At 41.7% G+C, this 144179-nt stretch overlaps 3 protein-coding genes and 2 long non-coding RNA genes across 14 annotated transcripts; 2 read left to right on the forward strand and 3 right to left on the reverse strand.

Annotated features, from left to right (window-relative positions):
* Positions 1-3477: 3477 nt before the first annotated feature.
* On the reverse strand, positions 3478-61062 carry SH3BP5 (SH3 domain binding protein 5). Of its 2 annotated transcripts, none has more exons than XM_067561803.1 (9): positions 60378-61062; positions 57769-57831; positions 44594-44722; positions 23143-23307; positions 16193-16323; positions 13190-13232; positions 9695-9914; positions 6637-6897; positions 3478-5694 (listed from the first exon to the last, which is right to left on the reverse strand). In XM_067561803.1, exons 1-9 carry the CDS (start codon positions 60876-60878, stop codon positions 5516-5518), a joined length of 1692 nt encoding a protein of 563 aa, XP_067417904.1. In that variant the 5' UTR covers positions 60879-61062; the 3' UTR covers positions 3478-5515. The 2 variants fall into 2 exon arrangements, with proteins under 2 accessions (XP_067417904.1, XP_067417905.1); XM_067561804.1 differs by having other exon boundaries at positions 6637-6894; positions 60378-61061.
* Positions 61063-67143: 6081 nt separating this feature from the next.
* Positions 67144-69884, reverse strand: LOC137162216 (uncharacterized). Its single transcript, XR_010922324.1, has 3 exons — positions 69809-69884; positions 67930-68031; positions 67144-67317 (listed from the first exon to the last, which is right to left on the reverse strand). It is a non-coding gene; the product is annotated as an uncharacterized lncRNA (long non-coding RNA).
* Positions 69885-99104: 29220 nt separating this feature from the next.
* METTL6 (methyltransferase 6, tRNA N3-cytidine) lies at positions 99105-107114 on the reverse strand. 8 transcript variants are annotated; one of them, XM_067561807.1, is made up of 6 exons: positions 106855-107110; positions 106372-106752; positions 105458-105592; positions 103961-104131; positions 102435-102576; positions 99105-99764 (listed from the first exon to the last, which is right to left on the reverse strand). In XM_067561807.1, exons 2-6 carry the CDS (start codon positions 106666-106668, stop codon positions 99616-99618), a joined length of 894 nt encoding a protein of 297 aa, XP_067417908.1. In that variant the 5' UTR covers positions 106669-106752; positions 106855-107110; the 3' UTR covers positions 99105-99615. The 8 variants fall into 8 exon arrangements, 5 of the variants coding, with proteins under 5 accessions (XP_067417908.1, XP_067417907.1, XP_067417906.1 ...); XM_067561806.1 differs by having other exon boundaries at positions 106846-107110; XR_010922327.1 differs by adding an exon at positions 101941-102027 and having other exon boundaries at positions 99635-99764; positions 102435-102544; positions 106372-107114.
* Positions 107115-107475: 361 nt separating this feature from the next.
* Positions 107476-129372, forward strand: EAF1 (ELL associated factor 1). Of its 2 annotated transcripts, none has more exons than XM_067561810.1 (6): positions 107476-107693; positions 110342-110436; positions 113766-113902; positions 115712-115878; positions 123178-123408; positions 127108-129372. In XM_067561810.1, exons 1-6 carry the CDS (start codon positions 107591-107593, stop codon positions 127161-127163), a joined length of 789 nt encoding a protein of 262 aa, XP_067417911.1. In that variant the 5' UTR covers positions 107476-107590; the 3' UTR covers positions 127164-129372. The 2 variants fall into 2 exon arrangements, with proteins under 2 accessions (XP_067417911.1, XP_067417912.1); XM_067561811.1 differs by having other exon boundaries at positions 107479-107693; positions 126760-129372.
* A 7915-nt stretch (positions 129373-137287) lies between these two features.
* On the forward strand, positions 137288-142457 carry LOC137162221 (uncharacterized). Its single transcript, XR_010922328.1, has 3 exons — positions 137288-137497; positions 140428-140536; positions 141850-142457. It is a non-coding gene; the product is annotated as an uncharacterized lncRNA (long non-coding RNA).
* The last annotated feature ends 1722 nt before the right edge of the window (positions 142458-144179 follow it).

Below are 144179 nucleotides of genomic sequence, written 5' to 3' on the forward strand. Positions count from 1 at the left end.
TGGCTCTTTGTATGCAAAGCTTTGTCTAGTTTAAAACATTCTGTTAGTGTGAGTACTTCATGAGGTAAGTTTTCAGCTTTGGCTAAATCAGCCCTCAGGGTGGACATACAACTTTGCAAAGGACTGCAGGTACAGTGCAGGTCACCTCCATACTCCATTTACAGGCAAGGAACAGTTAAGTGACTGAACTGTGTGTTGCTCCACCAGCTATTTGCACTTTCAAAATATATTGGCCAATTTTTTTTTTAAAACTACCAGTCCTATCCCTTCAAAGCTCTGTACAACACACCCTGACAGGTTGTGAAATTATACTATTTTGTTGACGGAATTAAGCAAGTTGACTTGCCCAAAATTGGTGTAACATCATCCTCTCATGGCAGCTACTGTACAGGAAATCTTATCATTTCTCTCTAATCACCAGCAAGCTAGTTCAGTGGCTTTTATATCAGTAAATTCACTTGAAATTAAACAAGTTTGAGTTTCAGCTCCCATGCAGTATAGCATAGACTGGTCCTTTATTTAATCTTAATCTTCACACCGATTACATATTTGTAACTATCCCTGATGCTAGGGCAAAAGGTGCTTCTCAGAGAATACAGAGGGTAGATACTGTAAATGCCTGCAGTGGGCCAGTGCTGCAAAACACAGCATTATGATTTGACTATGCTAGTCTCAATATTTGAGGCCAGGTATGCAGAGTATGAAAATCAATTCTATTCTAAACGTCTTAAAATACTGCAACCTTGGTGTTCTCTGACACTTTAGAACCATTTTACATCACCTTACTTATGTGGGAATTGGTACACCCCAGCACATGAATGTGAAATTTTCAATCGCAGACCATCAGCCAGTAGCATACAGAGATACACATGATGGCTTTGTGCATGCTAATCTTAGCTTTATGCCAGAATGACTTCCTCTTTTAAAGAAATTTTTTACACTTTCTTTGAGTAAAAGCCGATTACCTAACACAACAAATAATAAAAGCAATCAAACAGACTATTGCATATTGTAATCTAGTTCTAGAGATCTTTATCAGATATAAAAAGGTTATTGGAAAGTGACCCCAGTGCACAGCCAGGAAAACAAAACTAAGCTAAAAATTTGCCCCTTCCCCAATGAAATTCAGAGATTCTGATCATTAAGATTAAAAATATTAGTAGATGTTGAGCTAATCCTCCTGGAGTGCTCCATTGTAACACTTATACAAGAGATGAGACACTGATTTAAAGGGATATACAGATGTCTGTAAAATGTTGCATGCAGTCCAAGTTTCTCACTACACAATGATGGATCACAGTCTGGGCTGGAAGTTGCATATTGTAATTAGTCATTTTGCTGTACTTCCACTAAGTGTCATTTGTCAAATATGACACTCCCACTTCCCTTCTGCATGCTTCAACTGTAAAACAAGTTTGAGTTGATGAACTACAAGATCCACATTACACTTAATTGTAGCATCTTTGTCATGTACTAGCTAGCTGGTGACTGAAACCACGCTAAGGAGCAGTGTGTACAAGGAGCATAAGTCACCAGCTGCAAACCAGTTGAACATCTTTTTAAAGAAAAGGAATGATCCTGTAAGAGGAGGAATATTAAGGAGAAGTAACTTCACTGGATTCCACATAGTGGAAAGGATAGTTACAAAGAGCAGTTTTCAGTATCCTTCAAAAGGATTTTTTGGCATATCCTGCATTTTCTCCTACAATTTATGTACGGTAGCCTCTACATAGTTCTTTAGTGCAGTGGTTCTCAACCAGGGGTATGGGTACCACTGGGGGTACACAGAGGTCTTCCAGGGTGTACATCAACTCATCTAGATATTTGCTGAGTTTTACAACAGGCTACATAAAGAGCACTAGAGAAGTCAGTACAAACTAAAATTTCATACAGACAATGACTTTATATTGCTCTATAAACTGTATGCTGAAATGTAAGCACAATATTTATATTCCAATTGATTTATTTTATAATTATATGCTAAGAATGAGCAATTTTTCAGTAGGATACTGTGACACTTTTGTATTTTTATGTCTGATTTTGTAAGCAAGTAGTTTAAGTGAGGTGAAACCTGGGGTACGCAAGATAAGTCAGACTCCTGAAAGGGGTACAGTAGTCTGGAAAGGTTGAGAACCCCTGCTTTAGTGAATCATACCTTAGAGTTGCTGAGAACATCATGCTTTACCTCCTTAGACTTGGGCTTTCTCTTTTTTAAAAAGGCATTGGGTTAATCATCCTTCTTGCTTTATCTGTCGGAGTTCAGAAAGAAGGACTTAATCCACCTTTCAGTGAAAGTACTAGCAGCATCCATCCCATCTGCCATGTGGTCCTAAAACACAGAAAAGCTGAGAGGCTCCATTAGAAGCGAGACTTCCCACACAGCAAAACGTTTGAAGTTGTCAGACCTAGCATAAGAATGTTGAGATTGTAAATGCGTATTTTGTACAGCAAAAATACCAGAGGGTTCTACACTTAAAGATGAACCTGCCACATGCAGAGGAGTTTCAGAAACATTAGAATAGCCTCTGACAAAATGTAAAATTAAAAAAATATACTGAGAACCAGTTTTCAGGGCATATTACAGAAAGCATGATAAAGCTTAAAGGGTGATAAGCCATCAATTCACCACTCTTTGGTAAAGCCGTGTTTACATTGCATCTCATTTCAAGGCTGATAACTTGTTACCACACATGCTTTAAATGTCAGAGGCTTATTTTTATACTGTCATATTAAATTCAAGGATGTTTTGAGCAGCCTAATGTAAAGGTAACTGGAGAGCGCTTGCTCCTTTGGTATTCCATGGTAATGACGACAAATGGATATGAACAGATCATGTATTGGATATAAAGAATGGGCATTTATAAAAAGTTTAAAATAAAAGGGTAAGAGTTATTATTTTTCATGAAACTGCATTTTCATTTCTACTTCGGTGTCTGGGTGCTCTCCAAAGCCTACCTGAATATGGTAAAGCAAGCTATGCACACATACTTCAATTGTAGAGTTAGCTGCTGAATTCTGAGGTAGTCAGAGGAAGAGGCCAATTCACATATTTACTCTTTAAAACTTAGTTTGCCCTTCTGCTGTTGGTTTGCAGAGTACTAGCTGCTAGTTTCTTGAGCCGTGTGACAACATACTTTCTACTAGTGACATCTCATCCTATTGCAACCTTCCTAGAGATGTCACAAATGTACACTGTGTAATAAGGAAAACTTAAGTTTTGGTGTCCTGTGGGGCACAAATGACTAAACTTCCCAGGAGTGCAGGTGTTTTGTATCTTTAAGTAGTAACTTACCTTTTTACTAGTAGGTACAATCTAGTAGGAAGAATATGATGCCAAGGGAAGTAGGAAACAAGGCAGTGCATGGAGAGTTGGTGTGCCTTCAAAAGTAGTACTCAGAACTTAATTGCTTGGTTGGTTTACCTGACTAGAGGCAGAATGGACAAATGGTTTAGCTACAAAGATTAGGTGAAAGCATGAAAATTTGGCAGTTTTATTAAGAGACACTTCTGATTTTTTTTAAAACTACAGTCTATCCATCTTTCCCAAAGTATGTTACTTCATAAACAATAGATATAAACACTTCCTTCCTAAGTATTTGTCTAGCTGGAAGATGCTAGTGATCTAAGGGTTAAACATTTGTTTTGCAAGTTCCAAATCACTGAATGACCATCTCTGTTCAAATTATCAGTAGCTGTAACATTCTGAATCTCCATTAATTCTGAGACCAGGCTCCCTCCCCCATGACTTGCCTTGCTTTGTTACAGCTTTCCTTAGTGATATGAAACTCAGAAGTGTTAGTATGCAGCAGAGGAAGATAGACAATGTATAAGTGATCTTTCAAAAAGGTGACACTGTATACAAAGTTGGTTAATCTTTGGTCATATGAAATACCCAATGACTCATGAGTATAAATCCAGGTGCAAAGTTGTAATGAGACAAAACCACCTGTCCACATACTGCAGTGTATTCCTAGTGTTAGGTCTTGTCTGAAAATTTACTGTACCAGATTTGGGTATTCTCCAATAAACAAATCCTAGAACTGCATTAAGCCTCTGTTTTCACTTCACTAATTACCTGTGCCTTTGGCATTAGAATTGCAAGAGATTATGTTGATTTCATTGAGTGAATGTGAACCACATACACATTTTAGTTGTAAAGAGAAGTTTAAATATCAGACTATGGAACTATATTTAGAATAGCTACTGAAATATTTAGTACTTCAAATACACTGAATACTGTACAAGACAAGATAAAATATGGAAAACCAAAATGTTTACTGTAGTGTTTAGAATTTACATTCACTTTGAGAATAGATACACAAGCCAAGGGGCAAGGACAAAATACACCAGGACTGCAAAACATGGAATAGAAAATACTTCAGGTGAGGCTAAATTCCCATCCAATTAACAACATAAAACTGAATATTTTAAATATAGTCTGGTGCTTTCAGAAATGTTCAGCGACCAAAACTGAGAAGTTCTAGGATTTTTGCTACCACTTACTAGCATAACTACCTGACACCACTACTGCCTAACAGCTGCTGCCAAAACATGCCCCCATTCCCTTTTTATTTTTAGTGAACAGTTTCTCTAGGGGATACTAAAATTGCAAGTCCTTAAACAGTTAAAACCCCACACTGTTACCACCTACAGAGAAATTAACACCAATCCACACTACCAACTCCTTTTCTTCATGCGTTTCTTAAGGACAAGCTTCTAATAATATTCAGTAGGTTGAGATCTATAACTACTCTCTGGCACACATCAATTATCCCATTTTACAGTAACAACACTTAAAGTGCTGTAAAATGATACTCAAATTCTTAACGAGTTAAATCTGTCATTTTAGTCACTGGATTCATCCTGGAAGAGTCGCAACCCCTGCCTGAAAAGTAGGGCTAGAAGGAGCACATAACTATTGAATAATAATGCCACATTTCTGTCACCCTCTCAGGCCAATATTTTGGGTCACGACTAGCTTCCTCATGAGCCTTGGAGGCACACCGAAGGTTTTTAGACCCAAACATGCAACAGTTTCCTTCTATACAAAATACTTTGTTTCAGCATCATACAGACAAATAAGGATGTTTAAAGGATATGCCAGTTATACTTCAGAGATCCACTGTATTTAAAGTGCATCTCATTCTACAAAACTGAAGCCAAACTGCTCAGCACAAGTGTTTGGCTTGGATTTCAGACCTCTACTGGCATGAGTTTATATAGGAACAATGCTAGTTATTGCTTCAGCCAGGCTGCTACGAAACAGTTTACAAAGGCTGTGAAATACAGCTAGCACAGCTTATACATTTGACAACTTGTCTGTCCTACAAAGATTTTACTGAAAAAAACTTCAGCCTTCGACATCAATTAAACTTCTTTAGTGCAGTTTTAAATTTGTAGAGTAAACGTTTAAGATTTGGCATATATTAAATAGTTATTGGCACAATGTTCTTCAGACATTTTGAAGTTCATGTATAAATATTTATACTCCCATTAACCAGAGTAGCAGGAGGACTCAGCCAATCTGCACAGCTTTTCTGTCTGCAGTGATCCCCTCTTTGACTTTCATGCACTGGAGTGAAAGCTGCTTCATTCGGTTATCCAAAGCCAGCCCTTCAGTGGAGTTGCCACTGCTGCTCCTATTCTTGTTTGCTTTGTTGCTTGTCTTGTTCTCAGCCCCTTCTGCCCTATCCCCTGCAACGACACAATTAAAACGTTAAACCTTACATCATAGAATGCTATACGGGTCAAGCTAGCACTCATACTGCTTCCCTTGCCTTAGTATCCAAGATCCTAGGACAAGGAGTAATACATTTAAATAATGGATGTTGGCCTTCTAAGCTGAGCTTTGTCTTGTGCACTGCATCGCCAAATGAAGTGACATGGGCTTGGTCTACACTTACCTCTGTGATTCAGCAGCAGTCGACAGGAATTACGCAAAGTACGCAGAGAGCTTGCGTAACTCCCGTCGACTGCTGTGCGCCGATGCAGCGCTATGCCACTTGCAGAGGAGGATTAATAGCTTTGACTTCTGGATCGATTGAGCAGGTCTTCACTGACCAGTCAGTCAATCCAGATTAAGTCGATCTGACAGCGGCGACTTTGCCACCACCAGTGTAGACATAACACTCCTACTTAAGTCTATCAGGCTATTAATCCTCTAATCTCAGTTTTTCAGCAGGGCTTGCAAAGCACCTACAAGAAGAGGTTACCCTTTTGGCACCTTATTTGATCAGAACTGGGGATCAGGATTTTCCCCAAGGAGGACATTGGTTTTTTCCTCCCAAAAGCAGCTCAGAGCCTATCCTTCCAATAATGTAGTATCAGCATTCAAATACAGGTAGGCAGCAACTGATGTATCAGCTAGTTACTGCTACACTTCTAACATCATTGCTGTATAGAATGTGGTCAGGCAAGAGTGAAACTGGGGAACCTCTCATTTCAGGAGATAGATAACTAAGTTTTTAAAGGTCAGTAATACTGTGGGAGGAAGAAAGCTCTGGCACTGCCCCCCCCCCCCCCCCCAGAGAGCAGATAACCTGTCTGAACCCAATCAGCACACCATCTCTGGAGGAGTTCTGCTCCTTTATAAAGCTGCACAATAAATTGGTCCTGGGCTACTCCAGTTCTGCTTACCTCTTTCAACTTCACATTCAGGTGATGACGCCCCACTGCATTCACTTCGAGGACCTAGCACAGGAAACATCATCCCAAATTCGGACAGGGAGATAGGACTGGGCAGATCCAGGCTTGCAGGTCGTGTTGCTGGAGGAAACTGAGTGGGCATCTCATAGGGACTTGTAGGACCAGAACTGAAACTGGACACCGACTGGGTCTCAGAATCTTCTTCAGACACGAAGCTGCTGCAGTTGTCATCCTCAAACACTTCAGAAGCTACTGTAATGTTTCAGGGGAATTCCAATTAGCCCATCCTTTCCCCAAAGCAGCTTTTACATACAATTTCAGGTATTTGCTTTTTCATCAGCAGGATGTACATTGCTATGCTAAGGGGCTGCCTTTACAAGTAGAGTTTAACTACTTCTCTATAGCATATTAACATTGCATCTCATCAGTGGGGGGAGAGGGGGAGATTCCCATTTCTTGAGAGAAGCTTTTGGGAGAAGCAGGCCAAAGTGACAAACCATCCAATACCAGATCAACTACTACTGCCCAGTAGTTTGACTTTCTTTAAAACTTGGCAGTGAACTGTTTAATATTATTGTTTATATTTAAATTTAAATGATTTTAATACATTATAACTGTAGGCCTAAACATAGATGGTTATAATTTCAAACTTAATTTTAAATAGATTTTTAAAAACAAATAAAAAAACCTTAATATAAATTGGATTTTTCAAATCTCAATATTTATTCACCCGGATATGGTTGTAAGATTGGTGTGAGATCAGAATCAGGTCAGATATATCTGTATCTAAACAGAACGAGTTGTGGAGTAGATGTCCTAGTGCAGGCAAGGGAAGAGCAACAAATGGGACATTGTGTGCATATTTCTAGCTACTTTACATCTCTGGCCACCATGAGCGTGCGCTCCATGAATGAGATATAAGCATCAAACAGACAATGCAGTATTGAAGAAACTAAATCTAATAAATACCCCAGGTAATAGGTGATGTGGCATATATCAGCTTGAATTTATATACAGGGAGGACTTTGAGAGATTCTAAAGAAACAAGCCCAGTAATACTTTCCTGCCTCAAAATTTCAAGAAGCCAACAAAGAGCTCTAACAGCTGGCTTATTAGTCTCCAGGAGAGCTCTAAAACCACTGAGTGCAGTGCATTAAGGCTGCCGGGAGAAGATACGATTGGGTTATGTAATTATGAACAACTCTTGTGATCATCAGCACTTTGACAGGGTTCTTTCCTGCAGCTGAGGTACAGACAGAAGGGAGCTGGGGAATCGGATTTACAGAAAGGATAGTTTTTGGAGCAGAAAAATATAGCTTGGGGTGACAGAAAAGGAAGCCTCTTTTGGGTCTCAAGCTATTTTAGTCTCTCCTTTTCATCAGCCCACTCTTCCTTGTAGAGAGGGGCCTGAATCAGAGTCCCAGATCCCAGGCTCCCCAGAACGTGGGGAACATTCCAGTCTTTGCAGCTCAAAATCATCTCCGCCCTCTACTAACAGAGCGACTAGCTAGCTGAGCTTGCAGCACAATCTTACTGCCATTTGTCTGCCTGTCAAAGATGCATCTCCAGTCCTGACATGCAGCTCACTGAGCTAATATGTTTCTATTTCTTTGCTTCCCTTATTCAAAGTCCCAGGTATAACTGCACTATTTACAGGGCAACGTCAAAGGATCCCACATCATGCAAACAGCTTGTGTGTAGACAAGGCCTAAAGACAAGAGGTGTATCACTTTAACTGTACCAGTATAGTTTACTGTTGGAGGCCCAGTGCAATTTGAGTTGCCTGACCACTGTCATACAGGCCTAGCATAGCTTCAGTTGCTTGCTTGGCTATTCTGATCCCTGTAGAATGACATCTTCCAGTTGGCAGAGATGAATAGGATTACTGAGTAACCTTGCAGATGTCTCAGTTTCTGCATACCATGGCACATAAGACGACATACACAACATGTATGCTTGCAGCTGCACACAGATACCGGTGATGGAAACAAGAAGTTATCCTTGAATATCTGGGGATACACTTTTTAATTGCCAAGGGGCATATTTTTACACCGCCCCTCCTATCACCAGTTGTTTTAACAATCCCAATTATCATGGTAAAAATAAAATATAGTCAAGGGTAAAAACCCAATGTAGGTAATTAGCATATATAATAATAAGTAAAAAGGTAATTAAGTAAAAGCTGTTTATAAAAAAATATATAAAGTCACCACTTAAACAAAGGGGCACACTCCATCAACACCTGACTCCACGGAAGGTGCTGCCAGTTGGACCAGAGGATCCACTGACTCCCTGGCAGGGCCCCTAAAAAAAGCCGTTCCTGTATACAGCCTTCTAAGTAACTGCTTAGCTCTCCAGGCTTAAAAAGTATAATATATTGTAGTTAATTTTAAGCTTTGTATTCAACCATTATATCTATAAAAAATTTTGCACATTAAACCTTATTAATCTGCAAATCGGGCCTACCATGTCTCACTGTACCCACATTGATCACTAAGCGTCCAGTATCAATATTTACCATATAGATTCACCAGTCTAGTTAAAGCAGCACAATGCCCCTGCCCAAGCATGAATGCAGTCATACCAGTACACCAGCATACTGCCATAACTGCATCCACGGTACGGGATGTACCGGTATATTTCAGTTTAAAAAAATTACCACAACACCAGAAAGTTATACTAGCACAAAACAGTGTGTAGACCAAGCCTTAGAGTTACTGCATAAATGCCGTTAAGTTGTGGGTATCTGATGTGTATTGATTCTGTTTCTTACATACGACACTGTGGTTTGCAACAGCTGCGATGCTAGAAGCAACTAGAGTGCTTCCATTTTTCTCTATTTCCCCTGAGAACTGAATTCTCAAGTTCATGGTAAGTTGTGAGGTTAACTGAAAGTACAAGGGAGTTAACTGAAGTTGTAAAGTATTCGACAAATCACAAGTCGCAGGATACAAACAAGGTCCTTCATTTCAATTTTCCCCTCTTGACTCCCCCCCCCCCATACAACACTTGCTCATGGGAATTTCTGAACACACAACTTTATACTTACTGGAGATGGTGTCCGACTCCAGTTTGCATGCTGAAAGATCTTCCACTGAGGTGTTACTGCCTTCGGAACCCACACCACATCCCCGGGGCCCCATAGCAGCAGACCGTCTCTTCTCATGGATCTCATCTGAGATCATCTCCAAGTTTTTCAAGGCCGTTTTGTACTCTCCTTTTGCTAGGGCCAGCTTTGCCTGCAGGTCATCCACAGTCTTCTTTAATTGCTGGCGAGGAAGGCAGATAAGGTGTCTTTAAAGCATGGTGGATGTCAAACAAATTTTCATTATGTAAGGAGGGAAAAGGAGGATTTATTTCCCCAGCTAAGCAGGCAACATGGCCTAGTTGATAGAGGACTGGACTGGGACACAGGAAACTTCTATTCCCGGCTCTGCCATTGGCCTGAGACCATTCATGTCATTGTTCTGCGCCTTGGCTCCTCATCTGTAAAATGGGGATAATGGGGATCCTTTGTAAAGTGCTTTGAGATCTACCAATGAAAAGTGGTATACTAGAGCTAAGTATTTATTAAGCCATTTAAATGTATAGGTTAAAATGGAATGAATCATTCTGGTGCACAAATGACGTGCGGGGTTTTTAGTTGGGAAGTACCCTGATTATGCAACCAGCCAGGGAAGTTGTGAGGGGATAAAGTGAAAAGAACCAAAACTGTTGTGGTGTTCAGGTTTGAATCAACACTCCCGTGGACTGGAAAGGGTTATTTTTGGTCACATACCCAGGAATGGTGCATAAACCTCTATTAACTGAGGGCAGGGTGACCCACTTTAAGATGAAGAGCTAATGAAAGTGCTTAATAATGGCCCATGTATATTCTGACCATGGATTGAAGAGAATGAACATTCACAAGGAGCAAAAAACTACTTGGACAGTTCTCCATCTAGTTACTGATCATCTAGACTGGGCTCTGGAGCAATTTGGGGCATTACTGCCATGTGTTGGAACAAATGCCTAAAGCTGAATGTGCCTGCATGAAGCGATCACAGACCCTCAGCAATTCACTAGCTGTTAACATGAACGCTAACAGTCCTTGCCTCTCCCCCCGTACGATAAGGGAGTAGGAAGAGTGAATTGCTTATCTGGCTCCCAACAGATGGAGGGAGCTTTGCAGGCAGAAACAAAATGAACCCATCACTTCCTGGTTACTAAACCTGCACAAATGATTCCAGACCCAGGATGCAACAAACTTAAAAGCCTTGAATATTGCAGTGTGCAATTTTAATTGCCCTTGCCCTTCCCCCTCCCATGCACATACCCCAGCCAGGAAAGAAGACTGGCGTTAAGGAACACAAACAGCAAACATGCCACACGGCCTGCAACAGGGTGTGATATGGCAAGATCAGAACATGAACGCCATTTTGTATTCCGTGTGGAACACGTCTCAGCTTGCCTGAGGGCAGCCTACTGTAGTGCATTTTCAACAGCTGCCCTGTGGCGTATTAAAAACCTGGGTAACAGTGACAAGCTGTCACTTTCATTTTCAGGGGGTTCCTGCTCCTGCTTGCAGGCTAGAGGGCTCTGTAGAGAAGCACGCGATCAGTCTGTGGACAGACGGCCTAGAGTCTAAGGCGAGGGGGAGTTGTGCCTCTGTTTTAGGGAGCCGCCCGGCTTGTCACACTCTGGCTTCAGCTCTTGTGCGTTACTGTTCTGAATTCTAAGAAATAAAGTAGAGTTTTGTTGCAACCTTCCTGTTGTGGCATTTTTGTTTTTAATCGAACGTCTCTGTGTGCACAACATGCCCTGTTGGGAAAGGCACTCGAAACTCCACTGAAGGGCTATTATCAAAGCACCATCCCGACAGCAATCTAGGGCCATCAACTTTGCTGTCTTTCAACCACTGGCCCCACCCCACTCTCTCTGCATAGGGGCTTCACCTTCAGTTTGAGTACATGGTACAGAGGCTCTGTGCGGCAGGGGGGTGGGGGGGCGTGGCACGGCCGCAATTATTGCCACACTTGAGGACATGCGGGAGAGAGCGAGGACAAAATTGATTCTGCCCAGCATGAACAGCAGATGAACCACAGACTTACAGGAAGGGTGAGCTCAGACTAGAGTAGGATGTATACTCAAGTACTTCTAGTCTGTGGTTAAAAAACTTCCTTTGCTAAGCCTGTGTCCCTTACTTTCCTGCCACCTTGTCTCAAAAGGGGTTAAATTAGGGGCCCAGATGGCTCACTGCCTAGATGGAGCTCTGGGCAAACATGTTTAAGTGATGAAGGCGAGAAGGGAGATGCATCCTGGAAAGCTCAGCCACTGATTTCAGGGTTTAGAGCAGCTGAATGGCTGTGTTCCACATCCCAAGGAAGGGCCCCCGACGAGATCCGAGTCTGGATCTATGCTCAAGGGTGCCAGAGCTAGAAAACAGAGACTAGACCAGTGATACTCAGACTGAGGCTCAGGAGCCACAAGTGACTCTTTAACGTGTCTCCTGCAGCTCTTTGCAGGACATGGTATCAAAACACTAATTTAATTACAACAAATCAGGATGCTTTTACTACGTTATAACCAATTGCACTAGATAAATAATACTTGGTCAGAATAACCAAGAAAAAAAAAACCACACATGCATGCACGCACAAAATAGTAAATGAAACGAATCCACACTACTGTGGCTCTTTTGATTGCTAATTTGGTTTGAGTATCACTAGACTAGACTCTACCCAGACTCAGCTGGCTTGGAATCACGTGGGACCCAAGGGTCCGTTTATAGCGGTTTGCTGGGCCAGGCAGAAACACTGTTTCTCTCTCCTGCTTGCCCTATAGGCACTCAACAATCCCTGCATTATCCTCCATGTCCTGCATACATGCACATGATACACTTCTGCCCTCCTTACTCCCACCAGTAGATATGAACGGCTACTCTATCCATGGATCGCGGCTCTAAGGACATTTCCTGGAGAACAGGTAGAGACGAGTGAATACTGTCCAAGTTTTTCTGTGAATTCTCTCTTTTCCAACCAATTCACTTTATACGGGTTTGCACCCTCTTCAGCTCATTTTCCTGGCACAAATTTCAAGCTTACATTTGAGCTCTGATAGAAAGCTTACTGAAATTTGCTTTCTGCAGTACTACCACCAGACACTTTACGGTAAGAATGCTCATCCAGTCACAGAGGAGAAATAGTACTTCTGTGACTTCAAACATTTAAGAAACAACTTAACTGTAAACCAGTGAGTAAATGAAATTCACAAACTTCAGATTCTGCAGAAAGAGGCGAAATTGGTTGAGTTATTTGCTCAGTTGTGCTCTAGCAATCAGCAGCAGGGCTCTAGTTGGGTTTTGGAACCCTCCTGCTTCACAAGTGGAAACAAATTCTTCTTTGGCCTTTTATTTTTAAAATATGCTTAATATATTCCTCGGTATGAAAGGTTTGGAATGGAATTTACTTTGTACAGAAATGCAGAGTGATTATAGCAGCATTTTGCATTGTATTTTAACATTTTACTACAAGCAGTCATTAATGGATCTGAATTAGATACATACCTCTAGCTGTACATAGTATTTTGCCTTCAGTTCAAAATAAGGCCTGTGGAAAAAAACAGAATAATTTGTTACAGTTGTTGGGATAACGCTAAGGATTGACATAGGAGAGGCTCTGACCCAAAGCATAGAAACAGTTAAGTCTTATGCCAGCAATTTAATCCTCAGGGGTTCCCTATCTAAAATGAAAACATCTGTGTTTGCTCTCTGGAATTTTTTGTTTTTAACAAAACCCTGGATCTAAAAGTTATATTCTTGAACAATAAAGATTACCTGAGTTGACTTAATACAACTCTTTTAGGCTTTGCTTCTGCTAAATACATACCCATCTGTAAGCACGGTGTGCTTTCAAGTTAGGCACATGCTTAAACACCTTGTAGAATCTGTGTCTTACCCCTCTTAAAGTGGTTAGAGGATTTTTTGTTTGTTTTACACAATTCTTTGAACACATACACAGATCTTTGTGGGTTTTTTAGATTGCTAGAAGTAAAATGCCTGTATGTATCCAGATTACAGGGAGGATTCAGAAGAAATCTGCACATTTTTCCTTCCAGCTGCAAGACACTCCAATGTTTTGTCTTTGCTCAGTCACAAAATAGAAAGGTGCTACACTGGAGCGGTTTCCTGCTTTATTTATAGCATCATGAGATAACAAGTGTACAAAAGGCACAGTTCAGAGCCAAGAAACCAAGTTCTATTCCAAAGCTTTAAAGACAGTCATCAATTTGATGTTACACAGGGCTATACTAAAACCATCTTACTCAACTGTGATAGATCTTCCAAGCTCTCTCACATTTCAGGAGCTATTATTGAATATGAGGGTTCCAGAATCTGGCTTTCAAATCCTAGACACGTGGATATGGTTAACCCTGGTCCATAATTCAAGCTTAACTAATAAAACCTGACCACGAAATAGTCAAATTCTAGATTTGTCACTAATTCATTGTGTGTGATGCATCACACACACATTGGGTTCCCGAAAATTCAGCATACACTACAGCTATTTGCAATTCAACAGCCCTCGCCGCATTACTGTAACGTATGAAAAACACTTCTCTGTTTACTGTATTATCAAAAACCTCTAGGGCCACACTGCAACTCTATGCCCTCAGGTAGGTCATTACTTCGACTGGTGGGCCCACTAAAAGACTGTTCATATGGGAATAACTCCCACCATGGGAAGCAGGGATTCACAGTCTGGTTCTAAAAATTAAGAATTCATTATCCTCCTTCCATTTAGCCTCCTCACATAATTTACCCTTACAAAGATTAACCTACTCTGAAAATTCAAACACATTATATGGGATCTATACACAATCCTGGTTCCATGTGAAGGTTTCTCCACAGGCCCTTGAGTCCATCCTAATACTAGGCGAACAAGGTAGGTTAATCAAGTCACAATGCTCTCTCTACTGTACGGGAGCATCCAAGTTTGGTTCCTGGTCTCATTCCTTGGGGTATCTCACCCTCTCTCAGTGTGTGGGAAAAGAAATCTCTTATAATATTTTATAGATAGGTTTTGGTTTTGGTTTTTTTTTGTTTTTGTTTTTTCTTTTTTTTTTTTTGTTTGTTTGTTTTTTTACAGTGTTTACCATTGCCATAGTATCAGAGCACTTCAAAGAATCATTACCTCAGCCTCAACATCCCTCAAGCTGTAGGAAAGTACTTTGGTTTCCATTTTTCAGATAAGGAATATGAGCAGCTTTTCCCTGGGGAGAAGTTTGTTTCTTACATCCCCTCTACCTGAACTCAGGGGAAGAGACTGGACAATAGACTCATATTCTCCTTAAAAGTTGGTAGGATTGTCTTCTGTTTACATTATGAAGCTCACATGAGAAATGAGAAGTTTGACGTTCTGAAAAGCTTGGCAGTGTGAACAAATTAAGCCTTGTAACTCCACTGTAAACAGGCAAGGAATGTAGAAGGGTCATTCCACTCACCACTGAAACAGACAGCTCTGAAGTGAAATGTTACAAGACATGGCATCCCTACGCACACAGTTTGGGGCAGGAAGTGAGTGACACTGCAAGGTGAATGAAGGGTAGCAGAATGTACCCAACACAACAGTTGGCCAAGGCACCAGGATGAACGCCCTTATTCTTATTAAATGGTCCAAAATACTTGGCTGGTAAGTTGTCAGGACCTTAGTTTTCCATCCCACTCAAATAAAGGCTCTTTTGTAACTTAATGCCCCTACTGCCACTCTGATCTAGGAAAGAGCGCCTTCTACTGAACTGCTGAATACTTTTTTCAGTACCTATGGACATTTCCCATCCAGTACTGGCCCGACAGCACCCTGCTTAGCTTATCATATCATAGAAACACACAGCACAAGCTGGAATGGCTGCAGATATCTGGCAACAACATTTAAGAGAGAACTTGTGCTCGGAATTTCCCTGGAAAGTACTAATCCTTTTCTTTGTATTGAGCAAAACAGTAACAGACATTGATAAAGTCGTTTTTAGACTGAGGGATTAAACACTAAATAAATGAACACTGTTTAGTCAAGCTGTAGAATCGGGAAATACAGAAAAGATTAAGCAATACAAAGAGGATTACAATTAGTTGGAGATAGTGAAAAAACTTTTGGCAGACAGTGAACAAATATTATAAAAGGCAGCTTTTCTAGACCACCACCACATTTGCAGACTTCTATGCAACAGAGGAGAACCACACACCAAACAAAGACCCATTTTGTCATTTATGCCACAAGCTTATTAGCTATTATGGCCTCTGAAATGTGCACCTTTCCATGAGACTAGCTCTCATATGGCTTGCCAAGGCTGCTCTGGAAACCGTACCAAACTGATGCGCAATATGCAGCTCTGATGTAGTCTCACACCTTTGAAGTTTGTGTCAGTGGCCTTGCTGCTTTCCATACCAAAGTAAGTTCTATGACCACCTGGGCTGCAAGTTCAGCACTGACAGAATCCTGTAAGCACATACAGGAAGCACACCGTTCAAGTAGTGTTAGCATGTAAACACACCACCTGCCAGAACACATACTTCGATTTATTGATGGCCCTTTTCAGTTTCTTCTCTAGTTGTTTCATCCTGCCCATGGCAGCGTTATATTTTGCTGCAGTTTCCTTGTGCACCAGCTCACTTCTTGTTTTAGTTTGTTCTGCCTCCATGACCTTCAAAAAAGGAAACAAATTATTTCAGTCATAGCAAGCATGTCACATGCTTATCTGTTTCACATAATTTTAATTAACAGTATTTCCATAACCTCTCAAACCAGAGTGCAGTGGGGTGGCAGAGAGATACAAAGAGAAGAAACATCTTTCAATTAACCTACTTAGAAAAATTGTTCTTGGAAGAAACAGCAGCATGTCTGGTTACCAAATAAAGTATTAATGGTGCAAGGAGCATACTGCTGCTAGCTAAGTGCATTCTGGAGGAGCTTTTGTAGAAGCACCCTCAAAACATGAGAGTTCAGTATACCTGCAACCTGAGTGAGATGTTCAACATCCACTAGCAATGCTCCATTCTGAGCTACCATATTATCCCTGTTATTTACCCCATTCTCTTCCACAAGTTAATTATTAGCTTTACAGAACATTCCTCTTTTGGCAGGGATGATGAGCCATCGTGAATGCTGCCACACTCATTGAGCAGGCAGAGATGCACATGTATGACTGACCCACAGGTTAAGTGCATCATGCTTTCCATGAACACTTCCAGTCCAACACACACAGATTCACGGCCCATGCCCAAGTCAAGCAAACATCTCTGAAGGTTTATAAATGATGCTCATTGCCTCAGTACTTTATAGCAATTAAAACAAAATTTACAAATATTAAAAACCCTCATCATCTGCTCCAGTGAATGTCCTGCTGCATTTATGGTGTCAGCAATGCTATAAAGAATATTCAAATTTGAAGAGCCACGATAACAAATTAGGATGCCCATTTTTCTGTACTACCTGGCAGAAAAAAACATAACAGGGTCCAGCCAGAAGATAATCTAAAGTCACCACTATTCGGTCTCTCCACCCCATCCCCAACATTCTGACAAGACATGAAGGTTTCCACTGCGTAGGTGACACTCCGGCTCTCTCACAAGCAAGCATGACTCCAGAAAGCGACAGGACCCTGTTCTCTGTGCTATTCCTTTTCCAAGAATTCAGAATGCAAACCAATTTACTCCCCAACTCCAAAGTAAATAGCTTGAAATATCTTCTATTATTTGAGGCATTCCAAAACACACCAGAAGGGGCAGTCTACCTCAGACCAAAATAGCATGCTTTTATTTCTGGAAAAACACAACTGCAAATAGATTTGTTTTCAAGTAATATTAGTCTCATCAACATTGCTGTGTTCTCCTGCGATCAAATGAGCAGCATCTCTCAGATATTCAGAACATGCAAAGAGATGTGGCCAACCTGAAGTCTACCACTGACCTTTGCTTTCCATTGCATTCAGAGTAAACCAGTGCTTTACCCATTTTGATGCTTATGTGAAAGACAGAACAATGAAGAAGTTAAACTTTGATTCAATTATTGTAGTAGTGAAGTTTTTTCTAAGGCTACATTCCACTTATCTGCTCTACCTATTTTGCAACAAAAAAAAAAAATTATGTATTATAACCCCTCTAACAGAGAAAGAAGAGTTTTCATAGACTGGACTATATCCAAGAATATATATTCAGCTCCAGTGCCCATCAGCTGCCTATATATATAACCAAGACTGCTTCCTTTGGAGGAAAGGTCAAAATTATAAAATATTAGCAGATATTAAAATAAAATATTCTGCTCTACATCCTGCACGGTAGTTAACCTCTTTGCCGCTACTCAGCTTATGCAGCCATTAAAAGCTAGGATGATGCTTTGACCTTTCCTAGAGAACTGCATTAGAGCAGTGGTTTCCAACTTTTTTTCATTTACGGACCCCTAAAAAATTTCAAATGGAGGTGCAGACCCTTTTGAAAATTGTAGACAGTCTGTGAACCCCCTGGAATCTATGAACCAAAGGTCAAAAACCACTGCATTAGACAAGTCTGGCTTTGGCACGGAAGTGTCCTAATTTAAGATGCAAATTCTCCTGGGACAGCAAGGTAGTGGGTTTGCCTTCCTTGGGCATGGCAAAAAAATTTACCACAGCTGGATGCTCTGCAGAGACGGAGCTGTTCGTTTCTGGTTGTTGCCACTTCTCAGTTGAATGCCAAATTGTTCTTCCCAGAAAGCATTTTTGGTTGACACTGCTGCTGGCTCAGACATCCTGAATCACAGGTCCAGGCTCATGGCATGATGAATGCTGCAAACACCAGCATACCAGATGGGCTATTGGCCTCTTCACCTCACAAAAAACTTTGGCATTTTCAGCATCATAGAGATTAAACTATGAACAACTAAAAACATGCAGCCAGAAAGGTGAAACTCTGCTTACTGGCAACATTTTTGTGTGTGTGCGCTTTGTGTTTGAGGTCAATTGTGAGAATGATTATTTAATCCTTTTATAATTTCAGACATCAAAAAAAATTCTCCCCACCTCCCTAATTCCCCACACTGTCTCCGTTTATTTAGTTCCTTGTGCAAGGCCCCAGACTGACAGCCCTGAACACTTAACTCCTCTCTCCAAAGAACAGGTACAGAACAGACACTGGCTCCATAACCTTCCCCTCTCCGCCCCCCGCCCCCACTCCCACTCCCACCCCCTACCACCATTACAGCCCAGCTAAGAGTACAGATGTACCCTTAATCGTTGCAAAATCGCCGCCGCCAGATCAATCTATCTGGATCGATTAAGTACTCAGTGAAGACCTGCTCAATCGATCCAAAAATTGCCAGAAGTCAACGCAGTAAAACCACCCCCTCAAGTGGCGTAGTGCTGTGTTGACGGGAACGCGGTTCCTGTCGGCGCAGTGCAGTAACGACACCGCAAAGAAGAGAAGCACAGCAGTCAACGGGAGTTACGCAAGCTACTCTGCATAGCTTGCGTAATTCCCGTCGACTGTCGCCGAATCGCCAGGTAAGTGCAGACCAGGCCTAAGAAATAACTCTAGGAGTGATAGGACAGCTCAATCCTTGACATCTCTGGAATTGCCAGCTAACATGCGCTTGGGCATTTGATGTGGAAACAAGACCACCAACTCTTTTCGCACTGACCACTAAACAGCCTGCAAATGGAGACTGTTGGTCGCCATGGCTGTATGTGAACCAGTTATTTAAGGGTCTCTATTACCAGTCTCCCCATGCTCCCACCTCTACACCCATGCATGAACCGGAAGGTTCACGTAGGACCTGGTTAAGAATCCTGGTCAGATGAGAGCTTTCCGGAGATGATCACAGCCTCTCATTATTATTATATCCTCTCTTTTGGTCTTCTGTGAATGACAGCGGTGCTATTAAAAGTTACAAATGGATCCAGAGAGTAGCTTGGCACACAAAGGTCAGCTGTATATTGGCTAGCCCACCTGCTTACTCACTGATGTGCTCTAAAAATGGACTATCCTATTAATGTAGTTAATTACTAGATCATCAATAGCATCAAGTAAAATTAATCACAGCATAGACCAAAACCAATAAGGTGCTAGATAAAAGGCAAAATCCAATACCACTGACCTGGTATTCTGTCTAAGACAGTGGTCCTGTGGTCAGGAGTCAGGGCTAGGAGCAGAGGCACAGCCGGGGCTGATGCCCAGGTTGGGAGCAGGTCTGCAGCTCAGGGCAGAGCAGAGCTGGGGCAGGGTGGGACTGGGTGGCGCTTCCTCCCCACCCCCTATGGGGGCTGGGCCCAGTCCTCCTCCGCCCCCTTCCCTGGAGGCACACGCCCCACAGTTTGGAGATCACTGATCTAAGGGGACATACTATAAAATATGCATTTTTGGAGAGCAGGTTTGTATGGATTGCTTTGTTTTCCCCAAGTAAATCAGGACAAGCCTAAGTATGTACCTTCATCATGATCTCGAGAGAGAGAAAAAATGATGCAGCTGAAAGAGAAAAAGCAGGGATGGATGAATCTTGTCAATAAATCTTGTATGGACACCAGAGTTGTAGAAATTAGTCAGGGGCCACATTTCTTGTCTTTCTCCAAAAGCAATCAGTGTGTCAGTTGGAGGGAAGTGTTAAAAACAAGGTGGTAAGAGAGGCAATGCAAGTTGACAACCATTTTTCTGGATGCCCCATATATTTCTGAGCAGCTGAAGAGTGAGACGCAAAGGAATTAGAGGATAAACCAAAACCATGTTGCATGTGATTTGTTTTCTGAAAGATAAATAGCATATATGAAGGAAGCATCCCTTCTCCCTGCATTAGGGAGGTGTGCGCACACATACACCCTTAAGTTGATCAGATAGTTTCACCTGGTCCTCTTTCAAGAAAAGCAACTCATGCCCAGCTACACCAGGAGTGAATATTTATATTCCCCACCCACTTAAAACAGTTCGTGGTAAGATCCACAGCCCTTCTGCTCACTGTCAGAATGTAAGAGGGAAAGCAGTCTCTCAGTAAAGGTTGCAAGCAGAGCATTTAAAAAAAATGCACTAGCACATCTCTCTCTCTAGAAATGTGTAGAGGACATTCCTGTTTGCTGCAACTAAGCTCAGACTCCAGATACCACCTTAACCCCCTCTCTCCTTATGCACATATTTATGCATCACACTGATATTCTACAGGAGCATTAATGCCTCTATTCTCCCTTCATCCCTCTAGAACAATCTATCTTTCGGGCCCTGTCGAAGCCTCTTTGTACGCACCCGTGTGTCTAAAACTGGAAAATAGTGAAGTTGGTTTCTTAAGCTCTGCTACTGAAGGAGACAAACCCACACCTTTCCTCTTCCCAGAAACCCTCCTAAACTGAGGCTGAAACTTTGGGTCTGCCTCATTACTGAAGAGCTAAGTCAACATTAAGATGATACTCTTTTTTTGATAGCACTGTTCAGAGCAGAGAGTCTTTATCCCCATTTTACAGGTGGAGAAACAGAAGCAGAGAGAGATTAAATGATTCACCCAAAAATCACACACAGCGGGCTGAGGGCAGAGCCAGGAATGGGACCCTAAATTTGACTACCAGCATCTAGTCACTTGACCACACTGCATACGAGTGTCCTGGGTAACATATTTGTGTGTCTGATGGAGTTCGAAAGCATGTGGGATTATACAGACAGAGAGCTAGCCACCCAGATCCAATTTAAATTCAATGGGATTTAAATGCCTAATTCTCTTAGAGTTCTTTGAAAATACCTGTCAAACTTCAAGGCACAGCCCACTTCAGCCCTTCCAGCAGCTATTCATACCAGACCTGGTTGCTCCACTGAATAAAAATACCGGCTACTTTTATTCTTCCATCCCTTTAGAATCCCTTTTAAGTAAGCCTCTGGGTTTTATTAGATTATTTTCTCTATTGATGGTTCTAAAGGCCTTGTGTATACTCTTATACAAGGCTTCTCAAACTGGGGGGTCACGAGATTATTGGGGGGGCGGGGTCACGATCTGCCAGTCCTTACGCATGCCAGTAAGGATGGCATGGCATGGCATGGCATGGGAGAGGTCATCACTTTTGGAGGCGGGGGTCATCACAGCCTGAAATATTTGCGAAGGAGGTCCCAGAAAAAAAAGTTTGAGAACCCCTACACTTATAGATTGACCTGTTAAAATGTGGGATTAGCAGTTACTAGTATGAGCTGTGCAACTTACATGCTGAACCAATAGGCTTAGCATGAGAGGTTTTAAGTTTGGTTTGTTCCTGTATGATCTTTTTTTAAAAAGCCATATTTGCATTCTTTTAGGAAAGAAAGTGGGAAGAAAAAGTTAGTAAGAATTTCTGTAACACAAGAGTTTAATGTTAATGCCACCACCTAACTGTCAAGTAGCACTTATCTTCTCTAGATTTCAAGGCGCTTTACAAAAGGAGGTCAATATCAAGATCCCTATCTTACAGATGGAGGAAGGAGAGGCATGGAGAGGTGAACTGACGTGGCAAGATCACTCAGCCAGTCACCAGCAAGCTAGGGAGAGAACTCAGGTCTACTGAGTGGAGTCCAGGGACCGACTCCCACTTGCAGGTGTTTGATTTCCAAACATATTTATAGCCTGTATCTGCACTTTTTACATTTAGGAGGCTCCCGGCACTTAAAACAGCAGCTTTGGTCCTCAAAATACTGGTCTTATGTTATTCTCCATTTCCCCGTGGAAGCCTGTTTCTTGGATGCTGCCTGACTGCAAATAAAAACCCCAGCTAACTTGGGCTGAGGGGCTGTTTCATTACCATGCAGACCTCCAAGCTCGGGCTGAAGCCCAGACTTTAAGACCTTGTGAGGTGGGAGAGTCCCAGAGCCCACGCCCAGAAGTCTACACAGCAACGAAACAGCCCCTCAGCCCAAGTCAGCTGGCACGGGCCAGCTGCGGGTTTTCATTTGCAGTGTAGACGTACCCTAAGAGGCCTGTAGGCTTGAGACCTATTGGAGCTGCTTCCTCCCACCCACTCTCTTCCATCCTTTGCAGAGACTCCCCATTCTGGCGCCCTCCCATTCAACTTCACCTGCATGTCTGGCTCAGCATTCCTCCTCCTCACCATGCCATCGGGTAAGGGAGCGGCTGCCCAGGGACTCAGACACCACAGTGACAGGCGTGGTTTTTAAAAAAAAAAACAAGAAAAAAAAAATAAACCCACCACCTATGCAGACTCTACTGCGTTCATCCTCTTCTTGCCCTCCAACCACAGTATGAACAGCTCTTAGCTCATCAGAAGCAGCTCCCCTTAACTCTTCCCAGAGGTGGGCAAGGTGCCTTTGCCATCTCACAGGAAGCTCCATCTTATTTCATCTTTAATGGGGCCACAAGTACCTGATTCACAATCCATTTCTAGTCATGTGCCAGAGTAGCCCAGCAAGTGGAATTACAGCCCCTCTGCATCATCCCTTGCGCAAAAAAAAGGAGCACAGGCCTTGTGGCATGAAGCAAAGCTAACTCAAACTGAGTGAGGCACCTGAGGCAAGCATCCCGTTATTGATCTTACCCTTTGGGTGGCATGATTGAGCATCTCTTGCCAGGCAGAGTCAAACTGACGTTTGTCATCCTCCAGCAGCCTCTGTTCAGCAAGTGAAATGGTCTCCTTGGCAGCACGCAGCACCTCAGTAGCCCTCTGGAAATCCTGCGTCGCTTTCTGGGCTTCCAGTTGTGCCTACACAACAGACACTGCAATTAGGCATCAAGGAACACTTAGTGTGACAGTTTTTAAAAATAGCTGAGATCTGGATTTTAAAGGACAAACACTCTGGTGGCTTTGATTTTCCACCCTTTTGTTTGGCAGAACATACATATTTCCTTGCCTAGGTCACTGTTGGTTCACATCCACATATCTTCTGTAAAGCATTTCCATGCTGTTTGTATCCAATAAAACCAAAATGCAGAAGATCGGAGTCCTGCATAATAAGATCTGGATAACAGATGGAGAAATACTGCGTGAAACAGCCTCAGTCAGTCAGGAAGAAACAGGAGGCAGCAAGAAAACACTGAACTCCTTAATATCTCTGCTCTCCAGAGCCATCTTGGTGTTGAATTTCACAAGAATGCAATGGGAACAATCTTGTGAGAGTGCAGAATTTAAGTCAGTACCAAAATTTTTTTTACTCGTTCTAATATTAACCAAGCAGAAGAGCATTTCTGAGTTGTTACATTATTTATACAGCATGAGAGACAGTTTTCTGGGGAAGAGATCTGTAAATCAGAATCTCTTCTACTCTATTGTGACAGGGTAGAGTAGGCACTGCAGGTCCCAGGTCTGAGGCATAGGGGAGAGGGAAGAATGGCAGTAGCCAGACAGTTCTTAAGTGCAGTATTTTATAGTAGACCTATGTTCAGTGGACACATGTTGATCTGGTTCAGTCTCCAGTCCTGGGTCAGTCGTTCAAGCCGAGGGATCCTCTTGTCAACAGCTGTGTTTGAAGTAATATTTAAGAGTCTGGATGAGAGCTATGAAATAACTGGCTTTATAATTACCTAAAATTCCAGCTACATGAGCAAGAGGATTCATTCAAGCACTCCACCCATACAAGTATCCTACCAAGATATTAAGTTACAATACTTCCAACCAATGAAAATACAAGTTAGAAGCATCACAGGATAAATTCATTGCATTATCTGACTTTTGAGGGTTGGACATTTACTCAGAAACTTCTAAAAGCTGCTGGTTTTTACAGATTCATCTTTTTAAGAGAGATGGGCCCAAATGACCATATTTTAATCCCAGTCAAAACTGCCCTGAGATTGGGAAGTGTTCAGATCCAGGGCCTCAGTTTTGAATCATCTCTGTTTGTCATGGTTGAAACATAACTCTACACATCAGTCTTCCAAAAACCCTTAGCCAACGTGGTATCAGCAACCATTTGCCCATCTGACTGAACAAGGGAGAAAACAGCAGGCATGGCAACCAATAAAATATAAATACAGCCACTATCACTTCATACTCCTATGAACTCCAGACAAAAGGGATTAGAAATCTACATGTTCATCTGCTTTTAGTAGTATTAGATTTTGGTACCAATGACGTGTGTTAATGTTTGTTAGAGAGAGACGGTTGGTTTTAAGAAGATAAATTCTAGGAAACAATCCTTTTAAAAAGCCTAGTTTCAAGTTATTGGAATTTTTTTTTAATGAATACTCATTTTTTATGGTTGTTACTGAATCAGCTCAGCTACCTAGGGTTTTTGATCTTTAGGTTGTTTTTAAAGTTGGAGGTGTTTGTCAGCTGCTCATAACTGAAGTGTAATGACCACTTTCAACATCGTATCACTTACCTTCACCTAACCTACGAACATCGATTTAGTATACAACATTAGAAATTCTTTTTAGAATAGCAAACCCAAGGCGAGTTTGTTGTTTAACTAAAGGTCATAGCCTTTTGTATTCTAAGTTTTCATTAAAAAAAGTTTCCAGCTTTTCTGCCAAGAAAACCTTTCAAATATAAGCAATTGCATTAGAATTATTTAGCATACAGTACTGGGGAAGGTGAAATTTTCAGTTACACTTTGATTTTTAAATGTAATTAACCAATATATATTTACTAAATGTGAAATATCAGCTTTGACAAGATATGACAAAACAAACTACAACCACAAGTTTACAATTTCCCAGACCTGAAAAAGAGTTCTGTGCAAGCTCAAAAGCTTGTGTCTCACCAACAGAAGTGGGTCCCATAAAAAATATTACCTCACGTACCTTGTCTCGCTAACATTTGGAAAGGGGTTTGGATCTGAAACAGTGCAAAGGATTCTGGAATACTGGGCCATGTGGGGGAAAAAGTAGATGGTTTTGGTGTTGCAGATGGCAAGAGGTAGTCATTTGAGAAAAGGCTGCTAATCCCTGTTATAGAATATGAAATAAGCAGAACAGAACAGCAATCTTTTGAAAGAGCTGTTTGCAGCTTGTTCTCAGCACCAGATGTATCAGACTTCACACTTTAAACATCATGCTTATTTTTACAGGTAGTTGCAGAAACAAGGCCTCCTTAGGGGAAAAAATATCACCTAATTTAAACACGGGTTTCAAAAGGAAAAAACCCACCTTCAGCTCCCCTCAAAAGCTTCTGAAATGGTAGCAAGCTCTTTCGACTTTTTCCCTTTTCTATCACACTTCAGAGATGTTTTACACCCCACAGTGATGATAGATAAATATATTCTTGTTGGAGTGTCTCTATTAGCCTAGAAAAATCAGAAGCCAGAACAGTAAGGATGTGTTTTCCCCCACCACTACCAGCACTTGGCACACTGCTTTCTGAAGTGATGGTTAAGTACTTTCTATTTACACAGATCTATCCAACCCTTGCTGCTTTCAGACAGCTTACAACCTAAACTCCTTTAAGAGATCTTCTTAGCTGCCAGAGCCCTAAAACATTAGAGAACATTTAATTTCTGGTTGAATGGCACATCATGAAGACACTGTGCTTTGTGCCAATATCAGTGGATAAACTATGGTTCTGCCAGCCCAGTGTCAGTTCACTGTTAAGGCGGTGTGGCAGGCAGGCAGGCTCACGATAGCTGAAAACAGTCTCAGTGTTTAAAAACTCCAGCTGCTCGCGTCTAATGAATAAATACATTTTATAAATCCTAAACACCTCTGGGCAAGTAATTTAAAATATTAAGTAACTAGCTATCTGCCCTTGACTTTGGTATCTGGTGGATATAGCAAAACCTTCAGATGATCTTTAAACAAGGTTGGGTCTGAGCCTTTGATAAAATACACTAGAGCAGCATAAATCTCAGTCCCAAAAATACCCTCTGCTGCTCACTGGGAAGTCATAACTACTTTTTCTTCCAATAAGTTTGGTCTGTCCTGGTAAAGAGGTCACTGCAACTGAAGGTCAGAAGTTCTCCATAAAAAAGTTGGCTGACAACCTACCCTGGGTACTAGGGAAAAAAAGGAAAAAGGTTTCACTTTCAAGGCCATGTGTGGGATAAAGGGCTGTAAGAATTTCACCTGGCTAATCTAATAAAGTAATCTTATGGAAAAAGCTTTCAGAAGCCTGGATTCAAGGGCTTTAGCTACACAATTCTCCCACTGAATTTAATGGACGTTGAATGGCTAAAGCCCTGTGCACACATTTAATGTTTAATGGCAGCTCAATCATTAACAGCTCCTTTCATTATATGTTTCAAATAAAATTGGCTCAACACTGAGAAAATGCTCCATATGTGGAGATCCAGATGTTAACACTGCAGTTCAGCCAGGCTTGTGTAGTAACTGTGTCATATTGTGTTACAAAGAGTCACTTTACAACTCTCTCTCTTTCTCTCTCTCTCTCTCTCTCACACACACACACACACACACACACACACACACACACACACACACACACACACACACACACACACACACACACCCCTTTTCTGCACCTACTCCCATGTTGGTACCATAAAGGGAGAGAACATGAAGCAGCAAGAGGAAGAGTCTTCAAGGAGTGAAGACAGCAGCACTGAATCTCTGTGAAAAGAGTTGCGGCCTCCCCAAATGGCTATATATAGAGAGGTGTGTTAGAGGAAGATTCTCTTCTGGGCTTTGCCGGGCCAGGCTGAGAGGAGGCATACTTTCTCCCCTAGCTGCTCTGGTAGTGCTTGAGTGCCTCGTACTAAATGAGGCTCTTGATATAATAGGCATCACACAAACTTGGCGGAATGAAGATCATCAATGGGACACAGTAATACCATACAGAATATATTGGAAGGACAAAATAGGTCATACTGGTGGGGGAGTGGCACTATAAGTGAAAGAAAACAAGTCAAATGAAATAATCTTAAATGAACCAAATGTGCCATAGAATCTCTATAGATAGTAATTCCATGCTTGAACACTAAGAATATGGCAGTAGGAATATACTACCAACCACCTGACCAGGATGGCGACAGTGACTGTGAAATGCTCAGGGAGGTTAGAGAGGCTACAAAAATTAAAAACTTAATAATAGGGAATTTTAACTATCCCCATACTGACTAGGTACACGTCACCTCATGACAGCATCCAGAAAAAGTTTTTTGACACCTTAAATGACTGTTTCTTGCTAGTCCTGGAACCACAAGAGGAGAGGCGATTCTTGATTTAGTCCTATGTGGAGCACAAGATCTGGTCCAAAAGGTGAATATAGCTGAACCGCTCAGTAATAGTGACCATAACATAATAAAATTTAACATCCAGGGAGGGGGGTGGGAGGAGAAGAGAGGAAGAAACACCAAAGCAGCTCACCACAGTGACATTTCATTTCAGAAAAGGGAACTACAAAAAATGAGGAAGTTGGTTAAACAGAAATTAAAAAGGTACAGTGCCAAAAGTGAAATCCCTGTAGGCTGCCTGGAAACTTTTTAAAGACACCATAAGAGAGGTTCAATCTAAATGTAAGAGGACCAAAAAAGTGCCATCATGGCTAAACAAAGTAAAAGAAGCAGTTAAGAGGCAAAAAGGCATCCTTTAAAAAGTAGAGGTTAAATCCTATTGAGGAAAATAGAAAGGACCATAAACTCTGGCAAGTGAAGTGTAAAAATATAATCAGGAAGGGCAAAAAATAATTTGAAGAACAGCTAGCCAAAGACTCAAAAAATAACAGCAAAAAATTTTCTAAGTGCATCAGAAGCAGGAAGCCTGCTAAACAACCAGTGGGATCACTGGAGGATCAAGATGCTAAAGGAGCACTCAAGAAAGATAAGATTATTGCAGAGAAACTAAACAAATTCTATCCAACAGTCTTCATGGCTGAGGATGTGAGAGAGATTCCTAAACCTGAGCCATTCTTTTTAAGTGACAAATCTGAGGCACTGTGCCAAATTGAGGGGTCATTGGAGGTGGGTTTGGAACAAATAGATAAATTAAACAGTAATAAGTCACCAGGACCAGTCGGTATCCACCCAAGAGTTCTGAAGGAACTCAAATGTGAAATTGCACAACTATGGTATGTAACTTATCATTTAAATCAGCTTCTGTACCAGATGACGGGAGGATAGCTAATGTGATGCTGATTTTGAAAAAAAGGCTCCAGAAGCAACCCTGGCAATTATAGGCCAGTAAGCCCAACTTCATTCAGTACCAGGCAAATAGACTGAAAATGAGGTGAAGAACAGACTTATCAGACACATAGATGAATACAATTTGTTGGGGAAGAGTTAACATGGTTTTTGTAAAGGGAAATCATGCCTTAATCATCAACTACAATTCTTTTTTTTTTGGGGGGGGTGGGGGGGGGTGGTCAACAAGTATGTGGACGAAGGTGATCCAGGGGATAGAGTGTACTTAGATTTTCAGAAAGCCTTTGATCAGGTCCCTCACCAAAGGCTCTTAAGCAAAGTAAGCAGTTATGGGATAAGCGGGAAGGTCCTCTCCTGGATCAGTAACTGCTTAAAACATAGGAAACAAAAGGTAGGAATATATGGTCAGTTTTCAGAATGGAGAGAGGTAAATAGTGGTGTCTCCCAGGGGTCTGTACTGGGACTAGTACTGTTCAACATATTCATAAATAATCTAGAAAAGGGGTGAACAGTGAGGTGGCAAAATTTGCAGACGATACAAAACTACTCAAGATAGTTAAGTCCAAAGCAGACGGTGAAGCGTTATAAAGGGATCTCACAAAACTGGGTGACTGGGCAACAAAATAGCAGGTGAAATTCAATGTTGATAAATGCAAAGTGATGCACTTTGGAAACCCTAATCCCAATTATACATATAAAATGATGGGGTCTAAATTAGCTGTTACTACTCAAGAAAAAGATCTTCGAGTCATTGTGGATAGTTCCCTGAAAACAACCACTCAATGTGCAGCAGCAGTTGAAAAAGCTAACAGAATATTAGGAATCATTAGGAAAGGGATAGATAATCAGACAGAAAATACCATATTGCCTCTTTATAAAGCCATGGTAGGCCCACATCTTGAATACTGCATGCAGATCTGGTCATCCCATCTCAAAAAAGATATATCTGAATTGGAAAAGATAGAGAAAAGGGCAACTAAAACGATTAGAGATATGGAAAAGTTTCCCTCTGAGGAGAAATTAATAAGACTGGGACTTTCCGGCTTGGAAAAGAGACGACTAAGGGTGGAAATGATAGGGTTCTATAAAATCATGACTGATGTGGAGAAAGTAAATAAGGAAGTGTTAGTTACTCCTTCTCATAACACAAATACTAGTGGTCACCAAATTAAATTAATAGGCAGCATGTTTAAAACAAACAAAAGGAATTATTTCTTCACACAACGCACAGTCAACCTATGGAACCTCTTACCAGAGGATGTTGTGAAGGCCAAAACTATAACAGGGTTCAAAAAAGAACTAGATAAGTTCATGGAGGATAGGTCCATCAATGGCTATTAGCCAGGATGTGCAGGGATTGCTGTTTGCCAGAGGCTGGGAATGGCAGACGAGATGAATCACTTGATTCACCTGTTCTGTACATTCCCTCTGAAGCACCTGGCACTAGACCACTGTCAGAAGACAGGATACTGGACTAGATGGATCATTGGTCTGACCCAACTGTTGGCTGTTCTCATGCATCTGTGGCAATCTCTCCAGAGAAGTGGTGAGAGACACTGCCTCCCCAAAGACTTCACACCTTCTAGTCAGCCAGCAGCTGCTCAGGACAGCACCACTCTCTGCCTCCCAGCACTGCTGCCTTTAGCATTCCTGCCTCCAGTCATCATTTCTGAAACTTTTCCTCCAGCAGTTCTTCCCACTACCCAGCAATAGATTTCCCCCTCTGACATAGCAGCCACAGCCCAGACACCTGAGTCCGCCCTCTCCAATACTCCTCTCCAACTATTCAGCCGTCCTGCCTCACTCTGTGACCTCAGATGCTTTATCCCCTCTGCCACAACCTGCACTCCACTTTTCCAGTTGGCTGCCTCCTCTCACTGCCATGCTTCCTTTGGAGTACCTGGGCTTAAGCTTCAGCACACACGACCTCATTTTCTCCAGTCAACCTGTGTCCTCAGAGTGTCCACTTACTCGAGCCATATTCCTCTGTTACAATGCGAGGAAGTATACTTTCTTTACTCTCAGTATGGTGTATTTTTAGAATTACTCCTGTAAAATTAAGAAGTTAGTGACAGACGTGGTAATCAATAATCATTGTCACTCCAAGAAACTATAGATATGTAGCCCACAATCACTGCTCTAAGCTAGTTGGTTTACTTACGCAAAACCCATGTATTTCTTGCCCGTTAATCTTTAAACAAGTGTTTTACATTTGTCTTGCTAATAGCCAAGACTTGCTTACTACTCCAAAATAATTAACTGGCTCCCAACTAGACAGTTAGAGACAAACAGGAAGTTTCATACACTTCTCTTTAGGTTATCATCTCTTATTTAAGTAATTAAGTCATGTGGTTAAGATACTAGGTAAAGTAAAAGAGAGAACACTAGGTACTCTGCTATATCAATTGTCTATTCCAGAAATGAGGTATTTAATTAGTTACAACATGGGGCAGGGCTCTACCCATTCACCTTTCAGGTCACTCCCAATCTGATTTTGGACTATTTTTTCCACTACCCAAGGCTTTTAACCCTTGTGGACATTCATTGACCAGTGAAAACAGTCACCACATCTGCATCAAGGGGTGCCCTTCTTGATTACCACCAAGGTGGGTTTACCTATTCAACAGTCCTAAATAAACAAGCGCTCTTTTTACTACCAGAATTACTGACTGGACATTGCAATCAACAGCCGTCATTTTGGACCTGGTTTGTCTACTCTTGACTTTAACTATAGCTGAATGTAAGAAATGTTCCATTTTATTAGATAGTCACGCTCCAGCCTAAAGACTGTTTCCATATAGATGTGCTCGCACACTTCACATTGAGGTCAAATGTTGTCCAAATAAGGTGACAATGTTACTTTTCTATAGCATCCTTCATATACTCCAACACTCCAGAGAGCACAAGATACAACTAAAAGGAAAAGGAAGGATTATATGGTCCCAGCCAACATAGTATCCAACTGCCTAAAAATGGGCCTAAAGCACTGCCCAAGACCTACAGAATCTTTGCGTCATCTAATTTGCTGGGCAGCCTTAGAGAAATCTTTGTACAGCATGAAAGGAAAGTCCCAGACTCATCAGATGAGTGTACCAAGACATCCCTAACTCTGGAAAGTTAAATAGAAACAATGGTTAATTTGACAGAAGTAAAGACAGTTATTTTACCCTCTGTTGAAATGATCCACGGTCAACTGAGCAGAGGGGACCTGAGGACACTGAACCTCTTGCTTGGAGATTTTAAGAGTCTCCAGAAAAATGGGACTCTTCACTCTTGTCATCTCTGTGACAGGGCTCCAAGGTAGGCTTGAAAAAAAGGAAAATGCAACTGTGCCCAGGAAGCTATGGGGAGGGTGTAATGCCTGGAGGGCAAGATCAATACCTTTATAAGGGAAAGGGCTGGGAAGAGGAACCCACTCGAGTGCCTGGGAGGAGCCATAGCCTGTGGGAGAACTGAGCCCAATTTCATCCCCTACATTCAATGATTAGAAGAAAAATTATGAAAAAAATAACTTCAAGAAATGAATGGGTTAATGCTTTAAAGTGAACACTGTACCCTAGATTTGAAAACCTACACAGGACTTAGCCACACTGTTTTCATGAGTCTCATTCACCATTGTGAAAAAAATAGTGCGCACTTAAAAAAATAACAACCTTTCTTCTCAACCATCCTCTGCCCCTCCCAAAATAAAAAGAAACTCAAAAAAAGGAATCAAATTAGAGGGACGAGGATGAGTCATTTTAAATGTAGAACCACTCCTCTCCACACATACGCAGATTAATCACTTATAAAATTCAAAGCTTGTCCCATTAATGGCAGATTGACAAGAATCTATGCTGAACTATACAGAAGTCTACAATTATTCTTTGCATTGCTGTCTCAGAACATCCAATTTCTCTACTTTTCCTATCAAGAGTTTGTAACTCCTCTGCATCTTTGAAGCTGCTATTAAGGAGCTATTACACTGCACAAAGGTTAAACTTGCCTTTTCAAAAGCAGATTTAGGGTTTTTAAGTTTCAGCCCACCCCATTAGACCTCCAACATTTTGGACACAAACTATTTCTTCCCTGCACTGTAAATAATGAAAATTCCTGTGGAATACAGTGACCAGATGTCCTTAGTTTGATACTGGACTCCCGCTTTTGATTAAATACCTTGGATTTTTCTTTCTTTTAGAGATTGAATTGTTACAGCTCCAGCTGACTCCTGGATCTCAGCTTGTTTACATACATGGCAATTTTTTGCATGACGGGACAGGGAAGGCAAGGCATGGCTAGGTTAGGGCAACGTGGCAAATATTGAGAGATTTCTATCATTGCTTACAGCAACGGTTCTAAGGCAAAGTGTCCCCATGCACCTCTACTAGACAGGGAAGTATGTCTGCTGTAGACTAAGTCAAGAATATCACACTTAACTCCCTCATCACCTAACCCAAATCTGAAGTCACATTTCCAGAGATGATAAGGCTCAATCTGTAACCCAGTGTGGCATCTAATTCAGCCTCTTGCCTCTGTTCACATCATGTATGCAGTTGCTTTCTCGCATTCGAGAAATATGATTTTCCATGGCCTCTTAAAGAAAAAAAACAATTTTAATCTGGACAAAATCAGAGTATCCAAAGAATTCAGTCAAGTCACAGAGGAGGCCTGCATCAATCACTGCCATAGGCCTGACAAGAAGGGGACTATATACACTGGAAGCCCCTTCTCCTATGACAACACCTATACACAGATGTCATTGGAAGCTCTCCAACTTCAGATGTTCTTATGAAGGCTTTAAATTCTCCACTCCTATTCTAGTGGGTGATAAGCCATCAAGCCTATTTCCCTCCATCATACTTTTGGTCATTCAAAAGCTATGAGAGATGGCTTGATAAAATTGAGGCTTCTTTCTCCCCACTCCAACGTGTAATAAATTATGCTCTCTGAGGTGCATTGCATAGGGCATGTATGGAGAGCCTACAGAAAATGCACCACATAGCTAGTTAGAGCGGGACTGTCTCAGGTTGCAAGTCAGACTGCAGTTACTCACCTTATTTAGCAGGCCTATGGCACTAAAGACTGCCATGTTGTACTCATTAACAAGGCACCGACAGTCTTCTCGCACAGCGAGCACCATCTGTTAGTGGTGTATTTCAGCATAGCCAAAACTAAAACATAGAATTGCCCACCTTCTCTCCCTGTGGGAAGATGGGATTACAGTAACTTGGCCATTTTATAAGAAATCCTTATCTTCAAGAAGAGAGCTAGAATGCCAGGATAAAATATGGAGATGTTCATCTAGATTAATAGACCCTCTGCACAATAAAATCTCTATGGCACATAGAGTAAGTATAAGGTTTTACTTTACAATTGGTTTTTAAGTTCACAGGAGCCAGCCAGGCATGCTTCTTTGCATGACAGCAGCCTTCCCTACTGACATATGAGACAGCAGCGAAGTCCCAAAAACAGATGCTGCAAGATTCAAGTGGCCTGCCATAGCACATTTCTGTCTATAATTACTTGAGATAATAAGTGTTCAGTGAACCAGGCTGCACACCATAATCACATCTCATTTAATCATCAAAGCAGCACTGTTTCCACAGGTTCTCAAGGGGTTGAAATTAAGGGCCCATAAACATTTCCCTACCAGAGATAGTAGCATGAGCAAAAAGAAAAGGCATGAAACATGAAGGCATTGGGCTTCCATTCTCACCTACAATGGGTTGTTGAGGACACGTGCTCAGTTCTCACATCAACCAACAGTAATCCAACCTTTTGGTTAGGTAAGGAGCAACAAGGATGTGCACTCAAGGCAAAGCTTAGCCAATTCTACTCCACTGCAATGAAGGTGGTTGGTACTTACAGACCATAAAAGAGGTTTAAGGGGGCCAAGAGCAGTCAAGAATGCAATCAGACCTCCAAGTAGTTAGAAGCATAGATAGCAGCAGTTGCAAGAAGCTTACCTCAGGCTGGATTTTAAATGGTTCCCAGCAACAAATCTTTTTAGAAGCAGCAGCTGTGACTGAATTCACCCCTCTATTCCACCCTATCCACTGCTGTAGTGATCTTTGTACAAAATATGACTTTGAGGTATCATTTGAAAACTAGAAACTGGCTGGTCAATAATATGGGGAAATGTATGTATGAAATGCTTATTAAGAGTTCTGAACATAAACTGAAATTGTGACTGAAATGTGTTTACCAGACAAGTCTCAGGAGGGGGGTACACCTGTTTCTCAAAGACCAAGCTAATGCCTCTAGCCAGGTGTCAAAGCTGACACCTGGCTAGAACTGTCACCAGTCAAGTGGCCATTTTTTGCAGATCCATCTGCATTTTAACAAACACCAACATGGAGCCTCTTTCACCATGAGACTTCATGCCTCCATTCTCTCAGCTGGAAGGAACTTTATCTAGGGGTAGCTTTCAGGAAAATGCACTTCAAGGGTGAATAGACTATAAAGGCAAGGGGCTAAAATACCCCAGGGACTCTGTTTTTTTTCTCCCCCTCTCTCTCTCATTCACCCAAGATGACAAAGGAACCAGCCCTTTGGACTTTGAAGGCAGATCCTGACTTGAGAATTTGATCAGCTATGTTGCAGTGAACAAGTGGTAAGATTTCAACCTTCAACCAACCCTAGTTAGTTACTTTTTTGTTTCTAGGAAGCATTTTATCTTTATTTCTCTTGTAACCACTTCCGACTTTAATACCTTGTACTCACTTAACGTCTCTCTTTGTGGTTACAGAAACTTGTTTTATTCTTTAAATCAGAACTAATCCAGTGTTGTGTTTAAACTGGATTGTTTGGTAATTACAATTAAAGTAGCAAACTGTTGGATATTGGCCCCCTACAGGGACAACGTACCTCTAATATATGCACTATTAAGGAGAGGGCTGGGCAGTGCAGAATACATGTTTTAGGAAAATCCAGGCCTAGGAATGTGTTGGGGTCATCCAGCTGGAAGCCAGTGCGGCGCTGATGTGTAGCCGACAGGCTGCTGGGGTCAGAGCTGCTGGACCAGGACTGCAGCTGTACAGACACTCAGGGTGTGACCAGCATGCCATTTGTGAAAGGCCCAGGTTGAGAGCAAAACCAGCAAGCATTTTGAGGCAGCCAGAGTTGCAGACAGGTGGTGACACAGCCCCTCACTGGTCTGCATTGCACCTCAGAGTGTCATAGCAGCCCATAACACTCTTTACCTAATCAAAACATGAGCAAAGAGTAAATACGGAGGGAAGTATAGACAGGTCTTCTACAGGCCTGCCAGTGATATTTATTTTCTTTCTAATGATGTTATTGCATGTTATCTTCCTTAAAATAGTGGTTCTTTTCTTTCTGCAGCTAACCTACTCAATATCCAAATCTGAACCCTTCCTGCACCATCAAACATAGGGTAGGACGCAAACTAGGCTCTGCCATCCCTGTCTATCCTGGGCCACTCTTTGCATGGCCTCTATGTGAAGAATAAATAAAACCCATACTTGCTAGTCAGAGCAGCCTCCTACTCAATATTAACACATCTGATAGGAAGAGGAATATAATCAAGATCCTTAATTCACCAATCTGATCTCCAGTGGTGACTTTTCAAGGTGCACCAGGAAGTCTCCATTGCCTTCCCACTGGTTCAGAACAGTTTGTCCAAGACACTCAATATTCCTCTACTCAGCCAGCTGACAAACCCCAGTGAATAAATATTAAATCAAGGCCTTTAAAAAAAAATCTGTCACCCAAAACCTAATTGTCTGACAAATAAAGTCTCCGTGACCTCCCTCTTTCCTGGTCATACATATCTTTGCCCTGAAGCATCACCCTGAAAGAAGAAACACACCAAATGACAATAGGGTTGTTTTGAACATTCAGGCAGCAACAATATGTTATGCAGGAATGATCAGACCAGAGACTGAGACATATCTAGCCTGATGTACTTGAAACCAGGATGGGAACTATCACACTGAAACTTGACTGGTCCCTATATTCAGAGTACACTATATAGGGGTTAATTGATGTTGATCCGATATCTCTGTAGCATCGCAAAAGGCAATACATCAAATTTAGAGTGTGGCAAAAGATTTCCTTTCCCTAACCCAGAGGGCATCCTGCTTTAGAAATAAACACTGCTTCTCTATTTACTCTATTCCTTGGCTGAAAAGCAGGAAATGACTTCTCTCCCTAAATAGTTCTATCATGTCAAACTCCCATGCTTGCCATAATTCATCCTTGGCTTTGAGCTGAACTAATGCCAAGTCACACAGCCAGAGTACACACACCACAGAGTCTCACAGACAAGAAGGGAGACAAATCTGTTCCGCAGGTTCCCTCGTGGTCATGCCAAGGGAACTCCATGTTTCACAAGACGACCAACGTCACCAGCCCTCGTTTCCCCACGGCGGTGGCAGGAGGTGAGCATCAAAATGTAATGATGTGTTTCATAATGAAAAAGAAGTAGTCACTAGAGAAAAACATTGCCATACAGAGCAGGTCCACAAGGAATAAAATACTGGGAGGGTGTGGGAGAGAAACAACTGAAATAAAAGCCCCGTTTAAAAAAAAAAAAAAAAAAAAAATCAGTCACCAGACCACACTAACTCCAGAAGTCTTGAGGCTATAAAGCAAGTCCAGCTGAACAGTTCTCCTTGCACTCTTCACATGGATTTCCCCTCACTAGCAACCTTCCTTATGTTGTCAGACTTCCCTAGATTCCCAGATAGGACAAAGAGGCTTGGAGGTTGACTATGTTGTAGGCCTCCTTTTCTGTCAGAGCTGTTTAAGCCACCACTTCCTGGAATGGTTCTCTTCTGCCTCAAGAATTACTGACTGTCCTTCACAGCTGTCAAGTGTGCCAGGGGAAGTTTAAAAGAGCCCCCAATCCAGTTTCTCTCTCCCCCTCAATAGGGGCTCCCCTGTTACAGGAAGCCAGCATTTTAGAAAGGACTCTCCACTTTGCATGACCGCTTTAGAAAGAGTACCAAATACCACCACCCTCATAATGCACTTCTGAGCATCCACTTCCTATGTAAGCCATTTACTCGCCACGTAAGTGGCTCCTCTGCACAGGTGATGAGGTAATAGCTTTTCAAACCATTATGCCTGCCTTCCTATAACAGACCCAAGCCATTTGCTTCCATGTCTTAGCAGAAGAGTCTGTAGCATTCAATACAGCTCTGCAAGGACATCTCCCACTCAACATTCTCCCTTCAAGCATTCGCTCCTAACTGGAATCCTTATTACAGCCACGCTGTAGACCAAGCGACCCAATATGCAGGTGGTGGATTGTTCTTATAGCTTGCTAAAAACAAAAAAGTCACACGGAGTTGCTTTTACCAAACAGAACATTTACAAAGAACATGCAAGGAAGTGCTCTTAAGAACTCTTCACAATCATTTAACATGCGTTGGGGTTTAGTCATCCTCATCAAGCGCTGTTAATTCTGTTCCAGTGCTAGTTCTCACACATGCCTTGTCATGCTATTTGCACCTGTTTTATTGATGAGCTAAATAAGTTGTGAATATGAGCAGAACTGCAGTTTGCTAGCAGCAATATTGCATCTAAAATGAATGCAGTTATCCCTTATTTAAAAAGTTACAATGCTTAGCCAAACACCCTATTGCTTACAATGATATTGCTGCCCCACGGGCTTTGGCTGTAGAAAGCTGTGGGTCATACCTATTTTTTAATTGAAAGGATTTACAAAAATTCAAGGAACATTTAAAGATTCACTGTATCCAATTTCCTTCTTTCACAGCTACTAACTAGTTAAACACACACTCCAACCAGAAGAGGTCAGTTAGTTATTCTACTGCATCTGTGCCAGTAGTTTTGTTTTTCACTAACTCCACGGCAGGCTGCCAAATATGAATACAAGTCTGTCACAGTTTTGCTGACCTGTAATTTTTGCTTCTCAAATTCCTCTCTCCCCCCATTTCCCAAGAAAAGTTTGCTAGGCAATATGAATGGACTTTAAATCCTTGCCTTCTAAACAGACAAAAGCAACAAGGTTTTACCTCCCAAACAGTTGCATTTTGTGGTGAAATGATGATCCCTGTATGTATTGTTTCTAATGTACTTAAGGTCTCTTCACAATAATGAGGTGTTATACAAGAACGTAAGCCAAGAATATTAAAAGAGAACTGGTTGTAGAGACAGGCCAGGGAAGAAGTGCAAGACCTAAGACGAAACAAACACGCGTTCTTTGCAATGAATCTTCCTCCCAAAACTCAGTAGATATGACTTGGCACACTTCCTTCACCCCTTTTTGCCAGCAACAAGTTTTCTGATGGTCCTCTGTAGAAGCTGCACAGAGAACAAACTGCAGTCTGGCACACAGAATAATGCTTCTCCAGACCAAGCTCAATGCTAAAGCTCCCACAGCACTCACCTCTTCCCCCACCCTGAATCACCTACTGAGTTCTGAAGAGTCAGGGAACAAAGCGCTATCAAGAGTGCTGTAGTGTAGCGCCTATTACCATCAGAGGTGACATTACCAGAGGTTTTATTCTCTATTAGTCTGGTTAGCTTCACTAAGTCAGCTTGGTGTGTCAACTATTTTTTCCAGTCAGGAGAAGTGGAACAGCTCATTATTGACTGTTTGAGTCATTGGTTCTTAGTGTGGCAATCAGTGATGATGTCTTGAAGGATAATACTTCACTCTTTTGTAGCATCTTCAAACCAAGGACATCAAAGCACTTCTACATATTTTAATAAATTAAGCTCCAACACCCCACAGGAGTGGTATCACCATTTTAGACAGAGGTGAAGTCATATGCTCAAGGCCACATAACAATTGGAAATAAAACCTACATCTGATTCATAGCCTTGTGCTTCATGTACTAGGGTGATCATGCTTGCTTTTGTATAGCGGTTGTTCCACAGTGACTGAAAGCAACATCTACGGTGGTAATACACCATTCCCAAACTCCTAGCCAGCTGATTGATCAAGACTTGCAGAAAATCCTCTTACAATGGGGCACGACAGGCTCAATCTTGATAGGTGCTAAGCAACTTCAAGTCTTCCTAAACTACTGGTAGTTAGGGCTCTCTACAGCATCGAGCCTTGTGCCAGTGATTAAACCATTAATATACTTTTGTGATCCGCCCCCTTCCATTTCTCCATTACATTTGCAATTAAAAGAAGTCTCATTCTCAGACCAGTCACCTATGGCAACAAGCTAGGAACAAGAGATTTCACACAAACAAGAAGCACTCATCGGAAAAAGATGTGATGAGTTGCAATGACAGTATTGACTTGCTATCCCATTAAGTAGCTAAATAATCTCATGTCAGTGCTCCTGGTTAAGGCAATGCAAATGCTGGGCTGCTATTTTAGCTAACCTCCCCTCTGAAGCCAGAAGACGAGTGCTAAAACCCTTTTATATGCTCAGCTTCCCAGGCAGCACGTTTTCCTCCCCAAATACATCTCACTAAGATACACTGTAGTAGTTGATGTGCCTGCAAGATAATGTACAAAATAGTGAATATTCATCCTTGCCACAGACCTACAAATTCCCCCAAGGTTCTCAGGTCCTCAGAGTTTGCCGGGCCACTTTAGCACCAACGCAAGTTGAACATTAATGCTTTGGTGTCCATTTTTGTTCCAGCTTCACGCAATGTATTGCAAGTACAGACAACCCAACTCCTAGCCCCAAGTGATCGTTATGTTGCATGAGAGCTTCATCTCAGACTGGCCAAGCTGACTTTCTCCTGAAATATGTCAGACAGACAAAACATTACAGGATTCTTACTTAGGAGATTCATTAGTCTTGAGTTCTTGAAGTTTTCCTGTCAGTGCAGAATTGCACAAGATGGGGATGTTAGTAGGTACAGGTGGTCTCAGGATTCTCAGGCTGCCCTGAGGAACAGTAAATTCATCCTTAACTAGAAGCCTGATTGCATTTGTGTTTTTGCGCTAAATGTCAGCACCCTTACCCCATTTTAAATGGCTTTGCTTTAATAAAAACAATACCAATGTTTTCACAGGAGAATTAGGTCAATGCATGACTGAAGCCAATCATCTCAACATGACTCAACATAGCGTGTGGCAGACAATTCAGATAAGGGGGTAGCAATCATGTAGCATTTTTAATCCAAGTTACTTGGGACAATTCTGACATTTCAGCCAATCTGAATGTCAACAGCAAGTCAGACTTTTGTTCCCAGAAGACATGGATCTAATGGATCAGATTTTTACTTCCCCTCACAGAAAAGAATAAAAGCGCACTTCCCTCTCTCCACACTGACTGTGAAGAGAGATCAAGACTTCTCAACTTAACTATTTCAGCTGTGGACAGTCTGGTGCTCAAATTGGGAGGGAGCTATTATGATTCCACAGCGTTCGGATGAACGAAGAGGCTGAAGAGAATTTATATGTTATATAGTTATTAATGTATGAAGGTTGACGTTCCTCTCTGCAATCTGGACTGGTGAACCGCTGTGTCACCCCAATCCCCCCAAATCCTGGAACCTGTCTTGCCGTGTGAACTCCCACTCATGGGCAGATCATGCACAGCCCCCAGCAAGCAAAACTGCCCCCAACTCAATGGGTGGGTGCCTCTAGCCAGCCACTCATGGGATTATGCAATGTTATGGCCCCACGCAACACCCCCAGTCCCAGATGTAATCCTAGGAACTGCCATCTTACAATGTTCAGCACTGCCAACCACACACTGCAAGCTCACATGTTCATCAATTTATCAAAGAAATTGATATGCACCTGCCTTGTTACTTCAAATGGAGTCTCTAACACACTTTAAACCACATGCACTGCTTTAGATATAAAAAAACAAACAAACAAATGTATTAAGTACAGAAAGATTTAAGTGATTATAAGTCAGAGGAGAACAAGTCAGATTTGATCAAGATAAAAAGTCAAACGCATTCTAAACTAAGCTTAACACTTTCAGCAACCTTACATATACAGATGATTCTCATCACAGGCTGGCTGGTCTGCCTCCAGCCAGGTCCTCCCCGTGATCAGCACTTCAGTTGCTTGGTCGTGTTTGCAGATGTAGGTGGGAGAGAGAGAGAACGGCAAAACGTCTCCTCTTTTTAACATGTTTCTTCGCTTCCTCTCTAGGGCCTCACCCTCCCTTTCAGGATCAGGACACAACCAGTGTCCGTTCATGGTTCCCTCCATGCCCTGAGTCTCTGTTGTTCTTTAGGGATTCGTTTGTCAACCTCTGGGCCAGTCCTTTGTTCCTGGAATGCTGAGCTGGGTTGTGCAAACTGCCCTTCAGCGCTGTAGAATTTTGCCTAGATCTGTCTCAAGCCATGAGACACATATTTGGGAATATTACATAGCAAAGCCTCATAACCATACACCAGGCCCAAGCATAATTTTTTCGGGTCCAGTACAAACTTATAACATGGGCCCCCTCCCACACACATACCAATGGGGGTTGCAGCCTGAGCCGGGCCACCCAGGGCCTCTGGGCCCCAGTAAATTGTACCCTTTCCCCTTCCCCCCCCCCCCCGGCATGTGGGGACCTTGCCATTCATGATACTGCAACAAACATATCACTATAACAATAATGTTCAGTATACCATGAGCATTCCAGAAACATCTTACATGACACACTTTGCATGAAACAATACACAATTACATTATAAGGGTGAATATGAATGATACACAATCACACTGTAAGGGTGTACATGGGGGTGCAGTGTGTTACAGAAGGTAATAAGAAAAACCAAGGGAGAGGTGCTCTGGAAGGGAATCATTTTGTTTCTTTAATTCCCATCACTCCTCTACACCTCTGGGAATCAAAGTTTAAAAAGATCCCTGGATGAGTGAAATGGATCAATATCCCAGTGTGAAGGAAGTCACCCAATGTTCCGTGATCCCCCCCCCCCCCCCCAATCTGAGTCATTTTCCCTGTAGCCTTTTTAAAATAATATCTTGTTACACAAACTTAATAAAATTCAGACTATAAACTGCTTGGGGCAGAGAATGATGTTTGATAACATGCGCTGTAATCTTATGGCTCTCTGTTTTATTGTATTTCTTGAACAGTATTCCCCTACACCCTAAAGCTGTTATGTTACAAGACCTTCGCAAACAAATATCCGTAAGTAAGGCAGGGCCCATTTTTCTGTTCTATGTTTGTACAGCCTCCTAGCATAATGGGGCCCTGATCACAGCTGGGACCCCCCAACTCTACCACAATACAAATAATAAATAAGAAGATTTTTGTTGGGAAGCAGGCTATACATAGCTAGAAGACAAGCCTCCAAAAAGGAGACAGCATCAAAGAATCTAAATAACTTAGAACAGTATTAGAGTCTGAGTGAGTGGGCAAGCCAGGAGAGGATAGCATTTTACCTACACCTAACAGAATGAACTGAATAAATATGGTAATCTCTACTGATGAATCTGTCATTACTGGAGTACTAATATTGCAATCCTATAATTTTTTTTCAGCATTGTCCACATTTTTTTAAATGCAATAGTTATTTGTGTGTTTTGGAAACAAGATCTTAAACAGAGCTCAAACCTCTCTTTTCACAAGATGCTCCAGCTAGCATAATTTAGGGGCTTTTACAGACAGCAAATAAGCAGAGCAATATTTCCCAGACAGTGGGTCCCAACTCACCATAGGTTGCGGGAAACTTTAGACAAGTCATCATGTCCAGGGCTGGATCCCCGGGCCCTGGTGTAGGCAAATATATACTTCTCCTGGCCCAGTGTGGATGAGAGGCCTGGGGGTGGGAGGCTGGAGAGCAAGCCCATCTTGCACTCACCTTCTCCTGTGGGGGGAGGCCCAACTCCCCACTCCAGGCACTGCAATCTGGCACATGAGGTCACAGTGCTGGAACAGGCAATCAGGCCAGCTTGGCAGGACAGGTGCTGCAGTCACAGGGTGAGTTCACTCTCCAAACCCCTGCACCACCACCATCACCCCCCCGCACCCCTCTGCATTTGGGCCAGGATTAGGGTTGCAGTGCCAGGGTGGAGGATGAATGCATGTAACGATGGGTCACCTTAGTAAAAAGTTTGGGAACCACTGAAGTAGAGATAAAATGCAATTTGCATGGGCTCAGCAGCAACTGCCAAGTTCAGGTCACAGTGGACACAGTTTTGTAACTGGATGCCTGAAGTTATGTACCTAGCAAAGTGGTCCAATTTTTAGTAGTAAAAGTAAAAGAGAAGTCACCTCTGTGCTTCCAGGCGCTCTCACTGCCTTTATAGCCAGCAGCTCCCTACCGCAACTCGGCCCACTCACCTGCCCTAGGCAATTGGGCTTTTCCAAGCCCCAGTAACAAAGTTAACAGGTTTAGGTGCCAAACGTCAAAAACCCACATTGCCCACAACTGTCACACAAGTGCCATAATTCATGACAGAGAGGAGAGTTCACCTATCCCTGAATATTCGCCCATTTCAGAGTAATATTGTGTGTTATACTTAACAGGAAAAATCAGAGCAGAGTTATCTTGGTTGTGGGGGAGGAGCAGTGGGGTTGAACAAATCCCAATACCCTTCAATTTTAGTAGTTTACCGATTTAGCATTTAGCTTTAAAAGAGGCAACCAAAAGACAGAAATTCAAGCTCTGTAACCGGTTTTAGAGTAATTACAACTGCCAAGAGGAAGAACCCTAAGTAGGTCTTTTATTCTCTGAAAGGCCATTATTACTGAAAGACAATAGAACAAGCTTTTTACTATTGATAGCTTATGCCTGTGTTGTTTTCAGACTAGAGGGCACATACAGTCATTGGGGAGGGAGAGGGGGAAGAGACAGATTTCACCATCAATTCATATGGCGAGCATGCAACCCCAGACATCTACCAGAGCAATAGCTTATGCCTATATGGTAGTTTTCAGACTAGAGTGCGCACGCATCTACCAGAGTGTCAGCCAAACGCTGACGCTTAGGGTGCTATTAATAGTACCACATGATGCATCCAGTGTGTACTTAGCAGTTTGTGTTGTACCTTCATCCAATTACCAGCATAAGCCTTAAAAAAAAAAAGAGAGAGAGAGTTCTCACCTGCCTTGCTACCCTCCGAGCCTCCCAGTATGGTTTAGAGTCTTCCACAGCTTTTCCAATCTTCTTTACTAGTTCATCTAGTTTCACTGTAGCATCTACCAGCACAGAGCGGAATTTTTGACGTGCATCCTACAAGAGGGGAAGAAAAGATAGAGGAAAAATTAGAGTGTTTGTGCAATTTTATTTCTCTTGATCTGCTGTTCCTCGTGTGGGGATGTTGATTAGAAGTCAAAGAGTAGCCAAGAATGTTAGGATAGTGGCTGTCACTAGTATTAAGCTAGAACTGTTCCATCATAATAATAGCCAGTACCCAGGAATGCACCTCAAAGCTAATATTTCCATGCTGGATATCAGAACGTAACTGCAGAAAGCAGTGTCTATAAAAATGCCATGACCGCATAAGCCAGAAAGGAGTTCTTAAATAGGCCAGTGGTTGGGAAATGCCAAGGAAGGGAGGGAAGGGCAGTGCACTGAGCTCAGAGGGAGGTAAAGGATAAAGATACACCTGGCCTACAGTGTGATCTTCTAGTACAATAACATTCAGACTGAGGCTCACGAGCCACAAATGACTCCTTAATGCAACGGTTCTCAAATGAGGCCACCCGGGGGTTTCTGTGCAGCCACAAGCAGCTGGGGAGGGAGGGGCAAGGATCCACCCGGCCCAGCCAGATTTCTCCTGACCACAAGCCGGGACTTGTTGGAAGCAGCCCCGGCCCTTGGCTCCCAGAAGCACCTTACACCACCAGACTGCACTGCCAAGGTAAACGCCCCCTCCCTTCCCGCGTGTCTGCCTCGGGGTTTGCACCCCTCCCTGCCAGCCACTGGCTGCCCACCAGTGCCTGGGGTCCCAACTCTCACCCTCTTCCCTGCCTGCCTTCCCGATAGCCACCCTCTACCCCCGGCCACGCCAGTGCCTATGGTACCGACTTCCACCCCTTCCCTCCCTGCCTTTCTGGCACCCACCTCCCTCCCTCCCTGCCAGCTGCTCGGTTGCCTCCCGGGTCCTTGCATTCACCCACTCATCCCCCCCTTCCTGCAACCGTGCAAATGACCCCAGCAGCTCCCTCCCTAAGCTGCAGTTCTTCTCCCCCAAAGCAGCCCCTTCCCTGCCTCCTGCCAGGTGGCTCGGGGCAGGTGCTGCACGTGTAACCAGATTGGCTGCTCTACAGGGAAGAACAAGTGAACTCCCTCCAGCCACCTGGCAGGAGCTACAGTTCTTCATGCACCCCACTCACCTGAAAGTGAGTGAGGCAGCCTTTCTAGTCAAAGAGGTCCTCAACTTTTGCTAATATTCTGATCCACACAACTGCTCAAAACCCAGAACTTATTATTTGGACATGTGCATGTTTATTTGATTTTCCTAATGTTAACTGAGTATATTAGGAAAAATTGTCAACGTGGCCACCAGCAAGAGGCCACCAAAAAAATTGTTGCAAGAACCACTGCTTTAATGTGTCTCCTGCAGCTCTTTGCAGCACATGATATTAAAAAACTATGTGACTTAATTATTACCCAATCAGGATGTTTTTACTAGGTTATTAACCAATTGTAGTTGATAAAATAATACTTCGTCAGTCATTTTGCTGTGAGAATAATCAATGAATTCACACTACAATGGCTCTTTTGGGTAACGATCCTTGAACCTCTGAGGTCTGAGATTTCAACTTGTCTCTATTCTTTCCAGAGAACACTTAAAAGGAAATCTCTTGGGATTAGTTATGATAACTTGTACAGCTACATGTTTACTAAGGAATTTTAGAGACTTCCAAAGCAGCTTTCAGAATTCTGTTTGAGCATCTCTGCTCTGTAATATGGACTTGGGTCATAGTGGGTCCTGCCATCTCACAGCCCAATCCCATGTTGTGCTGAGAATTCTCGACTGTCATTAACATCAACAGGAACTCAAGGCACTTAGAACTTCATAGTATCTGGCCCTTCATGGTATTTCTCAGCAAGACACCATTTTACAACATGAAGTTGGATTCAAAGGACCTGCTTGCTCCAAGAGGAAGCACCAGAAACTTTTTAAAAAGCCTGTACAGACTAATTTTCAAACAAAAAAAAAGTTGATTTAAACACACCTTCCTCGCAACATCTCTGTAGAGCTTTCAATTCAGTTTTCTGCCATGAAAGTCAAGCTTTTCAGTTCTAGTTGCATCAATTAGGGAAGATGGCTGCTTCCCATTTGACTGTTATTCTTTATTATATTTAAGAAAGTCAGAACTTCTGTCACTTCCAAATTGACTTAGCCCTCTTTATAATTAGTGAGGTGATTAGAACCTTTCTTCTGTTCCATTGGGAGTTTTTTCTTTAAACAGACTGGGCCTGATTCTGATCTCAGCATCCAGCATAACTCTTGAGTTGTTCCAGCCTGCCAGATGTAACTGAGATTGGAATCTGGCTTTATTTAAAGGGACCAAGAGCAAGGACCATGTGTGCTCATGACAAATCTTGCAATTCTAATTAGTAAGATGGATTTAGGCACACTGCTGGAGTTACATTTTGATTAACTGAGAGCAGCTGGCTTGGAGCACTGTCTAATTCAGATCCTGTTTTCTTTTTTTCTGAGATTTCTAGAATACAAAGTTGTCATCTATTCATTGCCAAGATTACAAAAACATTGCAACCTAACACTTGAAATTCAGAGAGGCAAAAGAGAAAGATTGAAAACAAACTATCAAAATGTATTTTTAGTACACTCAATTATGGTTGATTTTCAGTGTTATCTAAAATCCTAACAGGATCAATTGCATAATTTATTGTCCCCATGTTAATAGCTTTGGCATCTTAAAGCATTCTGAACTACTTTAAAATAATATTTATATGGATAAGGTGGCAACACCTAATGTTAAAATACTAAATTAACAGTTCCATTCTATTTTATAACTCTGACTTAAGTCTCTTTTCTTGGAGAAAAGTGTTCATATCAAACTGCATCATGAGATAATGGCCAGACACTAAGTGTATGAAATCAGCGAGCTTCTGAATCAGAAGAGTTAAATTACAGCATTACTAATTAAACTAATGGATTTTATATGGTTCACTACTCAAAACGTGAGCTTCACAAATAGGTGAAATTAAATTGTTTTAGCAGACATGATGAATTTACTGCAGGAAAATTACTTTTAAATAGTGCAGCATATGGAGGGGGAGAGGCAGGAGAAGAAAGGTTTCCCATCAGGGTAAGAACAATCATTAAACACTCATTTCCAAGTAACATAGTTAGATGCATTTATTTTCACTTTCCCCAGATTCTGAGATTGGGGGTGGGGGAGATTGTGTGTTTAAAATGTGAGGCGTCTAAAATGCATGTGAAGAGACCTCCACAGCATCTAGTTCAAACAGCCTCATTCTTAGGTCCAAAACCAAAACTCTTGTAAAGAAGGTAACTGTCACCAACAACTTCTTATAATGACTGACGAATAGAGTTGGGGAAGGTCTCAATGCACAAATTGTGTTCTAATTATACGTACTCTCATCCCTTAGGGAAGGGAATGTGTCTGGTCTCCATATGGAATAAAAAACAGCATGGAGCTGTTAAATCAAGAGCAAATCTGGTGAGAAGCCACAGATCTTTAACCAATGAAGCACCTCCTAATTACTGCACTCTAACAAGAGCCTCTCTAATTGGCACCTTAGGCACACATCTTGCAAACACTTAAGCACATGCTTAGCTTTACTCCTGTGAAGAGTCCCATTCAAATCAAGGAGTAAAATTACACACATGCTGAAGTGTTCCCAGGATCGGGGTCTTGTTTTAAAAAGACACCCACAATGAGGATGCTAAACGACATTTTGATCAATAAGAGACAGTTGGTGCTGTCTATGTTAGGCAAGAAATTTTTTAAAACCATATTGTTTATCATACAGCTTATTTTAATGAGAATATGTCCTCAAGTTTCTGTTTATCAGAAAAAAAGATCCTAGTTCTGCATGTTCAACTGTCTTCTGAACGATAAAAGTAAGCACTCATCTTTTATGTTCCTTGACCACTAGCAAATGTTCCTAATCATTTTCTTAAGGTGGGCATGTTGTGTTGGATCATATCACAGTAGTGGTAGTTGTGACACCCAAGGCACCAGTAGATCCTGGAGAAGTTACCACCCCTCTGTTTCATCCCTACACTGTCACTTTTCCTTAGCCCTGTCAACGCTAGAGGCACTTCCATGTTAAATGTCTCAGCTAAGCAATTCCAGCGCTGTTTGTTCCTGCAGCAGTCCAGTGCGTCCACACTAACCAGCCAGTTAATCTGAACTGATTCAGCTCCCATTAACAGCTGTTGGGGCAGGTGCTGCAGTGCACAGGTACAAGTTCCAGGCATAGCTCCCCAGAACAGGGAAATGCAATGACAGCACAGGCTCCATCACCTTCCATCAGAACGACCGCTGAAGGGCGTACAGGAGTACCATCCAACTGTGCTGAAGGACCAGCTGCACTTCCCAATGACACTAGCTCTGCCACAGTTTGAACTGAGCTGGAGCGAGCAGAAGCACAAACCAGGTTTGCTCAAAAGTGCTGTGACCCTGAGGCACTTGGAATGCTTGCTCATGAACCTGGAGCACTTACGTGAATGGACAGATCCACTGCAAAGAAAGGATGGTCCAACACTTAGGACATTAGCCTGGGACCAGGAAGGATGGTCCAACACTTAGGGCATTAGCCTGGGACCTGCAACACACTTCCCATATGACCATGGACAAGTCACTTAGTCCCTCTTCTGCCTCAGTTTCTGCCTTTACAATGGGGATCGTAGCACTCCCACATCATAGGGGTATTGTGAGGATAAATAGAGTAAAGATTCTGAGGTGCTCAGATACAGTGGTCAAGGGGACCACATAAAATACCTGAGGCAGATATACCAGACAGGCCTATTATGTGCACTGGGACGCCTCCTCCTCCTCACTTGTACCACCCTCACTCCTCTCCCCCCCCCCGCCCCATTACCTGTTGCCTTACTCTCCATGACCAGCTGCCATCGTTGTCCCCTAGGTGTACGTGTTTTGCATGTATCTTGTTGTTTCTGCTTTGCTCAGACCCTCTATCTAATGCTCCTAGCACGTGTTTACTGAGGAAGGAAGTGAGAAAACTCCTGTAATGCTGCAGCCTAGGGGCACACAGCAAAGAAGCCATAACAGTTGTGAGTGCTGCAAGACTCACACCAAAGCCACAGTGATTAAGTTCTCTCCTCCCCATCTATATGCGATCTTTCAGTTTTTTTTTTTTTTTTTAAATATAAAGTTTCCTCAACTTGAAATCTGATCAATTCAAAGTAGTACTCAAAGTAGTTTCTCTGCAGTTTCAGGCACTATCCCTGCTCATGAGTCACCCTGACCATTTTTGAGGTTTTACAATATGTCCCCCCCCTTTCGTGTTGCTGTGAGTGTCCTGTGCACAAAATAGGGCAAGCTACACAGAATATAGAAATAGTCAAACTAACTGTACAGAGTTTGCTCAAATACATGACGTAAACAAGCCGAACAAAGCAGACTTTTTCCTCCACTCTCTTCTGGCAAGATAAATTGCCAAGTGTTATCCTACTATCCTTCAACGTTCCTCGTAAGGATAGTAGGATAACAATATTTCAGATAAGAGTGTGATTTTTAAGTTACAGTGTCTAACATTTCGTTCTTTCTCCCCCTTGTTCAACTAACAAACTATAAGAAGCTTTTCCTTAAGTTTCAATAGAAGTCAAGGTGGTTTACTTCTGTATGCATTATGGGTGGAGAGGGAAGAAGGAAGGGGTCAAAACCTAGCTTCTCTCACTTTGAGCACTTAATAGCTAGAATCCAGGCAAAAGAAGAGGGGATTTAGTACATTACAGGACAGAGGGAACTAAAATTGGCAAGAGCAGCACCAATGTGTATCAAATAGGGACAACTGTAGTTTACACTTCAACACAAAGAGAATATTTATTGCCCCAGCAGTTCCTCACTAAAAATTCCTTAGCTCCCTCTCATCTACTCCTTTCCTAATAGAGAGATTCTAGAAGGGTAGCTTTGCGAAGCTTGGCAGTTTTCTACCCAACACATGCTGCTGTTGGAACACTCATTTTGAAAAGCAGACTGTTTCCAATAATCGTTTCTTTTTAGCAGTGTTTTGCTATTGAACTACTATAGAGGACCATATCTGACAATAGACCATTCACACAGAAGCATTTTGGGGGCCCCCCAAAAAAATACAATACTCTTTTGCACTTGCATAGCAGCTATTAGAGGATGAAATACACTTTTGTTCCTTTTTTTATTTTGAATGCCAACAAGCGAAATTTGGAGTTAGGCAAACCTTGATTCCTGCCCTTCAGGTGGAGTGCATTTTCAAATGCAACATTTAGAAAGTTTAAAATCCACAGCTCTGTAGAATGCAATTTGCTAGAGCTTTGTAGTTGATGGAGAGGAAGAAGCTCAGTTCACTCACTCATTGCTTAGAGTTTCATCTGGACTTCAAATACTGGGGCTATATCATCGCCTTGACAACCCAGTATTCAGAAAATAGTGTCCTCTTGACAATCCATTATCCAATAGGAAGGAATGTACTACTGACAGCAAGATATGTTCACTCTACAGTAGTGTAAGTGTCCAAGGGCCAGGGAAAGCATTCATTCTGTTTTCCCATGCTACAGACATCTAATGCTGCTATAATATTTAAGATCATCCCTTCAAAGTTAGGGACACACAAATATCTACCTAATTTATGCCCACAAATTCCAGATGTATCCAATTTGCATGCCTACCTGATATTTGCACATCTAAATCAGACACACAAACATTCATGCACTCCTAACTTTGAAAATCTGGCCCTTGAAAAATCAAAGCATCATCAAGTTGTTTATCAAGGTCCTCACTGTCTGATTTGTATTTTACTAGATCATGTGGAGAGTATACAACTGCCAGACTTTCAAAAAAAAAAAAAAAAAAATCTTAACACAATTTTTTAAATGAGATTAAGATGTCACCTGACTCACCCAGTGATCTATTGCTTTGTCAGCTAAAAAATAGGGGTTTAGGCATCTCCTGTAGCCTCCAGCCCCATGAACAGTTGCAGTCAGAGATCACTGCCAAGCTGAAGTGTAATTGGATAAAAAAGAGAAACTGAGTGGTCTTTCTAAGCCCTCCTCTTTGATTAATCCCCCTGCCAATGGCTTTCTGCTTTAGGTGGGTGCCTCACGCTGAAAAACCATCTGCTCTCTTGGGCAACGGTTCTTTCCAGAAGGGGGAGGTCTGAAAGAAATCACTCCTTGCTTGTACAGTCAGAAATGGAAGGCAAAGGAAAGTCAATGTGCAGATGCCTATTCCCTATTTCCATGGCAAACAAATGAATCATCAGAAAGAGCAGGAAGGGGCTGGAGTTGGAAGCCCAGAAGTCTGACCCATGATACCAGCCATGTTTTGGATTGTCAATACATGTGCAGGTGCGTACACATGCACACACCCCCTCCCCATTCCATCTACTCCATACTTTTTGAAATTTTCACAAATCCTAGTATGCAGCTCTCTCAGAACAGCACGTGGGTCATCCGCAACATGCCTCATGTCACCAAAGAGACAGCAAATAGGTACAGGAGACACAAGTCTCAAGCCCTGAGCTCTCATCCACCGGGCCATTTTCTAGGTTCTTGCAAAAATGTTGCATATAGACACTGATAAAAATGATGCTGTCTCTGGTGATGTGTGCTCCTATAGCAGGCACATACATGCTCTGCACATTAATCAAACAGCCACAGCTCATAAGCAATTTTTCTAAAATGTGGAGGGGTTGATCCCAGCCTAAAATCTTGTATGGCAAGTTCCCACCTGAAGAATCCAAACTGTCACCCCAAAAACAAATTTACAAATGAGGAGGAGAAAAAGTTTTATAATAAAATTGTTGACAAAAGATTTTTCCTCCCAGGCACAGAGAGTTCAGTGCATTAGCCTTTCATCTTTGGAGAGGAGTTCAAAGGCTGACAGAGTGCACAAGTGAAAACGATTTTGATGGTCTGCATTCTAGTTCTCTCACTGTGACCAGCACAAAGGCAACCTACAATTCAGGATGATTGGCAGTCTCTCTAGGAGAAGCCCATGACTAAAAATAGCAAGGGGTCCTGTAGGTCAGGATTAGAGGACATTGCCAAGCCTGGGTAGAGGAGCCTGCACAGTGCCTGCTTGTAGCATGAATGGCTGAATGCATTATTAATCCCTCATTTTCAAGGAGCATTAATCCCTTCCACAGAATTTAAGAGAAGCTGGCAAGGCTTTTTAGCTACAGCAGTGCAAGGAACAGTGCTACAAATGCAAGGCAAATCAGATTGTTGTGTTTGTTATATTTATGTTACGGTGCTGGTGTAGTGCAACCAATGGGTTAATTGAGTCTACCTGCACTGTACTTTTCAGAATTTATCAAGGACATCCTTTTATGTAGTTAACACGTTTCATAGTATGGATTACATGCATTCATTAAAATAGTTTATGATCCTTATTTTGGGGACAGGAGGAGATAGCATTTCTAAGACCCAGGAAGAAAGAAAGCCCCCAAAGTAATAAGACAGCACTCTAACTTGTCTTTGATCCATCTCCACTTTCAAATATTTACAGCAGGTTTCCCCACCTCTTCATGGATGTTTCAAACACTAACAAGAATATTAGAGAAGCCAAGTGTTAAATCCCTTTGAGGATCCCCATAATCCTTTGCATCTGTAACGTTCAGCATTCCACTACATGTGAGCAGCAATATAGATTTTAAATCAAGCCTATATCACAGATTCATTAATCAGTGATACATTAATTAATTCAGCATGTAACTATCGGCAGCCTGGTGCACTTTATAAGACTAAAAAAAAGTCCTGAATGCACTTTGAGTTATCAATAGACATCAGATCAAAATATTTCCCCATGGTTTCAGTGGGGATGGTTGAAAGGGCAACTGGTATATTTATTAACCATCTCACAGAACTGAATGTCTGAAGCCATAGAAAGAGAATGACTTCACAGCATTTACACCCACACCCTTCTAAATGCTATCATGTGCTTGGTTTGTTATGTAATCTATTTTATTGGATAAGAACTGAAGTGGGGCTCAGCTGCTAAAATAATAGACAGGATGTTCCTCTTACTGGCTCTCTGGAATGAGCTAACACAGTGCTGTTGTCTACACCAAGCGTACTTGTGGGTCATCCCCCCTCCTCATCGCCATCGTACCTTACAAACATCAATGAATTTTAGCCCCATAACACTCCTGTGAGGTAGAGGAGCAGTATTATTGTCATTTTATAGATGTGGACCAGAGGCACAAAGATTAATGCCTGATTTTCAGAGGTAGTCAGCATTCATAACCTCCTTTACGGTCCATGGGAGCTGGTGGCGTTCACCACACTTGAGGGGCGGGAGGGGAGGAAATAATCAGGCCTTAAAGTGACTTGCTCAAGGTCACACAGAAAGTCTATATCGGAACCAGCTACAGACCGACTCATAAGACCCCGACCATTGCCTCACTCACAAAGCCATCCTTCCAGCATATCAATAGTCAATCACACCACACAACTCTCTGCCACATTTTTCTGCAGTCCTTTGAAAAAGGCATGTTTTACTAAGACTCAAGTTGCTTTTTCTGATTATTTTGGGAATACTTAACACTGAGAATTATACTACTTACACGAGTCACTTCACTTGTTTTATGTAAGTTAAGTAACACATCAGCAATGACTGAACTAACCTGCAGTCCTACATTATGTGCCTCAAATAAGGATACAGTCTCCCCACACATTCACTTTGGTCCTGATCTTGCAGCCTGTTCTTTGAAGGTGATCTCTTAAACCTATGGAGCCTCATCAACATCACTGGAGCCCTGCAGAGGTATATGGGGCTCTGCGTAGGCCGACTTACAGAATCAGGACTTAAATATACCAAAGGAAACCAATATGAAAGTAAACATACAAAATAAAATGGGGGTGGCCAGAAAGATCATGTCAAGCGGGCATCCAGCCATTTATTTCAGCTGTGAAATTCCCTTCTTCGGGAGATTTGCCTTAGATGCTATGGGCTCGGTCTTGTCTGCGTATATGAAGTCGTATATCGCTGCACATTTTAAGTCAAAACCACTGTACTTCCACAATAGCTTTTTTTTTTTTATTATTAAAAACAAAATACAGAACTATGCAGAGCTTATCAGTAAGAGCATCAGGACCATAGGGATGTTTCAGTGACCTGGGAGCAATGTTCATAAATCAACACTCAATGTAATAATGGTGGGTTAGCGCCCTGAGTGAGTTTCTTTGGATCTCCATCTCCACCCAAACAGCACAGGAAAGGGTGGGCATTCTCAAGTACAGTCATATCTGTGGAAAAACCTGTTGCCGCTTTGGAAAAGCAGGCATTTATAAGTATGCACCTTCTTTTGGCTGATAGTTTGGGAAAGGTCAGTATTGCAAGGGTTATATACTGCAGGAAATATGCAAGTCTTCGGCTAGTAAGAAGAACAAACCAGTGCTCCAGACCTTGCATTGAGATCGGTTTGCATAGACTCCTGTTTTCAATGGATGTAAGGGTCTATGTTCAGTGCCATTGAACATTGGTAATAGCCAGCAAATTTGAAAAAAATGAAAGGAGGAATAGGATAAATATAATTCCATTGTCTGTTTAAGCGGAAACATCCGGTCATCTTTCTCTCATTATCTATATATTTAATGAGGTCATTTCTACAACAGCAGCAGAAACTGTTGTCCCAGGCTAGGAAGAGGCAGCAACAGATACTGGAATCAGAGAAAAACACCCATTCAAATAGTAACCAAAAAAGCTCCAAATGCAGTTCCATTGAACAGAATGTTCTCAGAGTTTCATCCCCTCTTGAAAGCCCCTTGAGGTAGAATGACCTTTTCAAATTTAGGATTGAGATAATTTCTCTTCCCCTGAGTTCATTGTGGATTTATTCCTACAAGGCTGCTCTGTAGTTCCTTTTTCTGTTATTTAGTATGGATATTAGAATTTACTAAATACTGTTTTTTAGAAGTTGTACTTGTACACTTTTTCATTTAGACCTTAAATTGACCATTTTTGTCATTGTGCATGTAAAACGTCAGCGAGTGTTTTTTGTGACAATCAACTGTAAAGTTTAAACATATCAAGAAAAATGAAAACTTGGGGATCAAAGATTATCTGATTGCATATTATATAAACTGGCCTCAATTTAATAAGGTTTTTGTTGAAGGAGAAACTTTCACAGAGACATGATGTCAATAACAATTCCATCAAACACTGCTTGCAATAAGCAATACAGACATAACCCTGAAGCGAATGTCTACTCAATGCAGAGGCACGAAGCCTATGACAATTGTTTCCTACGATGTTTGAAACTGAATATTTCTTATAACAAATAAGGGGAGGGGACAGAAACTGGGTTAACCCTTATGTCCACATTTCTCTCTCATTTAATTCCAGTGATGCCAGTAGACCAGGGATGCATTTAAGCTTTTGAATTTACCAGGTCTGCTACAAGCATAGCTCAACCAGACTAAGTACAGTAGCAGCAAGTTTCTAGGCTGTGAATACACTTAAGCATGTGAATAATTTTAGTCAGGTGAGTAGTCCCATTGAAATCAGTTTAAGTATTTATAGGTTGTGGTTCAATACTACTATTCCATCTGCTATACAATATGCTTTCAGCATTGGATACCACAGATTTAATGAAATTCAAACCACCATTCATAGTGATGTCATTCAATTTCAGGCCTCAGCATGAAATAAGGAGATTGCAAAAAACTTTGCTAATAGCCAGTACTACCGAGACCATTTAATTGGTGGCTGTTGAGATGAACTGATTATTTATATATTGGATTAAAAGCTCATTTGTGAAATTTAAAGTCAAGCCATAGAGCTACTTAAAAGTATATTTCAACTGCAGAATTATTAATTCTGAACATAAGTAGCTCCCTGTACCACTGATAATTACAGTCACCAATAAATTCTTCATGATTGTCAGACTTATTAGCCACAGAAGACAGAAAACGAAAGCCTGAAAAATGTAAGATGACTGCAAATAGAGGGAAAAAGTGTTTGATGTGAAAGGATCACTTATTTACTCTAGAATTTTGTAAGTCTATTCAACACTGAATGTTACATTTCATTGTAATCTTGTATTTTAAAAATCTGAACAATAATGATGTACAACTAGAGGAACCCATGGAGTACTCTGGACACCTATCCCATAAATTAAGAAGTCACAACAGAAAAGCCAAAGATTTACCCCAAAATATATTTGTCTCAGCCCACAACTTTGAAGGCTGAAAGAGACATATTCTGGGGCAGTCCTTTTTTATTTTTCATTTTTAATTTACAGGATAGGTACCAATAGTTATATTTTTAAAATGTAATAATCACATACAAAATTAAAGTGAAATGTAACATCCGGAATTAAATAGACTTACCCAATATAGTAAAATATAAATAAGTGATCCTTTTGCACCACATTTATTTTATGTTGATTTTCTTCTATCTGCACAACTATTTATGCTGTTTCAGGCTCTCATTTTCATCTGTGCCTAAGAAAAAAAAGCATGCAGATTGCATGCACAGATAATCAAAACATTTGCTTTGACTTGGTATTAAGGCAATGGCACTAAACATGTCAGACACACTGGCAGGTAGTTTAGGTACACAAATTAAGTTCTAGTTTTTAAAAAGTTGTACAGATCCTAGTATTAGGGATTTAAAAATCCATGAAGACGTTTTATTTGGATTAAAATCCTCTCTTTGCAATGTTTGCAACTCAAACACTGAAACTTTCCCCTGCATGACAGCCAGAAAGTGAGGACATAAGTGAAAATGACCCCGGGGTGGGAAGAAGGGAATGAAGAGACTTATACCATGGTTAGTAATTCCATTACGAAGGCCTAGCTTGTGAGAATATTTTCATCGATTAAGACTAATGAAAAACAAAAAGTAAAATATAGAAAATAGTGAAATTTTTAAACCATGTTCAGTTTCAACAATCTAAACTAAGAAATTCTCTTTTTAAATGTGTTTTTAAACCTCACAGCATCCTTTTACAATTGACCTACTTCAGCTCAAATCCAGATAGAGTCATTCTTCAGGTACCTGGTGTCAAACTACCATTGAGAACTGGACAACCCTGCACCCATTAAAATAAAAATGTTTCTCACAGAAGCCTGTTTAAACAAAAGAAAAGTACAAGGAGTAGCTCTGTACCTCAAGTTCAGTTTCTCTTCGATTGATATCATCTGTGGATTGATTTAACTTTTCCAGTTCCCCCTAGAAAAGAGCAAAAAAATAGGCGCATATTGAGACACCAACACGACAGAGAAAAAAAGGTGCTGTTAAGTGTCATCTGGCATCCGCAAAGAAAGCACATAAGGGCTCTGGCTGAAAAGTTAAATGAAAACAGAGGTTTGAGACATTTGGAAGAACTCAGCCAGAGGTTATGGGTCTATTACAGGCATGGATGGGTGAGATTCTGTGGCCTGCAATGTGCCCAAGTCAGACTGATCATGATGGTCCTTTCTGTCCTTACAGTCTGGGAGTTTACCACCTAGTCTCAGCATTCAGCTACTTAGGAAAGAGAAAAAACAAGCTGAGAAACTTCACTTATATTCTAGTTTTAACGAAGTACAGTTCTCGCTTTTGGTCATTCTTATTTAGTATGAATAAATATTACATATAATCTATATCTTAAAAGAATGTGGCTAATGTCAGCTAGTTCCAAGTGAGACAGTTTTTAAAACAAGGCCATTCGCCTTCACAGTGGTAGGGAAGGAGGTATATACACAAAGGCACAAAGACAAGAATCAGAACATAACATTAATACTGTAACAGAAACAGTCACAGGCAAACAACTATAAAAAGGGATTAATCTTGCAATACATTACAAGCTATTACACTCTTTCTGCAAAGGAAGTATCAGTGTATCAGAATCTGGCTCTTAATGTTTAATTGTAGAAAAGGGTTACTACCATGAATTGATCAACTATTGAGTGATTGTCCACCAGATTACATCAATCAATCTGGTCACAACACAAAGATGTTCATTCTACCAATATAGCTTTGTTACCCACAGAAGTCAGATTTTATTTCAGACTTCTAGGACTTTAAAAACAAATTTCTTACTTTTTCTAATAGCTGATTTAATATCCATCTCAAATTATTATTTCATCATCAAGGTAAGGTTTTGTCCCACAAATGTTAAAGCAACATATTTATTTAGCCAGATAATGAAATTGTTTTGGGGGGAGGTCATGTTAACAGCATGCGACAGACTCTTAGTGTTGATTAGATAAATGGAGCCATTTTCGAAATCAAAAATAACCCAAGGACAAAATTTCAGTCAATAAGAATTAGTGCAACTCAGTCTCTGAAAAAAATCAGGCCATTTAAATATTTGCTTAACCATTTGCAGAATCAGACATCTTTAGGCATACACATTTGAAAGTTTGCGACAATTCTTTACACCTCTGGCAAAGAGATACACAAGGCAAAAGTAAAGCAAAAGTAAAGCAAAGACTTCTACATGTGCTTAACTTTACACACAGCCAGTAATCCCACTAAGGGAATCCTCAGTATATAAAATTAAGCCTATGTGTAGATCTTTGAAGGATTAGGACCACACTGATCTTTCCACCAACCAGTTGGTCAGGATATGAATTTGAGGTGGGAGCAGAGAAGGATGGGGGACTTTGTTCAAAAAAAGATTCAGGAGCATTTTACAAACACAAAAGAAATAACACTGTAGTTCAAGCCTGTGTTTTCCTTTTTAATTAAAATCCCACCTTTTATTAATTACTGATTATTAATTTATTAAGAGTTTTATCCCCTCCCTCTAGGTTTACAAGAAGGGTTTGGGTTTTTTTTAGTCACAGCAAAAAATGCAGTCAGACTTTTAGTTTAAAAGAAGGAAAAATGGTCATGGCACAGAACATTTTAATGGGAAATATAATAATATTAAACAATTGTCATTAACAGCCTAAATTATATTAATTCAACTTCACAAATGCCCTTGCTCAGCTGCAGGCAACCATTTCAGGTCTCAGCTTCAAACATGTTTTGTTCAGAGGACCCCCACTTCCAAGCCCCACCTCACTTAACAGCAGGGCGATAGATTATTACGCTCTGCTGTTGTAACTATTTGTACAGTGTTTTGAAAAACGCCCTTACGGATGGGTAAGAAAGAACATCACGGTGCATTGTCTTTTCTGGGTGCAGACACACGCACATTGCAGAAACCGCTCTTCAGGTATTTTTGCAGCATATGCATAATATCTCAGGAGATTTCCCCCGGGGTTTGCAAAGCGGGTCGGTTGCTTTGCGTGTTGAAAAGCCTAATCCAGGGCGGGGGTGGAAATCGGGGGGCGGGGGTGGCTCTGGCTGGCTTGGTTCCCGTGTACACGCTGGGCCGCCTTAGTCCAAAGGCTCTTTTAAAGCCCCTCTCGCCCGAAGGGACCAGGCAGGCACCGGGGCTCCTGCCCCTCCACCCATCTGCAGAAAGACCCCAGCAGAAACCTAATGAGCTCAGCAGGCAAATGCACGGGGCGTGGGGCGGAGTAGCAAGCAAGGGGCAGCACGGAGATTTACGGGAGACCCGCGCAGGGCTGGGGGGAGCAAAGGCAGCGCCCTCCCCCCAAAAGGCAGCCCGCCCTTCCTCTCCCCTCCCCGCGCTCGCCGCTCTGTGCAGGGGCCGAACCCCGGCATTGTCCGCCCACAGCCAGCGGGTTTCGGGCTGAGCCAGCCGGCGGGGCCGGGACCAGCTCCCCGGGAGCCGCCGCCGCCGCTCCGCAGCATCCCCGGGGCTCGCGCGCCTGCCTCACCTGGATGCGGGGGTCCACCTCCTCTTCCTCCTCCTCTGCCGGGAAATCCCCCTCCTCCGGCCGGCTCCTCCGGCCCGCCGGCTCCATGGGACCTGCCTCTGCCTGCAGCCGGCCGCAGGAGCCGCTTCCCGCGGCTCCCCCGCGCTCCCTGCCTGCCGCTGGCTCCCCCGTCACCCGAGCGCAGCCCTCGGCCCGGCCCAGCCCGGCCCGGCGCCGCCAGCAGCAGCAGCAGCAACCTTCCCCGCCCCACGGTGACAAGCCCAGCCCAGCCACTCCCCCCGCCAAACCCCGGCCCCGCGTGCTCCTGACAGCAGCCAGCTGCCGCCTGCCTTGCTCTAGCTTCCCCTTTGTGCTGCTGCTGCGAATGGAGCAGCCTCCCAAGGCGGGGCGGCGGAGAGAAGGCGGCAGCGAGCGGCCGGCGGGACTCTTTGCAAAGCCCCCCTGCTGCTGCTGCTGGCTCCAAACCCGCAAGCAAGCTGTCCCGGCGGCGGCGGCCGGCATTGCTGCACAGCAGCGAGAGGAGAGTCAGTCCTTGCCAGGGCACAGCTAGGGAGTGATTGGGGGTGATCAGCCTCAGCACGAGACCTGTCCCCCCCAAAAAGCAGTGGCTCATTCTCCTCCCCCAGCCTAAAGAGCAGCTGACGCCTTGTGGGAAACTCTGAGACTCATTAGAAGGCGGCCTGGGGCCTGCGTGTCCTGGTTTTTTTTTTTTATCATCTATATTTGGGACACCCGTGTGAAAGCAGCATCGTGATTGTTTCGCAGGGCCTCGGGTGCCACTGAACCTGCCTTGTGACATCAGCACCAACGCCACACAACCGGGAAGCTGCCGCAAACGATGCTTAAGTGGCTTCAGGTGCAGAGGGAGCCAGCTCGCTTATCAGAGGGCCTTTTTCCAGCAGCTGTAGGTGAAGTTCCCCTGGTCGAAATGGTTTTGCAAAGCATTTTAGGAAACCATGAAGATTCAAGCAAAACCAGGTTTCTGGCGTGCGACAGCTGAGCCAGCAAATATTGTATCTGATGCATGCAGCAAACAAACTTCCGCCCCCAAACCAGGTGCTTGTCCTCATTGTGTCAGTAAAAAGGAACGTTGCGCTAGAGTGCTTGGTGAAAAGAAGGAATACTTGCTAATGAAGCAGAAGCAAAAGCAAAGCATGCACAGTGGAGAGCTCGGTTTGGTGTTTGGTTAGCCCCTCCCTGACTCCGTTAGTCCTGGGTTTATTGCAGGGTTAGCACCTAGTGAGAAGACAGTGGAGTAACTCCTCTCATTAGAACATGAACAGCAGGAGTGGGCTATAGTAGGCATTCAGGCTCTTGGCTAAGAAAGCCTTCAGCTTCTGAGGGTAGAAGAAATAAAATCAAAGCTCCTATCTCCATTTTTCCTTCTATCCATACCAAGGAGATTACAAACCAGAGATTCTAGGTCTCTGCTCATTTAAAGGTGACAAGGTAAAGGAAAAAGGTTTGTTATGCCTTTTTCCACTTCTTTATGATAGATTTTAAAAAACAGTCCTTTAGATGAGCAGGGAGCTTCTCCTTGGGGATCCCCTCATCTTCACTAGAAGAATCAAGTCTTGATTTAACCCCTTTTTTAATTCCTAATTTAAAACCATCTGCAGTCACTCCATCAGTGAGAGACCTTTTTAAAAATTTCCCTTTATCTTTAGTTATTCTTTGACCCAGACATCCTACCTACACTATTCCTTCAGGCCTTAGAATTTAGGCCAGGTCTACAGTACAGATCTATATCGGTATAACTATGTCGCTCAGCATGTAAAAAATCCACACCAGTGAGTGGCATAATTGTACCAGTCTAACCCCACAGGTAGACAGCACCATGTTGACAAGCGAACTTCTCCAAGCAACATAGCTACGCCCCTCTCGGGGAGGTGTATTAACTACGCTGATGGGAGACACTCTCCTGTTGGAGTAGTAGCATCTTTATAAAAGCCCTGCACCAGTGCAGCCGCCTCACTGTAGCGTTGTATGTGAAGACAAGCTCTTATTTTCAAGGCCTTCCTTCTACTTGCTAGTCATGGCCTTTTTTAAAGACATGTATATTTCCTTAACCAAGCTTAAAGTGACTAATTCTTTAACTTCCTATTTATCCTACAGCCTGCAAGAGTTTTTTTTACAAAATTGGTGGCCTTTGTGAAAGTCACTTTCTTTGTGAGAGATTCATCACCTCTCCTACAGGCTGAGAAAGCTCCCACTCCCATTCTCTGCTCTTTCAGCAAAACAAGGCAAGTTAAAAAATAATATTCCTGAGATTTATAAGGTGAAAAAGTAGACATTACAAATAATGTGCAAACCTTTATACAACATAAAGCAGCACACAAAAAAGGGGGGTGGTCAAGATAAACATTAATTTTTATTTTAAAATATTATACACCTTTGAAGTGACACCAACAGCCTAAAACAATGAGGAGCACAGCAGGTACTGCATAAAAGCAGGAAAAAAAAAACACAGCTACAAATCATAGTTGGACTGTTTGAAGCTTCCACCATAGCTTTGCACCACACAAGACTGTCAGTATTTTTTTTTTTAAACTATTCCATTCAGGAAACACAGATGATAGTTATGGCCTGATGCTGAGAAGAGCTGAGCACACACAACCCCTACTGACACAAATTAAGGAATTCTACAGAGAAAAACCCCACAGATTTCAAGACATCTGTGTCAGATATCCTCCATGACAGTCATCAAGCCCTCTCACTCCCATGGCCACCTGGCTCCCTGTGAAGCCATGCTGGCCCATGTCTCTACCTACATATCACACACTCCCAAAGGAGTTTCAAAGCCCAAAGCAGAAACAGAAAGTTAATGCTGACCAAGTCCAGAATTCCCACTACTATTTTCCCAGGGGTTTTCTGGAAACTGATGCTGTGTAACATGGATCTTCCTCAGCTTTGCCACTGCCACCCACAACTCACATAGCTCAAGCCACTTAGATTTGATATGTAGGGGTGGGCTTCTACAGGATTAAGGATGGGGCTTCATTCTCCTCTCAAGGACAGATTTTAGGCCATTTGAGTGAGGTCTTTGCTCCGGTCATCCCCACCAAAGCTACCAGATCACAGAGCAATACCTACAGTACAGAATCCTAAACAGTATAGAAAAAAAATACAATGGGAAAGGTAAGTTGCCCCTTCATTGCTAAATTATGCTTGTTATTGATTTACATATTTATGTGGTGCCACCACCATCCTGCCTGAGTGCAGGATGGTGATGGTGGCACATAAAAAAACCCAATAAAATCTAAGTATTTATCACAATTATTTTGTAGAATTATCATTTAAAGAGAACCATTTGTGTGCTCATCTCTGTATAACAGATAGATGGGGCTTACAAATCAAAAAGCAGACAGACAAAATAATTCAGACATATCAGTTAAATACTACATACAGCTGTTGTACGTACAGTACCTACATACATCTATTGACTGGATAATTTCAAAACATACATTTCTGGTAGATTATCATAGAAAAGGTTAAACATAAGAAGGGTTTTACAAAGGGACTCGAAGGAGGAGCATGAGGGTATGTAATGCACATGCATATTAATAAAAGAAAGAAGAATATCATTTCTGTGTGGTCAGTATTTTTGATTCAGTCCAGAAATCATTTTGACTGGGACTGCTACCACATGTATAAAAGGCAACAAAACCCCATGAATAACTTTGGGATGTTCATGGTACAATAGGTAGACAGACTTCCTGTTCTGCTTAACTCAGAATGGCACAAGAGGTAAATTCCAGATGACTGCAGCAGCGTATTATCTTCATCATGTCATGACTAATGTTGTCAGAGTGATCTTCCACAATACGCTAATGGTCAGAACCCAAAGAAAAGAGTAAAGCTTGCTGACATGTTGCTAGATGCATCACCCACAGGTCCCATATGCACAGTGAGGCAGCTGAGAGACTGCCTGAGGTTAGACAAGATACAGTGTTTGTTTTCTGTTAAATTGGTGTTACTAAAACAGTGGTCCTCAGAATGAAATATTGTGAGAACTGGGTATTGGATAAATTTGGACAATGGGAAGTCATGATGTCTCTTATTAACAGGACTCCAGAATGAGCAATGTGGAGAATCAATACTTACACACCATGACAGACTGTTACTTGATATGGGCAACAAAGGGGATTGTAAAATTCATCTAGGAAACTTCTGCTGTTAGGATAACCACCTGCATGCCTCTCTCCAGTGACATCTAAGGGTACAAAAGAACTCAACATTTGCTATGGCCCACTCACTTAGTAGGCCCTGCCTACCAAGAAGAAGGGAAAGCAAGCATCATACTGCATCTCCCTCCCCATCCTCTGCCATGGTCAGAAATCCTCGGAGCCAGAAAGGAACTGCAGCCACACAGGCTAAGGGCTATAGAGTTTTAATGTATCAATGCCCTACCCATCGAAAGCTACAGAACAATGCATGTGCAGGAACCAGAGAGTCGCCAGTGGTTATCTGAGTTATTTTGGGAGTTAACTAAACCACACTACACAGCCTAGTTGTGTTGCTCTACCACCATCACTATTGGAGTACAATCTTTGTTCCTGGCTAGAGATCCTGGAATAAAGAAACTATTCAACTGCACAGGGGAGTTGCTCTGGCCTAGTTAGAACATGAGAGGATGACTTTCATGGGAAGTAACCAGACCCCATTATTGGCTCTCCCATAACTCCTCAGCATGCCTGAAGTGCATACAGACTTTTGTACTTTCAGGGAGGAGATTGGAGAGGATTTTTTAACATACTTAAAGAATGTGTATGTATGTGATTTGATAGGTCTTTTGTGCAGGCACTGGGGAAGTGCGAGTTGCTTTCTAAATAAAGTCAGCCTTCTTGGAAGAAGCTTGCATCAGTGATCCGCCTAAAAAATAGGCCCACACGAAAGAATGCGGAGCCCTGTGGACAGTGGAAATTTCCCTCCCCGCTACACACCTACCATAAACTAGCCAGAGCACGTGATATACAAGACAATCACGCCTAGGCAAAAAGTCAGTGTGCTACCCCGCCTCTTACCCCCTAGAAAAGAGGTTCTCAACTGGGGGGAGGAAGCAATATGTCAGACTTTCAGGGAGGGAAGTTATGAGGCTTCTTATGGTTCTTTGGTTATGATAGAAGCGGGAGAGGCAAGCACCAGATTGCAGTCATTTACTCAGGTTTAGCCTGGCCACCCCTCCATCATGATAAGAGGGGGAGGGGCATAGCCAGGCCAATTTTGAATGAGTGACATTGCAATGTCTGCATGGAGTCACAGCACCAATCATTCTTTTTGGGTTTTTTTTCTCCACATTCATCAGTGCAGAGTGGTTAATCCAAGCCTGCCTAAAACATCTCAGTGAAACACAGTAATGACTTGTGCTTAATTTCTGGTTTTTTACATTCAAATTGAGTGATTGTTGTTGTGTTTTAGAGAGAGAGAGAGAGAGAGAGAGAGAGTGCACAATGGTGGATTTTGCAGGTGGTAAGTTACATATTAAAAAGAAATTGATGCTCACACCAATATCTTTGTTCATGCTTCTTCTGAGAGCTCAATTCAGCAGCCAAAGTACTTGTGAAATGAAATCAGCATCCAAAACAAAGATGCATCACAACCCTTGAATGTTCATAGACACTAGTATTATATGGGCAGTTTCTGGACTGATTAATTAATATTTGATTACTAACGACCCATTTACAGTTCATGAAAAACTTTGGAAAAAATGATTGAGACAATTTTACTTATAGAATTCTATATTTCTCTTCCTGAAGAACAATAATATCCTTGTTTTGAAAAATTCTATGGCTTCTGCTGATTATTCACATCAGCCCAAAGCATTTTCAAACAATATATATTAAAAGTTTTATAATATTCAAATAGTATTACAATTTAGTTTTAAAATAATTCTTCTCATTGAACCAAATACTGGAAAGACAAACAGTAGAATTTCTAAGAAAAATAGACATTTGAGAAAGTAGAATTTGGCCCCATAAGTACTAAAATACACAAATATGTGAGGATAAAATCCTCTAGGTAAACCTATGCAGCCAGTCATCCCCAAGGGGTAACAATTGACTAGTGTGCAGTTACACCAGATATGAGTTTGGCCTGTGGAATTGTCCTTGTAAAACAAACATGATCTCTTTCTTTTAAAATGCAGTGGAGTTGTTGCTCTATTAACTAACTTTCAAAACACTTATACTTTTGGAATCCAAGAAGGCATATTATATGATATATACAAGTATATTTTTAAACACAAAGCAGGATCTTGCCCATAATCATAAGCATGAAGATGATGGAGTGTTGGAAGTTCCTTGGATACTTATATGACATTAAACACATTTTTTTTAATAATACTACAAATTCCTACTCTACTCCTAGTTTAGGTATGTTCACAATAATTATACTGGGTGAGCTACACTTCATGAAGCTTTGAGACCTCTAAATTACTCTTATTTATAAAATAATCTATAAAATGTCACCTCCATATGAATATACATATAAGTAGATCCCCCAAAACGTATACACATTAATTGATGGGAATGAGCATTTGTTTGAGAGACAGATCATACCAGGATTTCCCCACCTCCATTGCATTTTAATTAGAGGGAAAGTTGAGAGAGATAAGAAAATAAACATTCCCCCACAACGGCCCTTTCACTTCTCTTTAACAAGCAACATTTAAGAGTGATTAAAAATATACACCACCTGGGGCTTTACAGAACTACAATAAAAATAGGCTGATTTAAAGAGATACCATGCTATTTCCTAGCACTAAAGTTAAAGAGGTTTATTATTCTTCATTTAAAAAGAAAACAATTAGCATTACTAGCCAAATCGCTTACTGAGTTCACTTCAGCATCTTACATTTTTATGCCTCTTTTAGACTGAACCAGAAATCACATAAATATTGGATCATTGAAAAATGTTCCCTTCAAAGAGTGAGATAAACAACCTGTAAAAAAAGAAGATTGTTACTTTTTTCCTGCAATTTCTAATTAGATCGAGTCATTATCTAATAGCCCATAAACACATTTCCAGGCAGGTTATACTCAGAGAGAAATAACACAACTTCTTGGGTGTTCAGAAACAAACTCTGATCTAGCTTTCCAACCTACCAGGCATAACAAATGTTGCAATCCTCCCAGAACATCTACCTGGGCAAATCCTATTGCTTAAATATGAAGCCCTTGATGACAATAATTTGAGCAAACTCATGAAACTATCTATCGCGTTATTCTGAAACCTGTTATTTCTAGTATATGGGGATTCACACTATGGAATTAAGAGTTTTATGGACTTCCCCTGGTTCCTGTTTGTTGGTTTTCACAGGACTTCCCTTCTTCACTCTCAAGTCCCTTTGTGTGGGCCTTTAGTTTTGGGCATATCTAGGCCCATCTGTCCCAGTAACCACAATAAGAATTCTCAAGTCCCCTCCTTAGGCATGGAGGACTGCATGGAACTTCCCTTTGGAGCCCATTAACACAGGAATCCTAGTTCTGTCAAAGGGATCACTAACTATAAGCACTGTCTCTCTGTCCCTCCCCCAAAGAACAGCATACACTACCTCTGTTGATCTAGGAAATGAGACACAGGCTAAGAGAATTTTCATTCAGATTTCCTGTTTAAACAGCCTTGTAGCCACAGGGAAATCAGGCCATTCTCCTCCCTGTTATTAATTATATGAGAAGGAGAAAAACAACATAAAAAACGTTGTGCATTATAAATGTATCCAGAATCCTGAGACTATTTCTTAAGCACCCAGTTGTGCTGCTTGTCAAATCAATAGCAAATCTCACACCAATTTCAAAAGAAGCAAGATCAAACCCAAAGATATTAATATGTGCCCAGCCCCCATGATGTCTGCAGTGTTGCCATGTGAGCATCTGAGACCTAACAGCCATTCTTTCCTTCCCAGTCTGAGAATTCAATAATGCTTCATTGCAGTTCAATATCAAAAAACCTCCCTTTCTTCTCCTTTCATGTGCCATCTGACCCAAACTACTTTTGACACTTAATAGAACATAATATTGAGACAGGAAAATGGGGGAGCATTGTACAAATTTAATTACAAACAAATTCCAGATGGCAAAGCATAGGCGGGCCTGATTTTCAAGATGTACTGAGCACCCACAAATCTAGCTGACTTCAGTGGAAGCTGTGAATGCCAAGCAATCCTAAAAATAAGGCCCTACATGTCTGTTTATTGCAAACCTTAACATTACTTCGATTCGGGGAGAGGACAGTTATTCCAATTTACCAGAAAGGAGTTCTTTACATCAGCAAACATTAACACATGCAGACAACCTTAAACATTCAGATGCCTCAAATTTGCAAATCCTTAAGGACTTTGTGAAACTCCATTCACGGCAGTTACATTGACATTCATAGGACTAGTCAGGTGGGTAAAGCTAGACATGGGCTTTAGTATTGGCAAGATTAGAGCCAAAGTGTCTAGTTCATACAAGGACCCCCTTATGAACTGGTGAGTTCCCCACACAGTACCCTCTTGAGGCTGCAGTTATTTGACATTTATGTTTAAAAATGTTTAAAAGTCAAGAGTCATGCTTTGCTCCTTCTGTAGGCTGTACACTCAGAGAGAGAGAATAGCACATGAAGTTGCTGTCTGATGTGTAGGCAGCATCAAGGGGCACCAGAGAAATTCCTCTGCCAGCTGAAATTTGGTGGGGGGAGAGGTAATGAAGACCAGAAGGGAGGAACCAGAGCTGAGGGTCATGAGTGGTTACTGACAGCCCCTAATCTCTGCACTCAGAGCTGCTTTGTCCTTTACCTTCCAGTTATTTGTTAATCTACCTCTCATGCCCTATTTTCCCCCTTCTTCCACCACCATTGCTGCATCCCTCTGGTCCCTGTTGCTTTCTTCCCCCTTCTAATCCACTCTTCCCCTCCCACCCAGATCCCCACTTCCCCCTAAAAATTCTTCCACTGAGGCTCCTTATTTCAGTTTATCTTTAGCCTGGAGTCTGTTTCCCCACACAGTAAATTAAACAGCTACCTGTGATATGTGTAGGCAGCAGTTAGGAGCACCAGGCTATCTAGGTCCCTGATTCTTCTCTGAATCAGGCTTTTCTGATTTTCACCAAAAATCAATAGAATTCTGCCAATTGATGCCTAGAACATTCTGACATCTTTTAAGTGATTGGATGCAGTGTTCCAAACCTATCCCTTGACATAGACAAGCAGAAATACTATGAAGTTCTGTAAGGCCTTGCTTTGCCAGACCAATCAAGTGCTTGAAATTTAAAGGCTTAAATATTATTTGACAAACAGATTGCACTTCCTACACAGTGGCCTCTCTTCCAGACAGGAAATTCACCAATCACTTAGTTTAAGATGATAATTTGTACTTCTTGTAAGAGGATTCCATCTCCAGCTCTGGAAACCCTGACTAGTAAGCCCTTTTAGTAATCAAACAGCATACATACTTGGTGAAGGTACCCTGATAGAATGGGGTGTTTTTGTTTTTCATTAGTTCTTGCCTTATGATCACCCTCCTACTAGATTAAAAAGGGCCCCCTTCTGCCCCTTGGCTCAGCCTTTTATACTGCTTGTTTTCTTCTCCTAGTTAGCCTACAGGTGAGTTAATTACCTCATTAGCTCATCAGACTCCCTGCAGGTGTAAGAGATCCCCCAGTAAGATTCCAAATCCAATCAGGCTGCTCTACCTGCCTCCTACTCTCATGGGCACCCGGTTTGTATAATTTTTGGTGGTGCCCAGAACAGGTCCAAGTCCTGCCCACCTTGTAAGCCCCTGAGAGGGGCATCAGCCAGGCCCACGTGGGACAGGGGTGGGTGGCTGCCTGCCTGCTAGCCACACTGCTTAGAGCAGGAGCAGCTCCTGGCCAGGGCCAGGAGGGGGAAGTAGCTGCCACGCTGCTTGGGGGCGACTCCTGTCCAGCCACTGTGAGTGTGTCCAGGGGGCAGAATGGCCAGGCTGCCCCTGAGCTCTGCCCATGCATGGCCGAGCGTCACTGGAGGCTCCACAGCCAGCCCCCCTGCAACACAGAGATATTGGTGGAGCACGGGCACATATAACTCGCTGCCTATTCCTACTCTAACCACACCCAGTGCTTGCCTGTCCTAAGTGACCCAGGAAGCAGTCTCCCAAAAAGGGACTCTATTTATGGCAGCCAACAATACCCTATCACACCTCTATAGCTCCTTCCATCTGAGAATTTGAAAGGATTTACAAACATTAATTCATAGAATAGCCCAGTATGGTCTGTACTTTATCTTGCAGCATTGTTCCTACCTTCAGCATCCTTAAATGATTTACAGGGTTAAATAATGAAGTCAAATCGTTAAAATGTAAAACAGCACAGAAAGACACTGAGAAAGAGGCATATTTTTAAATGAGCTGTCAAAACAGGAGAGAGACAGACAGAAAAGGATAGATTAGGGGACCCAGATACCATTGTGATGAGCACAATATAAAGATAAAGAAAAAGGGTGGATCCACAGAGGTAGGCCCAGGGACAAACAAAATGTGAAATGGCAAACACACAGGGACATCTGCCTCCAAAGCATACAGCCAGGCTGGGAGCTAACAAGGAAGTGACTGGGAGGCACTGAGGTGGGCGCAGTCTCTTAGCCAGTCAAGCCTAGGTGGGGAGGCATTATAAAGGTCTTTGCACAATACTTCTGCTCCCTAACCTTATTGGCTGGTCCCTGGACGGGAGCACAAGTGATAGGGAAAGCTCCCTGTACCCTCTTCCTTCCAATGCAGAGCTAGACACAATAGGGCCTGTATCCTTTGTGCCAAAAAACATAAGCTCACCTGGTATTTATCTGGATTTCTGTACTAGCACAGCTTGCCAGTTCAGCAAGTTAGGATCTGTTAAATATTGACAAATATTCACCAAACAAAAGGGCCATCCCTGACAGCCAGTGCAGAACTCTCTTCAGATATATGTGGAAACATACATCAGGAAAAAAAACATACGTAGGGACACTCCCATGCTCACCGCCCATTAAAAACCATAGCTGCCATCCCACCTTCAATCTAGCAAAATCACATTCCCTAATACTGTCTGTTACATACAATCAAACATATCATGGGAGGAGGGAGGAGGGGTTGTAGTGTGTTGGCACCTAATTTTTTATAGCACTATAAGGAATAACATCTGCCCTGGTTTTTGTACTTCCTTCTACTGTCGCCTCTCTTCCCCACCCCCCATTAAATCTCCTACCCTCCCACGCTAACATCTCACCCCAACCCTTCCTCTCTTCTTCTCCATCACTTGCTGTCCAGTTCTTTTCCCTGCCCCTTTAGAGCTCTGTTCCTGGAGTCCCACCCATCTCCTTATTTCCCACGTCTTAGCCAACCTTCCTTTGACCTCCTGGGACACTTTTTACCCAATCTCTTTCCCTTGCTGCAGAGTCTCTTCCTTCCACTCCTTCCTTTGGATCTCCCACCTCTCACCCTTCTTGTTCTGCTCCCCAGGGACCTCTCGCTCTTTTATCCTGCTGCTGGGCAGGAGTTTCTCTCAGTACTCCTACATGGGGTCTTCTCCGCTTGAGCCTCATATTCTTCTAGGTGTCCCTTATCCACTCCCTCATAAAAAAAAAGATGCAGAGCATCCAGCAGCCAATCCCCCACCCATCCTCCACAGAGAACCCAGCAGCTCTTCTGCCTGATGCACCTCTCACCTGTCAGCCCCGCACCCAAAACGCACCCACACCGGACCCCATTTTGACCTTTGTCCCCCACACTTCCACAACACTCTTCCAGTCCCTCAGCCCCTCCTCCAGACTCTTCCAGCCCTTTGCCTCTTACTCCTCCCTTTACACTCCAGGACCCCAGCTTTGCAGAGGGATGGCTCAGGTTGCTTGCTGAGGCTTCAGTGGAGGGTGAGGAAGCAGTCAGAAAGGGGGAGACAGGGACACAACCACACAGCACTCCCTGCCAGCAGGAAGCCCAAAGAGCAGGCTTATAAAAAGGAAAGAAAAAGTAATCCCCAAAGGCTGCTGAGAATCTGTTTGGGATCCTGTGAGAAATGTCAGGTGCCCCCCCATAGTGACATGTGACTGGAGTGGGCAGTAGAGAAGCCAAAGAGGAGGGACAAAGGACTCAAGGATAGAAGACAAAGAAAGAGGTTGCTAGGTTCTGGCTGCAGGAAGTATTGATTTGGGGATACAGCTGAAAATTTGAGGAAAGATATTTTTGTTGGGTCTAAGGCCTTAATGCATCCCTGGAGTAAGGACGTTCCAGATGACAGGAGCTGCAGAGAAAGTTCACATACTAACAGTGAATGAACATTGAGGAGCCTTGTGCAGATTAGTACAGGGAACATAAAGCTACGTTATTGTCCCCCTTTTGGAGATAGGTCAGCTGAAGCACAGAGATTAGAGCTACTGCTATACTGACGGCGGCAAAGTCACCGCCGTGAGATCAATTTCTCTGGATTGACTGAGCAGTCAGTGAAGACCTGCTCAGTCGATCCAGAAATCGACATACTAAGACCACCTTCAAAAGTGGCGTAGCGCTGCGTTGATGGGAATGTGGTTCCCGTCGGCGCAGTGCAGTGAAGATGGCCCACAGAAGAGGAGCAGAGAAGTCGACGGGAGTTACGCAAGTTTTTGCGTAGCTTGCGTAACTCCCGTCAATTGCCTCCAAATCCCAAAGGTAAGTGTAGACAGGGTCTCTATGACTGCAGCAAGTCAGTAGCAGAGTTGAGAACAAAACTCAGGAGTCACTGCTTATACTCTGGTCTAACCACTTAACAACACTCTTGGGGTGGATGAGGAGTCCTTCCATCTCCCATGCCTCTCACTCACTGAAAGTCCTTTTATTTTGGGAATCAGCATCCTCAAACAGCCCAATCTTGTATTACACAATCACCAACCATTAAGAAAACAAACAGTCCTTCAAGTCTACACCATGTAATATCTCTCCTTGATTATCTTTTTATTGGTAGCACCTAGTGAATAGCAAGGTGCTAGGTCTTAGCATTTACAAATCATATCAAGATTTCCATAACAACATTTCTATGGATAAAAGCAGCACTACAATGATAACTTGCTGTAAAAAGAGAATTGTCATGTTTGTATCCCTGTACCACAGCATTTACCATTAGCAATGGCTCAACGAAGTGTTTGATCCAGGTTATACGTGAGTGAACTAGTCTAGCCACAGCATTTTAATTCCCATTTTTGAGACATTTCTTGCCTGGTTTAGATGCAACAGACCACATTCATTCTTGCAGATGAAAGGAGGTGTAAATTATACTCACTGGGCCAGCCTAGCCCCCTAGGCCCGGAGAGATTATTTACCTTGAGGAGGGTAGGGTGTGGTATTGCCACCTCTTCTCCCTTCAAATTCCTCCAAAGTGGGGGCAACTTTAAAATCCATTTGCTCCATAGAAATCCCACCAGCTAATGTAGATCGGGGATAATAGGGATGCTCTCAATTAATGGCCTTCCCCATTTCCCTTCTCAGGCCATGGCCCCACTTTCAGGTTGCTTTGGCATGCCATGCTCTGCAGCATAGGAGAAAGCATGGCAGTTTTAGGCCACCACACCCTACCCCAGTGGGCTACCCACCTTGTGACACCAGCTCCTTGTGTTATGTCAACAAAAACAGGTTTAAATCTGGGCTGGGGAGATGTGATACAGGCCTCAAAAGGAACACGTCTTTGCATACTTATAAAAACAGACTCTTCGCATTTTCCTTATCCAAAGAAATTTCTCATAACCTCAACTATTTGTGCCATTCACAGCCAATTAATCTACTGGTACAGTGCTTCCATTTTCCAGTTCGATTATACAGGCAGGCAATTTTCTCACTATCCGCAGAATGTGTAGTGCCTATCAGGAGGGGGTCAGTAACCACCAGAAGGAGATCAGGAAGTGTTTCAGCACTTCATTGAACAGCTCCATGGCTGCTAGAGAGGACTGAGGGGAGCGTTACAGAGCGCCCTTAATTAATATTCATGTGTACACAAATAATTACAGGGTTAGGAATACATTTCTCCATCCAAACGTTGCTCGAGAGCAATCTTTGTTCTCTACCTTTCTTCTGCTACTCTTTCTCCTTTCTAGTCCCCCTCCAGTGCTTATTTCTTTCATAGGTTTGTTCCAGCTCCTTGGAAGTGATTGGTTATTACAGGAGCTTTATTTCCTAATCGGTGGGATTTCTGATCTGCCATTTCAAGGGCACAGGTAGCTGTCTCATAATGCTTAGGTCCTTTAATAATGTTTGCTCCTAAAATTACAGGCATAATAGGTGCCTAAAGCAGTCTATGTATATGAATGTGGAATTTCCAGTCCGTCTCAAAATTTTCTGGCAGGGTCAGTTGTGTTCCTTTGAAGTTCTAAGATCGCTTTTTGCAAAAGAAGTATTCAAACACTCAGTCTATCAAGGGAGATGATTGGTGACAATTCTTAGATGCTTTCTTGTCAGGATTATTGCAATAGATAGATTGGCTGGGCTCAAGAGATTGATAATGCGATAAAGGTGGGAGATAGATGAAGGTTACCAGTTCAAATCCAGTGCAGGTTGTTATAATCTGATGGTTGTGGAGCAGTCTCAGTTCGGCTTCTACTTAGGCAACTATCCACACAGAAAATTGCTATCAAAGGGGCACAGGCAATCACACCCCCGTGCGGATTACACTTGCTCTGAGCAAGTCTGGCAGCCATGTATCAGCTTGTGTGTCAATCTCCACTCATGCGGCATCAGTGTAGATGACAAGCTCTCTTGTAATTAGTCCTCCCCCCTTCCCCACTCACCTTGCATGTGATGCTGAGTGAGATGAAAAAGAAACACACAGGTGGGGATGCCATGGGCATAGCAGCAGGAGAGGAATATGATTTTCTGAAGCAATCATTTTGGAAAGAGCTGAGGGGAATGAAGCAAAAGTCAGAGATGCTGCAGTCTGGAAGGTGAGAGATGATCGCCCTCTTCACAGTGATGATTCCTTCAGAAAAAATTGCCAAGCAATGTGCTAATCTTCACAGAGAGAGCAGCTTTAATGCTGTGTAATCCTCCTGAGGGAGGAAATAGAATCTCCTTTGTGTCAAGGATGTGGGGCTGGTTGAAGTTGGCAAGCCCCAGTGACAATAACTTTATTAAAGAAGGGATATTTCCGCAAACCTCGTGAAGCCTTCAACTGGAGACATAGTGCTGTTCAAGCATCCATTTATGATGACAGAAAATAGCATGCAATGGAGAACCCTTACAGAAATACATACATATGCATCAAACGTGCTTATGCAGGGGGGACACACATCAGTTACACTTACCAAGAGATAACACAGCAGCAGGAACGTGAATTACTGTGTAATTATCATTTTCTTTTCACCTGAGTTACCCTATTATTGTACAGCAGCTATATAATTAGCTTGCATTTCTGAAAGGGAAGGTTGTGCCCCAGAGTTATAGTCACATACATGAGATCCAAACAATCTAGAACCATTTCTTCACAATAGAAAGATTTTCAGTATAAACTGGATGGATGGAATTAAGTGATGGACACTACCAACTAAATTCAGAATAGCTGGAGTCTGCAATGGCTCTAATTAATAAAACTTAAATGTTAAATTAAAGTGGGATTCATAAATATCACTCACAGACTCTGCCTAGCATCTAGATACCAAATGATTGTCAGTTCAAGATTACAGTGAATATCAAATTAGTTCCTAAACACTTTTAGATAACGTATAGGAAATGCCATCCTGAAGTTACACTAGCACCAATTAAGTTAATACATTTTATGCAGCCTTAAATACATCATCTGAGAAATAAACTACCAACCTCTGTGTTCCATTACTTAGATGTCTAGAATTTAACTGTGGTTATTTTATTTTAACTATTAAAATAACCCAACATTTATTTCACAGAGCAAAATCTTTTGTTTAGATGTGGTTTTGCATTCTTTTTTGGAATGTGTAAGAAAGCTCTGTGCATTGACAGTCTCAAACAAAACACTAACTTTTCAGTTAAATCTGTGAATCAAGAACACCAAGTATGGCACTCTGAAATTATAGAAATAGCAATAATACCAGCTCATTAATCTTATTTTACTTTTGAATGGTCCAATTATCCTCATGTCCCCAAGCACATTCTGCACTGAATTTCCATGACATCTGCTAGGAAAAGCAGCATAAACACACAGCTGAACTCAGCAAATAAATTGGCAATACTGAGATTTTAAGTATCACTTTTCACACAAACTAGAAAATGGCAGCCTGTCACAACTCTGAGTAAGCGCCACTGAGATCAGGAAAGATGCTTTTACACCTCTCCCCACCAATGGAGCATTACATGTACAGAAGGTTAAGGACAAAATTGTTGCTCTTTACCCACTGCCTATACTAATGGTGTCTGGATGCACCTCACCTTAGTTGGAATGCCTAGACACAATGAGCCAGATTCTTTGCTCATGTAAATTAGACTCATAGACTATGAGGTCAGAAGGTACCATTATGATCATCTAGTCTGACCTGCTGTGCAACGCAGGCCACAAAACTTCACTCACCACCCACTCCTGTAATACACCCCTAACCTAAGACTGAGTTACTGAAGTCCTCAAATAATGATTTAAAGACTTCAAATTAGCACAGCTCCAGTAAGTCAATGGAGTTATACCAGTTCACACTAGCTGAGACTCTGAACCTATGTTCAGGATCCAGCATATATCTTGAGGAACAAAGGCTAGAGCAGCCAATGCTGCATCCTTTGGAATGGTATAACATGCACTCCTCCCATGCTGACCTAGTTCAGATGACCTGAGCAAAGGAAGGGTGTTAATCTCACACAGCCCTTTTTGACGTCCTTGGTATGACTGACCGTTATATTAACAGCACAGGGCCCACTCAGGGCTTGTCCGCATGCAAAAGTCGTACCACTTCAAATATACTAGCATAGTTGCAGTAAGCACCTCACGCCCCCAGTATGGACACAGTCACACAATATAAAGGTGCTCAAACCCACATCGTTTTTCTTGTAAGGGAAGGGGAATAAGATATACCAGTTTAAGCAGTTTTATGCCAGTAGAACTATGCCCACACTATTGGTTGTACTAATTTAAGTAGAAAATTACACCCGTAACCTATATACTTATATCAGTACAAAAACTCTGTGTAGCTCAGGCCTCAGATTTCTGCTAGAGGAGGGTGTACTCCACCAACACTCTTATAGTACCAGGAGATGTTAGAATCCCTGGCATGGTTTTGTTGATGGTGGTTTGTTTTTATTTGCATTTTCCACACACCAAAAGCAAGTGTGCAAGATATCAGGTCTTGTATTATGTGATTCATGCTGATTATAAAAGAGAATATTATTTTAGATTCTATTCCAATGACCCTCCACCCGCTCTTCCTTGTTACTTTTGTACTGAAGATTTGTCCCAAATGTGTATAGTTAGATCCTCTCTCTTCAAAAATAAACTACTGCTATCTATCCTGGTTTGAGCGGATACTATGGCGTTCATTCATAGGATTTAAATTTTTTTAATTACTATAATTATGCTTTGCTGGGATCTCTGAATAGGGACATGTGACTAATTTGTTTTCTGATTTTTATGATAATTTTAGAGTGAAAAAAGTGAATCCATGCCTTTAAAATTAAACGGAACTGTACAGTTTAAACATTATTAATGAATACCTAATTAAAGTACAGAAGACTTCTTTCTACTTTATTTAACCCATGCTATTGCACTTTTAAGGCTTATCTTAAGGTTTAAGGATAAACACCCTTTTCAAAAGCTTTTGAAATTTGGACTCCTGACCAAAGTTTATCATCTTGTTATGCAAATCATTGTTATATATTTACAGTCTGTTTTCATGACCAAAAAAAGTTAATAGTCAATCGAAAGGCAGACTTACATTTTTGGACTAAGAAATAAGTATTCTATCAATTGTCATGTTCAGGTATAGCCAACAGACATTCTTTTAACTTAAAATGTTTACATATCCAATACAATGTTTATATATCCACGTATCCAGAGATGTGATTTATTCTGGCATTATAATTTACTAAGGCTACGGCTACACTGACAGCGGCAAATTCAGTGCAGACCTGCTCAGTTGATCCAGAAATCGACGTACTAAGACCAGCTACAAAAGTAGCGTAGCGCTGCATCAGCACAGCACAGTGCAGACAGAGCGCAGAAGAGAAGCTCAGCAGTCGACAGGAGTTACGCAAGTTTTTTGCGTACTTTGCATAACTCCCGTCAACTGCTGCCTAATCTCACAGGTAAGTGTAGACAGGGCCTAAGTGTTAATAACTAATTAAGTTGGAATAAATTATTAAAAGCACTGAAATATTTTTGTACCAAACCACAATTTTCAGACAATGTCCTTATACATTCAATATTTCCCTAATTATTAAAATGGAAGATTACAATGTTTCCCATTCCATGGATACTCAGAGCTCCCATTAAACAGCAATGAAAATTACATGTGCACATCGGGGGGGAGGGTGGGGTAATAAACCCCTATGAATGAAATAACATTTGAACCTTAAAACTACTATTCTTTTAACATGCACCACAAAGACTAATGTCTGTCTCTATATAAAACAAATTAGGCACAAATTACAACAAAGAGAATGTCTCTAAATTGCTTTCACCTGTCATATATCTCACCCCTCTCTTTAGATACTATAGTCCCAGTTTGTTTCCCTGAAGGATAGATATCTATCGTAGGTATTTCTAGTATGCCTATCACCTTAGAACCCAATCCTGCAAACATGTATGTGTGCTAAGCACACGTATAAGTGTTTGCAGTATCAGGGCCATAATATAATCATTATGTCTCTGGAATGGTGGACACACAAAGTCCCTGGCAGAGGGAATTGCAGGACTCCCCGAAAAAGAGCGGGATGGGAGGGTATATAATTCCTTAACAAAAAAAAATTAATTGAAAATGAAAACAATTGTTTTTAAGTCAGGAAATTCAAAGTTAGTTTCCACAAACGACCATAACTCTGACCTTGTATACCTGCCCTCTGCTCTGTCCCTGTAGAAGAACTTTGTAAATGGTGATTTTTCTAGCCTTTGTGCAATGCTGGCAAACCCAGGCATTCAAAAATCATGAGTCAAGCCTCAGAAAATCATGAGATGGGTTTAAAAATCATGAGATTTAAAAAAAAAACCAAATACATTATTGTATCTTTCCCCTACTAGCGTTGTTGGTATAGTTATGTTTAAAAAAGGATTTGAAGAAATATTTTATCAATTTTCACAGATATATTAAAAAAGAGGCAGGACAGCTGGGCTACACTTCACTCCATAGCAATGTTATAACTAGCATTTACTTAGCCTGGGATGAGAAAAAGCCTCCCTGTGACAGCTCCATCTATCCAATACTAAGGCTAGCTCTACACTGCACACCTCTTGCAGTGGCCTGTAGGGTGTGTGTAACTACATGCTGTAGTGAAAAGCAAGTTGCGTCCACATTGTGGTGTGTAGCTACATGTCTCGGTGAAAGGCTCTGGCAGGGCGCGGGGAGGGGAGGTTGCAATAGGGAAAGGCATAGCAGTGGGGAGAGCCTACCAGTACATTCCACTGCTATCAGAGTCTTTCGCCGTGGCACGGAAAAGCTCCTACAGCAGGGACGGAACTGAGTCTTTCCTCTGCTGGAGATTTTCCCTGCTTCCTCCCCCCCGCTGGAGCCTTCCCCCCTGCCAGAATCTTTTCCTGCAGCAGGGAAAGGATCCAGCAGCAAGGCACTAGACTGCTAAAAACAGCAGTTTAGAGGGAGGATAAACTGCTTGGGCGAGTAGAGAGTGAGTAGGGTATATACCTGGGTACATACCCACACCCTTCAGGCATGTCCTTACTCACCTAAGCCATGCCTCACTGTCTACACTGCTATTTATACCCATACTAGGGAGACTCTACACACTGCCAAAAGAAATGTGCAGCATAGAGGTACCTTAACAGTAACCACCTCATGTTAGTCCATGGCTCATTATTCTCCAACTTTTCTCTGCTCCGCCCCCACCTCTCGTTTGTCTCTAGCCCCTTGTCCCCACCCCCTCCTTTTTTTTGTTCTTTCCCCCCAACCAGGATGGCCAAAGGGCACTTGTAAGCTTCATTCAGACTCCTTGTGCCATGTTTGGGAGGGACTGTCCTGCTGCTACTTACACTCAGTGTATGTGTACAGCAACACGCATCTGCCATTAGGCCTCGCATGTCTGTCCCTGCTGTTCCCTCCAGAAGCATCCCTGTTCCTATGCAGACCCCTGCTGCACAAGCTGCCATTTAACAATTCCCCCAGTATTTTACTTGGAGAATTTAGAAGTGCCATGGTCCACAATGGCATATCTAAGCTATCTTGCGTGTAGCTATAACCAGTGTAAGTTCTGAGTGCTTGAAAATTCCTTGAACCATAGCTATTGGTGTGATTTATACTGTCTTGACTCTGCTGTATGCTCTTGTATCTAGCTGATGTTCTCTTACTGTTAATAGTGTTGAGCACATAAGTGTGCGAGGCACATCTCAAAACAAGTGAAAGCACAGCCCCCTGCCCTCGCGAGTATACATTGTAAATACAGACAAGAGACAGCAGTAAAAACCAAAAAAGGATATGGGCAGAGATGTGTCTTCCTATGTGTTCAAAAGGACAGGACAAAGGTTTCAAAAAGATCCTGTGGTTATTCAGTAGCCATATACTCAAGGAACCATCAAGATGTGCCTAATATGTTTTAATTAACTATTCACCAAGCCACTTCCCCTTAATTCAAATCCCTCCTAAAACCTCATGCCTATGAGAAGTGAGTTAGGTTTTCAGAAGATATTCCATGCACAAAGAATAGCGTGGAAGAAGGGATGGAGGCAGCAATGGGTGACGGAAAGTATAAGACACAATCCTACAATGAACTCTGTGTGGGCAGCCCTCTCCCCTCATGGGGAGCCTCATTAAAGTCATTGGGTGTTCATGTGAGTTCAGGGATCCATTAGTGGAGGTCACTAGAAGACCAGAGCCTACAAGCACACTGAGACTGGTATAAATGCCTGAAGAGAGGGCAGAGGGTGGCAAGTCCAGGTTGGAGCAGTATGCTGGGGATGGGTGACATAAGATCTGGCAAGTGAGAACAAGCTGCTTGGATTCGATACCCTCTGTAATGGGGAGCCAATGGAGGTTGTAACTGCGAATGTAAGAAAATAACTCCTACTGTCAGCGTTTGTTTGTGCTTAATGCAGAAAAGGAGGAACTAAAATAAAAATCAAACATATGTTGAATAAAGATATAATGAGGAGCAATTAACACTGTGTTTGGTGAAGTAATTTCCTCCTCCACATCCTCTGCAAATGAGACCTCAGCACAGTTGGAACTTGGAACAGTGAAGGCAGCGCTTTGCCAGAACATTTGTCCACAGAATTTATCCTCTTTAAATGATAAGTAAGAGTGGAAGTAATTAGCACCCATAGGCCCGTCTAAAGCAAGGTCCTATTGTATTAAGTGCTGCATAAACATAATGGTAAAGAAGATCTCTGCCTTGAACAGTTTACAGTCTAACAAAACAAACAAAAACAAAGTAAGGAAGGGGGAAAGGAATAAAACACACAAGGAAATTATGGTGATCATGGTGGTGATTGGGAAAAGTTTGCATGTTATTTCTGTTATTATGGGACAAACTAGCCTCATTCCATGGGACCTAAGAGGGTGCAGGGTGGCAGTGCAGGGTTGACAGCACGAGCTGCTGCTGATGGACATATTAGAAGGCAAGTCTCTCCTTTACGTGGAGGCTTTTTCTCCCATCTGGCACTAGAAAGTGGAAAAGGGTGCAGGGTGCAAAGTGGAAGAGGGAGAAGGGACAGTGAGGCTGGCATCAAGGGGATTCAGGGAGTGGGTGACAGGAGGAAGTTGAAGCAAAAAACCAGCTGGCAAACAGAAAAGAATACCCAGAGTCCAAATTGTAGCATACAATCTGTTGCCACCCATAGGCTCTGAAGGAACAGATGAGCAGGAGGGCCCAGGTGGAGGAGTAGACATATATGAAAGCCGGTGTGCCCTGCAAATCAGCTCTGGGTACAGGAACAAATGGTCTAGGCTAGAGCTCATCCTTTGCCCCACTGCTGTTTCATCTCCTGTTGGGGAGAGACCCTTGATTTCTGGGGCTGGCACTATCATAGGAGCTCCTGCTTTCCTTCCCCCAGCCCACATTGTATTCAGAGGGCAGCGTTTTTAAGTGATGTATTTAATTTTGACCACAGCTACTTCAGAATAAACAAGTTAACGAGATGGCTGTGGTAGAGCCAGGAAGAAGTGGCTGACAGACTGCTTTAACCATAGAAAGGAAATCCACACTGACTCACAATAGTCTGGGGAGAAAAGACAATTTTCACTGTGCCCCAGGGGAACTAGCAACGTAAGGTTCAAACAAACCCTTGTAAATGCACTTACAATTCCCCTTCCGGTAGCCAGCCAACTCTTTTTTTCAAATGGTACCACAGAAATGTGCTGTCTAAAGGCCCAATCCTGTGAGGTGCTGAGTACTGTTGCTGATGGCACTCAGCACTTTGCAGGATCCCACCCTGGGTGAATAAGTTGATGGCTAGACCGTGCTTTTAGCTCACAGCCAGATGGAAGGAGTGGTATGTAGACACACTGCCTGAGGGGAGTACCAAGAGGTTGCACAGGACAGAGAAGGGAACACTTTGTGACACTCCTGTATAGGGTACAGCATTCTGCCACTTGCATGGCCAGTCAGCTCCACTCACCCGTGCATAGGTGGGCAGAGAAAAGGAGCAGTGGCTCCTCCTACTCCCCGCCTATTTGTCACTATGTCACTGCTGAGGGAAGCATCTGGAGCTCAGCTTCCATGCTCTCCTGGGCACTGCATTTCAATCCAGACAGCCTTCCCCCCAAGCCCTCTAACAGAAAGCAGGCTGGGGGTGAATCCTTACCCTCCCCCTGGATGGCTGCAAAAGGCAGGGAGACAATCTAGCCCTAAATGAGGGGGAGGAGAGGGGAATGATGAGCAAGATGATTGAAAGGGACAACTACTAAAAATACAGTCACCTTCCAGTGCAGAAATAGAAAGCTTACAATATTAAAAACCTGAGAGAATTATTGTTGTAGAAGATGCTATTGAGCCCATTTCATATGTGGCTTTAAAGCTGCTGTGAAAGGTTTATGCTAACACCATAGTATTTACTAATACTGCAAGCTACCTCTAGGCAAAAGCCATTTTACCCTCTTCCTCCTCCTTTCATTGAAGTGAAGAGGTTTGTTAAAGGTGACAAGATGGGGGTTACTATAGTACAGGAAGTCATAAAATGGCAAACTGAACTACAGCGGTGTTCAGTATAATTAACACACAAGAGCAAGCATATCCAATAGTGCACTTCCTTTGTAGCTCTGGTTGAATGGAAGAGTACCTCATCTATAACACATGAGGAGTATGAAGGAAAAATGGAAACAATCTATTTTATTTTTAAATGTACCTGACTTTTTGGAGGGACGGACATGTTTAAGCAATGTGGTATGAAGCTTTGAGACAAAGTAAGTATCTTACACTAGTGCAGTTTCTAAGGTAACAGAAAATTAAACTGCTAATTGTCAGTGCAACATATTACTGCCTCACAGCTACAGCAAACAAATTAGCAGCACAGCTGCCATTCACAGTAATAGGCATTTCACCTTATCCTGCCTTTGCATCATGCTGAGATGTGTCCCCTAATTACTGTGTGCATCTAACATGCAAATGGCTGCCCCCCTTCTTGAAGTAACTCCAAAATTTCCTTTTTTCCCCCCCCCCCCACTATCCAAGAGTTATTTAAAAAGGAAACAAAGGATAAATAGCACATCAGAAAGGCCATAGGCCCATCACTGTATAATTTCCCCCCATGATTAGGTAATGATTTAGGTGGAGGTTCACAGTTAGGAAGGTTGCATTGATTAGTATCTACTGCCACCTTGTGAGCAAAATGCCAAACACTTTCTCTTTCAAGTCAACTTACTTTTAACCTGTTTGTTTCCTCCAATTTAATTTTTGCACAGGTAGCCAACCCTGCTGATGGACTCTGCATCTCTGGCTATTTAAAACACAGAATGTGAAAATAAGATGTCTTTTCCATTAGGCCAGTTAGAGACTTGTCAAATAGTCTGAGTTTATATCCTTGTATTGAAGCCAACTAGGGGCACAATTTTACATTGCCATATAGGAGGTCCATGATTTAGTATTTTGTTCTCTCCACTGCAAATTGTACTTACCGTTATCCTAATACAGAAATATGTTATGTGTTAACTGAAGATGTCTCTGACATAATACAAATGAACAGAAACATTTTTGCAAAGGTTTATTATTTTTAAGCTAGTAGTTGGAAGCTCATGCTGTTGCATGGGTGTGGCAGTTGACCAAATAATCCACCATCTATGCAGTTTCCCTCATATAACCAATGAAATTGTGGTATGCAAATTATCTATAGAGTAAGGGTGGTGAGTAGTTGAGTTGCCTCTGAAATCACACAGGTCTAGGACCCTTGGCACGGCCTAGATATACGGCTCACTGTACCTTGCTGTACATTGTATAGGTGTAATTCATAAAGTCAAAATGGCAGAGAACTTAAAAACTGGATGGTAAATAACTGCAAATGTCAGTTATGAATGAATCTGGCAATATTCTAAACAAAAAGAGCTCTCAATCATGCATATAGCTGTTTCCATCGCTTCATACTGACTATATAGACTTTCTAAGCTATAGAGTGATAATCATGGACTCTTATTATATAGCTACATAGCTTTTCTGTGCTGGACTTTCAACAATAATATAAAATAGGGTAGTGCTAAAAACACAGTATTGCTAAAAGGTTTATGCTATAAATCCAGCAAGCTGCCACGCTGCAACGATCAAAAGATAAGCCAGAAGCAACCACTCTCCACCTTTTCCTGTTGATGATGTGAGGATCAGTCACTGAGCTGCAATAGTGGGTGGGATCGGGCGTAGGAGCAGTAATCAGGGTTGCCAGTCATATTTGGTACTTCCCCCCCCCCCCCCAAGTCCCAGCTCCTGTAGTCATATGATTATGGGAATCTTGGCTTTCATTAAAAAAAATTTTTTTAGCCCTCATGGCTATAGAGAAAAGCTTGTAGACTCCAAAGGCTCAAAATCCAGAAGGCAAATAAAGCCTCTAACAGGTATTTAAAAAACAAAACAAAAAACCAACATGATTTGGAGGGGCCTGATTCATTATTCTGAATGATTGGGGTTGGTGACATGAGCAGTGCCTCCTTTCCCTTCATCCTCAACCTCTGAGGATCAGCAAAAGGAAGGATAGGTCAGAACTGCCATAGCTAAGAGCAATTTCATACTTCAATGTACTGTATACTGGTAACAAAAGCTGACACCTGACCTTTACATACAGGGTCATAAAAGCTGCAAGCTAGGGGCTGTCTTTGCTCCCAGTCAATTGAAGTGTTAACCATTCACTTCAATGGGAGAAGGACCTTAGTGTACAGAGATCAAATCTGGAAAAATCTGTCCCTCAGTTTGCCTGATCATTTCCTTATTGATCTAGCTTTTCATTTGCTTCTTCAACTCACTAACTTTTAAAAACTTTATAGCTATGGAGTAGCAATTGCAGGAAAAGTTGCATCACTTAATAAATAATAACCACCTAGCTCTCACATAGCAGTTTTCATCCAAATATCTCAATGCACTTTGCAAAGGAAGCAAGTATCACTATCCCCATTTTATAGATGGAAAATTGAGGCACAGAGAGATTAAGTGACCTGCCCAAAGTCATCCAGCAGAGCTGGAGCTAGAACCCAAATCTCTTGCATCTTACTGGTAATATATGTATTAGCCATATTTCTCTTCACCAGGGCTACCTTTTCACTGTAGGAAAGGACACGCCTTGTGAAGAGAGGAAGTGCTTTAAGATTAAGGCACTGGACTGGAACTCAGATTAGGGTTTGAGTACCACTGCTACTACCAACCACTTGCGAATTAGGGCAAGTTATTTAGTTTGTGTTTCAGTTCCCCATCTGTAAAATGGGGATAATATTACTTCTTTTCTCCCACCCTTTATCTGTCTTCTGCATTTAAACTGAAAGATCTTTATGGAAGGAACTGTCTTGCACTGTGTGTTTATACAGCACATAAAACAACAGATCCTCCCTTGGCTGGGGTCTCTATGTACCTCCATAATAAATATTAAAGTAAAGGAAGGGGATTGTTCAAAATAATCTTTGGAAGATGCCATCCTTACAATTGTGGGTTTTAAGCCTCATTTTCTCAGTTCCAAAGACTTCACCAGTAGCACCACAGTCTCTGAAGTTTTTATACTGCTGCCCATCATCAGAGTACCTTCCACATAAAATAAACAACAAAATCTTTAGTGGACTTCATGGAGGCTCTGGTACATCTCCATTTGTAGAATAAAAAAAAACTTCTGTTTGCAATAGGAATTTTGATTATTTTTTTAAGACAGTAGGAGGGCGATGGCTCAAGGGAGTGTCAAAGGGGCTTAAAGTTGTGAATGCCCTTTGTAGGCTGGAAAAGGCTTCCTTTTGATGAGGAAGGTTTTGCAGCATTTCCTAAAGATAGACTCCAGATCCAACTAATCTATGCTGGAAGATTTTCCCAAAACCTGGATCCCCTGAATCAAGCGTGCTTTCTCCTCAGCTCTCGGTCACTTTGTTCTGGCCTTTGTGAACTTTACAGTCTCAGAGGAGTACAGCTGCCATGATGGTTCATAGATCAAAATTTGGTCTTCATTGTAGTTAGGGCTTGATCCATTAATTGCTTTGAAGATTAGGACTGAAGCCTTGAACTGGTATTAGAAGCTAAGTGGGAGCCAGTGGAGGGATATAGTCAGTTTTCAGAATGGAGAGAGGTAAATAGCGGTGTCCCCAAGACATCTGGACTGGGACCAGTATTGTTCAATATATTCATAAATGATCTGGAAAAAGGGGTGAACAGTGAGGTAGCAAAATTGCAGATGATACAAAACTACTCAAGATTGCAGTCTGCTTTGGACTTAACTAAGAGTTACAAAGGGATCTCACAAAACTGGGTGACTGGGCAACAAAATGGCAGAAGAAATTCAATGTTAATAAATGCAAAATACTGCACATTGGAAAACATAATGCCAAATATACATACAAAATGATGGGGTCTAAATTAGCTGTTATGACTCAAAAAAGAGATCTTGGAGTCATTGTGGATAGTTCTCTGAAAAAAGCCACTCAAATGTGCAGAGGCAGTCAAAAAAGCTAACAGAATGTTAGGAATCTTTAGGAAAGGGATAGATAAGAAGACAGAAAATATCATACCGCCTGCCTCTTTATACATCCATGGTATGCCCACATCTTGAGTACTGCATGCAGATCTGGTCGCCCCCTCTGGAAAAGATATATTGGAATTGGAAAAGGAGAACAAAAATGATTAGGGGTCTGGCAAAGCTTCCATATGAGGAGAGATTAATAAGACTGGGACTTTTCATCTTGGAGAAGAGATGGACTAAGGGGAGACATGATAGAGGTCTATAAAATCATGACTGGTGTGGAGAAAATAAAAAAGGAAGTGTTAGTTACTCCTCCTAACACAAGAACTAGGAGTCACCAAATGAAATGAATAGGCAGCAGGTTTAAAATAAACAAAAGGAAGTATTTCTTCATACAATGCACAGTCAACCAGTTGAATTCCTTGTCAGAAGATGTTGTGAAGGCCAAGACCATAATGGAACTCAAAAAACCCCCCAACTAAATAAGTTCATGGAGGATAGGTCCATCACTGGCTATTAGTCAGATGGGCAGGGATTGCTATTTGCCAGAAGCTGGGAATGGGCAATGGGATGGATCACTTGATGATTACCTGTTCTGTTCATTCCCTCTGAAGCACCTGGCAGTCGCCACGGTCGGAAGACAAGATACTGAGCTAGATGGACCACTGGTCTGACCCCATATGGCCATTCTTATGTGAAGATGACCCTGATGCATTCACAATGGCCCAAACTGTCAAAGGAGGGGGAGCCAGTGCATTGTCTTCATATTCACCTTCAAATACAGTGAATTATAGTAATCCAGCCTTGAGATGACAAATGCCTGGATTGCTGGAGATGGGAAATTGTCCAGGAGGAAAAGATGAAGCATCCTAGAAAGCTGGAGATGAATGCAGGAATTTTTAGATACTGATGCTACCTGGTCATCCAGCTTAGCGAATAGTTAAACAAAATCCCAAGGCTTTGCACCACTCTGACGAAGGAGAACCGTATGCCATCCTACACAATATATCAGCTAGTTCTTCAAAGCATTTCCCCTTTCTAACCATCATCATTTCACAGATTTATTTGTTGTTCTGGTGCAGAGAGGGACCAAGTTTTTATTTATTTATTTTATTTTATATTATTTTCTTCTAAACAGTTTTTACAGTGTAGGTTTGTACAGAAGCTATAGGTTTGGTGAAGTGAAAAAGAATCAGGCTCCCCCTAAATGTAACATCATAATAAATGTTCAGATGAAATTGTCATTTTCCCAGAGTAGGAGCTTGAAGTCAAAATTTCAATAGAAACCTCAGAAATTACCGTGTTTTGGACTTCAGATGCACTACAATCCCATATATACACATGACAACACAGTGCTTTATAAAGACCTGGAACACCAGCAGCTCCTCTTTGCATCCAGACACCATACACAAATTGAACTCCAGAGGCTGATGACAGGAAAAAAAATCCTCCATGGACTGGGAATTGAGACACCGGGCAGACTGTGGTTAAACTGGATTGGCCTCTAATCACTAGACCAATCTATGAACATTCCTAAGAGGTTAGGCTGTAGAGGGAATGAACATCTAGTTCAGCACACTCCTCTAAGGATCTGGCCAAGTGAACAAGCTCTACTTGTTGGAGTGATTGCTCACTACGCCCCTGCAGAAGCAGGGAGTTAATGTCTCTCACAAGGCACTGGTACTTTCTACTATTCTGAAAAGCTACATCATAGGTAGCCACCAAATATATGGAGGTGTTTATGTTGGTATGTTATTACAAACTGTAATATTGCACAACCACCTCCTGTGCGCCCCCTCATGGCCACAGGTCACTCTGGGTGCCCTGTTCCGCTTCCCCATCTTCAGAGCCCTTTAAGAGTTCATAAGTGATTCAAACAATCCTCACAAAGAATCACATTTATTTAGTCCTCTGATACAAACTGTTCCTCGAGGCCCACAACCCTAATTCAGTGTGTCTTTCTCCCGATTACAAAACACCACAAAGCAAAATTCACACAGTCTTCATCCCAGCTGGCCTTTACAGTCTCTCCCAGGCCTCCCTGCCTGGAGGGCTTTCTTCCACTCTCTCCTGCTACTTCAGCTTTTCCTGCTGAATCAGGGCCATACAGGAACCTTCTTGCTCCCTGTAGTATCTACAGACATTAGCTATAGTATCCCGGGCTTCCCTCTTTTACTGCAACCTCCTGCTCTTTTTTAGCCTGAAAGCAGCACCTGGTTCAATCTAGGTTGACTCATCCTGTAATCAGGGCTGTCTCAGATCCAGTTCTCCAGCCCGTTTCACAGACCTACCCAATCCTTTCATGAGAACCTTACCAGACTGACCATTTACCATACACATAGAGTGGGTGTACTAGGAGCTGAAAGTTAGTGCATGAATGAATACCAAATAATTGGAAGTGTTATTTGGCTGAAGCCAAATAATGAATAGATCAATAAATGATAGACACGTGTATTCCATTTGCCACTTCACTGATGCTACTAAAAATACCAACATATTTGGTACTAACAATTTACACAAATATACATCACCAGAAAGTCTACATAAATTAAAACTATGATGCTGTCTTCCAATTTGTTTAAACACAACTCAGCATCTATTTTGTCTCTTCAATCTCATTTTCTGCTGTTTAAAGGAAGAAGACTGATAGTGTAAAATGTGCCAATCTGCCACAACATCTAAACTGAAAAACTAGCTTAAATGGAGGCTTGATGCCTGTTGCAACCAAGGATTATTTCCTTGATATTCTGAAATCTGTTTGTAAACAGATACAGTTCCCAGCCATCTTCTTCAACAGAATATACACACAATATATAATTCAAATTTACCCTGCAGTTTGTCTGTGTTAACTTAAATAATAATAGCTAAAAATCAAACAAGACATATTTCCCCCCAGTTTGGCTCTCCCTTGGACTTTTTGCTGTAGGATCCTTCTGTTCCTGTCCACAGTTCCCTCTGCCTCAGACACTCTCAAAACCTTTTCTATTTCTGGATTGGAGCTAATAAGAGCCTGCTGGTCTGAAATCAGGGTGAGACAGCACGGAAGCTCAATTTTGGGGCTTTTTAAAAAACACGCAAGTCCTATTGCAACTTAGCAGAAAATCATTTGGATTTGGGCTCCTAACTCATCTAGGTTCTTTGAAAGCCTTATACTTATATCTTTATGAACCGGGCACCCTGATATGCTTTTGGCCAAGATTTTCAGAAATGGTCAGTGATTTTGGGTGCCCAACTTGAGACACCTTAAAGGGGCTTTATTTTCAGAGGGTGAAAGCCCAGCACTTTCTGAAAAAATTCAGACCAGGAGGCTGTTAGACACTACAGTATTATTATTACTACTACTACTAATTTAAGTTATCAAGTTGGGAACATCAATGCTTAGGCAGCCGAAACCACTAGTCACTTGAAAATCTTGGCCTCTGGTTCTATTTGTGTTCTGGACTTCATCTGACTTCAGAGCAACAGTATTTTCACTGCAACAATTACAACTGCTAGTACTTGTCGCAAACATTTCTTTGCATAGGCAGCATGTGACTCCTGCCTTTGGGAGGCTGGGCAAGGGGACACCGGTGCTCTGGTTTGTGGCCTCTCCCCTGCTCCGCCCCTTCCCCCAGGCTCCACCCATGCTCTGTCCCAGGCCCCGCTCCTGCTCGGCCCCCACCCCTGAAGCATCCCCAGTCTGTGCCTTCCCGCAACTGCACTGGGACAAAACCACTGCAACCATTGCCTTCCCTGCTGTCCTCAGAGAGTCCCCGCAGTCAGTCCCTGACCCAGGGTGCTTTGGAAGCACCCCACCCCTGGGACCACCTCCAGCACCGTTTGCAAGCACTTACTGCCGTGCCCCCAACTCTCTCCTGCTGCAGCCACCCAGGGAGCAAAGCTGCTCAGCCTAGCGGCCCCCAGCTCCAGCATGCAGGATGTTCCTTTGGTCCTGTGCATCCTGCCAGTGCCCTGCGGCCCCTCAGCGCCAGCTCCTGCAAAGGTCAGGCACAAGCCAGGCTCTGGACATCTTTGGTAAGAGGGTCTTGGGACCCCTCACCCAAGGCCCCCCCATCAGCCACTCATGCCTTGCCCTCCCCAGAGGCCTCCCCGCCCACCCGGTTAGCCTCCCCAAGCCTATTATACCCTCCGTCCATATTTCTATGGTTAGCTTTGCAAGTGAGGATAAGAAAACATTGTCTGCTAAAAGTCACTGACTAGGCTAGTTACTTTATCTTTGCAAAATACTGTCTTTGTGTCACTGTACAGCACAGACTTATTGCCTGCCTTTGTTCAAATAAATGTGCTAACAGTAGAAATGGAAAGGGCCAACATGCACTTATGCCTTGAATCAACTGCACCTCTGGGAGGCCAAGATCTTTTTGCAGAATGCATAACTGTGAAGTCATTGCACTCAAGTGCTTGAAACTGCTCACAATTTTTCTTCCTAACAACAAGCATAATCAGACAACTCATTTGCTGGAAAGCCCATCATGCATGCATAGCTGCACTGAACGAGGAAAAAACAGTCAACAATGGAAAATTCTGCTTTCCAGAATGTCTTGCACATATTAGCAGCGGTATTACTGACTAAAATGGTATAATCATCTGTGTCTCCAGCATTTTTAAGCCAATCTTGTTTTGGAGCCTATATGACTTCCTTCAGAAGATTCATTATGCAGAAGAACAATTCATTTTAGTTGTATGTTATCCCATGTCCTGTAAGAATCCAGAAAAGACAGTATTTTTTTGAAGCCCAAAGATCTGTGATAAATTATTCTTTTTCTGCATACTGGCTCTTGTTATTTATTTCCTTACAAGCTTTCAGATACACATCAGGAATAACCCTTCCAGGAAAAGACTTCCTTGGTGGTATCTTATATCTCCAATATGTTCAAACATATGAACTTAACATCCCAAACAACAGAAAAAGGTTCTTGGGTCTAATCATTTTCCTGAATTCCTGGTGAACAGCATGTGCAGATTGACTATTGTTAGACTCAGACTGCCTCTTTTTCTACACATTGGCATATGGTTTACTGACATTTGTAGATGTATAACTTTGAGTCAATTACGTTTTCAGGGCCAATATTCATAGCTTTTATGTTTCCATTCAAGCTGCGCATATTCAATAGGAGATTGAGGATAGTGATAATTGCTTAACACCAAAGTACCACTGTGTTTGCAGTTTGCAAAACCAGAGGACACCATAAGGGAATCCAATGTATAAACAGTCTTTTAGTTACCCAATTTAACACCAAGCCTGCCGCTGTTGGCCTGTCTTCTTCTTCAAATGTATGGTTATTTTTCTAATTGTTTTCTGTTCTAAATTTTGCTTGAAGCAGCTCTAGCCAGGAGCACCTCACTGGATAAGATTAAGCAAGCTAGATCAAGCAGTCAGTTGAGCTTACTGGGGACAAAAGGCAAGTCATCTCCACATAATAAGGTCAACTCAGCAGCAGCCCAGATTGATTGACAAAAACCTGAGTAGCAAGATGAATAACATATGCTCATTAAAAGTACTGCATAGCAATTTATCAGCATGATATGTGAGTAGGATACCATATATATATATTTAAAATCCTGTTACACACTTTACCCTCATTCCTTTTTTCCTCAGGGACAATTCTTCAAATAAGACAGGATTCTAGGACCACAAAATCCTCAGCAGCCAGAGGATTGCATGAGAGCCGTAATTAATGTAGGTTATTGTTATTATAATTTAATTATGAAGACTTCTAATGGTTTAGGGTTCAGAGGAGTATCCAGAATTCTAGATGCTGCTCCAGAAGCATGGAGACCCACTAGCAAGGCCCTGTGATCATCCACCTCAAATCATTTCCAACAAAAGGGGCGCTCTACCTACATGTCTCTTCTAGGAGGGGGAGAGGCAGGCAGTGGTTTACTATCCACCTCCATCATCTTAAATAGAGGAAGGCATGCCTGTCCCCATCCCCTGCACCTGCAGGGGGCATTTCCATTTTCTTCCTTTTTTGGAGAGTTGGGGATGGGGCTTTTCCCCTTTTTCTTTTTCCCATTCATCACCGGAGGACCTCAAGGTTTCTTCCTGCTGTCTGTTCTCTGTAGGCGGGATGGATTAAGCTTCTTCCACTGTATCCTACTCCACCCTCCTTGTGCTTCAATCCTCACCACAAGCCTGGTCACAATGAAAGAGTTGGCAGATATTTCTCTTCTCCTCTCCTCCCTAACTACACAAAAAGTAGATGAACCATGCTACACCAAGAAAGGGCTAGATTAGGTAAATACCTCGTGTCTCTGGGACAAACAGAGCCACAATGCTAATGGCAGCCACAGCAGAGCCAAGATTGGGCACCATGATTTTGGGATGTGGTATGGGTTAGGACCAGCATCTCCTTCCTTTCAACCCACTGGAGGACAGGATGATGAGAAAACTGCCAGGCTGCTTCACCCAGGAAGCATGGCAGTGAATGGGCACCACAAACAATGTTAAATTTCAGAGCTGTCTGAATATCAGGTATTGGTTACAGATCTGTGTAAACCTCAGGGAAATGTAATGCAGAGGTCCCCTAGACAAGCCACATTGCAAGAGGAGAAATCTCATGTGGAGCAGGATACCATTCAGAAGACTTCGTAACCTTCTGGGTTAAACAGCAACCAGCCATCTCATTGAGCCAGGTACAAACTCATTGGCTTTCTCTGCCAACAGCTATTTAATTCTGGGATGGGGAGGGTCAAAATCTCTTTCAACACTGGTCAGAGAAGAGACTCCAGATTCTCTTTCAAGACTCAGAGAAGTCCTGTGCCATTCAAAATGCCTTTTAAAGCAACCGAGGCATGTGATTCTTGGCTCTTCCATTCACAAAGATTGGGCCAGGGTGTGTGAAGGGAAAAGCAAAGAGGTCTCTGCCACTTTGTTTGTTTTGGCCCTTCCCTAACATTATGTAATGGCCAGGTGTTTGTCTGCAAAAAGCATCCGCTGTTCTTAACAGGACGAAGTTAGCCTTAGGCTCTCTGAAAAAGGGGGTTTTGTCATGTCAGCCACCGTTGAAACAGTTTGAGAGATGGTCACGAATGCTCACACTGCACTCATGCCAAAGAAGCACTGATGGCCTCACCAACAGCCCCATCAGGCAATCAACAGCATCACTGATGGGGCCTTGAGGCTCAATCGTTTTGTTATGGATCAGAGGTCTTACTGCTTTACTAATTTTTGGAGTGGAAGCAGGAAAGAAACCGATACAGTAGAACCTCAGAGTTACAAACTGATCAGTCAACCACACACCTCGTTTGGAACCAGAAGTATACAATAAGGCAGCCACAGCGAGAGAGGGAAAAAAAGCAAATACAGTACTGTGTCAAACAAACTACTAAAAAACTAAAGGGAAAGCAGCATTTTTCTTCTGCATAGTAGTGTTTTAAAGCTGTATTAAGTCAATGTTCAGTTGTAAACTTTTGAAAGAACATTTTATTCAGAGTTACGAACATTTCAGAGTTACGAACAACCTCCATTCCTGAGGTGTTCATAACTCTGAGGTTCTACTGTACCTGCCAAAGAAATGGAGGTAAGTTAAAAGAAGCGTTTCTTCCTGCTATTATTTCTAACCTGGCATTATAAGATGTAGCAAAAAAACAAAAAAAGATGACATGCTGCATCAGGTCACATGATTTACAGAGGCAATGGTTGTGTGTTTGTGGGGCTGTTATCCCCCCTTGTCGTCTAAAAGGTTCTCTCTTTGCTGGTAGAAAGTGGAAGCATGTATAAAAATTCGGGTCACACTTCATATTAAGGTTCCATTCAGAAACAGCTTATAAATGATTAATAGACATTTTAAGAAATAGTTAATCAAACTGTTTCAGATTATTAGAGAGCACAACTGATTGTTTAGAACCGTATCTTTCATCCATACCTAACAACTTCTATCAATATCTTTATAAGCATCTATACCACAAGCTGCTTAAGTCTAACATGCTTATAATATTAACCATGTATTGACCCATTGTAAAGGAAACAGAATATACAGTGTCATCAAAATACTGTAACGATTAAGTAATGTATGAGAAATGCTCCAAATGAGGAGTTTGAGGATGTCAATTGGATATATCTTTTCTTTCTGCTGCTGTTAGGTGGTAGGGTGGTCTATTGGATAGGACACTGCACTGGAGCTCAGGAGACCTGGATTCTAAATTCTAGTTATACTACCACAGATCTTCTGTGTAACCCTGGGCAAGTTACTTTACTGCTCTGTGCTTCTGTTTCCCTTCCCACCTTTTGTCTGTTTAGATTTTAGGCCGTTTGGGGCCGGGACGCTCTGTTGCTGTGTGTTTGTACAGTGCCTACTAAGGCCTGATCTTGCTTGATGCCTCAAGGTGCTACTGTAATACAAACAAACAAATGTTGCAATAAAGGTATAGGTAACTCTTGCCTAAATGAAAACTGGAGAATTTTAATTCTTCATCTTTAACTATGTAACGTTTAATGCATTTTAGCATAGCAATCTTTAAACCTTTACACCGCCATTTTTGTGGTTGCTTCAGCCAAAAGAGGACATAACTTTCCCAGAAAGACTGAGTTTTGTCCACATAGAGATTTAGTATTCTTACTAACAACTAAATTACACAACTCCCCATCCCAAAACTGCTGCATCCCAAAGAAAAATAAGCAACTACTTAATTTGTAACCATATACCTGTTAGAGGCCATTTTCAGTGTCCTGCACTAAGGGGACAGCTGATAGGAACAATACTGTCACTGTTCAGTAACACATGTTTGTGAGACCAATGCTGAATCACATTAGCAAATCACTTGCTGTCTGAAGCAAAGATCTGTACTGGGATGATTTAAGTCTTGGATCTTTGGGGGTTTTTTAAAAAAAAAAAAAAAAAAAGGCAGAGCACATCTCACTTCTCCTTTGAGCCAATCTGCCTTTTTGTTGAGCCTGCTTGGCAAACATATTGCCAACAGTTATCACCAAAGTTACCAAGTAGCCATCATGTGTAGCAGGACTTCAGTCTCACTTACATGCAATGAATTTTTAAAGTGTTTTTGATTTTTTAACTCAATGCAGCTGTCCCCCGCCCCAACCCTACCCAGGGGCCCACTAAAGTCAGTGGGGCTCAGCATACGTGCAGCTCATTGCAAGACTGCTGACTTGCAGATTAAAATTAGCTGATGCAAGCCACAGACATTGTCACTCAGATTATAATAATGCCACCATTACTGTATCCAATTTTAATGATTCATCATTTACTATACACTTTATCAGGCGTTTATTACGGTTATGGCAAAAAGTGCTAATGAACTGTCATTAACATGTAAGCACTGAGGATGAAACTCGCCACAGAGATTAAAGATGTCATGCAAGAAGCACCCTCAGGGTATGTCTACATTACAATTAAAGATCCATGGCTGGTCCTTGCTAGTTGATTCGGGCTCACAGGGCTTAGGCTAAGGAGCTGTTTAATTGCAGCACACGTTTGGGCTCAGGCTGGTGCCAGGGTTCTAGGACCTGTGAGGTGGCGGCTGTCACAGAGCTGCCCAAATGTCTACATCACAATTAAACTGCCCCTTAGTCCAAACCTAGGGGCCTGAGTCAGCTGGCACAGGACAGCTGCAGGTGTCTAACTGCAGTGTAGACATACCCTCAGAGACCCATCAGGGAAATTGTATGGCGTAATCTCTTCTGTGTCTGAGCCATTAGACCTTTCTGAGCTTCCTTTTGTTTTGCAGAGCAGGTGCACAAAAGGAAGGTTAAATGCCAGGCCCCTTTTCCAGACCTTGCAGTCCAAGGCTGTGTCTACATTATGGAGCTCAGGCCAGCATAGCTAGGCCAGCAAAACCCTCTAGTGGAGATGCAGCCTACACCAACGGAAGAGGTTTTTCTTTTAATGTAGGAACACCACCCCCTTGAATGAAGTTAGTTACGTGGACGGAAGCATTCTTCTGTCAATAAAGCTATACCAAACTAACCCCCAGTGTAGATGCAGCTATGTCAGTCAGGGGGTTGGGTTTTTCACACCAGTGACGGACATAGCTATGTCAACCTAACTTTCAAGTGTAGACCAAGCCTAAGTAATGTAGCTTGGACTAGGGGTTTCCCAGGTGTAAAGAGCAGGGCTGATCTACACTGAAAAGTTACAATTGGCATAGTTACGTCTCTAAAGGGTGTGAAAAATCCACACTCCTGAGAGATGTAGTTAAGCTAACATAACCCCTGGTATAGACAGGTATATATGACAGGTATGTCAACAGGAGAATTCTTCCATTAACCTAGTTACCACCTCTCGAGGAGGTAGATTACCTACAGCAATGGGAGAACCCCGCCCATTGCTGTAGTAAGTGTTTGAACTGAAACACTACAGTGGAGCAGCTGCAGCTATGCCATTGCAGTATTTTAAGTGGAACAGACTGCCTCAGGAGGTTGTGGAAGCTTCTTCACTGGAGGTTTTCAAAAGGAGGCTGGATAGCATCTGTCTTGGATGGTTTAGACTGGGGTTCTCAATTGGGGATTGGGAACCCTCAAGGGGTCGCAAAGTTATTATGGGGGGGGTCACGAGCTGTCAGCCCCGACACATGCTGTGGCTGCGGCTGTCAGCCCTGCGCATGGCTGACAGCCAGAGCCCTTCAGGGCTGAGTGGCCAGAGAGCAGCAGCTGCTGGCAGGGTGCTCTGATGGTAGTGCTGCCCCCAGCAGCAATGTGGAAGTAAAGGTGGCATGGCGGGGTCACCATTTTTTTTTTTTGGGGGGGGGGGGGGGGGGGTCATCAAAGCCTGAAATATTTTCATATGGGGTCCCAAAAAAAAAGTTTGAGAACCCCTGGTTTAGAGACAACAAATCCTGCATCTTGGCAGAGGGTTAGACTAGATGACCCTTACAGTCCCTTCTAACCCTATGATTTTAAGTGTTGACATAGACTGGGGGAGAAAAAGAGGCCCCAAATGCATTTAAGAAGTTAGGTCTGTTTGAGATTTTTGTGAATTAAAGAGGGATAGGAAACAACACAGCTGCTTCCTTGGGTCAGGGCAGCAGTGCCTTACCTGAGGTTACTGCAAAAGAGAATTGCCTGTGGGCCATTTGTTACCACCTCTGTTCAAGGAAACAGGACTTGGTACATTTAGAAAATAAACAAACTACACTGAGAAAATACCTGACAATGTGTCACTGATTTCTTTCTGCTGCAAATGGGGAATGGATTTGCAAAGCTCCAAAATCTGCTTTTGCTCTGTAAAGGGGCAATATTGTATTAATTCAATTAGAGATAAAAATAGCGTGATTCTTATTACAGTTTCCTTCAAACATAAGATAAGGTAAATAAGGAATGTATTTATCTTTAATATCTGAAGATTTGTTAACATATCTAAATACTGATAAGTCTTGAGCATATAAAAAAAGTCACCATTTCCATAATAAAAACAGAAATGTAGCTTGGCTAACCTCTCACCCATTGAGTGTGTCTATTTCTCTTCTTAACACATGAGATAAATTAGGTCTCTAATGCCCTATATGCACTGAAAGGAGAATAAACTCCTATAACTTAATAGGAACTTTAACTTTATAAAAATGAATATCAAACAAAAGGTGTCCATTAGCAGAAATATAAAATAGTTTTAATATGAAAGGGAGGGGACACAACATTAATCCATTCTTTCAACTAGTGGAAACCATTGTTTATAATTAACACCTAGCCAGTTTATGCTCAACAACTTACTTTCCTTAATGAAAATTACAATCCTATGCAAAATCTTGAAGAATGATTTAAAAAGAGATTGTATAAGTTAAACCAATTTTATATTAAAAGCACACAAGAGCCTCTAACAATGCTGCATAGGATTTACTTTAAAAAAGGGAAATTTAGGCACACAAAGAGTATATATACTTATACATATGTACCGTTATCCCATCTTAAAATTGTATTCTAATAGTCACTCTCATCTTCCATACCCAAGGATCAAAAACAAAAGAAGGTTCTGGAAAACATGATTCTGTCATTCTGGCATAGCAAACTCCAGGACAGTACAGCCAAGGAAAAACACCACATGAGATTCCCCCACCTCCCCATATTTACACAAGCATTTCTGCGGCTCATTATCAAATACTCATGCTTCACTTATAGGCTTTCGAAATTTGCTTTGAAGAAAAACCCTTGGAACACGCAGGTCTTCTTTCCTATTCACAGTTTCTCGAAGCATATACTCATTGACCACTTGCTCATATCCTACAGCCATAAAGAGACGAGACAAGAACTCTACAAGAGAGAAAGATGAAAGGTGGTATTACGAAGTTAGTTTAGATGGTTTTTTGAGCACTAGTGAGGATTTATACAAGCATTTGTTTTTAACTACTTAAGTACATGCATTTTTGTTAAAATCACGAAGGCTTCAAATCTGGAAGCTGCTCTGTTCAGACAGACACTGGCACCTGCATTGAGCTCCACTGAAGTTAATGAAGCTCTGCTTTCCTGTACAGCAGCTTGCAGGACTGGGGCTTTAAACAGGTAACACAATCCTGTTTCCCAAATTGTGTACATTTATCATTTTAAATGGAAAGTTTTCCATTTCCCCATGTGACTGACTCTCAAATTATTTTTGCATTGTGTAGTGGGCCAGCACAAAGCCAATGCACCATCTTGAGTCCAACTTGAGCCCCATTTTGAGGATTTCAGTGATGCATTGGCCTTGGGCTGGCGCTCTACACAGGGGTAAATATGCCAAGTTCCCACATTGCAGTTAACCAGAAAAGGAGGAAGATGGCAAACTGGGTATGTTGATACTAAGCCTCCACAGTTCAAGCAAACAAATTTACTTTCCATTTACACATAGAAGAAACCTCAGTGAAATATTTCTTTCCCTAGAGGAGGCAGTGAGGCCTAGCCGACAGAATATTGGACTGGGAGTCAAAAGACCTGACTCTGCTGCGGACCTGCTATGTGATCGTGGGCAAGTCATTTCTCCTCTGTTTTCCCTCCCACCCTTCTTTGTCTGTTTTATCTAATTACACTGAAAATTCTTCACAGCAGAAATTGTTGCTCATTGTGTGTTTGTACAGTGGGAGAAATACAGACTACTGAAATACAAATAATAGATACTACCACCATAGGACAACTTCACTGTAATGAAAGTTGGCTATGAGCAAGATCTACATACTCACTCCTCTACTAATTAAATGAATCTAATAATTTGAGGAAGTGAAAAAAATTAGTTCTCGGAGAAGGTGAGAGACTGATAAGTCCTGTTTGAGCTAAGCATACTATTCCTTTAAAAAAAAAAAAAAAAAGAATAATCGTTGTCTACATTTACTCCTCTTTTCACCTCTCTCTTCCATCTGTTTCACTTCTCTCAGCTGAAAATGAGGAGGAGAGTTAGCATCACGACTGGCAAGCTCCTCCGTGGACCACCACCAAGTGGTCACAAAGCACATTTTGCTGCACTAGACAATATGTGTTGCCTATCAAACTCCTGGAAAAACAATCTTGTTAGATCACAATTAAACCCAAAAGGCCATTTTAGAAAGAACAGACACTGGTGAATGATATTTTAAAGTCATTTGCTACTATAGTACTGTATAAGGTTTTTTTCATACCACTGCAAGAAAATGAAACAGCAGGTAATAGCGAATCTTCAAAATTCAAGGAAAAAAAACCCATAAGGAATTTCCCATCCAAACACACAACTGTGACATTTTATTCTCCAAATGCCTAACAAGGGATTGGATTCAAACGTTCATTCTAGGCTGGCTCCCCCTGTCTCTCCCTCCTACAGCAGAACTCAGTTTGTTACAATAAATAAGTGGAACTAAACAAGCTATTTGATGACCAAAAATGACCCTAAAAATGCTTTGGTGAAGTTGCATTGCAACTTTCATTATTTATCTTAAATTTAAACAATAACCTTTAAAGAATAGAAACATCTCAGAAATGATTAATGGAATTAGCTTTTATTTTTAAATAATAGCAGCAACCAGGTAATAAATTATGTCATAAAATATCAAGATTATTTACTTGGCTCTAAATTGATCTCCAAGAGACTTCTGATGCTTAATTTTGCTTTAAAGAAGAAAAAGCCTTTTTTTCTTTCACAAAGTCACATAATTAATATAGGAAAGTATTTGTTCTCTACCGTTCATTGAGAGAAACTGGGAGTCAAGAGAACAGTTATAAATCCCAGATTTGTACAAGACTTTGGGCAAATTGCTTAATTTCTCTGTGCTTCAGTTTTTCTATCTGTAAAACTGGGACAATTATCCTCTTTTGTAAAGTATTTTGAAATCCCTGAATGAAAGGCTATATAAGTATTGTTAATGTCATAAGGTGATGATAATTAAATGCTTTTCAAAGTTATGTTTACTAAAGCTGGCTGAACTTGGAAATAATCTACCAGAAGAGATGGCAGTCACAATTAGCTAAATTATTAGCACCGTGTTACCTCAATAAAAGCTTTGTAGAAGCTTTCCTCCATTCCAGTCATGCCTTTGCTTCAAAGCCCACTGACTTCAATGGGTTTTGGATCAGGCTTCATATATGTAAGAAACAACATTACAAATAAACTGTTGTGAGAGAACTACACCCTTTAGATGCTCATTGATAAAGGAGAACAAATCTTTTCCTAAGATTTTTCTCTTTCTTTCATAGTATTGATCTGAATGAGGCCAATGCAGTTTACAAGATCTAAACCAATGCTGCTGTGATCTCATCATGATGATACATATAGGAAGTCAACAAATCAAATTGCTCCTTTGAGAATCCTGCCAATTTTATAAAATAACGATATAGAGGTGGCAAATGAATTACACCAAGCTTTCAATAGTTCATACACTTAACAAGCAACCCCTACAGGCATAACAGAAATTCATTGATGCAAGTTTAAACAAAAAACCTGCAGAGGAAAAAAAAAAAAAAGAGTTCTATTAAATATCTTACCATCAGTAAAGAAATATGATCTTGTTCCATCTTGTCTTACATAAAAGTTTTCTCCAAGTTTGTTGCCAGTTTTAAACCTAAGCATTGCATGATCATAGAGCCCATAGTCCCTAAACAAGACACATTTGCCTGGTTTTAACACCTGCCAAAAAAAGCACTTATATATCAGTAAAGTGGACATAGCAAAATTATTTAAAGGAGAGAGAACATTTATGGCTTGTAAATTTCTTCAGAAGTGAACAAATGGATTAAATGAGCTGACTATCTTCTCAAAGAAGACAGTAATTAGCCTCTGTCCCATTTGAGCTAAGAAATAAATCTCTATTTTAGAAAACAATCTCTGAAGTATATCAAAACCTAACCTTTATTATTCAGACTATAGCTGATATGATACACCAAATATCCTAGAATATAAAAATCCAAAATACGAACTGAATCTTATATTTAGTTGTCGGTGCAAATAAAAATAAATATATATATATTGCAGACAGAATGAGAAATCACAAAGTTTGATCTTTTCTTCCTAATCGGTAGCTAAAACTTTTGGACACGTTATCTCAAAACTTTGTGCATTTATCAGCTTTTCATTTATCAGCAGGATGCAGAGCACACTCAATCAGAGTTGAAAAATCTCAGCCTTCACAGGAGGACAGCCTAATGCTCCTCATCTATTTCTTGTTTGAAGCCCAAGACCCCAATCCCATGCAGACTTATGTATGTGCTTAACTCTGTGCACTGTGTGTAGTGCCGCTGATTTCAATGGGACTACTCACTGTGTGTAAAGCTAAACACATATGTATGTGTTCTCAGGAGAAGAGCCTTAGTCGTTATCAACATAATAAACTACCGCAGAACTTTTAAATTCAGATAAAGGAAAAATAATGGTACTTAGTTCTCATTAAAAACAACTGACACAGCACTGCATCTTGTTTTAACATGTTAAGGTGCTTGGTATAAATCAAAACGGTAGCCAAAAACCAGGAGAAAATAATGCTGGTGAACCTAGAGAAAGCATCTTTCATTTCTGATCTGACTTTCAGCCAATTAATCAGCTGATTTCCTTTTTACAAAAACAAGTCATAATAGCATTTTCTCAATGTTATTCCTTAAAATGTAAAAAGTCATGCTATAAAAATGGCATCATGAGATTCTGTGTGCTAAGTCTCAAGGACCACACAGCAAATTGGCTTAGTTTACTTGCAAAAAAAAGATTTTTCTTCTAACTGCCAGTCCTGTAGCCAATGAGATGTTGTATTATCAACATGAAAATGTTTGTGACATGAATTTAGTTATGTTGATAATGCACAAGCCAGAAGAAAAACCACTCATTCACTGAGAGCTAAAAGAAGAAAAATGTAATCAAAACTTATTTTAGTCCCTATTGTAAGCAAATGTGATTAAATACATCCAGAGAGTAAAGTATTAAGTAAGGAGGTGCCATTTGCAGATAGTTTCTTTTCAGAGTGGAATTGCGTTTTTGAGTCAAAAAAGTCTAAAAAAAAAAAAACTTGTTAAGTCTCATTTACCTTATAAATATTTTGCAAGGCAAGGTGCATCTTGTCAGGGTGAATGGCAGAAAGCACAAATATTAATGTGACAACATCCACAGAATCCGCTGGTATATTTTCTAGAAGGTCATCTTTGGTCAGATCACACTGGAATACTTTACACCTCTCAATAGTATATAAAGGGTTCTTCTATGGAGTGAAAAGATTTTGCTTTAGTTGACAAGTAACAGCATAAACTATAAAATTATAAAAGACAAAACTGTATTTTGTCATTTTTTTTTTTAATTGGGAGAGCAACAATAGGAAACATAGCTACAAAAGTGCATTCACTTCCTGCTTTCTGTTTACTCAGGTCCAGAGTCACACTAAGGCTTGGTTTACACTAGGAAATTATGTCGACATAACTCCGTCGATTATACCGACCTAACTCCCAGTGCAGACAATGCTATGTCGTCGGGAGGGCTTTTCCTATCGACATGGCTATTGACTCTCAGGGGCGTGGAGTACCTACAATGACAGGAAAAGCTCTCCTGTCAGCATAGGTAGCATCTTCACTAAGCACTACAGAGTATATTCTGACATTGCAAATACAGCCCAGTCTCAGCTGAGGCGGCAATATGTAATAAGAGATGACACTGTACAGTTTATATGTTTTACATGTGTTTATATTTCATTTAAAACCCAGGAATATTTGCAACAAAGAATTCTTATAATCTAACTCCAAATTGAATCTCAGATGTCTATAGACTTGTCAGGGAGTGTTTTTTAAACATAAATTAGCAATATATATAGATTAGGTTACATACATCCAAAGGAAATTCTTAATATATTTTACTAATTGCCCCCTCGAGGGGATATTTTCAAACATAAAAGGCTGAGTGTATATTTATATACTTCTGGCGATGGAATTAACAGAAAAGTAAGAGATTCTCAAAGACCCAATGCCTCCAAAAATCTTGATCCACTAAAGGAAATTTATATTGTATAAAAATGAATTAATGAGTTTAGATATGTTATTTGTTTCTAATAGGTCTCCAAATTTCCTTGAAAAGAGTCAATCAGTTCTCATTTTCAAGATCACTCTGGTTGTCCCTCCTCCTTCCTCCCAAAGGATGGCACAGCTGAGTTTATGTCCCAAATCAAATTTTGGTTGTACTGTGTAGTTTGCCCGGACACAGATATGTTGCCAAAAAAGGACTTTGATTTACATCAATCTATTACTCTCATTGGTCAAATTTAACTTTTTAGGAAATATCCAAGTACAACACTCATACTTACTACTACAGTAATATGATTTAATATTAGAAAATTAGGTCCGCAGTGATGATTCAGTTTCTTGTAAATAAAGCTCCAGTACCGTATATCAGTTTCTCTCCTCTTCCATACAATACAGTTTAGAGTTTACAATCCTTATAGAAGAAAACAAAGCTAGATAATTTGCCATACCTGTAATCTGGAATTTCATGAGCACAAATTTCTAAAGAATTAAAAAATACAGAAAAATATCAGACCAACCTTTACATATTCAACTGCTCTTGGAGAGAAATCACAGGCATAAGCAAATATATTCAAGTCCTCCTCTAAAAGTGGAAAAAGGCAATTCCCAACCCCACAGCCTGCTTCAAGAATGGTCAGTTTCTGATCTTCGAACTATATGGGAAAAAGAGGCCAAGGATATAGCACATCACTTTTGCTTAATCCTCATAAAACAAAGATACTGCTTTTCACATTTTAAAGTTAGGATCAGAGTTTCAGTTAACATCAGTTTAAAATTTGAAGTATCCTTTCATTGGCGATTTGATATTGTGAAGTATAGGTTCTAATTTATATTACATTAAGTTTCTCTTTAGAAACTACTAAAATCTAATTAGTCATCTACTCATTTCAGCAATGATCAAATTATGCTATCCTCTTGGCCTTGGCCCTTTTATTAAATAGGGTGAACAACAAATACATTTGAATGTCTTTTTAAAATGTATATTTTAATACATTGACTATGCTAGATAGGTGACTTTATAACAGGGTACTCAAAAGTTTTGTAGCTTGTGTCTGAAAATTGGAAGAGAGAGAGGAACTCAGATCTAATTTAGGATACAGGACAAATATTCTAGAGAGTAGGTCTGAATGTAAAATACAGGTCAATTATAAACTGTCATTCAAAGATTTCAGAAGAAATTTCAATTTTTGAAACTTTTTGATTGGGCCCAGATGGAGCCTACTTGAGGAGGTATTGAGGGGAGAACAAGACGAAAAGGTCAATCAAAAGCTTTTCAAATATTTTTTGTCTTAAAAGTCAGGGAAGTTATTGAATACACAACACCAAACACCTGATGTATAACAGAGACATGTCACTGTCATCTTATTTGGTGGACTATTAAATCATTAAAAATATGTGTCCCCTTACTGTAGAACTAGTGTACATGGCTCACCTCCCGGCATGCTTTTAAGTCTTCAAACTCTCTAGTTGTCCAATGTCTGTCTTTAAAGAAATTTGTGCTGTTTCTTTTATAAAATAAATCCCAGTTCTTCTGTGCCTCTTTCTCCAGTTTCAGTTTTTTGAAGTCAGACACTAAGGCTTGATCTCTTGCCAATTTCTCAGCTTCTTCAGGGCTAAGGGTCCTTGTACTGTGCCCTTTCTTTTGGAAAGCATCATCTTTACAAATTGGGGCTACTAAATTCAAGTAAACATCAGATGTATTTTCTTGGAACATCCTGGATTCATTCATATGAATACAGACAAAGCAGATTTAAAGTGTTTTTCCTTCAGCTGTATATTTCCATCATCGATTTCAGATAAGATAACCAAGGCACTAGAAACATAAGTAATAACAAGAAAAGGGTTATAGTTTGCACTCCTTAGAGGCTTTTTGTAACTCGCTGTAAGTGCTAGGCTGAGAAAGCACCAAATCTACTTCTCTGAAACGTCCATAAAAGTCCTCCAGCAAAACTAGGCAAGATCAGACTTGACGTTCCTGAGATTTCTAAGATTTAAAAAAAAAAAAAAAAAAAAAAAAACATCAGCCAAACACATTTCTGTTCTTCTTTACACATCATACAGATGCCACAAAAACTGACCACCCCCCTGCTACCCGCAGTAAGGGCCTGATTCTGCAACCTGATCCACTTGAAAGGAGCCCTGCACCCAGGCATGCCCCCAAATCATTCCAGAAGGATTCCATGCTGGTGTAATGGGGCTGCCCTGTATCAGAGACCTCCATCCTGCCTCCCCACCCCCCTGACAGCCCCACCCCATGTCAGACACCCCCAGCCCTCCCCCTGACAGCCCCTCCCCATGTCAGACACCCCTAGCCTGCCCTTCCCCTCCCCCATGTCAGACACCCTTGTCCTGCCCCCCACAGCCACCCCTCGCCCGCCCCCAGATACCCCCTCTGCCCCCCGTCTCAGGCCTCCCCCCGCCCCGCCCCAAGTCAGACACCCCCAGCCGGCCCCGGGGCCTACCCGCGCGGGGCCTACCCGCAGGCAGGGCGAGGCAGGGGCCGGGCCGGGCCGGATCGGATCGGATGGCTTTCCCGGTGACACGCTGCCCCGGAACTCGGGGAGCGGGGTGGAGCCGGGGGATCCGCCGCTCGCTGCCTGCTGGGGCGGGTGTTGCTGCCGCCGCTGTGTCCGTCTGGGTCCGGCGCGGGCATGAACGGCTCGGCGAACCCGCTGCTGGACAAGGAGGAGCACGGGCTGCAGCTGGGGGAGAGCTTCGAGCGGCGGCCCAAGGCCTCCTTCCACACCATCCGCTGTGAGCTCCCCGCCCGCTTCCCCCGGGGACACCCCCCGCCCCGCCCGGCCCCTCCGCTTCCCTCTTGCCCCGGGCCCGCCTGTGCTGCACCCCCCGCGGCAGAGAGGCGTCCAGCCGTGCCCGCTTTCCCAGCCACCCGCGTTGCGATACCCGCCCTTCTCCCCCCTGTACCTTCCTCCTCTCACCTGCCCCCGGCCACCCTTCCTGCCCCTAACTCTGTCTCCAGTTGCCCCCAGCTGCTGCCCACACCCCGTGCCATCCCCCCAGCCACCGCCTGCCCCTTTCCCACCAGCTCCTGTTTCCTAGCCTCTTCCCAGCTTATGTGGAGAGCAAAAACTTGGAATGGCAACTTTTTGGGGGGGGGGGGAGGGGAAGAGAAATTAAAGTGCGGCCAATTTGAAAGTAACTAAAAAAATTAGGGGGCGGGGAACGATCCTCTTACTGGGTGCCATATCGGGTTATGCTGTGAAAGGTGAGCTAGACAGACCACACTGACAGTTGCTGAAGGTTTATTGAAATGTCCATCAAAATCCTTCAGCCCACTGTAAAGAGTATAACATGACTCGGTTTCCCACCAGGACAGCCTCTCTGACTCCAGATGAGCGATATTTGCAAGATGACTTTTCTGACAGCCGTTCAGGCTTCACTGGGGGGAAGCCACTATGCTCTTTTTGCCTCTTATATAGAATCCTGGACAATCCAGGGAAAATGCTTCTAGGAAAATTTGAGTTTGATAAATAAAATCATGGACTATTTTTCAGCATCATAAAATTGTATAACCATAACAAAACTAACCAAGTTCACACAAACCTGTAAAGTTTGCAAGAGAAACCCAGTTGTTGGCCAAATGTTTGCAAGGACTACCTTCATTTATTTATTTATTATGCATGCACATGTAGTATTTAAATGAGAAATGAGTGCAGGCTAAGATGCCTGCTCCCTTTTTGCTGCTAAATTAGATTAGAGTAACCTTCTGCAGCCACCCCTTGCTCCTCCCAACAAATCCACATTGATCAATTTAGGGAAACAATAGCTAGTAATTGTTAATCCTCCAAATTACTCATATGTAACTGAGGGTACAATTTGGCCCTGCAATTAAAACTATTAACTCTTTTGGTAATGCATGAGAAGGTGTTAAATCTAGTTGCACACTCACTTCATCTGTCTGTGCTGTATTGTCTCTGTAATGTTAACAAAGTAAAAAATCAATTAAACTTATTTTATCATTAAGCCCAGCAGGTATTACTCTTAGTGAGGACATTAAGAAGGTGCTAATTTTTGCAAATGTGCTTTTCATACTAGAACTGCATTTTAAATTTGCTCTAAGAAGTGGATGTTTTAACAACTAATACAATAATTAAGAGAGGTCGTGGCGTGAATATAGTTGGACAGTTTTGTATGCTTGGACACTGGAATTGAGTGGCCACTTACGAAAATGGCATTATTCCCCATATTCATATCTGGTTCATGTTCTCACTTTACTTTAGCAGTTTTGTCTAAATCATTTCTCATCTTTACACATTCTGAACAGCTGTTGTTGTCTCCTTTATGGCTCAGTAGTGCGGTAGGATAATTAATAGAAAATACGAAAACAAATTCATTAACAAAAGTTACGGGGAACTTTATTTACACTTGCTCAGAGGAGCAAAGTACATTTTATTCAATCAAAATTAACCCCTTTAAACCTGGGCTGACTTAGGACTCTAAATTGTCTTAGGCCTTAGCTAAAACAAGGGCCCCTGTGGACCTGCCCCTACAACTCCATTCCAATATCATGTTCCTACCCTCCATCTGGAATGGCTTTGGCATGGAGGCCCTCCTATACAGGTAGAGACAACAGCATGGGGGTGGTCTTCTCTCTAAGAGCAGAGAAGCAGAAGCCTAGGGGCCCTGACCAGAACTTATCGCGGCAAGGATGTATCTGCATGGGTAGCTGGGCTAGGCCCATTTCATTCTTCTCCTTCTGTCAGACAGAGAGTTCTGAGGTCATGATGGCAGGTCCCCCACAAACTGCTCAGTCTTGCAGTTAACAGTCTGTTGGGATGCATGGAGCAATTCACCACTTAGAGTCATAGATTTCAGGACAGAAGAAATCACCAAATCATCTAGTCTGACTTCTGTATATCACAGGCCACCAGTACCCACTCGCTAGACCACAGGAGACTAGACTGTTATGTGCTACAGGCAGAGAAGAGGAGGGACTGAGATGCACCAGTGCCCAAGGCCCCCGCAAAGGCAGAGAAATGAGTACAGTACATAAGAATATACCCAGATAATCCTGGCAAGTGACCTGCACCAACATGGCAGCTTGTTTCAGACTGTCTTCAAACTCAAATTTCACTGCATTGGTTATACCTGGGTCACATGTGGAAGCTTTTCCTTGACCAGAAGGGCTAGAAACTTACTGTTTTAAAAAACAGGTTAAAATCTGAGGTAATCACATGATTTAAGGAGCTGGGATCCACAGAATTTGACTATTGTGCCCATGCATTAGTCCAGTTCTTCTTTAAATAGTAGCATCAGCCCATATTTTACGTTCCTTCTAATAAAAGAAGGAGATGAGTTATCTCAGAAGAAGAGGAAACATGGAAACTTTAGAAACAATTTAGATGTAAAATGTATTTAATACCACTTATTTTCCTCTTCAGATGATTTTAAGCCAGCATCCATAGACACATCTTGTGAGGGGGAGCTCCAAGTTGGTAAAGGAGATGAAGTAACAATTACACTGCCACATATTCCAGTAAGTTCACTTTGTGTTATGATGCAAATTTACCTTTTGACTTTGTAGCAAATTCTCGTCATGTGGTTTTAGAGTCTGCTAGTCAGATACATTCTAGTGTAAATGGATTTAAATCTATTTCCTATGATCTATTGATCATAAAGCTAAAACAAAGGAGTCCAATGTCTGAGCAGCTTATACCACTGGCATATCAGTATATTGTTCTGGGAGGGCTGTAAAACGGAGTGTTATTTCTATAAAGGTTCAATCTACTTTGCTTACAATTAACCCTTCTTAGTACTCTTTGAAGTTCAAGAAGGCTTTTAATCCTAGCTGGGCCCTACCTGATTTTCATCAATTTTTAGCTCTGCATTTTAAGTATGGGAATCTGATAATCTTTGACTCAGGTCAAGATCCAGTTTTCAGAAGACTGAAGGATAGGCCTTTGATACAGCTCTTTCTGTTGCTGAAAGCTGGACAAACGACATACTGGCCCCATATTTGCAGAAGCTAGCATGGGGTTCCTAGTCAGTTGCAATGAGGTTAAACCCAATCCCTCCACAAATTATATATAGTAAAGATTTATTATGCAAGGATGATGGACAAGTGACAGTAAAGAATGTGGTCAAATGATTGTAGATTCTTCTGTTTTGACAATAAAGAGCTGAAGCAAAACAAAGACTGCACCTGTCTTCTGGAACTACATTTGTATGTTAGCTGAAGCTAATGCTAATTACCAATCCAGTATATGTGAATTTACAAACAAGGTAGATAGGTTTAGTGTAGATAGGCAACAGTTTTCTGCCAGGTTGGAATCCAAGTGGCAGATCCTCAGAGGGATAAATTATCATAGCTCCATTGATGGAACTGATAATTTACACCAGGGGAGAATCTGCCCCCAAGAAAGTTTTCTAAATAATGCTACCTTTTTCACTCTTTTATGAAATGTTGCCTCAGTTTTATCTATATAATATACTAATCTTGTTGAAGTAATTCTGAGGATAGCAGCATAATTAAGCATAATTAATGCCAGTAATGCTGCCTTCTGAATTAGAATATTTTCTTTTGATTGGGAAGGGGGTTGTTCCTATATTTTTGATGTGAGTGAATAAGATTGTTTGTAGTGCATCACCTTTCCAGATGCCTGTTCTGATATGATTATTTTAATGTATTATTTTGTGAGAATGTGAAGCTTTCATCTTGACATGTTTCTTTTATATTCTACAGCAGTGTTTCTCAACCTGGGGGTTGTGACAGTTTTAGAGGGGTCGCAAGTGCAGAGCTGGTATTGGGGGTGGCAAGAAAGGCAGTTGCCTGGAGCCACAGGGGCTAAGTTACATGCCTCAGCCCCGTGGGGGTGGGACTCAGGCTTCAGGGGTACAGTAGTTTTGAAAGGTTAAGAACCACTGTTCTACAGACTTGTCCAGTTAACCAAACTGAATACAGTCAGTACTGATCTGCTTTCAGTCTGGTTAAGTGGACAACTCTGAAAAGAGAAGGGATATATGATCTCAAAACTCCCTTTCTTGAAATGTTGATAAAACAATATAAGAGGGTTCACTGATCTCCTGGATCTTGCTTTATTTCTCATATCCCATATTTCAGCAAATAATTGCACTAGCTGTCTAGTAACTGGATGGGATTCAAATTCCAGTTTGTCATTTGCAATTTCACTATCCCTGAGGATACCATTGTTTGGTGGAGATTTTTTTTTTGGTCTCTTTCAGTGTGTGCACATTTTCAGGAATTAATGGTGCTTTGTGGATGTGCTGGTTTAATATTTCATGGTCAAATAGTTGTTGAGAAATTCTTTTTGTCTCTTGTTTTAATTATGAGTTTCATTACAATCTGGTTAAACTATAGCGCTTTCACTCAGTGGGTTTTTTCTGGCTGTTGTATTAGGGGTGCTGTTTGGCTATTATTGCTTGATATTTAGGCACTGATCTGTCAAACTCTTACAGACTTGTTTGATTTTAAACATGTGAATGGGACTGCTCATGTGCTTCACTGGAGCTTTTGTTTCTTCTCTTTATTTCTCAGCAAAGATTATGCTCTTCTTTAAATTCCAGGTTTTCCACCACAAAAGGGATGGTGGGATAGAAGCTAGGAGCTGTTTCCATTATATCTGTGTTTATATGTTTGTCTAGCTTCTCTTTATCTGTCAAGGATGAGCAGGACTTAACTTTCAGTTTATTTTGTATTCTCTTCAATCCTTTTTTACTTTTTTCAATTTCTAAATGTTGTAATATTGAAATATTGTAAATATCTGTGAAGGTTTGATTGTATAAGAATATGATCTTATCCAAATTGGAACCTGTCTTACTGTAACATCTCTGAAGAATCCAGATGTAGTCAGTTTGTATTGTTCCATAATCATTTTAGATTCATCTGTGTTCCCTATTTTTGATGGTGCTAATAGTTTAAAATTTTAGTTTGAGTTAAGTGTGAAGACATTTTAGTCTCTTTAGAAGAGGGGTGGGTGTGGGAGCTTGTACTTTTGCATACTGTTCCGATTCAGGATGGTTCCGAAGAACATGTGCAAAGATTACTTTCTGTTCTCTGAAGCAGGACTCTCTTCTTCAGTTGTAAGGAAGTACCATTCTCCTTTCTCCCTAACTATACAGCTATTGTATTTATAGAATCTGAGTAGATTTCACAGTAGAGAGTATACTTTTATACACCTCTTACACCAAGGGCATCAATTCTTTGAATCACCCAATGTTAATTAGGATTATAGAGAAACCTCAGTGCAATACCTCTGCTAAACAGTTAAGCTGGATTTTTTCTCAAGGCAATTGTTACTAATGTATAGCATGTGTTATTTGCTTCATAACATAGTACACAGGCGTTGCTTTTTTATATGATGGATTAAATACAAAGGCAGTTTAAATGATGTATTGGGTACACATACATTTAATCAGGTCACAGTTCAACTGAATGCATATTTAGATTTAAATTCAGTATCTAAACCCAGGATTTTCAGAGCTAGTAGAAGTATCAGAGAGGTTTCTGATATTTGTCAGGGTGAACTAATAAAATTCAGTTGTTATCATGATGGAAAGTAGAACTGTAAATGATAGTAACTGAAGGGTAGATGTGTTTATCACTGCAAAGCTGCCTATAATGATTAAAAACATCATATAGCTAGTGCAATGAGGAAAAGTCTGATATAATACAAATAAATGTATTCCTCCCTCCTTTAAATGAACAAACACTTTCAATCCAAAGTAAATTATAATTTCTTGATACTTGCTCAGAGGCGTGCATATATTCATTAGACTTATTGTGTATAAATGGCTTGTATAATGTGGGTATAAACAAATGAACGTGTGCTTTTTCTTTAATGCCAGGGCTCAACTCCTCCAATGACTGTATTCAAAGGAAATAAGAGACCATATCAGAAGGACTGTGTACTTATTATCAATCATGACACTGGGGAATATGTGCTGGAAAAACTTAGTAGTAGCATTCAAGTCAAGAAAACAAGGTAAAACTGGGGCACATGCATGAGTTAATAAGATGAATTCTTGCTAGAACTTCATGTTAATAGTGTCATTTTTAAACATTGGCTATGAGTTTTGTGGATTTAGCAGTAATGTTTAATTACTAAATTTCCTGGACCTTATGAGGCCAATTATCATGCCTAAGTGTGCAAATCTCCACTGTGTATATGTATCAAAGAGTAAAGAATTAGTAGATTCTCCATCATTGAAAAGAGATAATTGTAACTCCTGATTGGACAGTGTAGATGGTATAAGAATTTAGAAGCTGGCCAAAAGACTGGATGGTTTTCAGAAATTTCTTTCTCAAGAAGATGCAAGCGATAACTTGTCAAGTGGACTAGTGAAGTTCCAAGCAATGGAAGTCTAATTATATTCTATATATCTATAGAATTATAATATTTATATATATATAGAGAGAGAATTATATATCTAATTAATATGGAAATCTAATTATATACAATAATTAGAGAGGGGGAACATGGCTGCATCAAGGAGATAATATATAAAACAGAGCAAAAGTCCAAACCCTTCATGGGCAAAGATTCTGAAAAAATGCTGGAGAAATAAATAGTTTGTGGGTAATTGCTTAAAAATTGTTGAGTTCAGAACTTCAGTCTGAACTGATATGTATACCTCAGTACACAAATTACATTCTAGAAAGTGTGCAGATAAAATATTTTTCAGAGTAGTCTTCCTAATATGAATGTACCTGAAGTCTCTGAATCAAGTTCTTTAAACAGTGCTGAATGCACGTTAGTTGAGTTCTATAGAACATGCCATATTAAACATTTTTAAAACCATGACACAGTTAAAAAACCCCACACTACTGCAGCTGTAAAAACTTTGACTGAGAGCTCACTAAAACTTTATAGTGATGCAGGTTGGGATCAGGCTGGCAGCTAGATAGGAGATCTCTAAAGATCATATTCAGGCTGCTGTAAGTGGTGTTGGTGATTCTAGACGCTCCACTCTTTCCTCTGAGTCAGTGCCATAAGTGCACAAGCATGGGGTTCCAAGGCACTGTGCCACTGGAGGTCATGCCATTCAGATGAGATGTAAAACGATTATCATTATCTCTTTGGTCTGTAAAGCTCCCTTGGTGCTCTTTGCAAGAGAAGTGGTTTTAGTATAAATTCATGGTGGAGTAATTACATTCTTCCTACGTAAATTCCTTCTGTAGTTGCAAGAGCATAAATCAATATTAGTAACCATTCTCTGCTCTTATATAGTAGCTTTCATCTTATGATGTACTGTATGTAATCAAAGAGGATACTGCTGGGTAGTCTTGCTGTGCATCTTCTAATAGTTAGCCACATTTCAGTGATGGATGTAGTGGTCCCTCTGTATTTCATTTCTAAGTGTGTGTGTGTGAAGAGCTTTGGGATCATTGAGGATGGAAGGTGCTATGTAAATGCATTTTTCTACAGTTGCTGATTGTATTAAGAAGATAGATGTTCTCTGCTAAATGAAAATCTTTACTGCTATTTTAATAGAGAATAAGGTATTGCTGAACTTCACCTGGATTTGGAGCACAGTGAGTAAGGGCCTGAATCTACAGTCACTTTACGGCATGCTTCCCACTGAAGTCAGTGGTGATGTTGTGTGCCAAAGGAGTACAGGTTTTTAGCAGTATTGTATTTAAAATCCATAATTTACTGGATAGCTCTATAAGATGCAAAGTAAATTTGTATTCAATCTAAACTCATGGATATATATATTAATACAGATGTTACTGGAACAAATGAGTACAGGTCTTTGGCACCACTGACTTTTTTTTTTTAATGTTGTTTCAGAGCTGAAGGCAGCAGTAAGATCCAGGCACGAATCGAACAGCAGTCTGCCCGAGCCTCTCAGCCTTCCTCACAATTCAAAGCCCCATCCAAGCCAGCAGTTGGGCCCAAAACCTCCCCTTTGAAAGACAACCCTTCACCTGAACCTCAGCTGGATGACATTAAGAGAGGTAAAAAACAGTTGTTTTTTTTAATCCAGTGTTTTATAATTGTTCATTTACAAAGTTGCATAAGAATTTTAAAGTATTAAAGGCTGGTACATGACTACTGGTTTATATTCTTTGTATCTCATTTTAAGGATTCTTAGTGAATTATCTATTTTCTTCTGTCAGCATAGTCATCCAAACTGGCCCCCCTCTCTCTGGTACGTGAGCATCTCTTCTTTGCTGATGATTACATTTTTTTCAAGATGTTTCTTCATAAATATAGTATTAACTCTCATCACAGTTGGATGGTATAGGAGTTGGTTAGCTATCTCATCCAGCAGAAAGGCTTACGGTCTGAGATCCATCAAGTAATTGGATAGGGATCAAATTTGTACTGTATGGACCACAATTACATGTAGTTGCTTTATTTATGATGTAGGTATCTTGGGAGGAGAAGAAGGATTGAGTGCCTTAATTAAATAAATCTCCTATTTAAGCAGCAGCATCATGCTGCTAATCTCAGTGTTTCTGTATCTGTGCCCAAAAGATAGACCTATTGGGCTATCTCTGCCTAAATCCCTCCCATCCTAGCAGTACACTGTGTAGGTATATAGTGGACAATGAGGTTGAAGTGAGGAACTTTCTTTTTTTTATTTATATTTTATTGAAAAGTTAGGTCCTTTCTAAGTATATGTTTTATATTAAGACCATATTGTTCCTTTCTCCACTTCTGGTGTTTCCTTTGCATTGTCTTTCCCCTCTGGCCCATACAGCTGGTTTTCTTATGGGCTCAGCCCGCATTAATTATCCTATATTATTCAGCAAGATTTTCTTCAACTTATTCTAGTCACTTGATGACATTTTTACTTATAAAATAGCTGAATGTTGGTTGTAGGAGCAGATTATATTCACTCCTGCACAGTTTCTAATGTATTGAACATAGGGTGACCAGATAGTAAGTGCGAAAAATCGGGGTGGGAGGTAATAGGCGCCTATATAAAAAAAGCCCTGACTATCGAGACTGTCCCTATAAAATCAGGACATCTGGTCACCCTAATTGAACCCCAGGATGTTGGTCAAAAGACCACGTTGAAGTCTGAGGATTTGTTAGTTGCAATTCCTGTTGTTTCTCTCTGTGTTTATACTTTATTTTTATTTTGAAAATTTTTCAAATACATAAAACTAAGCAAACAAGGAGACTGCAGGGAGATACATCAAGTTAATAATCGAAGGTTCATATTTCTTTTCTAAACTCTGTAATAATAGTTAAGCCAGACTTCTATATAATCTGTACTACAGACTTCTGCTGGCATAGCTTTGAGGAGGTGTTATCCCTGACTGACATAGCTGTGCTGGCAGAAGCCCCTATTGTAGACACAGTTATACCAGCCAAACTGCACTTTTACCAGTATAACTCGTTTTCACTCAGGGTGGAGAGAGGGAGCAGGATGCGTGTGTGCATGTGAGATTTTATTATTCTTGTCCAAACTGCAACTTTCCAGTATAGCTGCATCCATCTTAGGATTGCTTTGCCACTACAGTAGAGCAGTAAAGTGCTCCCAGTGTAGACACAGCCATAACTCTCTAAGTTACAACCACCACCTCAGGCTGCCCTGTGGGCTGCTGTGCCGTCCAGGATTTTCATAGCATGCTGTGGCCCCACACTTGACATACCCGTCCCTCTGTAGCGTGTGTGAGGGTCTTTGAGAGGCAGCTTTAGGCTATGTCTTCACTGACGGCAGCAAATTCACCGCCATCAGATTGACTTCTCTGGATCGACTGAGCGGTCAGTGAAGACCCGCTCAGTCGATCCAGAAATCAACATATTAAGACCACCTTCTCAAGTGGCGTAACGCTGCGTCGACGGGAACCCGGTTCCAATCGGCGCAGTGCAGTGAAGATGGCGTGCAGAACAGAAGCAGAGAAATCAACAGGAGTTATGCAAGTTTTTTGCGTAGCTTGCGTAACTCCGGTCGACTGCTGCCGAATCTCCCAAGTAAGTGAAGACAAGCCCTTAGAGCTGTCTTTGCAGTGCCAGCAGCAGGGGAATTCTCTCCTTGCTGGTTATTGGGTTTTTGGGCCCTCTTTATGCCCCTACAGCCCTCTTACATAGCATCAAGGGGCCAGAGTGCAGGTGAGGATCTCATGCATTATGAATACTTATCTGCCACTGATCACATTTTACTATGCAATGACAAGGAATTACTATATTGTGTATATACAGGAAAAAAATTGTTGACACATTTATAAAGCATACTTAATCACAACAGAGGCATTTTAAATAATGTTGACATAATTAAGGTGTACAGTATCTGGAAAAAGTACAAGAATGTGTGTTGCTGGAAAACTATGAATTTAGTGCTTAAAATGTGAGTATATTTTTATTTAAAGGGCAGTTATACTTTGAAAAATAACTCTGTACAGATGACACAATGTAATTACATATTTGTTGTCTCTTGTGGACTTCTAAATCAAATTTACTGAACTTCAATGTAAAATATTTTTTTCTATCTGCCATCTCTGCAAATTCAAGCTGTCAAAATCAAGTTGTTTATTTCTGTCTAGTACGCCAGCACCAATAGTGTGCGGTGAGACTTGTGCCCTCAGTGCCAAATGCTGAGCACCTGCAACTCCTGTTGGCTTTAGAGTTCTGGATGCTCATTGCTTCTCAGGGTCAGGGACTTCTAGATAAGAATTTTGTTGAAGGTGCATGAAACAGAATAAAATCCAGGTCACCCACTAACAGCTGAGAAAAGGAACAAAAATCCGAGTTCATAGTTACTGAAGTAACTAGGTAGATTTGATTTATTATTAGTGTTTATTATTGTAGCACCTAGGAGCCCTAGTTACGGACCCAGGACCCTGTTATGCTAGCCACTGTATATAAGCTGATTTGTTGACACAGGAGCCATCTTAATATAGGGGTTTCCTGATCATACTTTCATTTTAATCCAGAAAAACCTTATATTGACTTCTCAGTGTAGAACAGTAAGAATGGTTTTGTTTCACTTCTTCTTTTATGTAAATTGCTAAAGTTGAGAAATCAAATACACAAAACTCAAAAGTTATGGTTCCCTCAGCAATATCAACTTTGCCAGACGTTGTGCGCTCATTAAGGAATGTATTTAACATGTACTACATAGAGAGGTTTTTTAATATAAACTTCTGCATGTCCTGACTCTTGTGACTTTTTTAATCTCAGTGTTGCATTAGTGTGGTTTGTTTGCTTGATCTCAAGGAATGAAGAGTATGCTGATAAGCATTTGAATTTTCACAGTTAAACTCAGCATATAAGGTAGCCGAATATCAAGGCACCCATACTGATGACTGTATTATGGAATGCCTTGATAAAGCAACAGAGCAGACAAACAGAAAAATACAAATTGTGACATAAATAAAGCAATTTGTTTTTCCTTTTAAACCTTGTCTTGTGGTTGACTCAACCACCATCTTTGACAGGCTGAGGCAACTGGGATTCAGTAGAGCTTCCTAAAAGCCCTGTGGAAATTCTGCATAATACATTTTTAATGATAAGAACAGCAGTGAGCTCAGCAAAGACAACATTTTCTTATCTGCACAGATGAACAATTTAGAATATTGGGTGCATGGAGCTCAGAGACAAGACTAGAGATATCTGAAAGGAAAATGGAAGCCTAAGAGGCAGCAGTTGATTAGACAAAAGCCCAAACTGAGCCATTTATCTCCCTTCCTAGCCCTCCCTATTGCTGCTGCTGTTCACACCTCCAACTTCCCAGCCTTATTACCCAGACTCTCAGTCTTGGTGTCATTTTCTTATTATTCCTTGCTCTTCTTCTCCACCCACATCCGGGATGGCAACAAATCTTGCCACTGTTTTCTCTAAGACATTCTTCTTTCCCCTTCTAATGGCTAAATCACTTCACTATGCTCTCATCATTTGCTGCCTTGTCTACTGTCCTTCTCATTCTTCTGTCTGGCACCCATATTGCATCCCTTCATTCCATCCTAACTGCAGCAGCCAAAATTATCTTCCTTGCCCGCCAGACCATGTCACTTCTCTCTATGAATTATTCTATTGGCTACCCATTGCTGCCACATCCAGTTCAAATTTCCTATCCAACCTCCTCTTCAGCCTTCATTTTGGATACGGTCTCTTGTTGCACACCTTCTATCCCCTTCCTTCCAGTCCAGTGATGCCAATCTCTGTTCCTCTTCCATTTTGTTCTTCCTCTCCCATCTGTCATCTTTACATCATCTTCCATGCTGCCTCTGTAACCCTAAGAGCTCCTTTATGCCACGCAACATGCTGTTGTCAGAATATTTAACCAAATGGTAACTTGTAAGGTATAAAAAATTCTTGACACAGTGATCAATATTATTATTGTGTGATGTATGTATGGTTAGTGTGTAAAGAAATATGTCTGTGCTGGAAATACATTTCTAAAATAAGTTCAGACCAAGCAATCTGAATAGAGTGGATAAACAAGTTTATTGTAGACAAAAGAATATTGTTTCACCTGTTTGCCTGAGTCTCTGATGTAAATTGAGCAAAGTGAGGTCAGGGTACCTTTACTTCTAAGGTAAGCCAATCAAAAAAACCAAATTGATTAGCGAATGGGGAAGACAGCATGGCATCTACATACCAGCAGGAGAGAGGAACTAATGTGTCTGGGTTTACTTTTCAAAGAATACATTTCAAAGGCTTACTGAACTATAAAAAAAAGGGATATAACCCCTTTTTTAACCCATCTCTTAGGAAACAAAGGGGACAGCACCCTCTGATTCCATGAATGTTGGATCCTCTGACCAGGAAGGGCTGGAGATGCTATAAGTGAGAAAGCTGTTTAGGCAAAGGCATAACTTGCTAGAATTAAATTTTAGGCACTAGAAAGCATGTTTTATTTTGTTTGTTTGTAACCATTTTCTATTCTCTCTGCTTAGGATCACTTAAATTTCTATCCTTTATTCATAAACATATTAGTTTTACTGTAAAACATCTCAGTGCTGTTCTATTGAAGTATAAAGTGAGTCCACAGCCATCCTAACAAGCTAGTGTGTACTGTGTCTTTGGAGACAGCAAACTTAATAATTTCTGTGAGTATCCGGTGAGAGGGCCTGGACACTACAGAGAGACGTCTTTGGGGCACTGATTGTTCACTCATTGTTACCTGCAAGGCAAGGTTAACGGCAGAATTTCAAGGGATTTGCTGGCGAAGCAGACAGACTGGTGTGGCAGGGACCTCACACACTGTCTAATCTCCAGTAAAGTTCTCTCTCGCTAAGGCAGAGGGTAACATTGGCTTGTGGTTCTGGACTGCCCTGGGAAGAGCAGGAGGACCCTCCCAGTGTCAGTGTGCCAGGTCGTCCCGTCTTATCATTCTTATCCTCCACAATGACTCATTTCTTCACATCTTTGAGATTTCTATTTTCCCTTGTGCTTAGTTTCCACGAGTTGCTTAGTTTAGATACTGAGAGATCCTTTTAACCTGAAATGTTATGGGATTCTAGAAACACGCAGTTTCGGAATAAATTGAGAACCTGGATTTGGGAGTGCTGCTTGTCTGTTTTCTCAAACTGCAGCATGAAATAAAATTTTCAAAGCTGCAAGACTAAGCTGGGAGGAGAATAAGAGAGAAAGAAATCACTTCTGAAAGATACATTGTTCCTTACCGCACAATCACATAAATCCAACAGAAACAGACAGGATTTTTTTAAATCTAAAAGGTTGAACAGAAAAGGTTGTCTTGCAAACAGATGAACTATCAGTAACATAACCAGTATGTTTTACTTCAGCAGCCAAATTGCAAAATCAACCCCTCTTCCCCAAGAAGCACATTTTGATTTTGACAGCCTATTGCTCCACTGTATAGGTATGATATTGTTTTCCTTAACGCCAGTTGAATGTAGCTAACTTAGAAATTGAAAGGTAGCAGATTTAAAATTGATAAAAAGGAAACTTTTTAAAGTCAGTGCATAATTATCCAATGGATTTCATTGCCAAAATACAATGAGGCTGAGAGCTTCGCAGGGTTCTTTAGTCTCATTTCCTGGCCCTGTAGAGCTGTTGTATCATTGGGCACCTGGAACCCTCTCCTTTCCAGTCAGATACAGCATTTAGCCTTAAATCTGAAACGTTCAAGACCATGGACTTTAAAGTCATGACATTTTTATGTATAAAAAAATACATTTGAGGTAATTTTGGAGATATTTTACACAGAAAGGATGGTCTTGTGATTCAAGCACTTGAGTAGGACTCAGGAAATTTGGGTTCAATCCCTGATTCTGCTACAGTATTTCTGTGTTACCTTGGGCAAATCACTTAAATTTTTCTGTGTCTTCATTCTCCATCTATAAAATGGAGATAATACCTGCTTTCTCCCACTCTTTCTATTTAGACTGCAAATTCTTTAAGACAGGAATTTATTTCTTAACATGTGCATGGTACAGTGTCCAACACAAAGGGGCCTGAACTCTGAAGATTTTGGGTGCTTTCATAATATAAATAACACTAGTTTTATTATTTCTCTGATTTGATCCCTGTACATTTTGGACTTACGGTAACTAGACACTTAGTTTTATTTGTGGAGAGATACAAGATATAGTCCCAACAAAAGGTTAAAAAAAATCCTTCAGATGGGTTTTAGTAACATGGCATATTCGAAATACACAACAACAGTGTGATTTGGGATGACTTGCCTAAATCACTGATAATAATGTGACTCTCCCAAACTCTTGCTGGTATAACTTTCATATTACCATTGGATCCACTAAAATGTGTGCATGGCGAATCTCAATAACTTCATAACTTTGTTATTGTAATCCCCTTCTCTCCTAATTGTTTGTAACTATCACTTGTTGCATCTGATACCATCTTCAAATGAGCCAAAATCCCATTGGTTTTTTAAATGGAATTTAGGCTCCTAAGTCACTTAGGTGCTTCTGAAAGTTTTACTCATTGTGTCGATTGTTAGACCCTGCTCCCAAAAAGTTTACATTCTATGCCTGTTTTGTCTCTAAAGTACCAGGTACAATGGGCAATAAGTAAAAGAAGTAAGAACTTATTTTAAAAATAGAAAATGTATAAGTGGCAGTGAAATAAATGAAGATTAGAGAACGAAAGATTATAACGACTTCTCTAGATTCAGCAGCAGCACTTAGGCACAGTTGTGTGTATCTGTTGTTTTCCCTTCCCCTCTCTCTCTCTCTTTTTGATTTGAGTTATTTAGACTTGCTCGTTGTGCTTAGTAAATTATACTTGACAAAAGTGTTGCATTTTAACATTCCCTTTCCAAAATTCACAGAGGCCTGTTAATGTTTGACCCAACAAATGTCATCTTATTCCAGAGCTCAGAGCAGAGGTTGAAATTATTGAACAGATGAGTAGCAGCAGTGGTAGCAGCTCATCGGACTCTGAGAGCTCTTCTGGGAGTGATGATGAAAGCTCTAGCAGTGACGGGGAAGAAGCTGCCCACATTTCTCCCTCTCAGCCACCACACCAGCAGCACAACAACAAAAATGCTGTTGCTAATGGTACCAGCAGGCCACAAGGAAGCAATCAGCTAATGAACACTCTCCGTAAGTAAAGGCTTGTGTGTTGTCACTGTGGGAACCTGTCTGAGGCCACCAAAAGGCATAGATTTTTTTAAGCAGGTCTGGATGGTGCTATAGAATATAGTTTACCAAATAGTTATCCCAAGCAGTTGGACACACACAGGTTGAAATACGTGGACGGGAGACCTTATAACAAAAAGCTCTCATTTATTTGAAGGTATAGACCAGGGGTCGGCAACCTATGGCATGTGTGCCATCTTTAGTGGCACTCGCTGCTCCCCCCTTCCAGCCCTGCCCCTCTCCCACATGGGCCCAGCGGCATCCTGGCCAGAGTGACACCACTCCCGGCCCCAAGCAGCGCCACGTGGCGGCCACTCCCCCCTCCTGGCCCTGCCCCTCTCCCATATGACTTAATGTGGGCCCAGCGCTGGGAGAGGGGCGGAGCCAGGAGGGGGGAAGCGGCTGCCATGCGGCACTGCTTGAGGCCAGGAGAGGCACTGGGCACATGGAAGAGGGGCGGGGGGGAAAGGAGGGAAGACGTGGCACGCCACGTCTGAAAGGTTGCCAACCCTTGGTATAGACGCTGCTTAGGCATAAAGGCTTTAAGCCAAAACCCAAAGACTCCCATTGGCTTCAGTGTGTTTTGGAGATGGCCTTCAAAGTTACTGAGCAGCAAAGTCCCATCAGGGAGGAGTAGGATACACTGTGGGGGGAGAGGTATTGTTTTTTAAATTGCAAAAAAACAGACAGTTATTCAAACATACCTCTCTCCCAGAAAATCATCCAGGAGGTGTGAAGCTTCTGGTTACAGTTTGACTCTCAGGGGCACGCGGCAGTTGCGAAGCCTGTAACACACACACCTTGTACGGAGTCTAACGCATTGTGCTCCTTTATGTAATCATACACCTCACAGGAGAGTACGGATCATGTAGAACAACAGACACCTTACACTACAGTGTCCTTCACTAGCTCACCGTTCCCTCTTGAGTCCTTGGGGACTATCGGGTGGAGGAAGGCAGGCAGGCAGGGTGTCCCCTGCCTCACGCAGGCTGTTATATGCTAGCTGGTCTCTATATCCCGAGACCCAGTCGAAGGGTGGGAGAATCATAGGATTCCACCCTGAGAGAGGTGAAGGGTGCATTCAGAGAGACCATAGAAAGGGTCACAGGTGCAGCTAAATTATGCATCACTGCGCTCTGAAATGTTTTCCCCTCCCCTGTTACGCTACCCAGCCATGTCCATGCCTGTCCCACCCATCTTTCACTGCCAATTTAAACACATAAAGAATGTGAGGATGTGGAGGAATTGTAGAGAGACCCATTCCTGTCTACCACAGGAGATGAGCCAGGGTAAGGAGTTTATGACTAGTCAAATCCCTGGGTCACCTCTGTGGTTTCCCCATATATTCTGTGACAAACTGGACCTAAAATGTGTGCCGTGTGCTAAGTGCCCATAGTTTTGCAGCAGATTCAGGTAAATTCAAACATGGAGGGTTTTGGTTAATTAAATATGCGAATGAACCATGCCATCAGTATAGGGTTGCTTGTGTTATTTAATTTTATATTGAATTCAGTTTTTTATGCTACGCCTGCATTTCTATTGAGCTGCAGATTTTTGTACTGAAAATAACTATGTTGTAGAAATTATCAAGATCCAGCTGGGGCTTTTTGGCACCCAGAAAGGTGAAAGGGGGGAAGGGTGGATGGTTTTTGGTACCTAGAAGGTAGTTGAAACTAGTTACTGTGGACATGGTTCATCTTCTCCTTCTGTCCCTATTTGGGCAGGAATGGTGTGGGAACATTACATTTTGGATGTTGAACAGCACAGAGGATTGTTTGATACCTATCTTCTCCCAAATTATTCCAGAAAGAATAGTGAGCAGTTACATTTGTTTAAGCGATTTATCTTTGGGGGGGAAAAATCTTAATAGATTTCAAATAAGATGTTTACAAAGAGGTGGGCTTGTTTTCATATGGCATTCCTAATTCTGCCTGCAGTATTTGAGAGTATATGTCTTGGTGCCAGCAGATGGGTAATTGGGTGCCTTTGTATACAAGTAAATGTGAGGTTTTACATGTTCACATATATGGACTTTCAAATATTGTCAATGCAGTGTAGGATGTCTGAAAATCTGGTGCATCTAATCATCCTTGATTAGTTCATAGAGAAATGTGAGCTTTCCTAATTAGTATTTAGACTTTCACTTAAGGCCAGATCCAAAGGCCACTGAAGTCAGTCAGTGGGAGTCTTTCCACTGACTTAGTGGCTTTGAATAGGCCATTATTTAGGCGCTCAGATTTGCCATGCTTGGAATGTGCTTGAATTTCAAAGGCTTGATCCAACATGTGTCCATAGATATCTAAACCATTGATATTTCTGTAACATGAAGACCACCTCTATAGGGAAGGCCATGGAATGCCCCCTCCACCTTCTCACCCCTCTCTCTCCCCCCAAAAAAGGAAAAGAAACAGTCATTGTCCTTTTTGGAGTGGGGGGGGGGGGGATTAGTAGCTTCTTTGCAGCAGACCTGCATTTGTGGGCAGGGATGTAGAGGAAGATGGGGTGCATTGTATAGGCTAGCTTAAAAGAAAGCATGAACATTACCCGAGAGTAAAGAGGGCCTTTCTCATGTTCACCAGAATGCTGCAGGAGAGGGGGCAGATACTTGTTATATACTATGAGAACAATGTAGGGCCCTTGGGTCTTCCTGCTTCTGACCTGTGTTTGGGCCTCAGAGCCTCTTGGTTTCCTCTTCCTCACTGACTTCTGAAGCAGAGCTGTCAGCTAGGTGCACACGCATACTTCTGAGCTGCTGGCACTTTAAAATTCTTTCCTGATTTATCCAGAGTCACAGATTCCAAGGCTAGAAGGGACCACTGTGATCATGTAGCCTCATCTTTTGTATGACACAGACCATAGAACTTGCCCATGGAACAGTCCCATCTTCACTATTGAAAACTATCATCTTTCTTAAAAAGGGTTATTTTAATAGTGTAGCTGGAGCCAGGGACTTCCCTAGCATCCTGCCCAAAAGCCATATATGGCAGCCTGGCTGGGCGGAGGCTGTGGAATTCATTCCACAGCTGCTAAATAGGGGAATGCTTCTTTCTGAACAGGGAGTAACTGCCTTTGTGGTTGTGGAGCCAAGGAGACCCAGCTTTGCCTGGATTGGGCCTTAAATAAACTCTGTGCAAATGTTAATGTTCTTGAGTATGGAGAATGAGATGAACTGCTGAGATGCTGTTCATGTTAATTTCTGTGTAATTCTTATGTAAATCTCCAGTTTAAACACAATAATTCTTCAATCTGAATATAGTCCAAGTGTGAATTAACTTCTGGCCTGGTGTTTTTGTTGTTTTGTTTTTTTTCCAATAGGAAATGACTTGCAGTTGAGTGAGTCTGGGAGTGACAGTGATGACTAGTGCTTATGTTTCTCTTTTTCTGCTGCATATATATGAAGAACTAATTTACTTTTCAGTGAGCCCAATGCTGATGAGGGATTTTAATAGAAGCAATGTGTAACCCTATGGAATACCAAATGTTATCTTAAACAGAAGCTGAGGATGATTTTACTTTGTGGATTAAGTATATGTATATTCTTATTCTTTTCAAGTTTAAATAGATATGTACAGTGGATAAGCCAGTCTGTGTTCCTGTCTGTTAATATGCATTATGCTTTACAGCTCGTTCTCTTCATGTAATCTAAATGTTTCTTGTTCATAGGAGATGTTCAGTGCAGTAGCACATTAAGGAAAACAATGTGTATAGGACAGATGTGAGCCAACAATTCATTAAAAACCCCATGTGGGAGCTGGAGTATAAACTAAATTTCATCACTAAACTGTCTTCTTCTGTTTGGGGCTTTTTTATGCCTTTTTCTTGCTATTTATGGCTAATGTGATGTGGGAGTGTTTTTAAACAGTTGTAAAAGAAATCATAAAATTGCCTCTTCAGTCACTACCTTGTGGCACCAATGTCTTACAACATGATTTTAAATAAAACTTCAGTTGCTGCCTCCATTGTTAAAGGAAACAATACTAGAAGCTGTTCAAATTACCTTTACAAACAAACCCTGCACAGTTGCAGTGTGTATGTGTAATAATGGGCACTGGAGACAGGTATTCTCTCAAAGTAAAGTAATGGTCTTAGATATTTTAAGATCAAAAGTACCTACCCACACAAATAAGAGCCAGGATAACTTTCTCTAATACATTCCCTGTCTCATTTAATTCAGGTATTCAGTCTCTAACAAAAATGGTTTAAGTACAGAATATCAATCTGATTTAAGTTACTCCAAAATACTCCATTTTGAACTGGAGAAAAGCTATTTGCGACTGCAGGGGTAGATCCTATTACAATTACAATGTGGTTGTACCAAAGAGATGAATAAACAGTTATCAAATGCAGCTGGAAGAAGCCCACCTTCTCCGAGGTTATCTACATGGGGTTTTCCCCAGCTTGTTCATTGGTGTAGATCTCTTGAGGGACAATGGGCCCCATCATTCCTCAGAGCAAGAAACATTTACCCCTCTAAGTTTTTTGCTTGTTTGTCTGATTTTGTGCTTACATGGGACTTACATGGTACATGAGCCTTTTGCTGCCTACTCTGCACAGGGTTCGGTTTCACCAGTAACCCACCTAGCATAAGCCAAGTGGCAGTATTGTTCTAACGTAAATTGGGAAATACAAAGCTAAAGTGTACATGCTCACCTCCTCCATCTTTAAATGTTTACTTTCCTGGCTTTTGTCTGTCAGTGGCAATCTACCATCATTTGTGTGGCTTTGTTTCACTCTTCGTTAGGATTTTTTGTTTGTTTGTTTGTTTGTTTTAAATGCATTGGAGTGTACGTTTAAAAAACTTTGAAGGGGCGGGAGGGACTTTGAAGGAAGTTTATAAAACCCAGGTTATTTTCCTGCATTCGATATATATTTAAATAGGCATATTTCATGTACATATGGTTTTTTTAATTGGTTCTAAAAGAATGTTCTATGATGTGTATACCTATTTTAACACACAATTAAGAAATACAGTTGGTTTATAACCAAAGTGATTTTATTTTTCTCTGTGAGCAAAGGGAATACAGATACTCTCTTCTAGCAAGCTGTAAAAGCTTTGGTCTTAAAATTTGGTATAATAGCTATTTAGCTGAATGTGAGTTTGTAGCCTAATTAATAATAATGTTGCTTCCAAAATATCATCCTGACTTTCCCTTGACTTACACCTTAGATAAGCAGTGAAGTATTTATCTATCATCCATACCCCATTATTGAAACACTTATTGCTGCAACAGTGCATTATATTATCAGTTATTCAGTGGCTGTATTGTGCCTTCTAAAATAAGGGGTGTTTTATAGGAAGTCTTCTGATTATTCAGAGAGCATATGCAATGTAAAAGGGGATAAGACACCATAAAAAAGGAATGTACTAGACATTGCCTATGATCACGTTTGAGGTTCAGGTCACCCATAGAAATGCTCCCCACCCATCTTTACATTTATTCCAACCTTTGAGGGCATACTAACAGTACTGAGTAGGCAGTCATCAAGCCATAGGAACTAAAACATACATACCCCAAAGGTCAGCATAGGCCACAATTGTGTCCCACTCCCTCAGAAGGTTTTAAGGTCTCGTGTGTACCCATGCTGTATTCCTTGGTGTTCCAGCAAAACAAACTGGAACATCCCATGTTCTCAGAAACCAGACTTAACCAATTGGTTTAAGAGGAAAGGCTGATAGGAAAACGTTCTCAATTGTGTCCTTTTCTATAAGATTATAGAAATGGGTACTCAGGAAAAATGCAAAGTCGAATTACATAGAATATAACTATTTGGAAGATACTGTGCCTAAAGTTTATTTGCATAGTTTGCTTTATTATAGGCTAAACATATGCGTTTACAGTTATGTAAAAAAATAATTTGCAGTGTAAAGCTTTATACTTTTTTCTCTTTCAAATTCAATTTATTTAAATAAAAAATGAAGGTTATCAATCTAAGTGTGTGTGTGTCCTTTTTAACTGGGAAACTAATGGAAGTGTAGCTTACAGTTATTTGGAGCGGAGGATACTTTTATTTACAGCAGCTCTTCATGCTTCATTGTATAACCTGTTCACTGTGTTATGTATCTCCCCCTCTAGCGGCCGATCCACAGAGGACATACGTCTACTACAGCTGCCAGCTACTGGAGCTATTTCTTTAGCTCAAGTGGCAGAGGTTCATGCTATTAGCACTGGAGACTCTAGGTTCAATTCTCAATGCTAAATCATTATTTGTTAAAATTGCACTTGGGTAATAACAGTGACAGATAGATTATACAGGGGAAAATTTGAGGCTGAACATCAGCAAAATATTTTTGAGTGAGATGCTGGATTATGGAGTTGTGCCTTAAGGGAGTCACTGGAAACCCCATTGCTTGGGCCTTTTCAATTTAGATCGGACAAAGCACTGGAGCATATATTGTAGGGAACAAATCCTACATTGGCAGGGAGATGAGCTGACTGACCTAATGGCTCTCTTGCATCTTTAGCTTCTATAAATTTAAGAAATAATACTATGTAAGAGTCGAGCATCTATTGAGGCATTTTTCCCCATTCCTCCTACTTATAATTCCTTTGCCAATCTAAAAATTCCTCTCTTTCTTTACTTTGGCTACAGCTGCACTACAGAGTTGACAGCAGCACAGCTGCGCTGCTGCAAACTCTAATGTAGCTACTTGAAGCCGACGGGAGAGAGCTCTCCCGTCATCTTAATTATTCCAGCCCTGCGAGCGGCAGCAGCCATATCAGCAGGAGATGCTTTCCTGCCCACATAGCACTGTCCACACCGGCACTTATGTTGGTGTCTTATGTCGCTCGGGGGGGGGGAGGGAAGTGGTTTATTCACACCCAAGTGACACAAGTTATGCCGACATAAGCTGTAGTGTGGACATAGCCTCAGTCTTTCCACTATTCAGATATATGTGGACTGTTTGGGCCTGATCCGCCAATGCCCTGTAGTAATTTACTAGATTGCAAAGTGGAAATGTTACAAATAATGTCATTGTTTACACTTACTTTGCACTCATTGTGAATGAAAATGACGACACAAGATGCAGGACAGTGGTGAGTTGTGCCCATCATTTTCTCCTGTTTGGCCTTGTCTAGACCAGAGGTTCTCACAACAATTTTTTTGGCAGCCTCAGAGTGAGGCCACCAACTCTTGCTGGTGGCCACATTGACAATTTTTCCTAATATACTCAGTTAACGTTAGGAAAATCAAACATGCACATGTCCAAATAATAAGTTCTGGGTTTCGATGCATCAGTTGTGTGGATCAGAATATTAGCAAAAGTTGAGGAGCTCTTTGAATAGAAAGGCTGCCTCACTTGCCCCACTCATCTTTCAGGTGGACTATGATAGAAAATTAGGTTGGTTTAACTACATCAGTGAAAAATTCACACCCCTGAGTGGTGTAGTTAAGCCACCATAAGCCCGTTCAGGTGAGAAAGGTGAGTGGGGTGCATGAAGTTCCTGCCAGGTGGCTGGAGGGAGTTACTTGTTCTTCCCTGCAGAGCAGCCAATCTGGCTACACGTGCAGCACCTTCCCTGAGCCACCTGGCAGGAGGCACGGAGGGGACGGTTTAGGGGGGGGAAGAACTGCAGCTTAGGGAGAGGGCTACTGGGAGTCACTTGCACAGTTGCAGGGGGGTGAATGGGTGAATGCAAGGATCCTGGAGGCAATCAAGCAGCTGGCAGGGAGGGAGGGAGGTGGGCGCCGGAAAGTCAGGAGGGGAAGGGGTGGGAGGCGGGACCACAGGCATTGGCGTGGCCGGGGAAAGGGGGTGGCTATCGGGAAGGCAGGGAGGGAAGGGGGTGAGAGTCAGGACCCCAGACACTGATGGGCAGGCAGTGGCTGGCAGGGAGGGGTGCGGATCCCGAGGCAGTCATGTGTGGGGTCTACTTACCTTGGCACTGCAGTCTGGCGGCGGAAAGTGCTTCTGGGAGCCAAGGGCCGGGGGTTATTCACCCTGTGGGGGCTGCTCCCAACAAGTCCCGGCTTGTGGTCAGGGGAAATCTAGCGGCTGGGCCAGGTGGATCCTTGCCCCTCCTTCCCCAGCTGCTCGTGGCCGCACAGAAAACCCCTGGTGGCCGCATGCAGCCACAGTGGCCGTATTTGAGAACTGTTGGTCTAGACTAAGGCCTGGACTATGACAGAAAATTAGGTCAGTTTAACTACATCAGTGAAAAATTCACACCCCTGAGTGGTGTAGTTAAGCCGACACAAGTCCCTGTGTAGACAGCTCTATCGCCTCTTGGGGTGGTTGGTTACCTACACCAACAGGAGAATCCTTCCTGTCGGCATAGGTAATGTCTACAGTGAGGCACTGCAGTGTGTCAAGCATAGACAAGCCCTAGGATTTCAAAGTGTGATGTTAGATATGAACTCACAAGGGGAAAATTTGGCTTTAACTCAACCAGTTTATCACATTCTAAAGTACAACTGCTTTTTCTTGGCTAGAGTTTTAGAAGGTGTTAAATTGATTGAGCTAGCTACTCTCGTAGCTTGATCCAAAATCACACCTTTAAATCCTGAGCTAGACAAGGCATTCATCATTGCTGCCACTGTCTTGTGGCTCTAGAAAAGGATGTAGGTTGTGGGGTTTGTAGAAAGATTATTTTAATTTTTTTAAGGAGGGATTTGAATGAGAAGGTAGAAGTGGTGTCCGCTGCCCTGGAGTAAAGGGTTGAGATGTAGGCTTTATTTTGGTGCTGCCACTGAATTGGATGACTGAGGGCAGAGAGTGAAAGAGGTGCTTTTGAAAATGTTGCCTAGTTTCTAGCTTCTGACTCTCAATCACTCCACCTGTAAAGTATGAATAGCAATATTTACCATTTAGTAGCAGTTGTGTGTGTATAACTGTGGGCCCCTGTCCTCTAGCCTTATGCTTTATCATCATGCCACAGTTTGAAAATTTACTGGCTAGCAAAACCCCAGTGAATTGTGGGATACCATGGATGGAATCATGAGTTTGACCTCAATCATCCCACAATCCACTGGGTTAAACAGCCCATAACACATTGAGCCTAGCAGACAAATGTTTCATGTTGGGATCTCTGCCCCAAATGTTGTGTGCTTATTTTGAAAAAATGCCGTGTTGCCTGGATGCTGTGATTCACAAGGGAAGTGCTTATGCTGCATTAGGCAAAGGAATATGGATATGCTCTTTTGGTTTCATTTGATCTGTACAGAGATACCAAAAAAAAATTTTTTTTAAACTTTATTGTGTAGACAAGGCCTATGTCCCATTTTCTTTTAGTGAGACTTATAACTTCGTAAAAAATGTCTAAAAATGAGATATAAACTCCACTGGTAAAATTTTCAAAAGCCCCTAAATGATTTAGGAACTCAAGTCCCATTTTAAAAGTTACTCAGTCATTTAGGAGCCTAAGTCCCATTGGCTGTCAGTGAGAATTAGGTTCCAAGGTCCCTGAAGGACTTTTGAAAGTGAAACTTGGGTTCCTAAATCATTTAGGTGCTTCTGAAAAATTTACCTGATGTGTCTTTTGGAGGGCACATCTGCTAGCCTTTTCAAAATTCACAGGGGTAGACTTTTTTTAGTTTTCACGGGTTTTGCTATGAATAATTGTCAATCCCTCATACCCTTTGCAAAAATAGACAATTGAAAATTGGCAGTGTGAAATTGAAAATTTTGCATAGACTTGCATGAAAACTTTTGCTTAGATTATTGCTAGATAGCTCTATTCTAGACCCCAGTACGAAAAGCCAGGGGACAGGCATACAGGGCCCTGGTTCTATGTTAAAATAATTCTTCTCCATACAATGTCTTAGCTCCAATACACAAGCAGGTTTTTAACTACAGCACCACACACCGCATAAGCTCTTCCGCTATACCCTGATAACCTGGAGGGAAGCCTGTTGCTCCTTAGCTCTGTTACTTTCTTAAGTCCTAATTAACATCTTGTTGGCTGCCAGACATTATAGTTGTTAGCAAAAATAACTGAGCATCTGTTCAGGAAAAGAGCTCTCAGATATTATATTGACAAACATGATTATTATTCCCATGCTTCAAACAAGCTTTAGATGTTTATGTTCTACCAAGAGCAAGTCCCAGGTTTTCTAAGGTCGTGGGTGAAATAAGACAGATGGGGGTGGCAGGAGACTATGTGGGTAGTACATTTCGGGACAGGACAGTTTAATAACTGAGCAAAGGATGTGGGGCTTGTCTGGTGTGGGAGAGCAAAGGCAGATGGAAGGAGTTTGGATCAGGTCACTAATTGTTGTGATGCTAGAATGTCCCTTTGTTCCTTATTTGAAGTGGAATGGTGGGTCACACAGGGAGGTAGGTCAGAAGTGCATGCTGGAAAAAGGAGGACAACAGATTGAGTCCTAAAAGTAAAGGGTTCTCTGTGACTTCACAACTGTCCAGGCTGAAACTCTGCTTTGCAGTTGGCCCCAGCTTGTTACAAAATAGTCTGTGCAGCCTTTTGCAAGTAAGGCAAGTATGTTATGTGGAATGGCCCCATACCATGCAAATAATATACAAATTCTGGGATAAAATATTTTTAAGAAAAGCTATTTACTTTATCCCAGAAGCATAATATTAAAGCTTGATCAGGCAGTCTCTTCGTGGTATTAATGCTTAACAATAACGCCCAATAAAACAGTTGACACATCTACAGCTTCCAGGAGAGAATCTCCCAGATCTTATAAATTTTAATGAGCATCCCTGTGAAATAGGCAAAGATAGGTTAAGTGACTTGGCCAAGAACAGATCTCCTGATCTAGTCCTGTGACAGGCCTTAATACCCCAGACCAGTCTCAGTAAACGTAGTGCTTGTCACCTACACAAGAGATTATACTGTTATTATTAAATCACTAGAGTTGTACTGGTATATATGGATGCTCTTATTGTAGAACAAGAGTGGCTTTTTCCAGTTTAGCTCAAACCACTTCCAAAGAAACATAAGCTAAACCAGAAAAAGGCACTCTGATTCCACAGTAAGACATTCCACATGGGGAGTTGTAGCCATATAACTATAGCAGTTTAACTATACCAGTGTAACTTCCTGTTTAGACAAGCATGTAATCATTTGTCTAGTGCTTCTCTCAACTATGGTAAAGAAAACAAAGCAATTCATTTAATATCACCTGTACTGGAAAACCAAATTTGTGCACATAAAATTAAGCATCAGGGCTTGTCTGTATCTCAGGAAGGAGAAGTGGCATCTTTTTCAAGCAATTTACATATCTAAAGAGATGATGGGTGATGAGTCGATTTACACGTTTTTAAGTATTAATAATTGTGGCACTTCATGCAATCAACTGATTTGGAATTATTATGAAAATATCTTTTATACTAGTGGAACTACTCATCTGAGAAACACGGATAGTCAGTGTCAACGAGTCTGTGCACTTATTCTTTTAATATAATAAAATTGTATAAAATTGACAAAAATCTTATTTTTTTTCCCCATGGAGATCAGGCCTTACTGCAAATCTAAGGAAAACTACCTCCCTAATGACAGCCAACACAAATTTCAACTCGTAATAATCTAGGTAGAGTTCACAACTTGTCATTCCTATGATAAGGAGGTCCAATTTATAGCCATGATGAAGGTAGGACCAGAAATGTTCCATTTTCAAATATCAAACAATTGTGCATCATCCACACTTTAGAATGTTCCAAGAAAAATCAAATTGACGAAGTCTACTACACTGTTTTAAAATGATTCACTAGTGCACTGTGTTTTTCATCTTCATAAGATAGGATGGAGGCTGCAGAGATGGGCTTTGAGAGAAAGGTTAGAGAGAGAGTGAGTGGAGAGATCCTCAGAGCTTCAACGGAATAAAAACAGATTGGGCTATGTTTATACCTGGTGTAACTCCACTGCAGCCAATAGAATTACCACAGAGATGAATCCAGTTTCTTGTGCCCCTTATCTTTGTTGCGTGGTCAAACATCACCATTGTATTTCAATACCCCTCTCACAAACACAAGCATGTTGTCAGCACTTAACAAATAATACATAACAACATCCACCATTTGAATGTAGCCTGAAGTGGCATGTGCTGTTGTTTAACAATAGCTAGCAACTTGACCCAATACTCCAGGCCAGGAGGTAAAAATGGATACTGCTGTTGCTGTTGAGGAAAGCTATGAGCAGCAGCAGAGGCACTGGAACTGTCTGTCTGCAGAGTCAGGAAGATAATACTGCATCAAGTTATGCTCCAGTCACATTTAGTAGGTGATCTTCACAACCAAAATGAAAGTTTAAATTCTGAAGAAAATTATTCTCTTCCTAGGAGCAAGTGGATTTTTCATATCTTCACTTCTGTATGTGCATGAACTTTCTCTATTTAAATCAATACCCATCATTGGAGGGTTTTAAGAACAAGTTAGACAAACACTTGTCAAGGATAGACTAGGTATGCTTAATCCTGCCTCAGTTTGGGGGCTGAATGAGATAACTTCTCAAGGTTCCTTCCAGCCCTAAATTTCTATGGTTCTGCAGTTCAAGGGGATTTTTGCCATTGACTTCAATGGGAGCTGGATTAGTGTTTATGGGAGCAGCAGCAGTAGATTTACTGGGTTTAGACTTTAATCTAGAAAAAAAAGAAGAAAAAAAGCCTAGATCTAAAAACAGAGCTGAGAAACAAGATGTCTTCCTCAGCTGGCATCGTTTTGCAGCTTCCTTGCTCTTTCATCATCTCTATCTGCCTTAACAACTGATAGAAAAATAACAGACTCAGTATTAACAAGGATCAACTATAACTCACTTTCTATGCATTCTGAGAAGTTGAGTATTCTAAGGCATCAAGTGATAAGCAATTAAAAGGATACTAATGATCTAGACTTGAACTTTAAATGGTCATGTTTCCAAACAGGATAGTTTGTCCAAAATGTTGGTTGAAGGTATGCCAGTGAGCCAGGAATTTTGCAGCTCTCAGCTGATGGGTGTGACTTATTGGCTGTCCCTCAATGACCCGCAGGTTGGGAATTGCTGTGCTAGAGGATACTCTACTTAAGTACCTCGAAGAATCAGTATGCTTTATCAGAACACTAGGGTTAGCAGCAGAACCTAATGGCAAAACTCTTACAAGCCTTATCTACACTAGGCACATTTTCTAAACATTTCCTACGACTGCTAGCACTAATTCATCTGCACCAGTGTTAGCAACACTGGGAGCCCTAGTGCAGCCACAGCTCCCACAGCTGCAGCTGTTTTTCACTCCATGCCTATTGGACCACTCCAGAGCAAGTTTAATAGACATGATGCTGAAAATTACTCCAGTGGCAGGAACCTTCCCTTGCACTAGGGCTCCCAAAGCTACTCACTAATGCAGCTGAAGCAGAGTTGGCAAGACTAGGAAACATTTAGACATTTCCCCCAGGGTGCACAAGGTTTATAAGAGTTTTGGCATTGGCTTCAATGAGATCAGGCTCCTACTGCATCTTTGTTAGAATCCATGGGGTTCTTTTCATGGGTATACACATTGTAGAGTCCCATCATTAATGGGCCAAACTGCCCTGATAGCATATGATTCACTAAGCACTATATCCCTCATCCTCAAAGGTATTTATGTTCCTACATCCACTGATTTCTAATCCACATCCACACTGCATCCAAAGGTACCTGGGCCTATGTGATACAACAATCAGGCACAGCGGGGATAGATCTCTAATAACGTACTGAAGTTCACACTAATGTCCATTCTGTACTTAGACCTGCAGGAAGTGTGCATAATGGGGACTGTAAAGGGGTGTGCATACCCCGCAATAAGCAAAAAAGAGTTAAACACACATGGGTGGCAGAAGCCCTGCCCCCCAGGCTGTGCTGGGCATGCTCCAACTGTTGCCCTAACATAAAAGGGAGCAGCCCAGCTCATTCCAGGCTGACCGCTAAGGAGGAAGGACACTTGGTGGAGGCACCAAGCAGGGAGCCGCTACAACCCCTGGCAGAGGGAACCAGAGGCCCCAGAGACCTGAACGGAGACCTGCGGCTCACAGCCTGAAGTCAGAGGCCTGGGAGCTACCAGCTCCAGGGAACCCAAAGGTCATGACAAGACCTGGATGGCAGCATCAGGAGACATTGTAGGAATGGCCCAGGAGGATGGGGTGAGTGGTTTCTCCCACCATGAACAGGGCCCTGAGCTGGGATGTGGTAGAGACAGGTGGGTCTGTATCCCCCTATACTCCCCCCTCCAGCCATTGCCCCTCTTCAGATGACGGCCCCTGACTCTGGTCACCAGGCTTCATAGCCCAGATGCAAGGGCAACTACTGACTCTGGCCATTAGGCCACATTGCCTTGGTCCTAGGGGCAGCCCTCCTGACTCAGACCCTTGAGCCATACAGTCAGGAGGCTGGAAACAGTCTAATAGACTGTACCTGCGGGGACACCCCACTCACTCCCCAAATCCTCCCCTCCCCCCAGGGAAGATGTAGTGTGCATACCCCATGACAGGGACCATGGGAGGACAATTTTGTTCTGACTGCTGGTCAAGCAAATTAGTGTGAATTACTTGGCAATTCAAACAGACCAAAGAGGGCTCCAAAAAAAAAAAAAAAAGCCCTGCAGGCAGCATGCTCCTGGACTGGATTTGTCAGATATTAAATTCTCTGAATAATTTAGTGGAGAACATTAGCTCAGTATTCGAAAGAGCACAAATACAGCAGGCAAACTGTCTTGTGTTCCTGTCCAGCATTTGACTATATTCCAGGAATCTTCCTGACATTCTACCTCACGCTGGTGTTCCACACCCTTTTATCATTCCTCCATGCTCCAGGATTACAGTACAGTCAGCATTTAAGTGGCACATATCAAGTCAGCTAATATCTCCAGAACTCATGTACCTGGACATCATGGGAATTGTGGAATATATTTACACAGGGGCACTCGCCTTCCTGTTTTTCCCTTCCCTCAGCAGAAAACTAGAACAGTCTCTGGTTCCCAACCTAGCTTTCTAGGGATTGATACTGCATTCATCACTACAGTCTCTGAATACCTTCAGTAATGCCATGCAAATGCTAGTAAATTGGCTTATCCGATAAAAGGTGCATGTGTCTGATATTTCAGAACCTCCCACGTGTGGCCCTTTATGTCTGGGATGATGTGACCACTGATATTGTACAGGTTTTCCCTTTACAATATTGATAATTACCTTTTCATATAATCTTATGTCATACCATAGTAATATTCGAAGGGTAAATGTCATCTTTTTATTGGCAATCACTATAGGTGGCATTATCCCTTAAATTTTGGCAAAGTTAGCCGCAATATGTTGGAAAGGCAACTGTCACAATCTGAAGGATAAAAGGCATTTAAGATGTTGTGTCCCACTGGTAGATTGAAAAATAAATATATCCCCACGAGGGACCGAGATTGTGTCTTCCCTCACTTGGCGTAGCAGGCAAGGAAAGCTTTTTCTTCATTCCTTCACCCACTTCCCACAGACATTCCCTCTTCCCCAAATTCAGCCTTACCTTGCTGCTTAGATGTTTGTCATTGTTGGGAGTTTTCAAAGTATGCCATTAACAAAATCATGATCAATGATTTATACAGTCTGTTGAAAAAGCTTAGAGTTCATCTCTACTGACCATCTACTTGTCTACTCGAACAAGGGATAATTGTTTCTTCCTCAGAACTGTCTATTTTCTGTGTGGTTTTTTTCAAAGACAAAAGTCCAAACTCTGCTACCCAGATTTTCAAAGGGTATCCTATCCATCTCAGTATGTTGCAATCCTTTGGTCCTGAGAAGTCTGGCTGTGCCACAAATATACTAGTTCGAACAATCCCTGGGAGTGACTCAGACCAATCAAGTCAGTTTTGAAAGCATACATGTAGAAAGGACAGATTCCTGCCTCAGAAAATTTACAATCTGATTTAAATGCTTACAGTACAGGATGTGATAAGGCTTTTGCTGCAATAAGACATTTTAAAACCTCATTCAAAACCTGTCTGATTCTCTGTCTATCAAATGGAGATAACATATACATGTTTCAGAGGGAGTTGTAAGGATTCATTAGTGGTTCTCACAGTGCTTTGAAATTATACATAAATCACAAATGTTAAGCATGCTTGAATTCTCATTTATTTTCAACTGCCACAGCCTGAGACTCTCTCTTGCAGTGAGTGTTGTCAGGATCCGGAGCCCCGTCAGTCAGAAGCACCTAGCAATCCACTTGCAGACACAACAAACACCACACACAAGACAGAGCAAGCCCTTATTAGTGATCAAAGAGAGGGTGTGCCAAGCCCAGCAGCTTTCATTGTGACATCAGTGGGCGAGAATGCTGCATGCACCAGAATGGCTGCTTGCTCAGCCACATCTTCACTATATACTGTTATGGTTACCTTTCTAATGGGGGTAGAGAAAAGACTGGATCTTAGACTTGGTGAGAAATGGCAGGATTTGTACATAACTTGATTGGATGCTGTCCTTTATGCTTGGCATGCTCATCCTAGGCACATCTGCAAAGCTCCTCCTCATCCCTCATTCAAGTCCTTCCTGAAGACCATCCTCTGCCATGTTGCCAACAGTTAACTTGCTAACTGACAATGTCAGAGTGATGGAGGAATTTCTGTATTGGTCTTATTTTTGTACTAGTTCTATAAAAAGCTACATTAAAAGAATGTTCAGGTTGCAAAGTCAAGCCCTGAAAAAGATAGAAAATACCAGAATTAAAGTTGACTGTGCAACCTTGATTTGGCCCCCTTGTGAGTATGATACAATCTTTAATTACATGAAAAGAAGGCTAGGCACTAGCCCAGGACTTGGGAGACATGGCTGCAATTCCCTGCTCTGCCACAAACTTTGTGTTACTTTAGGCACATCACTTAGCCTCTCTGTGTGCCTCAATTCCCCATCTGTAAAATGAGGTGTAACGGAGTCCTTAGTGGTTCCTCCCTCAGGGATGGGTGAACCTGACCATGTCCAGTTATCTACATTTGGTGGTCACAACACCTGTCCCTCTTCCTTAATATTTGTGGCAGGGGGTAGATGGGTTCTGCCCTTTGTCAGCCTCCTTAAGTCTCTCTGGTTGGCAGATCAAAATGGAAGTCACAACCACTCCATGCCTTCAGTGATACTTTCTCCCTGAGGTTCCAGAAGGAAGGAGGGATGAATCTATAGTGCTGCCAACAGTCCATTCCCAAGGTAATGGGTTTGGGGAAAGGGCTCTGGCTGGGTCTCTGTGGCAGGCTCAGCTTATCCATCTTACTCTGAGTCCACTGTATGCTCCTCAAGGTTGGAGTGAAGGTCTCCTGCCTAGGACTTCAGGAGTCACTCCTGCAATCTGGTGCCTAGGGCAATCCTGTTCCAGTTTCCTCCCTTTTAAAGCCCTCCTCCCTATCATGCATGATTGACAGGACTGCAGGTGAGGGTAAGTCCTATAATCAGGGCCTCTCTGGCCCTTTCTTCATCCATGTGGGGCCTAGATATCCCATCCACGGGGATAACAGCATTGCCTCATAGGGATGTTGTAAAGATAAATACATTAAAGATGAAGTGCTTTAAGATCTACTGATGAAAAATGCTTTATAAGAGCCAGGCATGACTATTATCATGATTGTAGAGGATCCACTGTAGGGGGCGGTGCCGGTGGCCCTCCCTCTGTGTTAATCTCAGAGGGAGGCCACACCTCCCGGCACCTACATCCTCCAGGGAGCCCCCCTTAAAGGGGCTGCCTGCGGCCCTTAGTAGCAGGTAATTGTCTCTTGCCCTCACAGGGTGGGCCAACACCCTATGGCCCGGCCCTCAGCCAGGGACGGGCCAGCAGCAGGAATCAGCCTTTGACCCTCAGCAGGGCAAGGCAATAGTCTCCAGGCTAGCCCTCTAGCAGGGTAGGCCAGCAAGGAGAGGAAGCAGTTTCTATCCCCAGAGGGGCAAGGGGCCAGTCTCGGGCTTAGCCCTCTGGCAGGGCGAGTCGCAGTCTATAGCCCGAGCGGGCGAGGAAATGGTCCAAGGCCCTGGCCCTCAGGCAGGGCAGGGGGGCAGCAGTCTCTAGCCCTTAGCAAGGCGGGTAAGTAGGCTGTGCCTGGACCTTTGGCAGGGGTGTCTGGCAGTAAGAGACAGGCTTTTGCCCTCAGATGGGTCTGGGTAAGAAGGGGGGAGGGGGACACAGGCCCACCTGTCTCCACTGCGTCCCAGCCCAGGGCCCTGTCAATGACAGGGGTGTCCTGTCAGTGGGTCAGCGGGGCTCCGGCCGCCATGTGCTGACTCCCAACCAGTGTAAATCAGAACAAATCCATGTTATCCATAAATACACAAATAGAATGTGCAGGCTATATGTATACATTTGTGCTGGCTATCTACACACAGAAAAGCTCTATTTACACAACATGTAATCATTGTTTTCAAGCCTTTTGGTGGGCAAGTATATCAAATGTTTTAGATATACCAACTTTTGTTGCTTGTTCATTTTCTACTGAAAACTGCTAGTCCCGATAACCCTTCTTGCTTCATTGTAGTGAGAAGACAGCTTTTAATCAATTTCAACTTTTGAGAAAGAATGTTCAGCAGTGGATTCAGTAACAGGGATTGTTAGAAAAAGCATGCATACAGTGGAAACAGGAAAACTGGATAAAAGAGCATTTCTTCCCCTCCCCCCCGACTATCAACATTGTTGCTTGTTCTTTCACTGTTCATCATTTATTTTGGATATCAAGTTCAGCTGATGTGATCACAACTGAACTGAGAAATCTGGACACAGATCTGCAACATATCTCAAAACCACTTCAGCTGCATGGAGGTCTTCATCAGAAGTTTCAGCAACTTCAGTTTCAGCAAGAAACTGGGGATAAACTGAGTGGAAGTCCTAAACAATTTCTTTCAGGCTTCAGAACCAGCTGTGATATTATGGTGTCTATATTTACATAAAAACAGTTACTTTGAATCAACTTTCTGGATCTGTCCATTACTGATCAGCTGGTAATTAATCATAATGATACTTAGCCCTTAGTACTTACTTAGATTCAAACTTCTCATACTTCATGTCTGTGGAACTTTGACACATGACAGTTTTTCTGATAGACAATTTCTAAGACCTTTCATTAAATTGTGTGTTTTCTAGAATTTCGACAGCTTTGTCTAATTCTTGAGTTTCCAACTGCAATATTTTAGACACAATATTGATTGCTTCCAGAACTTTAGCCTGTAAAACAATCAGAAGAACTACACTGAAGCTTTCTAAATGTTGAAGAGTGAGACAAAACTTCATCTTTATTCAGGCTTATCATTCTTAAGAATAATTTGAGACAAGGCTTTAAGTATGTCTCTGTATCAATATCTCAAAGCAACCAAAGAATCATAAGAAGATCAACTTGTAGCACAAAATCTTTTCAGAGTTAAGTTGAATTCACTTTCAAAAGAAAAATGCAAACCCCATCAGTTAATGCTGTGGCCAAAAAAGTGTATAATCACTAGACTAAATCATAAAATTTTCAGAGTTCTGTGATTATCTGTACTGAATCATTTAATACTAGATTCAGTTTGCATACAGAACAGTGCACATATCATGCATTCAGCTCTTTCTCAGCAATTCTAGCTTGTCCAGCATAATAGATTCCACTCACTTTCGCAGCTCCATCATATCCCTGTCCTTGTACTTTCAATAGTTTTAGACCTTTGTCTTTGATATACTGCTTTCAAGATGAGCACATATTAACCACTTACTTCATGAAATCCTAGAAAACTCACATTAATATGTATTTTTGGTGGGGTTGCCTTTGTCCATTTCTATGGTAACATACTGAAAAACTTAATTTGGCTGGTTGACTTTGGATAAGTTCTGAGTCTTGTCCATTATTATTAAGTGAGTAAAATGGAGCATTCTTGTTGTCATTAACAATTCTTTCTATAACCTGGTCTGGAGCAACTTTATGATCTTGTTTTAAACTTCTGGGCTGAGGCATGTTGTCAAGCCTTTTGTCTTCCTTATGAGTTCTTCAAGAATTGGATCATATTTGGCCAACAGTTTGACAATAGACAAAAAGTTGACACTGTTTCTTTCACCAACAACCTTTCTATGGCTTCTAAATGCAATATTACATGTTGCTAAAATGAGGGAGTTGTTAGGAATATGATGGAGGACCTGCCTCCTATAACTGGCCTCTTATTTTCAGTTCAAGATCTTCATCAATGGTATTGTGCAAGTGCCACTGATCATATACTGAGCAAGCTTCAGAATGACAGTCAGATGTTTCACATACTGCTATAATTCAAGATAAATGCTGCCACTCTTATTTCATTTATCCATGCTGGGTCATCTGAAATTTTTTTCTGATCCCCCAAAAGTCAGCTATGTTGAAAGTAACATTTGCTCAGCATAACAAAATAGCGTAACCAGGTTGATTTAAGTATGATTCTGACCTTTGATATGTTTTCATAATAAGATGCTGAAAAGCATCAATTTTTCTTGGGGTCACATAGGAATGTTTCCTCAGAATAAGGGCAGTGTTCTTTCCACCCTAAATGTTTATTTGTTAGTGGGATTTTCTCTAAACAACTCAGTTTGAAAATCTCTGGGGTCAGTCATTAAGATATAATCAGTTGCTGCAGAGGTATTATTTTCATTCTGAAGAGACTGCTCCTTAAGCACAATCAAATTCAAGTAGCTTGGGGCTATTGGGATTAACATTTTCAACACAGTCACTGCCAAAATTTTCCATGGCTTTGTCCCTGGTTGCTGAACATGTCATGGGCACAGGAGATGAGTGTGAAGAAAACCATCTATTTTGCAACTTTGCAATTTGTTTACTAATCTCCTTTTATTTATTGCGCTTAGCAGTGCCACTTAATT

This window comes from Emydura macquarii, unplaced genomic scaffold, assembly GCF_026122565.2.
Source record: "Emydura macquarii macquarii isolate MOO-44397 ecotype Brisbane River unplaced genomic scaffold, CSIRO-AGI_Emac_v2 contig_2422, whole genome shotgun sequence".
Classification (NCBI taxonomy): Eukaryota; Metazoa; Chordata; order Testudines; family Chelidae; genus Emydura; species Emydura macquarii.

Coding starts and splice junctions, on each gene's coding strand:
- METTL6 (XM_067561807.1), bottom strand. CDS start 106,668: ATGAATGAATCCAGGATGTTCCAAGAAAATACATCTGATGTTTACTTG. Junction 105,593..106,371: donor ACTTAAAAGCATGCCGGGAG/GTGAGCCATGTA, acceptor TTTCCCATATAG/TTCGAAGATCAGAAACTGAC. Junction 102,577..103,960: donor CCTTGCAAAATATTTATAAG/GTAAATGAGACT, acceptor TTTTTTTGGCAG/GTGTTAAAACCAGGCAAATG.
- EAF1 (XM_067561810.1), top strand. CDS start 107,591: ATGAACGGCTCGGCGAACCCGCTGCTGGACAAGGAGGAGCACGGGCTG. Junction 107,694..110,341: donor CTCCTTCCACACCATCCGCT/GTGAGCTCCCCG, acceptor TTTCCTCTTCAG/ATGATTTTAAGCCAGCATCC. Junction 123,409..127,107: donor TCAGCTAATGAACACTCTCC/GTAAGTAAAGGC, acceptor TCTTGTTCATAG/GAGATGTTCAGTGCAGTAGC.
- SH3BP5 (XM_067561803.1), bottom strand. CDS start 60,878: ATGCCGGCCGCCGCCGCCGGGACAGCTTGCTTGCGGGTTTGGAGCCAG. Junction 16,324..23,142: donor TCAATCATGCCACCCAAAGG/GTAAGATCAATA, acceptor CCTTTTTTGAAG/GTCATGGAGGCAGAACAAAC. Junction 9,915..13,189: donor AATACTATGTACAGCTAGAG/GTATGTATCTAA, acceptor CTTCCTCGCCAG/CAATTAAAGAAGACTGTGGA.